Source organism: Oncorhynchus masou, chromosome 12, assembly GCF_036934945.1.
Source record: "Oncorhynchus masou masou isolate Uvic2021 chromosome 12, UVic_Omas_1.1, whole genome shotgun sequence".
NCBI classification, from domain to species: Eukaryota; Metazoa; Chordata; class Actinopteri; order Salmoniformes; family Salmonidae; genus Oncorhynchus; species Oncorhynchus masou.
The window spans coordinates 2,361,206-2,504,434 of NC_088223.1; the positions used below are offsets into that span (position 1 = coordinate 2,361,206).

Sequence of the window (143,229 nt, forward strand, 5' to 3'; positions counted from 1 at the left end):
GTACCCCAGACAGTTTTTAGGTCCATTGTTTGACTACTTAGATTTCTGTATTTTTATATCAAAATGCAGAATTTCAGAAATTACCTAAAACCCATAAAAATGATTTTATCAACAAAGCATTGTATTACTTTGTAAATGTGTTGTTTAAATATAAAACGTTTTTTTTTTAAAAGCAAATACCTACATCGTGCACAAAGGTCACCCATATAAATCTGTAATCTGGTAAAAACTCTTCATGGTTCTAAAATGGATAATTATAGGAGGAGGGACGAAGGCGCGTCTTACCCTGGGTCTTCAAGAAAGGAAATCAGAACGAAGGGAAGTTAACGAAGATGGTAGCTAGCTAGACTAGCGGTTAGTAGTCTGATGTAAAGTAAGGCTAGCGGTTAGTATTCTGACGTAAAGTAAGGCTAGCGGTTAGTCGTCTGATGTAAAGTAAGGCTAGCGGTTAGTAGTTTGATGTAAAGTAAGGCTAGTGGTTAGTAGTCTGACGTAAAGTAAGGCTAGCGGTTAGTCGTCTGATGTAAAGTAAGGCTAGCGGTTAGTAGTCTGATGTAAAGTAAGGCTAGTGGTTAGTAGTCTGACGTAAAGTAAGACTAGCGGATAGTCATCTGATGTAAAGTAAGGCTAGTGGTTAGTAGTCTGATGTAAAGTAAGTCTAGTGGTTAGTAGTCTGATGTAAAGTAAGGCTAGCAGGGCTAGTGGTTAGTAGTCTGATGTAAAGTAAGGCTAGCAGGGCTAGTGGTTAGTAGTCTGATGTAAAGTAAGACTAGTGGTTAGTATTCTGACGTAAAGTAAGGCTAGTGGTTAATAGTCTGATGTAAAGTAAGGCTAGCAGGGCTAGTGGTTAGTAGTCTGATGTAAAGTAAGGCTAGTGGTTAGTATTCTGATGTAAAGTAAGGCTAGCAGGGCTAGTGGTTAGTAGTCTGATGTAAAGTAAGGCTAGTGGTTAGTAGTCTGATGTAAAGTAAGGCTAGTGGTTAGGAGTCTGACGTAAAGTAAGGCTAGTGGTTAGTAGTCTGATGTAAAGCAAGGCTAGTGGTTAGTAGTCTGATGTAAAGTAAGGCTAGCGGTTAGTAGTCTGATGTAAAGTAAGGCTAGTGGTTAGTAGTCTGATGTAAAGTAAGGCTAGCGGTTTGTAGTCTGATGTAAAGTAAGGCTAGCGGTTAGTAGTCTGATGTAAAGTAAGGCTAGCGGTTAGTAGTCTGACGTAAAGTAAGGCTAGTGGTTAGTAGTCTGATGTAAAGTAAGGCTAGCAGGGCTAGTGGTTAGTAGTCTGATATAAAGTAAGGCTAGCGGTTAGTAGTCTGATGTAAAGTAAGGCTAGCGGTTAGTAGTCTGATGTAAAGTAAGGCTAGCGGTTAGTAGTCTGATGTAAAGTAAGGCTAGTGGTTAGTAGTCTGATGTAAAGTAAGGCTAGCAGGGCTAGTGGTTAGTAGTCTGATGTAAAGTAAGGCTAGCAGGGCTAGTGGTTAGTAGTCTGATGTAAAGTAAGGCTAGTGGTTAGTAGTCTGACGTAAAGTAAGGCTAGTGGTTAATAGTCTGATGTAAAGTAAGGCTAGTGGTTAGTAGTCTGATGAAAAAGTAAGGCTAGAAGGGCTAGTGGTTAGTAGTCTGATGTAAAGTAAGGCTAGTGGTTAGTATTCTGACGTAAAGTAAGGCTAGCGGTAAGTAGTCTGATGTAAAGTAAGGCTAGCGGTTAGTAGTCTGATGTAAAGTAAGGCTAGTGGTTAGTATTCTGACGTAAAGTAAGGCTAGCGGTAAGTAGTCTGATGTAAAGTAAGGCTAGCGGTTAGTCGTCTGATGTAAAGTAAGGCTAGTGGTTAGTAGTCTGATGTAAAGTAAGGCTAGCAGGGCTAGTGGTTAGTAGTCTGATGTAAAGTAAGGCTAGTGGTTAGTAGTCTGACGTAAAGTAAGGCTAGTGGTTAATAGTCTGATGTAAAGTAAGGCTAGTGGTTAGTAGTCTGATGAAAAAGTAAGGCTAGAAGGGCTAGTGGTTAGTAGTCTGATGTAAAGTAAGGCTAGTGGTTAGTATTCTGACGTAAAGTAAGGCTAGCGGTAAGTAGTCTGATGTAAAGTAAGGCTAGCGGTTAGTAGTCTGATGTAAAGTAAGGCTAGTGGTTAGTAGTCTGATGTAAAGTAAGGCTAGCAGGGCTAGTGGTTAGTAGTCTGATGTAAAGTAAGGCTAGTGGTTAGTATTCTGATGTAAAGTAAGGCTAGCAGGGCTAGTGGTTAGTAGTCTGATGTAAATTAAGGCTAGTGGTTAATAGTCTGATGTGAAGTAAGGCTAGTGGTTAGTAGTCTGATGTAAAGTAAGGCTAGTGGTTAGTAGTCTGATGTAAAGTAAGGCTAGTGGTTAGTAGTCTGACGTAAGGTAAGGCTAGTGGTTAGTAGTCTGATGTAAAGTAAGGCTAGTGGTTAGTATTCTGATGTAAAGTAAGGCTAGTGGTTAGTAGTCTGATGTAAAGTAAGGCTAGAAGGGCTAGTGGTTAGTAGTCTGATGTAAAGTAAGGCTAGCAGGGCTAGTGGTTAGTAGTCTGATGTAAAGTAAGGCTAGTCGTTAATAGTCTGATGTAAAGTAAGGCTAGCGGTTAGTCGTCTGATGTAAAGTAAGGCTAGAAGGGCTAGTGGTTAGTAGTCTGATGTAAAGTAAGGCTAGTGGTTAGTATTCTGACGTAAAGTAAGGCTAGCGGTTAGTAGTCTGATGTAAAGTAAGGCTAGCGGTTAGTAGTCTGATGTAAAGTAAGGCTAGTGGTTAGTAGTCTGATGTAAAGTAAGGCTAGCAGGGCTAGTGGTTAGTAGTCTGACGTAAAGTAAGGCTAGTGGTTAGTAGTCTGGTGTAAATTAAGGCTAGTGGTTAATAGTCTGATGTGAAGTAAGGCTAGTGGTTAGTAGTCTGATGTAAAGTAAGGCTAGTGGTTAGTAGTCTGATGTAAAGTAAGGCTAGTGGTTAGTAGTCTGATGTAAAGTAAGGCTAGTGGTTAGTAGTCTGATGTAAATTAAGGCTAGCAGGACTAGTGGTTAATAGTCTGACATAAGGCTAGTGGTTAGTAGTCTGATGTAAAGTAAGGCTAGTGGTTAGTAGTCTGACGTAAGGTAAGGCTAGTGGTTAGTAGTCTGATTTAAAGTAAGGCTAGTGGTTAGTAGTCTGATGTAAAGTAAGGCTAGCGGTTAGTCGTCTGATGTAAAGTAAGGCTAGTGGTTAGTAGTCTGATGTAAAGTAAGGCTAGCAGGGCTAGTGGTTAGTAGTCTGATGTAAAGTAAGGCTAGTGGTTAGTATTCTGATGTAAAGTAAGGCTAGCAGGGCTAGTGGTTAGTATTCTGACGTAAAGTAAGGCTAGTGGTTAATAGTCTGATGTAAAGTAAGGCTAGCGGTTAGTAGTCTGATGTAAAGTAAGGCTAGCGGTTACTAGTCTGATGTAAAGTAAGGCTAGTGGTTAGTAGTCTGATGTAAAGTAAGGCTAGCAGGGCTAGTGGTTAGTAGTCTGATGTAAAGTAAGGCTAGTGGTTAGTATTCTGATGTAAAGTAAGGCTTGCAGGGCTAGTGGTTAGTAGTCTGATGTAAATTAAGGCTAGTGGTTAATAGTCTGATGTAAAGTAAGGCTAGTGGTTAGTAGTCTGATGTAAAGTAAGGCTAGTGGTTAATAGTCTGATGTAAAGTAAGGCTAGTGGTTAGTCGTCTGATGTAAAGTAAGGCTAGTGGTTAGTAGTCTGATGTAAATTAAGGCTAGCAGGGCTAGTGGTTAGTAGTCTGATGTAAAGTAAGGCTAGTGGTTAATAGTCTGATGTAAAGTAAGGCTAGTGGTTAGTAGTCTGATGTAAAGTAAGGCTAGTGGTTAGTAGTCTGATGTAAAGTAAGGCTAGTGGTTAGTATTCTGATGTAAAGTAAGGCTAGTGGTTAGTAGTCTGACGTAAGGTAAGGCTAGTGGTTAGTAGTCTGATGTAAAGTAAGGCTAGTGGTTAGTAGTCTGATTTAAAGTAAGGCTAGCGGTTAGTCATCTGATGTAAAGTAAGGCTAGTGGTTAGTAGTCTGATGTAAAGTAAGGCTAGCGGTTAGTAGTCTGATGTAAAGTAAGGCTAGTGGTTAGTAGTCTGACGTAAGGTAAGGCTTTTGGTTAGTAGTCTGATGTAAAGTAAGGCTAGTGGTTAGTAGTCTGATGTAAAGTAAGGCTAGCAGTTAGTCGTCTGATGTAAAGTAAGGCTAGTGGTTAGTAGTCTGATGTAAAGTAAGGCTAGCGGTTAGTAGTTTGATGAAAAGTAAGGCTAGTGGTTAGTAGTCTGATGTAAAGTAAGGCTAGCAGGGCTAGTGGTTAGTAGTCTGATGTAAATTAAGGCTAGTGGTTAATAGTCTGATGTAAAGTAAGGCTAGTGGTTAGTAGTCTGATGTAAAGTAAGGCTAGCAGGACTAGTGGTTAATAGTCTGACATAAGGCTAGTGGTTAGTAGTCTGATGTAAAGTAAGGCTAGCGGTTAGTAGTCTGATGTAAAGTAAGGCTAGTGGTTAGTAGTCTGACGTAAGGTAAGGCTAGTGGTTAGTAGTCTGATGTAAAGTAAGGCTAGTGGTTAGTAGTCTGATGTAAAGTAAGGCTAGTGGTTAATAGTCTCACATAAAGTAAGGCTAGTGGTTAGTAGTCTGATGTAAAGTAAGGCTAGCGGTTAGTAGTCTGATGTAAAGTAAGGCTAGTGGTTAGTATTCTGATGTAAAGTAAGGCTAGCAGGGCTTGTGGTTAGTAGTCTGATGTAAAGTAAGGCAAGTGGTTAATAGTCTGATGTAAAGTAAGGCTAGTGGTTAATAGTCTCACATAAAGTAAGGCTAGTGGTTAGTCGTCTGATGTAAAGTAAGGCTAGTGGTTAGTAGTCTGATGTAAGGTAAGGCTAGTGGTTAGTAGTCTGATGTAAATTAAGGCTAGCAGGACTAGTGGTTAATAGTCTGACATAAGGCTAGTGGTTAGTAGTCTGATGTAAAGTAAGGCTAGCGGTTAGTAGTCTGATGTAAAGTAAGGCTAGTGGTTAGTAGTCTGACGTAAGGTAAGGCTAGTGGTTAGTAGTCTGATGTAAAGTAAGGCTAGTGGTTAGTAGTCTGATGTAAAGTAAGGCTAGCGGTTAGTCGTCTGATGTAAAGTAAGGCTAGTGGTTAGTAGTCTGATGTAAAGTAAGGCTAGCGGTTAGTAGTCTGATGTAAAGTAAGGCTAGTGGTTAGTAGTCTGATGTAAATTAAGGCTAGTGGTTAGTAGTCTGATGTAAAGTAAGGCTAGTGGTTAGTAGTCTGATGTAAAGTAAGGCTAGCGGTTAGTCGTCTGATGTAAAGTAAGGCTAGTGGTTAGTAGTCTGATGTAAAGTAAGGCTAGCAGGGCTAGTGGTTAGTAGTCTGATGTAAAGTAAGGCTAGCAGGGCTAGTGGTTAGTAGTCTGATGTAAAGTAAGGCTAGTCGTTAATAGTCTGATGTAATGTAAGGCTAGCGGTTAGTCGTCTGATGTAAAGTAAGGCTAGAAGGGCTAGTGGTTAGTAGTCTGATGTAAAGTAAGGCTAGTGTTTAGTATTCTGACGTAAAGTAAGGCTAGCGGTTAGTAGTCTGATGTAAAGTAAGGCTAGCGGTTAGTAGTCTGATGTAAAGTAAGGCTAGTGGTTAGTAGTCTGATGTAAAGTAAGGCTAGCAGGGCTAGTGGTTAGTAGTCTGACGTAAAGTAAGGCTAGTGGTTAGTAGTCTGATGTAAATTAAGGCTAGTGGTTAATAGTCTGATGTGAAGTAAGGCTAGTGGTTAGTAGTCTGATGTAAAGTAAGGCTAGTGGTTAGTAGTCTGATGTAAAGTAAGGCTAGTGGTTAGTAGTCTGATGTAAAGTAAGGCTAGTGGTTAGTAGTCTGATGTAAATTAAGGCTAGCAGGACTAGTGGTTAATAGTCTGACATAAGGCTAGTGGTTAGTAGTCTGATGTAAAGTAAGGCTAGTGGTTAGTAGTCTGACATAAGGTAAGGCTAGTGGTTAGTAGTCTGATTTAAAGTAAGGCTAGTGGTTAATAGTCTGATGTAAAGTAAGGCTAGTGGTTAGTAGTCTGATGTAAAGTAAGGCTAGTGGTTAATAGTCTGATGTAAAGTAAGGCTAGTGGTTAGTCGTCTGATGTAAAGTAAGGCTAGTGGTTAGTAGTCTGATGTAAATTAAGGCTAGCAGGGCTAGTGGTTAGTAGTCTGATGTAATGTAAGGCTAGTGGTTAATAGTCTGATGTAAAGTAAGGCTAGCGGTTAGTAGTCTGACTTAAAGTAAGGCTAGTGGTTAATAGTCTGATGTAAAGTAAGGCTAGTGGTTAGTAGTCTGATGTAAAGTAAGGCTAGTGGTTAGTAGTCTGATGTAAAGTAAGGCTAGTGGTTAGTAGTCTGATGTAAAGTAAGGCTAGTGGTTAGTAGTCTGACGTAAGGTAAGGCTAGTGGTTAGTAGTCTGATGTAAAGTAAGGCTAGTGGTTAGTAGTCTGATTTAAAGTAAGGCTAGCGGTTAGTCATCTGATGTAAAGTAAGGCTAGTGGTTAGTAGTCTGATGTAAAGTAAGGCTAGCGGTTAGTAGTCTGATGTAAAGTAAGGCTAGTGGTTAGTAGTCTGACGTAAGGTAAGGCTATTGGTTAGTAGTCTGATGTAAAGTAAGGCTAGTGGTTAGTAGTCTGATGTAAAGTAAGGCTAGCAGTTAGTCGTCTGATGTAAAGTAAGGCTAGTGGTTAGTAGTCTGATGTAAAGTAAGGCTAGCGGTTAGTAGTTTGATGAAAAGTAAGGCTAGTGGTTAGTAGTCTGATGTAAAGTAAGGCTAGCAGGGCTAGTGGTTAGTAGTCTGATGTAAATTAAGGCTAGTGGTTAATAGTCTGATGTAAAGTAAGGCTAGTGGTTAGTAGTCTGATGTAAAGTAAGGCTAGTGGTTAGTAGTCTGATTTAAAGTAAGGCTAGCGGTTAGTCATCTGATGTAAAGTAAGGCTAGTGGTTAGTAGTCTGATGTAAAGTAAGGCTAGCGGTTAGTAGTCTGATGTAAAGTAAGGCTAGTGGTTAGTAGTCTGACGTAAGGTAAGGCTATTGGTTAGTAGTCTGATGTAAAGTAAGGCTAGTGGTTAGTAGTCTGATGTAAAGTAAGGCTAGCAGTTAGTCGTCTGATGTAAAGTAAGGCTAGTGGTTAGTAGTCTGATGTAAAGTAAGCCTAGCGGTTAGTAGTTTGATGAAAAGTAAGGCTAGTGGTTAGTAGTCTGATGTAAAGTAAGGCTAGCAGGGCTAGTGGTTAGTAGTCTGATGTAAATTAAGGCTAGTGGTTAATAGTCTGATGTAAAGTAAGGCTAGTGGTTAGTAGTCTGATGTAAAGTAAGGCTAGCAGGACTAGTGGTTAATAGTCTGACATAAGGCTAGTGGTTAGTAGTCTGATGTAAAGTAAGGCTAGCGGTTAGTAGTCTGATGTAAAGTAAGGCTAGTGGTTAATAGTCTCACATAAAGTAAGGCTAGTGGTTAGTAGTCTGATGTAAAGTAAGACTAGCGGTTAGTAGTCTGATGTAAAGTAAGGCTAGTGGTTAGTATTCTGTTGTAAAGTAAGGCTAGCAGGGCTAGTGGTTAGTAGTCTGATGTAAAGTAAGGCAAGTGGTTAATAGTCTGATGTAAAGTAAGGCTAGTGGTTAATAGTCTCACATAAAGTAAGGCTAGTGGTTAGTCGTCTGATGTAAAGTAAGGCTAGTGGTTAGTAGTCTGATGTAAGGTAAGGCTAGTGGTTAGTAGTCTGATGTAAATTAAGGCTAGCAGGACTAGTGGTTAATAGTCTGACATAAGGCTAGTGGTTAGTAGTCTGATGTAAAGTAAGGCTAGCGGTTAGTAGTCTGATGTAAAGTAAGGCTAGTGGTTAGTAGTCTGACGTAAGGTAAGGCTAGTGGTTAGTAGTCTGATGTAAAGTAAGGCTAGTGGTTAGTAGTCTGATGTAAAGTAAGGCTAGCGGTTAGTCGTCTGATGTAAAGTAAGGCTAGTGGTTAGTAGTCTGATGTAAAGTAAGGCTAGCGGTTAGTCGTCAGATGTAAAGTAAGGCTAGTGGTTAGTAGTCTGATGTAAAATAAGGCTAGCGGTTAGTCGTCTGATGTAAAGTAAGGCTAGTGGTTAGTAGTCTGATGTAAAGTAAGGCTAGCGGTTAGTCGTCTGATGTAAAGTAAGGCTAGTGGTTAGTAGTCTGATGTAAAGTAAGGCTAGCGTTTAGTAGTCTGATGTAAAGTAAGGCTAGTGGTTAGTAGTCTGATGTAAATTAAGGCTAGTGGTTAGTAGTCTGATGTAAAGTAAGGCTAGTGGTTAGTAGTCTGATGTAAAGTAAGGCTAGTGGTTAATAGTCTCACATAAAGTAAGGCTAGTGGTTAGTAGTCTGATGTAAAGTAAGGCTAGCGGTTAGTAGTCTGATGTAAAGTAAGGCTAGTGGTTAGTATTCTGTTGTAAAGTAAGGCTAGCAGGGCTAGTGGTTAGTAGTCTGATGTAAAGTAAGGCAAGTGGTTAATAGTCTGATGTAAAGTAAGGCTAGTGGTTAATAGTCTCACATAAAGTAAGGCTAGTGGTTAGTCGTCTGACGTAAGGTAAGGCTAGTGGTTAGTAGTCTGATGTAAAGTAAGGCTAGTGGTTAGTAGTCTGATGTAAAGTAAGGCTAGTGGTTAGTAGTCTGATGTAAAGTAAGGCTAGTGGTTAATAGTCTCACATAAAGTAAGGCTAGTGGTTAGTAGTCTGATGTAAAGTAAGGCTAGCGGTTAGTAGTCTGATGTAAAGTAAGGCTAGTGGTTAGTATTCTGTTGTAAAGTAAGGCTAGCAGGGCTAGTGGTTAGTAGTCTGATGTAAAGTAAGGCAAGTGTTTAATAGTCTGATGTAAAGTAAGGCTAGTGGTTAATAGTCTCACATAAAGTAAGGCTAGTGGTTAGTCGTCTGATGTAAGGTAAGGCTAGTGGTTAGTAGTCTGATGTAAATTAAGGCTAGCAGGACTAGTGGTTAATAGTCTGACATAAGGCTAGTGGTTAGTAGTCTGATGTAAAGTAAGGCTAGCGGTTAGTAGTCTGATGTAAAGTAAGGCTAGTGGTTAGTAGTCTGACGTAAGGTAAGGCTAGTGGTTAGTAGTCTGATGTAAAGTAAGGCTAGTGGTTAGTAGTCTGATGTAAAGTAAGGCTAGCGGTTAGTCGTCTGATGTAAAGTAAGGCTAGTGGTTAGTAGTCTGATGTAAAGTAAGGCTAGCGGTTAGTCGTCAGATGTAAAGTAAGGCTAGTGGTTAGTAGTCTGATGTAAAATAAGGCTAGCGGTTAGTCGTCTGATGTAAAGTAAGGCTAGTGGTTAGTAGTCTGATGTAAAGTAAGGCTAGCGGTTAGTCGTCTGATGTAAAGTAAGGCTAGTGGTTAGTAGTCTGATGTAAAGTAAGGCTAGCGTTTAGTAGTCTGATGTAAAGTAAGGCTAGTGGTTAGTAGTCTGATGTAAATTAAGGCTAGTGGTTAGTAGTCTGATGTAAAGTAAGGCTAGCGGTTAGTAGTCTGATGTAAAGTAAGGCTAGTGGTTAGTAGTCTGATGTAAAGTAAGGCTAGTGGTTAATAGTCTCACATAAAGTAAGGCTAGTGGTTAGTGGTCTGATGTAAAGTAAGACTAGCGTCTAGTAGTCTGACGTAAAGTAAGGCTAGCGGTTAGTAGTCTGATGTAAAGTAAGTCTAGCGGTTAGTAGTCTGATGTAAAGTAAGGCTAGCGGTTAGTAGTCTGATGTAAAGTAAAGTAAGGCTAGCGGTTAGTAGTCTGATGTAAAGTAAGGCTAGTGGTTAGTAGTCTGATGTAAAGTAAGGCTAGTGGTTAGTAGTCTGATGTAAAGTAAGGCTAGCGGTTAGTAGTCTGATGTAAAGTAAGGCTAGTGGTTAATAGTCTCACATAAAGTAAGGCTAGTGGTTAGTGGTCTGATGTAAAGTAAGACTAGCGTCTAGTAGTCTGACGTAAAGTAAGGCTAGCGGTTAGTAGTCTGATGTAAAGTAAGGCTAGCGGTTAGTAGTCTGATGTATAGTAAAGTAAGGCTCGCGGTTAGTAGTCTGATGTAAAGTAAGGCTAGTGGTTAGTAGTCTGATGTAAAGTAAGGCTAGCAGGACTAGTGGTTAATAGTCTGACATAAGGCTAGTGGTTAGTAGTCTGATGTAAAGTAAGGCTAGCGGTTAGTAGTCTGATGTAAAGTAAGGCTAGTGGTTAGTAGTCTGACGTAAGGTAAGGCTAGTGGTTAGTAGTCTGATGTAAAGTAAGGCTAGTGGTTAGTAGTCTGATGTAAAGTAAGGCTAGTGGTTAGTAGTCTGATGTAAAGTAAGGCTAGTGGTTAATAGTCTCACATAAAGTAAGGCTAGTGGTTAGTAGTCTGATGTAAAGTAAGGCTAGCGGTTAGTAGTCTGATGTAAAGTAAGGCTAGTGGTTAGTATTCTGATGTAAAGTAAGGCTAGCAGGGCTAGTGGTTAGTAGTCTGATGTAAAGTAAGGCAAGTGGTTAATAGTCTGATGTAAAGTAAGGCTAGTGGTTAATAGTCTCACATAAAGTAAGGCTAGTGGTTAGTAGTCTGATGTAAAGTAAGGCTAGTGGTTAGTAGTCTGATGTAAGGTAAGGCTAGTGGTTAGTAGTCTGATGTAAATTAAGGCTAGCAGGACTAGTGGTTAATAGTCTGACATAAGGCTAGTGGTTAGTAGTCTGATGTAAAGTAAGGCTAGCGGTTAGTCGTCTGATGTAAAGTAAGGCTAGTGGTTAGTAGTCTGATGTAAAGTAAGGCTAGCGGTTAGTAGTCTGATGTAAAGTAAGGCTAGTGGTTAGTAGTCTGATGTAAATTAAGGCTAGTGGTTAGTAGTCTGATGTAAAGTAAGGCTAGTGGTTAGTAGTCTGATGTAAAGTAAGGCTAGCGGTTAGTCGTCTGATGTAAAGTAAGGCTAGTGGTTAGTAGTCTGATGTAAAGTAAGGCTAGCGGTTAGTAGTCTGATGTAAAGTAAGGCTAGTGGTTAGTAGTCTGATGTAAAGTAAGGCTAGCGGTTAGTCGTCAGATGTAAAGTAAGGCTAGCGGTTAGTAGTCTGATGTAAAGTAAGGCTAGCGGTTAGTCGTCTGATGTAAAGTAAGGCTAGTGGTTAGTAGTCTGATGTAAAGTAAGGCTAGCGGTTAGTCGTCTGATGTAAAGTAAAGCTAGTGGTTAGTAGTCTGATGTAAAGTAAGGCTAGCGGTTAGTAGTCTGATGTAAAGTAAGGCTAGTGGTTAGTAGTCTGATGTAAATTAAGGCTAGTGGTTAGTAGTCTGATGTAAAGTAAGGCTAGCGGTTAGTAGTCTGATGTAAAGTAAGGCTAGTGGTTAGTAGTCTGATGTAAAGTAAGGCTAGTGGTTAATAGTCTCACATAAAGTAAGGCTAGTGGTTAGTGGTCTGATGTAAAGTAAGACTAGCGTCTAGTAGTCTGACGTAAAGTAAGGCTAGCGGTTAGTAGTCTGATGTAAAGTAAGGCTAGCGGTTAGTAGTCTGATGTAAAGTAAGGCTAGCGGTTAGTAGTCTGATGTAAAGTAAAGTAAGGCTAGCGGTTAGTAGTCTGATGTAAAGTAAGGCTAGTGGTTAGTAGTCTGATGTAAAGTAAGGCTAGTGGTTAGTAGTCTGATGTAAAGTAAGGCTAGCGGTTAGTAGTCTGATGTAAAGTAAGGCTAGTGGTTAATAGTCTCACATAAAGTAAGGCTAGTGGTTAGTGGTCTGATGTAAAGTAAGACTAGCGTCTAGTAGTCTGACGTAAAGTAAGGCTAGCGGTTAGTAGTCTGATGTAAAGTAAGGCTAGCGGTTAGTAGTCTGATGTAAAGTAAGGCTAGCGGTTAGTAGTCTGATGTAAAGTAAAGTAAGGCTAGCAGTTAGTAGTCTGATGTAAAGTAAGGCTAGTGGTTAGTAGTCTGATGTAAATTAAGGCTAGTGGTTAGTAGTCTGATGTAAAGTAAGGCTAGCGGTTAGTAGTCTGATGTAAAGTAAGGCTAGTGGTTAGTAGTCTGATGTAAAGTAAGGCTAGTGGTTAATAGTCTCACATAAAGTAAGGCTAGTGGTTAGTGGTCTGATGTAAAGTAAGACTAGCGTCTAGTAGTCTGACGTAAAGTAAGGCTAGCGGTTAGTAGTCTGATGTAAAGTAAGGCTAGCGGTTAGTAGTCTGATGTAAAGTAAGGCTAGCGGTTAGTAGTCTGATGTAAAGTAAAGTAAGGCTAGCGGTTAGTAGTCTGATGTAAAGTAAGGCTAGTGGTTAGTAGTCTGATGTAAAGTAAGGCTAGTGGTTAGTAGTCTGATGTAAAGTAAAGTAAGGCTAGCGGTTAGTAGTCTGATGTAAAGTAAGGCTAGTGGTTAGTAGTCTGATGTAAAGTAAGGCTAGTGGTTAGTAGTCTGATGTAAAGTAAGGCTAGTGGTTAGTAGTCTGATGTAAAGTAAGGCTAGCGGTTAGTAGTCTGATGTAAAGTAAGGCTAGTGGTTAGTAGTCTGATGTAAAGTAAGGCTAGCGGTTAGTAGTCTGATGTAAATAAGGCTAGTGGTTAGTAGTCTGATGTAAAGTAAGGCTAGCGGTTAGTAGTCTGATGTAAAGTAAGGCTAGCGGTTAGTAGTCTGACGTAAAGTAAGGCTAGTGGTTAGTAGTCTGATGTAAAGTAAGGCTAGCGGTTAGTAGTCTGATGTAAAGTAAGGCTAGTGGTTAGTAGTCTGATGTAAAGTAAGGCTAGCGGTTAGTAGTCTGATGTAAAGTAAGGCTAGCGGTTAGTAGTCTGATGTAAAGTAAGGCTAGCGGTTAGTAGTCTGACGTAAAGTAAGGCTAGCGGTTAGTAGTCTGACGTAAAGTTAGGCTAGTGGTTAGTAGTCTGATGTAAAGTAAGAATGTAGTAACACGGCGGTGTAAAATGAAGGCTCCTGCCATCCTGGACCTCTATACCAGGCGGTGTCAGAGGAAGGCTCCTGCCATCCTGGACCTCTATACCAGGCGGTGTCAGAGGAAGGCTCCTGCCATCCTGGACCTCTATACCAGGCGGTGTCAGAGGAAGGCTCCTGCCATCCTGGACCTCTATACCAGGCGGTGTCAGAGGAAGGCTCCTGCCATCCTGGACCTCTATACCAGGCGGTGTAAAAGGAAGGTTCCTGCCATCCAGGACTTCCATTACAGGCGGTGTCAGGGGAAGGCCCTAAAATTTGTCGAAGACTCCAGTCACCCAACACGTAGTCGGTTCTCTCTGCTACCGCACGGTGAGCAGTAACGGAGCGCCAAGTCTAGATCTTAGCAGTTTCCTTCCTCTCCAGCAACTGAGACAGGAAGGACGCCTATATCTTTGTAGTTACTGGGTGTATTGATACCCAATCCAAAATGTAATTAATAACTTCAACATGCTCAAACAGATATTCAATGTCCGCTTTTTTTTTTTACCCATCTACCAATAGAGTACCACAGTATGAGTCATAATACCCATAAAACCTAACGGTGAAACAGGGAAATGGTTCCAATCGTTTTTCCACCATTCATTTTTCCTATAGAGGATTTTGTAAATCTCTCCAGGACAAGGTGACTTTTATCAATATATTCGCCTGTATTTAGCCCCCAAATATGAAATAATAATTAGCTGATAATGAGGCTATCATAAAGAAGTACAAATGCCTTGATGATCTGGACAAGACTGCCGAATCGAGGCAAAGGTAAGAATCTCTGGATGTAATGTTAGCTAAATGCAGTAATGACTAGAGATGACGTGCAGGGATTAGTAGTTTTGCATGATGTCTACTTTGATGCCAATTAGCATTTTTTGAATCTGAAAGAAAATAAAGACGAATATATTGATAAAAGTACCCTTTTCAGAGAGAGAATTACATGGTTATCAAAATGTCATGCCAGAGCGAGCCTCTACGCAAAACACAGACCTTATTATAAGTGTTTCTAAAAAATACCCTATGGGAAAAATGTATGCTGTAGAAACGATTGGAGCCATTTCCTTATTTGACCGCTAGGTTTTATGGGTATCATGACACCTCCACTGTGGGGCTCTATGGGTGCTCTTCTTTGCGAGGCATTAGAAAACCTCCCTGGTCTTTGTGGTTGAATCTGTGTTTGAAATTCACTGCCTGACTAAGGGACCTTATAGATAATTGTACGTGTGGGGTACAGAGATGAGGAAGTCATTCAGAAATCATGTTAAAAACATTATTATTGCACACAGAGTGAGTCATTGCAATTTCCTATGTGACTTGTTATTAAGCACATTTCTACTTCTGAACTTATTTAGGCTTGCCATAACAAAGGGGTTGAATACTTGCTGACTCAAGACATTTAAGGTTTTCAACTCATTGTTGGGAAAGGTTTTCAACTCATTGATGGGAAAGGTTTTCAACTCATTGTTGGGAAAGGTTTTCAACTCATTGTTGGGAAAGGTTTTCAACTCATTGTTGGGAAAGGTTTTCAACTCATTGTTGGGAAAGGTTTTCAACTCATTGTTGGGAAAGGTTTTCAACTCATTGTTGGGAAAGGTTTTTAAGGCCTCGTAAGCATTTCACTGTAAAGTCTTCATCTGTTGAATTCTGGCATATGACAAATAAAATTTGATTAGAATGCTGGAGTTTGAGGCAGGCAGCTCGACTTGTAGAAAGAGGAAGACAACACAAAGGTTGTGTACTGCACGGTACAGTATAGTACAGTATAGTACAACATAGTACAGTATTGTACAGTATAGTACAGCATAGAACAGTATTGTACAGTATAGTACAGCATAGTACAGTATAGTACGGTACTCAAAGTTCATTATGTTTTAGTCCAGCCAGGGTATGCTATGCTACAGTTTAGTACAGTATAGTACAGTGCCATAGAGCATAGTACAGTATAATACAGCATAGTACAGTACAATACAGCATAGTAGAGCATAGTACAGTACAATACAGCATAGTAGAGCATAGTACAGCATAGTAAATATAAAAATATGAAATATATCCCATTTAGCAGACGCTTTTGTCCAAAGCGACTTACAAGTCGGCTGGGGCCACTACTTTTACATATGGGTGGCCCCAGCGGGAATCGAACCCACGACGCTTGGCGTTGCAAGCGCCATGCTCTACCGACTGAGCCACACAGGACCTAGTACAGTATAATACAGTATAGTACAGTACTCAAAGTTCATTATGTTTTAGTCCAGCCAGGGTATGCTATGCTACAGTTTAGTACAGTATAGTACAGTATAATACAGTATAGTACAGTTTAGTACAGTATAATACAGTATAGTACAGTATAATACAGTATAGTAGAGTATAGTACAGTAAAATACAGTATAGAACAGTATAATATGGTATAGTACAGTATAGTACAGTATAGTACAGTATAGTACAGTATAATATGGTATAGTACAGTATAGTACAGTACAGTGTTGTACAGTGTAGTACAGTATAGTACAGTACTCATAGCTCATTATTTTATAGTCTAACCAGGGTATGCAATGCTACAGTATAGTACAGTACTCATAGCTCATTATGTTATAGTCTAACCAGGGTATGCAATGCTACAGTATAGTACAGTACTCATAGCTCATTATGTTATAGTCTAACCAGGGTATGCAATGCTACAGTATAGTACAGTACTCATAGCTCATTATGTTATAGTCTAACCAGGGTATGCAATGCTACAGTATAGTACAGTACTCATAGCTCATTATGTTATAGTCTAACCAGGGTGCAATGCTACAGGATAGTACAGTATAACACAGTATAGTACAGTATATTATGTTATAGTCTAACCAGGGTATGCAATGCTACAGTATAGTACAGTACTTATAGCTCATTATGTTTTAGTCTAACCAGGGTATGCAATGCTACAGTATAGTACAGTACTTATAGCTCATTATGTTTTAGTCTAGCCAGGGTATGCAATGCTACAGTATAGTACAGTACTTATAGCTCATTATGTTTTAGTCTAGCCAGGGTATGCAATGCTACAGTATAGTACAGTACTCATAGCTCATTATGTTATAGTCTAACCAGGGTATGCAATGCTACAGTATAGTACAGTACTCATAGCTCATTATGTTATAGTTTAACCAGGGTATGCAATGCTACAGTATAGTACAGTACTCATAGCTCATTATGTTATAGTCTAACCAGGGTATGCAATGCTACAGTATAGTACAGTACTCATAGCTCATTATGTTATAGTCTAACCAGGGTATGCAATGCTACAGTATAGTACAGTACTCATAGCTCATTATGTTATAGTCTAACCAGGGTGCAATGCTACAGGATAGTACAGTATAACACAGTATAGTACAGTATATTATGTTATAGTCTAACCAGGGTATGCAATGCTACAGTATAGTACAGTACTCATAGCTCATTATGTTATAGTCTAACCAGGGTGCAATGCTACAGGATAGTACAGTATAACACAGTATAGTACAGTATATTATGTTATAGTCTAACCAGGGTATGCAATGCTACAGTATAGTACAGTACTTATAGCTCATTATGTTTTAGTCTAACCAGGGTAGGCAATGCTACAGGATAGTACAGTACTCATAGCTCATTATGTTTTAGTCTAGCCAGGGTATGCAATGCTACAGTATAGTACAGTACTCATAGCTCATTATGTTTTAGTCTAGCCAGGGTATGCAATGCTACAGTATAGTACAGTACTCATAGCTCATTATGTTATAGTCTAACCAGGGTATGCAATGCTACAGTATAGTACAGTACTCATAGCTCATTATGTTATAGTCTAACCAGGGTATGCAATGCTACAGTATAGTACAGTACTCATAGCTCATTATGTTATAGTCTAACCAGGGTGCAAAGCTACAGTATAGTACAGTATAACACAGTATAGTACAGTACAGTGTTGTACAGTATAGTACAGTATAGTACAGTATAATACAGTACTCATAGTTCATTATGTTATAGTCTAACCAGGGTGCAATGCTACAGGATAGTACAGTATAACACAGTATAGTACAGTATATTATGTTATAGTCTAACCAGGGTATGCAATGCTACAGTATAGTACAGTACTCATAGCTCATTATGTTTTAGTCTAGCCAGGGTGCAATGCTACAGGATAGTACAGTATAACACAGTATAGTACAGTATATTATGTTATAGTCTAACCAGGGTATGCAATGCTACAGTATAGTACAGTACTTATAGCTCATTATGTTTTAGTCTAGCCAGGGTATGCAATGCTACAGTATAGTACAGTACTTATAGCTCATTATGTTTTAGTCTAGCCAGGGTATGCAATGCTACAGTATAGTACAGTACTTATAGCTCATTATGTTTTAGTCTAGCCAGGGTATGCAATGCTACAGTATAGTACAGTACTTATAGCTCATTATGTTATAGTCTAACCAGGGTGCAATGCTACAGGATAGTACAGTATAACACAGTATAGTACAGTATATTATGTTATAGTCTAACCAGGGTATGCAATGCTACAGTATAGTACAGTACTTATAGCTCATTATGTTTTAGTCTAGCCAGGGTATGCAATGCTACAGTATAGTACAGTACTTATAGCTCATTATGTTATAGTCTAACCAGGGTATGCAATGCTACAGTATAGTACAGTACTTATAGCTCATTATGTTTTAGTCTAGCCAGGGTATGCAATGCTACAGGATAGTACAGTACTCATAGCTCATTATGTTTTAGTCTAGCCAGGGTATGCAATGCTACAGTATAGTACAGTACTTATAGCTCATTATGTTATAGTCTAACCAGGGTATGCAATGCTACAGTATAGTACAGTATAACACAGTATAGTACAGTATATTATGTTTTAGTCTAGCCAGGGTATGCAATGCTACAGTATAGTACAGTACTTATAGCTCATTATGTTTTAGTCTAGCCAGGGTATGCAATGCTACAGTATAGTACAGTACTTATAGCTCATTATGTTATAGTCTAACCAGGGTATGCAATGCTACAGTACAGTACAGTATAACACAGTATAGTACAGTATATTATGTTTTAGTCTAGCCAGGGTATGCAATGCTACAGTATAGTACAGTACTTATAGCTCATTATGTTTTAGTCTAGCCAGGGAAAAGGGGATAGTTCGAAATAGCCCGAGTGCCAGTCTGTTTGAGCTATCATGCAAACTAGGAAAGCAATGGAGTTGGCAAGAGTACAACCATATCTGGGACCAGGCTATAGGAGGAGAACAGGTCTGGGACCAGGCTATAGGAGGAGAACAGGTCTGGGACCAGGCTATAGGAGGAGAACAGGTCTGGGACCAGGCTATAGGAGGAGAACAGGTCTGGGACCAGGCTATAGGAGGAGAACAGGTCTGGGACCAGGCTATAGGAGGAGACTACAGATCTGGGACCAGGCTATATGAGGAGACTACAGATCTGGGACCAGGCTATAGGAGGAGACTACAGATATGGGACCAGGCTATAGGAGGAGAACAGATCTGGGACCAGGCTATAGGAGACAACAGAACTGAGACCAGGCTATAGGAGACAACAGATCTGGGACCAGGCTATAGGAGACAACAGAACTGGGACCAGGCTATAGGAGACAACAGATCTGGGACCAGGCTATAGGAGACAACAGATCTGGGACCAGGCTATAGGAGACAACAGAACTGAGACCAGGCTATAGGAGACAACAGATCTGGGACCAGGCTATAGGAGACAACAGATCTGGGACCAGGCTATAGGAGGAGACTACAGATCTGGGACCAGGCTATAGGAGGAGACTACAGATATGGGACCAGGCTATAGGAGGAGAACAGATCTGGGACCAGGCTATAGGAGGAGAACAGAACTGAGACCAGGCTATAGGAGACAACAGATCTGGGACCAGGCTATAGGAGACAACAGATCTGGGACCAGGCTATAGGAGACAACAGAACTGAGACCAGGCTATAGGAGACAACAGATCTGGGACCAGGCTATAGGAGACAACAGATCTGGGACCAGGCTATAGGAGGAGAACAGAACTGAGACCAGGCTATAGGAGACAACAGATCTGGGACCAGGCTATAGGAGACAACAGATCTGGGACCAGGCTATAGGAGACAACAGAACTGAGACCAGGCTATAGGAGACAACAGATCTGGGACAAGGCTATAGGAGACAACAGATCTGGGACCAGGCTATAGGAGACAACAGATCTGGGACCAGGCTATAGGAGGAGACAACATATCTGGGACCAGGCTATAGGAGGAGACAACAGATCTGGGACCAGGCTATAGGAGGAGACAACAGATCTGGGACCAGGCTATAGAAGGAGACAACAGATCTGGGACCAGGCTATAGAAGGAGACAACAGATCTGGGACCAGGCTATAGGAGACAACAGATCTGGGACCAGGCTATAGGAGGAGACAACAGATCTGGGACCAGGCTATAGGAGACTACAGATCTGGGACCAGGCTATAGGAGGAGACAACAGATCTGGGACCAGGCTATAGGAGAAGACAACAGATCTGGGACCAGGCTATAGGAGGAGACTACAGATCTGGGACCAGACTATAGGAGGAGACAACAGATCTGGGACCAGGCTATAGGAGGAGACTACAGATATGGGACCAGGCTATAGGAGGAGACAACAGATCTGGGACCAGGCTATAGGAGGAGACTACAGATCTGGGACCAGGCTATAGGAGGAGACTACAGATATGGGACCAGGCTATAGGAGGAGACAACAGATCTGGGACCAGGCTATAGGAGGAGACTACAGATATGGGACCAGGCTATAGGAGGAGACAACAGATCTGGGACCAGGCTATAGGAGGAGACAACAGATCTGGGACCAGGCTATAGAAGGAGACAACAGATCTGGGACCAGGCTATAGGAGGAGACAACAGATCTGGGACCAGGCTATAGGAGGAGACTACAGATCTGGGACCAGGCTATAGGAGACAACAGATATGGGACCAGGCTATAGGAGACAACAGATCTGGGACCAGGCTATAGGAGGAGACTACAGATCTGGGACCAGGCTATAGGAGGAGACTACAGATATGGGACCAGGCTATAGAAGGAGACAACAGATCTGGGACCAGGCTATAGGAGACAACAGATCTGGGACCAGGCTATAGGAGGAGACAACAGATCTGGGACCAGGCTATAGAAGGAGACTACAGATCTGGGACCAGGCTATAGGAGGAGACTACAGATCTGGGACCAGGCTATAAGAGGAGACTACAGATCTGGGACCAGGCTATAGGAGGAGACAACAGATCTGGGACCAGGCTATAGGAGGAGACAACAGATCTGGGACCAGGCTATAGGAGACAACAGATCTGGGACCAGGCTATAGAAGGAGACTACAGATCTGGGACCAGGCTATAGGAGGAGACTACAGATCTGGGACCAGGCTATAGGAGGAGACTACAGATCTGGGACCAGGCTATAAGAGGAGACTACAGATCTGGGACCAGGCTATAGGAGACAACATATCTGGGACCAGGCTATAGGAGACAACAGATCTGGGACCAGGCTATAGGAGACAACATATCTGGGACCAGGCTATAGGAGACAACAGATCTGGGACCAGGCTATAGGAGACAACAGATCTGGGACCAGTTTGAAGTACATCAGAAATGTAGGCTCGCCTTTGAAATTAAAGTGTGAAAAGAAAATAAGAGTTGGAAGAAGGAGAAAATTAGTCATGGTGGAAATAAATGCAGCAGCTGGCAATGATTAGTAGCCATTAATTAGTGTTATCTTGGGCTTTAAAAAAAAAAATATTTATATATATATATATATTGAACCTTTATTTAACGAGCAAGTCAGTTATTAACAACAAATTATTTACAATGAGAGCCGAGGAACAGTGCCTTGTTCAGCAACAGAACAGATTTTTAATTAGTCAGCTCAGGGATTCGATCCAGCAACCTTTCGGTTCCTGGCCCAACGCTCTAACCACTAGGCTACCACAGGTTATGAAGATGAAGGGTAATTAGCTCACAGGTCTCTTTAGAAGTTAAATTAATATGTCAGTGAAACATTCATGGTCTCACGACAGCTCTCTCTGTGTGTGTGTGTGTGTGTGTGTGTGTGTGTGTGTGTGTGTGTGTGTGTGTGTGTGTGTGTGTGTGTGTTAGAACACTGCTCAGTCCTGGTCTCATGACAGCTAATGAGGGTCAGAGAGCAGAGCAGCTAACTTGCCTGGCTGCACTATACTGGAGGGCCTGTGTAGAGGAGTCTGATACGGCATGTAGAGGAGCCTGATACGGCATGTAGAGGAGCCTGATACGGCATGTAGAGGAGCCTGATACGGCATGTAGAGGAGCCTGATACGGCATGTAGAGGAGCCTGATACGGCATGTAGAGGAGCCTGATACGGCATGTAGAGGAGCCTGATACGGCATGTAGAGGAGCCTGATACGGCATGTGTCTGTAGAGGAGCCTGATACGGCATGTAGAGGAGCCTGATACGGCATGTAGAGGAGTCTGATACGGCATGTGTCTGTAGAGGAGCCTGATACGGCATGTAGAGGAGCCTGATACGGCATGTAGAGGAGTCTGATACGGCATGTAGAGGAGCCTGATACGACATGTAGAGGAGCCTGATACGGCATGTAGAGGAGTCTGATACGGCATGTAGAGGAGCCTGATACGGCATGTAGAGGAGTCTGATACGGCATGTAGAGGAGTCTGATACGGCATGTAGAGGAGCCTGATACGACATGTAGAGGAGCCTGATACGGCATGTAGAGGAGCCTGATACGGCATGTAGAGGAGCCTGATACGGCATGTAGAGGAGCCTGATACGGCATGTAGAGGAGCCTGATACGGCATGTAGAGGAGCCTGATACGGCATGTAGAGGAGTCTGATACTGCATGTAGAGGAGCCTGATACGGCATGTAGCCTCTAATACTCTATAGACCTTATAATCTAATACTGTTTTTATCAAGGTTTATTATAATCTAATACTATTTTTATCAAGGTTTATTATAATCTAATACTGTTTTTATTAAGGTTTATTATAATCTAATACTTTATAGACCTTATAATCTAATACTCTATAGATTTAATAATCTAATACTCTATAGACCTTAAAAGACCTTTTTTTATCAAGGTTTATTATAATCTAATACTGTTTTTATCAAGGTTTATTATAATCTAATACTGTTTTTATTAAGGTTTATTATAATCTAATACTGTTTTTATTAAGGTTTATTATAATCTAATACTGTTTTTATCAAGGTTTATTATAATCTAATACTGTTTTTATCAAGGTTTATTATAATCTAATACTGTTTTTATTAAGGTTTATTATAATCTAATACTGTTTTTATCAAGGTTTATTATAATCTAATACTGTTTTTATCAAGGTTTATTATAATCTAATACTGTTTTTATTAAGGTTTATTATAATCTAATACTGTTTTTATCAAGGTTTATTATAATCTAATACTGTTTTTATCAAGGTTTATTATAATCTAATACTCAGGAAGAAGGAGAGATGTTGTCTGCCTCCTAAAGACCCACTCGGTCGCAGAATGAATCAGCCACGATGGCTGCTGCCATTGCCCCAGATGATGGTGACACGTCTTCTTCGCAGGGTCTGGGACGACGATGTCATTTAGACCCCGATACCCTGGAGTATTCTCCGCCTCATGCAGACTACTTAATGAAGCAATTAATGGCCCGAGAGGGGGGAAGGGGGAGAGAGTGTATGAGTGTGTATGACAAAGAAGGGAGAAGGAGAGAGAGAAAGATGGAGGGAGAGCGAGAGAAGAAGCCGTGGAGGGGTACTGATGATGAGTGTTAAAGCTTAATCGCCTGCCTGCCATTTACCTCCACTGATTAACTTCAATTTTAACACATCAACACTGTGGTTTTGTTTCTGTCACATCTAGGTACAGTACATGACTGTATTGGTACAAGACTGTATTGGTACATGACTGTATTGGTACATGGCTGTATTGGTACAAGACTGTATTGGTACATGGCTGTATTGATACATGACTATATTGGTACAAGGCTGTATTGGTACATGGCTGTATTGGTACAAGACTGTATTGGTACATGGCTGTATTGGTACAAGACTGTATTGGTACATGGCTGTATTGGTACATGCCTGTATTGATACATGGCTGTATTGGTACATGACTGTATTGATACATGGCTGTATTGGTACATGACTGTATTGGTACATGGCTGTATTGGTACATGGTTGTATTGGTACAAGACTGTATTGGTACATGGCTGTATTGGTACAAGACTGTATTGGTACATGGCTGTATTGGTACAAGACTGTATTGGTGCATGGCTGTATTGGTACAAGACTGTATTGGTACATGACTGTATTTGTACATGGCTGTATTGGTAGATGACTGTATTGGTACATGGCTGTATTGGTACATGGCTGTATTGGTACATGACTGTATTGGTACATGGCGGTATTGGTACATGGCTGTATTGGTACATGACTGTATTGGTACAAGACTGTATTGGTAGATGACATGTTACAAAACATTAGGAACACCTTCCTAATACTGAGGAAGATTTTTGCCCTCAGAACAGTATCAATTTGTCGGGGCATGGCCTCTACGAAGTGTCGATAGCGTCCCACAGGGATTCTGGCCCATGTTGACTCCAATGTTTCCCACAGTTGTGTCAACCCTGGATGTCCTTTGGGCAGTGGACCATCCTAAGTGTGAAAACCCCAGCAGCAATGCACCGATGCGCCTGGCACCTACTACCATACCCCGTTCAAATGCAATTCAATATTTTATCTTTGTCCATTCACACTCTGAATGGCATAAATACACAATCCATGTCTCAATTGTCTCAAGGCTTAAAAATCATTTTTTAACCCGTCTCCTCCACTTCATCTACACTGATTTGTATTTTATTTTACCTTTATTTTACTAGGCAAGTCAGTTAAGAACACATTCTTATTTTCAATGACGGCCTAGGAACAGTGGGTTAACTGCCTGTTCAGGGGCAGAACGACAGATTTGTACCTTGTCAGCTCGGGGGATACGATCTAGCAACCTTTAGCATGCCACCATTTAATAGCAGGTACATTTATGTAATTTCGATGTCACAGACACATCACTTGAAAGACCCTTTAAACCATTTTAAAACCCATTCAGATTACAGACTATATATATATATATATATATATTTATTTTTTTATCTGGTTTCCAGACCTTCTTTCTCATACAGGACAAGAACAAATTGGCCTTGCAGCATTGACAAATGTCACTTGGGTACAAGTAACCTACAGTACTCCCATCTGAAGCGATGTCAAAGTGCTCCCTATTGATGTCAGGCAACACAGTAAGCAAAGCATTACCCCGACACATTATAAGGAGATCGATTAGTTACCGCTGTGCAGCATGCGTAATGGGCCACCCACGGGAGAGCAGGAAATCATTTCAATCTCCACCCCAAACGGCACCCTATTCTCTATATAGTGCACTACTTATGACCAGGGCCCATATTGTATTATATAGAATAGGGTGCCATTAGGACACAGTTTAAACTTCAGTAAATTCCAAGCAGCGGCAAGCCTCTGTAATCTGCACGCAGCCCCAGGCAGCAATACGGACCAGATGCAGATAGAGTGTTACAACAGTCAACACAGCAAACAAAGAGACATGTAAATTGCTGTTAAATCATGAAACAAAGAAGAACAGAAATATAGAGAGGGTATTTCTATTATCTGATGAGCATGTAGGCCTACTGATATAGCTCAGTATCTCTCTATATGATTGACAATCATATCTGGATATTTTTTTTAATTCAGTAGTTAGTTATTGAGAAGGTAGTTGTAATATTGTAATGACTAACCCCCCCCCCCCCAAAAAAAACCCTGTGTAATATTAAATATCTGAACCCTATTTTAATACACTATTACCATATTTGAATGTATTTAACAGTTGATTTTATCTTTATAAACCTAGTTAAATTGCACAGAATCAGATGTTACGTTGTCCTAAATGAACCACAGATACAGTCCTCTCTCCTTTAAATCGGTCTCTTCCTTCAAGATAAGGATAAGGGTTGTTGGTTGGTCAATTGTCAGAAGACTGATCGTACGCCTGCAGCAGAAGAGTCTGGTAAGTGTGGAGGAGAGGCTCATATCAATATATTTATACAGAAACATGCACTACAGATAGCCTAAAACGTGTGCCACTGTGGTTAGTAATGTCCTGCTCGCTATTTATGAGTCTATAGCTTCTTACCTTGCCGTTCTTAGACACTTTTGTGATGATTGGAAGCGCATGTCGATTGTTTTTTTGTCTGTGAGTCCCGCCTTCCACTCTACTATTGGTCAATTCCGCAAATACTCGTCTCTGATTAGAGAGCTACATTGTCTATCATTAGTGGTGACGTGGAATACCAGGAAATGATAATTGGGGTGAAGTGATGTGTTGGCATGTTAGGGAGAATTTGGTAGAAAATACAGCAAATCTGTCAATTATCTGTTACATGTTTGCAGACTGCAGACAGACAACCTGAGAATGCAGAATTACCTTGAATAAGCAACAATATTTCGAGTTACTGAGTAGGTAAGTGCACCAATGTATTTGGGTGTAGTCATTCGATATTGTGCACAGAAAGTGCAGCTAAATTATTGAGTTCAGCCTGTCTGTTGCAGTGGATATGCATTTTGAAGAGTTGTACAATATGTAGTTGACACGATCACTGCATAGGGAAAATATACAACTATTATTATCAACATTCTGGTATAAAATGGCTGTTGTGGATTTTTGCGTCCTCCTTGCCCAGGTTTACATTTTATAGTGACTTAAAGCAAGGTCATAGTGCTGTTTCCTAATCAACCAATCCCACTGTACTGGACATATGGTTTGTTTTAAAATGCATTTCCTCCTATTTCTTAGTATAGCTGGAGGTGCAAATAGTTTTCTGTGTGACGCTCAAACCTTTTTGTTTACTCAGTCTTCAATGGGTTAGCCTACAGGCTTCTTCAGACTAGGACCATATATATTATTTTACCTTTATTTAACCAGGTAGGTTAGTTGAGAACAAGTTCTCATTTCCAACTGCGACCTGGCCAAGATAAAGCAAAGCAGTGCGACACAAACAACATGGAGTTACACATGGAATAAACAAACATACAGTAGAAAAAGTCTATATATACAGTGTGTGCAAATGAGGTAGATAAGGGAGGTAAGGTAATAAATATGCCATAGTGGTGAAGTAATTACAATATAGCAATTAAACACTGGAGTGATAGATGTGCAGGTAGAGATACTGGGGTGCAAAGGAGCAAGATTAATAAATAAATACAGTATGGGGATGAGGTAGTTGGGTGGGCTATTTACAGATGGGCTGTTTACAGATGGGCTGTTTACAGATGGGCTGTGTACAGGTGGGCTGTGTACAGGTGGGCTATTTACAGATGGGCTGTTTACAGATGGGCTGTGTACAGGTGGGCTGTGTACAGGTGCAGTGATCTGTGAGCTGCTCTGACAGCTGGTGCTTAAAGCTAGTGAGTCTAGTCTCACCTTCAGTGATTTTTGCAGTTCGTTCCAGTCATTGGCAGCAGAGAAATGGAAGGAGAGGCGGCCAAAGTAGGAATTGGCTTTGGGAGTGACCAGTGAGATATACCTGCTGGAGCGCGTGCTACGAGTGGGTGCTGCTATGGTGACCAGTGAGATATACCTGCTGGAGCGCGTGCTACGAGTGGGTGCTGCTATGGTGACCAGTGAGCTGTATATAAGGCGGGGATTTACCTAGCAGAGACTTGTAGATGACCTGGAGCCAGTGGGTTTGGCGACCAGTATGAAGCGAGGGCCAGCCAACGAGAGCGTACAGGTCGCAGTGGTGGGTAGTATATGGGGCTTTGGTGACAAAACGGATGGCAATGTGATAGACTGCATCCAGTTTGTTGAGTAGAGTGTTGGAGGCTATATAGCATTACTACCAACATTTAGACCGAAGTGCCAAGTCCTGCGACAAATTACTTTTATAAGTTAATAAATCTTATCACAAACAATAACTGACCATTTCTGGCTGATTAGGCATGCTATTAATGTCAAAGAAATAGTAGAAAAACACAAATTCATACATGACTAAAGAACACACACCCCTTTTAACCTTAGTGACATCATGGAAATAACAGGACACCTGAGGCTGGAGGAGGGAAGCAGGTTGCCGTGGGCACCGATCGTTGCTTGATGGGAAACAGCTTCTGGCTTTTTTTTTTTTGCATTTTTGTGCTAAGCCTAATGCTTTTCCTAAACCTAATTCTCCTCACCTGATATATTAATTCTCCTGCTGTGTAAATTATTCTAATATGCTATGAAAAGTCTATTCTTGTCAATTCTGACAGGCTGTAGCCCATCTCGACAAACTCGTTTGCATCCCTTGCTCTGGGAGTCCTTGCTATCATCCTGGCCAGAGGAAACTCAAGACCTCTCTGGGGGAAGATCTCAATTGTAAGGTTGTGTCGTCGGCAGAAATTTTGGCAAAAAGGGGTGACTATATAGGGTCCCTGCTGCAAAGGCCTTTGCTTTGAGATGGTTTTCAACAGTAGTCCCATAGCTATGCCTGCTTTGAGATGGGTTTAAACAGTCCCATAGCTATGTCTGTTTGAGATGGTTTTCAACAGTAGTCCCATAGCTATGTCTGTTTGAGATGGGTTTAAACAGTAGTCCCATAGCTATGTCTGTTTGAGATGGGTTTCAACAGTAGTCCCATAGCTATGTCTGCTTTGAGATGGGTTTCAACAGTAGTCCCATAGCTATGTCTGTTTGAGATGGGTTTAAACAGTAGTCCCATAGCTATGTCTGTTTGAGATGGTTTTCAACAGTAGTCCCATAGCTATGTCTGTTTGAGATGGGTTTCAACAGTAGTCCCATAGCTATGTCTGTTTGAGATGGGTTTCAACAGTAGTCCCATAGCTATGTCTGTTTGAGATGGGTTTCAACAGTAGTCCCATAGCTATGTCTGTTTCAGATGGGTTTAAACAGTAGTCCCATAGCTATGTCTGCTTTGAGATGGGTTTCAACAGTAGTCCCATAGCTATGTCTGCTTTGAGATGGGTTTAAACAGCAGTCCCTATATAGTAGGTACTTAGTTTTAGTCTACGTCCCAAATGGCACTCTACTCCCTCTATAGTGCACTAGTTTTGACAAGTAAGTAGGGAACAGGGTGCCATTTGGATGCTCCCTTGGTCTCCCATTTTCCCAGTGAGCGCAGCAACAGCACTTATTGAACATGCTAATTCAGTGTGAGGCCCATATGGCACCCTATTCCCTAGTGCATCATAGTGCGTTGGACTAGTAACCGGAAGGTTGTGAGTTCAAACCCCCGAGCTGACAAGGTACAAATCTGTCGTTCTGCCCCTGAACAGGCAGTTAACCCACTGTTCCCAGGCCGTCATTGAAAATAAGAATGTGTTCTTAACTGACTTGCCTGGTTAAATAAAGGTAAAATAAAAAAAATAACAATTTTAAAAATCATTTTTGCCAGCATGTCACCTGTGCAGCGAGAGGAGACGACTCATAGACCACCTTTACTCAACACAGAAGCCCATAGATCACCAACTCAAACAGGAAGTACCAGTGACTCGCTCAGTACGGAAGAGGTCAGATAAATCAGGTGCTAAACTACAGGACTGTTTCACGAGCACAGACTGGAATATGTTCCGGGATTCATCCAATGGCATTGAGGAGTTGGCCACTTCAGTCAGCAATGTTCCCTCTAAACTGTGTGCGCTTTCCAGTGTCCCCGAGACTGCAGAGAGGAGGAGAAGGTGAATGAACTTCACTCAACTTTGTAGAGCAATGGTCACCAACTGGTCGATCACGACTGGTCCATCTCCAAGGCATTCCTCGTCGATCGCCAAATATTTCTGTAAAAATAAAACGACAACGAAGCGTAGTTGCTCTTTTTTTGTATTATTTCTGGGCGGTCGGCGGTAGGCGCTAGGTGTACCCGATTCACTGTGCGCCGCGTAGGCCAACCGTTACCATTTTGAACACTCATGAAGGTACAAACTTCGCTTTCCTGGCGGGCCCAGAGAGCAAATCAAGTACACTATAGACCTACCGCTGGCCAATTGGATGGCTCAGATGACCGTGCCTGAAGCGGGCATAAAATAAATCTACAGCAAAGTTGATACTGTGAGATTTAAAAAAGTTTATAACCATGACTAGAGAGAGACTGTCAATGAATACTTTTGATTTGGTTCATGTTTAAGTTCCTACTCAGCACTGTCAACACTTTGTATTCAACACTTTCAGTCTGCTGCTCTCTCCTCCGCTGAGACTGACCATCAGTCTGCTGCTCTCTCCTCCGCTGAGACTGACCCTCAGTCTGCTGCTCTCTCCCTCCGCTGAGACTGACCCTCAGTCTGCTGCTCTCTCCCTCCTCTGAGACGGACCCTCGGTCTGCCGCTCTCTCCCTCTGCTGAGACTGACCCTCGGTCTGCTGCTCTCTCCCTCCACTGAGACTGACCCTCAGTCTGCTGCTCTCTCCCTCTGCTGAGACTGACCATCAGTCTGCTGCTCTCTCCCTCCACTGAGACAGACCCTCAGTCTGCTGCTCTCTCCCTCTGCTGAGACTAACCCTCAGTCTGCTGCTCTCTCCCTCTGCTGAGACTGACCCTCAGTCTGCTGCTCTCTCCCTCCACTGAGACTGACCCTCAGTCTGCTGCTCTCTCCTCCACTGAGACTGAGCCTCAGTCTGCTGCTCTCTCCCTCCTCTGAGACGGACCCTCGGTCTGCCGCTCTCTCCCTCTGCTGAGACTGACCCTCAGTCTGCTGCTCTCTCCCCCGCTGAGACTGACCCTCAGTCTGCTGCTCTCCCTCCACTGAGACTGACCCTCAGTCTGCTGCTCTCTCCCTCCACTGAGACTGACCCTCAGTCTGCTGCTCTCTCCCTCCACTGAGACGGACCCTCGGTCTGCTGCTCTCTCCCTCTGCTGAGACTGACCCTCAGTCTGCTGCTCTCTCCCTCTGCTGAGACTGACCCTCAGTCTGCTGCTCTCTCCCTCCACTGAGACTGACCCTCAGTCTGCTGCTCTCTCCCTCCACTGAGACTGACCCTCAGTCTGCTGCTCTCCCTCCACTGAGACTGACCCTCAGTCTGCTGCTCTCTCCCTCCACTGAGACTGACCCTCAGTCTGCTGCTCTCTCCCCCGCTGAGACTGACCTTCGGTCTGCTGCTCTCTCCCCCGCTGAGACTGACCTTCGGTCTGCCGCTCTCTCCCTCCGCTGAGACTGACCCTCGGTCTGCCGCTCTCTCCCTCCGCTGAGACTGACCCTCGGTCTGCCGCTCTCTCCCTCCGCTGAGACTGACCCTCGGTCTGCCGCTCTCTCCCTCCGCTGAGACGGACCCTCGGTCTGCTGCTCTCTCCCTCTGCTGAGACGGACCTTCGGTCTGCTGCTCTCTCCCTCTGCTGAGACTGACCTTCGGTCTGCTGCTCTCTCCTCCACTGAGACTGTCCCTCAGTCTGCTGCTCTCTCCCTCCGCTGAGACGGACCCTCGGTCTGCTGCTCTCTCCTCTGCTGAGACTGTCCCTCAGTCTGCTGCTCTCTCCCTCTGCTGAGACTGACCCTCAGTCTGCTGCTCTCTCCCTCTGCTGAGACTGACCCTCAGTCTGCTGCTCTCTCCTCCACTGAGACTGTCCCTCAGTCTGCTGCTCTCTCCCTCCGCTGAGACGGACCTTCGGTCTGCTGCTCTCTCCCTCTGCTGAGACTGACCCTCAGTCTGCTGCTCTCTCCCTCCGCTGAGACTGACCCTCGGTCTGCTGCTCTCTCCCCCGCTGAGACGGACCCTCGGTCTGCCGCTCTCTCCCTCCGCTGAGACTGACCCTCGGATTCAAGCAACATCAGCCCATTCAAATTTTAAAAAGTATTTAAATTAGAGGTCGACCGATTATGATTTTTCAACGCTGTAACCGATTATTGGAGGATTAATCGGCCATTTTTTTTTAGTTATTTGTAATAATGACAATTACAACAATACTGAATGAACACTTATTGTAACTTAATATAAGACATCAATACAGTCAATTTAGCCTCAAATAAATAATTAACCATGTTCAATTTGGTTTAAATAATACTAAAACAAAATGTTGGAGAAGAAAGTAAAAGTGCAGTATGTGCCATGTAAAAAAGCTAACGTTTCAGTTCCTTGCTCAGAACATGAGAACACATGAAAGATGGTGGTTCCTTTCAACATGAGTCTTCAATATTCCCAGTAAAGAAGTTTTAGGTTGTAGTTATTATAGGACTATTTCCCTCTATACCATTTGTATTTCATTAAACTTTGACTATTGGATGTTCTTATAGGCACTTTAGTATTGCCAGTGTAACAGTATAGCTTCCGTCCCTCTCCTCGCTCCTCCCTGGGCTCGAACCAGCAACACAACGACAACAGCCACCATCGACGCAGCATTACCCATGCAGAGCAAGGGAACAACCACTCCAAGTCTCAGAGCAAGTTACTTTTGAAACGCTATTAGTACGCACCCCGCTATCTAGCTAGCCATTTCACATCGGTTACACCAGCCTCATCTCATGAGTTGATAGGCTTGAAGTCATAAACAGCGCAATGCTTGACGCACAACAAAGAGCTGCTGGCAAAACGCAAAGAAAATGCTGGGAGAATGAATGTTTACGCGCCTGCTTCTGCCTACCACCGCTCAGTCAGATACTTGTATGCTCAGTCAGATTATATGCAACACAGGACACGCTAGATAATATCTAGTAATATCATCAACCATGTGTAGTTAACTAGTGATTATGATTGATTGTTTTTTATAAGACAAATTTAATGCTAGCTAGCAACTTACCTTGGCTTACTGCATTCACGTAACAGGCAGTCTCCTTATGGAGTGCAACGAGAGAGAGGCAGGTCGTTATTGCGTTGGACTAGTTAACTGTAAGTCAGTCGTTCTGCCCCTGAACAAGGCAGTTGACCCACCGTTCCTAGGCCGTCATTGTAAATAAGAATGTGTTCTTAATTGACTTGTCTAGTGAAATAAAGATTAAATAAAGGTGTTAAAAATAAACGGCAAATCGGTGTCCAAAAATACCGATTTCCGATTGTTATGAACTTGAAATCGGTCCTAATTAATCTGCCATTCCGATTAATCCGAAAGTTAATGTCCTTTCGAAAGTATTCAGAACCCTTTTTCCACATTTTGTCACGCCTTATTCAATAATGGATTAAATCACATTTCCCCCAGAAATCTACACACAATACCCTATAATGACAAAGCGAAAACAGGTTTTTAGAATATTTTTGCAAATGTATTGAATAAAAAAAACACCTTTTACATAAGTATTCAGACCCTTTGGTATGAGACTAGAAATTGAGCTCAGGTGCATCCTTTTTCCATTGATCATCCTTGAGATGTTTCTGCAATTTGATTGGAGTCCACCTGTGGTAAATTCAATTTATTGGACATGATTTGGAAAGGCACACCTACACAGTGGCTTGCCAAAATATTCCCCCCCCCTTGGTATTTTTCCTATCTTTTCCTACAACCTGGAATTAAAATAGATTTTTTTTTGGTGGGGGTTTGTATCATTTGATTTACACAACATGCCTACCACTTTGAAGATACAATTTTTATTTTATTATTATTGTGAAACATACAAAAAAACAGAACTTGAGCGTGCATAACTATTCACCCTCCGAAGTCTACTTTGTAGAGGCATCTTTTGCAGCAATTACAGCTGCAAGTCTCTTATGTCTCTATAAGCTTGGCATATCTAGCCACTGGGATTTGTGCCTGTTCTTCAAGGCAAAAAATGCTCCAGCTCCTTCAAGTTGGATGGGTTCTGCTGATGTACAGCAATCTTTAAGTCATATCACATTCTCAATTGGATTGAGGTCTGTGCTTTGACTAGGCCATTCCAAGACATTTAAATGTTCCCCTTAAACCACTCGAGTTTTGCTTTAGCAGTATGCTTAGGGTCATTGTCCTGCTGGAAGGTCAACCTCCGTTCCAGTCTCAAATCTCTGGAAGACTGAAACAGGTTTCCCTCAAGAATGTCCCTGATTCCAAGAACACAGGATGAGATGTTACTATCCTTTGTGCAAGCACTTCCAAGAGTTCATGAACAGTGAGCCTGGTGAAATTTGGGGAGCGCATCGTCAGTAGTGTACCTTTTGGTTCCTAGGGTGTTTCGGCCTTTCCCACTATACACCCTCCCCAAAGGCGGCCAGCGACAGGGTGATCAATCCTACGCTTGCGTCCCATTCCCAATTAGTCATAGGAGTTGCCTTGTTGTTGATAGCCAACATCCCATGGGACTATGCATGGCAGGGGCGTCCTCCTCGCTGAGTCAAGCATTGTTGACCGCATACCTCTTGGCCCTCTCACTTCGGGGCCCAGCTGGGGTCTTTCCTCTTCATCCAGAGCCACTGACTGCTTCCTTCTGCAGCCTCTGATGCAGCTTTGATTGCCAAACGCTGGCTCTGACCCTTAATTCCCAGGTCTCTAAGCAGTCTGGTCTTAGTTGTTGCCACAAAACCTTTGCAGCCCAGCTCCACTGGTCGGACTTCTGTGTTCCAGCCATGATGCCGTGCTTCGGCAGCTAGATCGGCATAGCGCAGATGTTTTCGCTCATAAGCCTCATCTACTGAGTCCTCCCAGGGTACTGTGAGCTCAATGACGAAGACCTTCTTGAGCGAACGGGACCAGAGCACCATGTCAGGTCTTAGGGTGGTGGTTGCGATCTCCGGAGGAAACACAAGTTGCCGGCCAATGTCAGCAAGCATTTTCCAGTCGCGGGCCAAGCGCAGCTGGTCTTGCTCTAATGGTGTAGAGCCGCTCTTCGGTGGACAAAGGTCGTCCGTAAGGGGTGTGATGCTGCTGGGGGAAAGTTTCTGATATTTTTTATAACCAACCAACCCTGTACTTCTCCACAACTTTGTCCCTGACCTGTTTGGAGAGCTCCTTGGTCTTCATGGTGCCGCTTGCTTAGTGGTTCCCCTTGCTTAGTGGTGTTGCACACTGGGGCCTTTCAGAACGTGTGTGTGTGTGTGTGTTTATATATTACAGATGAAGTTTACATACATACACTTATGTTGGCGTCATTAAAACTCGTTTTTCAACCACTCCACAAATTTCTTGTCAACAAACTATAGTTTTGGTTAGTCGGTTTATGACAAAAGTAATTTTTCCAACAATTTGTTTACAGACAGATTACTTCACTTATAATTCACTGTATCACAATGTCAGTTGGTCAGAAGTTTACATTCACTAAGTTGACTGTGCCTTTAAACAGCTTGGAAAATTCCAGAAAATTATGTCATGGCTTTAGAAACTTCTAAAGCATGGGGGTGGCAGCATCATGTTGTGGGGGTGCTTTGCTGCAGGAGGAACTGGTGCACTTCACATAATTTTCCTGCCTCACGATGCCATCTATTATGTGGATATATTGAAGCAACATCTCAAGACATCAGTCAAGAAGTTAAAGCTTGGTTGCAAATGGATCTTCCAAATGGACAATGACCCCAAGCATACTTCCAAAGTTGTGGCAAAATGGCTTAAGGACAACAGTGAAGGTGTTGGAGTTGCCATCACAAACCCTTGAACTCAATCCCATTGAAAATTTGTGGGCAGAACTGTTCATTGGATGTTCTCCTACCATATCTATTGTGTTAAATTCTCCTATATTATTTTAACATTTCTACAAACTTCAAAGTGTTTTCTTTCAAACGGTACCAATTATATGCATATCCTGGCTTCAGGGTCTGAGCAACAGGCAGTTTATTTTGGGCATGTCAGTCAGGCGGAAATTGAGAAAAAAGGGGGCCTAGCCCTAAGAAGTTTAAGCCACAGCAAAAGTCAGCAACCTTACCAAATGGGTCTTCCAAATGGACAATGACCACAAATATCATTCCAAAGTTGTGGCAAAATGGCTTAAGGACAACAAAGTCAAGGTGTTGGAGTGGCCTTCACATAGTCCTGACCTCAATCCTTTAGAAAATTTGTGGTCAGAACTGAAAAAGTGTGTGCGAGCAAGGAGGCCTACAAACCTGACTCAGTTACACCAGCTAAACCTCTGACCCACTGGGCATGACTGTTTTTGCTTTATCATTATGGGGTTGTGTGTGTGTGTGTGTGTGTGTGTGTGTAGATAAGCAAAAATATATATTTTAGAAACGGCTTTAACATAACAAAATTTGGAAAATGTCAAGGGGTCAGAATACTTACCGAATGCTCTGTATCTACCTCAATTACTCCCTCATACCCCAGCACATTGACTCTGTACTGGTACCCCTGGTATATATCCATGTTACTCCCTCATACCCCTGCACATTGACTCTGTACTGGTACCCCTTGTATATATCCATGTTACTACCTCATACCCCTGCACATTGACTCTGTACTGGTACCCCTGGTATATATCCATGTTACTACCTCATACCCCTGCACATTGACTCTGTACTGGTACCCCTGGTATATATCCATGTTACTACCTCATACCCCTGCACATTGACTCTGTACTGGTACCCCTGGTATATATCCATGTTACTACCTCGTACCCCTGCACATTGACTCTGTACTGGTACCCCTTGTATATAGCCAAGTTATCCTTATTCATTGTGTGTATTGTTTTGGATGGACTCATTTTTGGAGGGCAAGAAAGCATTTCACTATGTCTACACCTGTTACTTACGAAGCAGTAGACCATTATTACGAATCCCTTTGGCCCGGCAGTCTAGGAGGGGTGGGGGTGGCCTGTAACATAACTCATGCAAAGTGTAACAGTGAGAACCAGTAACCACGACAACTTAAATCTACCGTCAAACACTCAGGGTGTATTTGGTAAACACACGGCAAAGGGGGGAGGCAAAAGGAGCTGGACCCAAGGAAAGAAACAAATATCCCTAAACTAGACTACTACTATACAGCTAACTAACTAACCAAAAATACATTGGGTGGTCCGCCCAGTTCTAACTAGGGGATTTAGACATAGTATTCCTACGGGTAGTGTATGCCCATGGGCGACTTGTCTTGGTACCCCCTTTACCCACCATCAAACAAACAGTCAATCACCGTAGCACAACAATACTCAAAATAATTCCAGACATATGTGACATCTATGAACAAAAACCAAAAGATGGCTCAATCCAAAGATGGAGAGACACAGAGATCGAGCTCCAGAGAGAGACACAGAGAGATTGAGCTCCAGAAAAAACAACTGAATGGGTTTTTAAATGGCGGAAAGGGGATGTGATTGGGTAAGGGAAAAGGAGCAGGTGTCTTCTGATTGGGTAAGGGAAAAGGAGCAGGTGTCTTCTGATTGGTGACTGATTGGGATGGGAGAAGGAGAGAAAAGAAACACTGTATCCTTAACAACAATTAACATTTTGTTTTAGAAAGCATACTTTTTCTCTTCGCTGAGGATGTCTGCTGCAGACTGAATGTTGGGCAAAGCTGTGGATTTAAAGGTTGTTGGATTGTTTTCCGAGAGAATAGGTCAGAGGGGATTTAGATGCCATCAGAAACAGTCCTGCCCTTTGACTCGTACTGTCTCCCCCTCTTCAACAGAGTAGGGCTGGGTGACATGGCCAACATCTCATGTCCTGATTTATAGGTCATTTCATATAAAGAAACATATCACAATATATACACTTTCTGTCAATTAAATTAATAAATAGTATATTTAAAATTACCACATGTAAAGGCCTATTTCTTATTTAATTTTGAATTCTACTTCTTCGTTTGGTACCTTGGGTTGAGTGTTAGCACCAACTCACCCCCGTTTCTGGACCGTGTAAATTGGGATCATGTCTTTGCAGATGTAAGTTGTAACAGCAGCTGTTCTATCCTTCCATCTCCTTGACTCTTTGCCATATGGTGTGACGAGGGCAAAAGCCTCTTGCAACGACTGAGTCAAGGGTTTGTTTTCAACCCTCGACTTTACTTTTGTGAGTCTCATCTGTAGACTCTCTCCATACTGTTTCACATGACTCCTGTGTAGGTGGTAAAGGAGGTCTGAGCCTGTTGGCGGGACCGGCCTGTTCCACATGACTCCTGTGTAGGAGGTTTGTGGTGTTTGAGCCTGTTGGCTGGACCGGCCTGCAGCATATTTTGCAGAGGACTGTTTTCTGGTCAGTTAGACTTTTCCCAAACCACGTCCATGCCACTGAAGTAGCCCCTCTTTACGGTCTGTCACGTTCTCCATGTTTGTTTGTGTTGCACATTTCTTTCCACACGACACGTGCAAAGCGACGTCCAATTGACAAAAAATATTGCCGTTAAGAGAGTGATTTGCAACACAACGAAATAAACGCTAGAGCATAATATGAAACGATAGAAAAAACGTCTATCGTCATAGAGCGATATAGATATCTCCCTAAAACAGGGGTTTGATGTAAAACAGTAGTGAATAGGCCTAAGAGCTTTGATACAATACCACAGTTGATTACTAAAGATTTTGTATTCCTGTAATATTTGGCTGTCTGTCCTCAGAATGTTAAACTCTTCTTCTTCCTCCCAGGTGAGGATGGGGAGGAAGGATGCATGCGCTACGATGGCCCCAGTCGACCAGTACCGGAAACAGATCGGTGAGTTTCTTGTACTGAGTCAGATCTAACGTAACTAGCTGCACACCCTGGTAATACCAGTGATGTTACCGGTGATGGCGTACAGCCTGGTGTTACCGGTGATGGTGTACAGCCTGGTGTTACCGGTGATGGCGTACAGCCTGGTGTTACCGGTGATGGTGTACAGCCTGGTGTTACCGGTGATGGCGTACAGCCTGGTGTTACCGGTGATGGCGTACAGCCTGGTGTTACCGGTGATGGCGTACAGCCTGGTGTTACCGGTGATGGCGTACAGCCTGGTGTTACCGGTGATGGCGTACAGCCTGGTGTTACCGGTGATGGCGTACAGCCTGGTGTTACCGGTGATGGCGTACAGCCTGGTGTTACCGGTGATGGCGGCATTTTCTCCCTGGCATTTTCATTTGTTGTTTTCTCAAGACACTGTATTCAAAGTGCCCACTTATATTCTATAGATTTAAAATAATCATTCTATTTCAACAGTTCACCAAAGTGTTTTGCTCTAAATCACAAGTCAAATTGCAATTGCAAAATGTCGTTAAAAATAAGGCCCATATTGTGCAGACCTACGTAACCGTGTGGAAATGATCTGAAATTAGCGCATGAAATTGCAGAAACATATTTTGTGTTGAATTGAAAAGTATCAGAATGGAGAAAGGCTCATTTGAAATCACTTAATGTCTCACTACGAAGGGTTGCAAAGGGTCGGACACTTTTCCGGATAAATTTCTGCTCGTTTTTTTTGCTACCATGTAGCTTTAGCCTGCTAACGGAGTGTTAATTCACCTGTTACCATACAATTTTTTTTAAATTAAACATATCTTACAAAGAAGCAGTTATATTAAACAACTCTATTTATCTGTAATTGTATTTTATTTAACTCTTTTCTAATCTTTACATGAAAATGCCTCAAGCAGTATCTGATGTGTGGAGACATTTCACTGCAGCTAATGTAGAAGGAAAAGCTGTGTACATTTGCAAATAATGTGCCAAATTTTATGTGAATAATGCAAAAAAGATGCAGAATCGTCTGGCCAAGTGCATAAAGTTCCCTCGGCGCTCATAACAAGCAACCTCTGACAAAAGTCCCTCTACTTCTATTCGAGGTGAAAATGATGAATCAGACACCTTATCGATAGCAACAGCTCATGGTCCTCCTGGAATCAGAAGATTTTTTTGACTCAATCGAGAAACATAGTCAGAGAAATGCTTATGAAGGTCTTGCTCGAGCTGCGTATGCAACTGGTTCACCTCTGATGCTCACAGGCAATGTGTATTGGAAGAGAACTGAATGTTCTTTGCCCAGCAAACACCCCTCCAACCAGACATGCTTTATCTACTCATTTGCTGGATGCAGAGTTCAACAGAGTTCAAGTGAAGGTCAAGCAAATGTTGTGTGGTTGAATGTTCGTGGACAAGGATTAATTAACTACATCATCTCCACCCCTCAACCAGTGTTTTACAAGAGCACAGACACAACATTGCAGATGAGCTGAAGGACCACTGGTGCCAGACAATGCTGCGAACATGACAGCTGCTTGGTCTAAAGTGGAGGAGTCCTACCCTCACACCCAATGGCTGTTTATTTTTTTAAATTTATTTTACCTTTATTTAACCAGGCGAGTCAGTTAAGAACAAATTATTTTTACGGCCTAGGAACAGTGGGTTAACTGCCTGTTCAGGGGCAGAACGACAGATTTGTACCTTGTCAGCTCGGGGGTTTGAACTTGCAACCTTCCGGTTACTAGTCCAACTCTCTAACCACTGTGCTGCTCATGCATTGAATCTGTTCCTCAAGGACATCATGTCACTGAAAACAATGGATGCACTCTACAAGAGAGCCAAGGAAATGGTTAGGTATGTGAAGGGTCATCAAGTTATAGCAGCAATCTACCTCACCAAGCAAAGTGAGAAGAATAAGAGCACCACATTGAAGCTACCCATCAGCACCTGTTGGGGTGGTGTTGTCATCATGTTTGACAGTCTCCTGGAGGGGAAGGAGTCTCTTCAAGAAATCGCCATATCACAGTCTGCCGATATGGACAGCCTCACCAAGAGGATCCTCCTGGATGATGTATTTTGGGAGGGAGTGGTAAGCAGCCTGAAACTCCTGAAACCTATAGCAGTAGCCATGGCACTGATTAATGGAGACAATGCCATCCTGTCTGATGTTCAGACTCCGCTTGCAGATGTAAGAGGAGAAATCCGTACTGCCCTGCCCACTTCACTGTTGCTCCAAGCAGAGGAAACTGCAGTTCTGAAATACATCAAAAAGACTAGACCTCTGCCTGAACCCCATACACGCCACAGCGTACACGTTGGACAGCAAGTATGCTGGCTAGAACATCCTGTCTGGTGCGCAGATCAACAAGGCCTATGGTGTCATCACAACCGTGTCTTGCCACCTTGGCCTGGATGTGGGCAAGGTTCTTGGCAGTCTGGCTTAGTACACTTCCAAGCAAGAGCTTTGGGATGGAGATGCAATATGGCAGTCGTAGCAACACATCCACCACTTCACATCATCACATGGGGGAAAATATCCTTTTATTTAGCTAAGTTCAATTATTTTATTTTATTATCAATTAATGGCAGATAACATACAGTATCTAGTCTGATAAATGAACTAGTCTATAGCCAGATAACATACAGTATCTAATCTGATAAATGAACTAGTCTACAGCCAGATAACATACAGTATCTAGTCAGATAACATACAGTATCTAATCTGATAAATGAACTAGTCTATAGTCAGATAACATACAGTATCTAGTCAGATAACATACAGTATCTAGTCAGATAACATACAGTATCTAGTCAGATAACATACAGTATCTAGTCAGATAACATACAGTATCTAGTCAGATAACATACAGTATCTAGTCAGATAACATACAGTATCTAGCCAGATAACATACAGTATCTAGTCAGATAAATGAACTAGTCTAGTCTATAGCCAGATAACATACAGTATCTAGTCAGATAAATGAACAGCCTATAGCCAGATAACATACAGTATCTAGTCAGCTAAATGAACTAGTCTAGTCGATAGCCAGATAACATACAGTATCTAGTCTGATAAATGAACTAGTCTATAGCCAGATAACATACAGTATCTAGTCTAATAAATGAACAGTCTATAACCAGATAACGTACAGTATCTAGTCTGATAAATGAACTAGTCTACAGCCAGATAACATACAGTATCTAATCTGATACATGAACTAGTCTATAACCAGATAACATACAGTATCTAGTCAGATAAATGAACTAGTCTATAACCAGATAACATACAGTCTCTAGTCTGATAAATGAACTAGTCTATAGCCAGATAACATACAGTATCTAGTCAGATAACATACAGTATCTAGTCAGATAACATACAGTATCTAGTCAGATAAATGAACTAGTCTATAACCAGATAACATACAGTATCTAGTCTGATAAATGAACTAGTCTATAGCCAGATAACATACAGTATCTAGTCAGATAAATGAACTAGTCTATAGCCAGATAACATACAGTATCTAATCTGATAAATGAACTAGTCTATAGCCAGATAACATACAGTATCTAGTCTGCTAAATGAACTAGTCTATAGCCAGATAACATACAGTATCTAGTCTGATAAATGAACTAGTCTATAACCAGATAACATACAGTATCTAGTCTGATAAATGAACTAGTCTATAGTCAGATAACATACAGTATCTAGTCAGATAAATGAACTAGTCTATAGCCAGATAACATACAGTCTCTAGTCAGATAAATGAACTAGTCTATAGTCAGATAACATACAGTATCTAGTCTGATAAATGAACTAGTCTATAGCCAGATAACATACAGTATCTAGTCTGATAAATGAACTAGTCTACAGTCTACAGCCAGATAACATACAGTATCTAGTCAGATAAATGAACTAGTCTACAGCCAGATAACATACAGTATCTAGTCAGATAAATGAACTAGTCTATAACCAGATAACATACAGTCTCTAGTCTGATAAATGAACTAGTCTACAGTCTATAGCCAGATAACATACAGTATCTAGTCTGATAAATGAACTAGTCTACAGTCTATAACCAGATAACATACAGTATCTAGTCTGATAAATGAACTAGTCTATAACCAGATAACATACAGTATCTAGTCAGATAAATGAACTAGTCTATAACCAGATAACATACAGTCTCTAGTCTGATAAATGAACTAGTCTATAGCCAGATAACATACAGTATCTAGTCAGATAACATACAGTATCTAGTCAGATAACATACAGTATCTAGTCTGATAAATGAACTAGTCTACAGCCAGATAACATACAGTATCTAGTCTGATAAATGAACTAGTCTATAACCAGATAACATACAGTATCTCGTCAGATAAATTAACTAGTCTACAGTCTATAGCCAGATAACATACAGTATCTAGTCAGATAAATGAACTAGTCTACAGCCAGATAACATACAGTATCTAGTCTGATAAATGAACTAGTCTACAGCCAGATAACATACAGTATCTAGTCTGCTAAATGAACTAGTCTACAGTCTATAGCCAGATAACATACAGTCTCTAGTCAGATAAATGAACTAGTCTATAACCAGATAACATACAGTCTCTAGTCTGATAAATGAACTAGTCTATAACCAGATAACATACAGTATCTAGTCTGCTAAATGAACTAGTCTACAGTCTATAGCCAGATAACATACAGTATCTAGTCAGATAACATACAGTATCTAGTCTGATAAATGAACTAGTCTACAGCCAGATAACATACAGTATCTAGTCTGATAAATGAACTAGTCTACAGTCTATAACCAGATAACATACAGTATCTAGTCAGATAAATGAACAGTCTATAACCAGATAACATACAGTATCTAGTCTGATAAATGAACAGTCTATAACCAGATAACATACAGTATCTAATCTGATAAATGAACTAGTCTATAACCAGATAACATACAGTCTCTAGTCTGATAAATGAACTAGTCTACAGTCTATAACCAGATAACATAGTATCTAGTCAGATAAATGAACTAGTCTATAACCAGATAACATACAGTATCTAGTCTGATAAATGAACTAGTCTACAGTCTATAACCAGATAACATACAGTATCTAGTCTGATAAATGAACTAGTCTACAGTCTATAACCAGATAACATACAGTATCTAGTCAGATAAATGAACAGTCTATAACCAGATAACATACAGTATCTAGTCTGATAAATGAACAGTCTATAACCAGATAACATACAGTATCTAATCTGATAAATGAACTAGTCTATAACCAGATAACATACAGTCTCTAGTCTGATAAATGAACTAGTCTACAGTCTATAACCAGATAACATAGTATCTAGTCAGATAAATGAACTAGTCTATAACCAGATAACATACAGTATCTAGTCTGATAAATGAACTAGTCTACAGTCTATAACCAGATAACATACAGTATCTAGTCTGATAAATGAACTAGTCTACAGTCTATAACCAGATAACATACAGTATCTAGTCAGATAAATGAACTAGTCTATAACCAGATAACATACAGTATCTAGTCTGATAAATGAACTAGTCTATAGCCAGATAACATACAGTATCTAGTCAGATAAATGAACTAGTCTATAGCCAGATAACATACAGTATCTAGTCTGATAAATGAACTAGTCTATAGCCAGATAACATACAGTCTATAGCCAGATAAATGAACTAGTCTACAGTCTATAACCAGATAACATACAGTATCTAGTCTGATAAATGAACTAGTCTACAGTCTATAACCAGATAACATACTGTATCTAGTCTGATAAATGAACTAGTCTACAGTCTATAACCAGATAACATACAGTATCTAATCTGATAAATGAACTAGTCTACAGTCTATAACCAGATAACATACAGTATCTAGTCTGATAAATGAACAGTCTATAACCAGATAACATACAGTATCTAGTCAGATAAATGAACTAGTCTACAGTCTATAACCAGATAACATACAGTATCTAGTCTGATAAATGAACAGTCTATAACCAGATAACATACAGTATCTAATCTGATAAATGAACTAGTCTATAACCAGATAACATACAGTATCTAATCTGATAAATGAACTAGTCTATAACCAGATAACATACAGTCTCTAGTCTGATAAATGAACTAGTCTATAACCAGATAACATACAGTATCTAGTCAGATAAATGAACTAGTCTACAGTCTATAGCCAGATAACATACAGTATCTAGTCAGATAAATGAACAGCCTATAGCCAGATAACATACAGTATCTAGTCTGCTAAATGAACTAGTCTATAGCCAGATAACATACAGTATCTAATCTGATAAATGAACTAGTCTACAGTCTATAGCCAGATAACATACAGTATCTAGTCAGATAAATGAACAGCCTATAGCCAGATAACATACAGTATCTAGTCAGATAAATGAACAGCCTATAGCCAGATAACATACAGTATCTAGTCTGATAAATGAACTAGTCTACAGTCTATAGCCAGATAACATACAGTATCTAGTCAGATAAATGAACAGCCTATAGCCAGATAACATACAGTATCTAGTCTGCTAAATGAACTAGTCTACAGCCAGATAACATACAGTATCTAGTCTGATAAATGAACTAGTCTATAGCCAGATAACATACAGTATCTAATCTGATAAATGAACTAGTCTACAGCCAGATAACATACAGTATCTAGTCAGATAAATGAACTAGTCTACAGTCTATAGTCAGATAACATACAGTATCTAGTCTGATAAATGAACTAGTCTATAGCCAGATAACATACAGTATCTAGTCAGATAAATGAACTAGTCTACAGTCTACAGCCAGATAACATACAGTATCTAATCTGATAAATGAACTAGTCTATAGCCAGATAACATACAGTATCTAGTCTGATAAATGAACTAGTCTATAACCAGATAACATACAGTATCTAGTCAGATAAATGAACTAGTCTAGTCTATAGCCAGATAACATACAGTATCTAGTCTGATAAATGAACTAGTCTACAGTCTATAGTCAGATAACATACAGTATCTAGTCTTATAAATGAACTAGTCTACAGTCTACAGCCAGATAACATACAGTATCTAGTCAGATAAATGAACAGCCTATAGCCAGATAACATACAGTATCTAGTCTGATAAATGAACTAGTCTACAGTCTATAGCCAGATAACATACAGTATCTAGTCTGATAAATGAACTAGTCTATAGCCAGATAACATACAGTATCTAATCTGATAAATGAACTAGTCTACAGCCAGATAACATACAGTATCTAGTCTGATAAATGAACTAGTCTACAGTCTATAGTCAGATAACATACAGTATCTAGTCTGATAAATGAACTAGTCTATAGCCAGATAACATACAGTATCTAGTCAGATAAATGAACTAGTCTACAGTCTACAGCCAGATAACATACAGTATCTAATCTGATAAATGAACTAGTCTATAGCCAGATAACATACAGTATCTAGTCTGATAAATGAACTAGTCTATAACCAGATAACATACAGTATCTAGTCAGATAAATGAACTAGTCTACAGCCAGATAACATACAGTATCTAGTCTGATAAATGAACTAGTCTACAGTCTACAGCCAGATAACATACAGTATCTAATCTGATAAATGAACTAGTCTATAGCCAGATAACATACAGTATCTAGTCTACAGTCTACAGCCAGATAACATACAGTATCTAATCTGATAAATGAACTAGTCTACAGTCTATAGCCAGATAACATACAGTATCTAGTCTGCTAAATGAACTAGTCTACAGTCTACAGCCAGATAACATACAGTATCTAGTCAGATAAATGAACTAGTCTACAGCCAGATAACATACAGTATCTAGTCAGATAAATGAACTAGTCTACAGTCTATAGCCAGATAACATACAGTATCTAGTCTGCTAAATGAACTAGTCTACAGTCTACAGCCAGATAACATACAGTATCTAGTCAGATAAATGAACTAGTCTACAGTCTATAGCCAGATAACATACAGTATCTAGTCAGATAAATGAACTAGTCTACAGTCTATAGCCAGATAACATACAGTATCTAGTCTGATAAATGAACTAGTCTACAGTCTACAGCCAGATAACATACAGTATCTAGTCAGATAAATGAACTAGTCTACAGCCAGATAACATACAGTATCTAGTCTGATAAATGAACTAGTCTATAGCCAGATAACATACAGTATCTAGTCTACTAAATGAACTAGTCTATAGCCAGATAACATACAGTCTACAGCCAGATAACATACAGTATCTAGTCAGCTAACATACAGTATCTAGTCTGATAAATGAACTAGTCTATAACCAGATAACATACAGTATCTAGTCTGATAAATGAACTAGTCTATAGCCAGATAACATACAGTATCTAGTCTAATAAATGAACTAGTCTATAGTCAGATAACATACAGTATCGAGTCTGATAAATGAACTAGTCTACAGCCAGATAACATACAGTATCTAATCAGATAAATGAACAAGTCTATAGCCAGATAACATACAGTATCTAGTCTGATAAATGAACTAGTCTATAGCCAGATAACATACAGTATCTAGTCAGATAAATGAACTAGTCTAGCCTATAACCAGATAACATACAGTATCTAGTCAGATAACATACAGTATCTAGTCTGATAAATGAACTAGTCTAGTCTATAACCAGATAACATACAGTATCTAGTCTGATAAATGAACTAGTCTACAGTCTATAACCAGATAACATACTGTATCTAGTCTGATAAATGAACTAGTCTACAGTCTATAACCAGATAACATACAGTATCTAATCTGATAAATGAACTAGTCTACAGTCTATAACCAGATAACATACAGTATCTAGTCTGATAAATGAACAGTCTATAACCAGATAACATACAGTATCTAGTCAGATAAATGAACTAGTCTACAGTCTATAACCAGATAACATACAGTATCTAGTCTGATAAATGAACAGTCTATAACCAGATAACATACAGTATCTAATCTGATAAATGAACTAGTCTATAACCAGATAACATACAGTATCTAATCTGATAAATGAACTAGTCTATAACCAGATAACATACAGTCTCTAGTCTGATAAATGAACTAGTCTATAACCAGATAACATACAGTATCTAGTCAGATAAATGAACTAGTCTACAGTCTATAGCCAGATAACATACAGTATCTAGTCAGATAAATGAACAGCCTATAGCCAGATAACATACAGTATCTAGTCTGCTAAATGAACTAGTCTATAGCCAGATAACATACAGTATCTAATCTGATAAATGAACTAGTCTACAGTCTATAGCCAGATAACATACAGTATCTAGTCAGATAAATGAACAGCCTATAGCCAGATAACATACAGTATCTAGTCAGATAAATGAACAGCCTATAGCCAGATAACATACAGTATCTAGTCTGATAAATGAACTAGTCTACAGTCTATAGCCAGATAACATACAGTATCTAGTCAGATAAATGAACAGCCTATAGCCAGATAACATACAGTATCTAGTCTGCTAAATGAACTAGTCTACAGCCAGATAACATACAGTATCTAGTCTGATAAATGAACTAGTCTATAGCCAGATAACATACAGTATCTAATCTGATAAATGAACTAGTCTACAGCCAGATAACATACAGTATCTAGTCAGATAAATGAACTAGTCTACAGTCTATAGTCAGATAACATACAGTATCTAGTCTGATAAATGAACTAGTCTATAGCCAGATAACATACAGTATCTAGTCAGATAAATGAACTAGTCTACAGTCTACAGCCAGATAACATACAGTATCTAATCTGATAAATGAACTAGTCTATAGCCAGATAACATACAGTATCTAGTCTGATAAATGAACTAGTCTATAACCAGATAACATACAGTATCTAGTCAGATAAATGAACTAGTCTAGTCTATAGCCAGATAACATACAGTATCTAGTCTGATAAATGAACTAGTCTACAGTCTATAGTCAGATAACATACAGTATCTAGTCTTATAAATGAACTAGTCTACAGTCTACAGCCAGATAACATACAGTATCTAGTCAGATAAATGAACAGCCTATAGCCAGATAACATACAGTATCTAGTCTGATAAATGAACTAGTCTACAGTCTATAGCCAGATAACATACAGTATCTAGTCTGATAAATGAACTAGTCTATAGCCAGATAACATACAGTATCTAATCTGATAAATGAACTAGTCTACAGCCAGATAACATACAGTATCTAGTCAGATAAATGAACTAGTCTACAGTCTATAGTCAGATAACATACAGTATCTAGTCTGATAAATGAACTAGTCTATAGCCAGATAACATACAGTATCTAGTCAGATAAATGAACTAGTCTACAGTCTACAGCCAGATAACATACAGTATCTAATCTGATAAATGAACTAGTCTATAGCCAGATAACATACAGTATCTAGTCTGATAAATGAACTAGTCTATAACCAGATAACATACAGTATCTAGTCAGATAAATGAACTAGTCTACAGCCAGATAACATACAGTATCTAGTCTGATAAATGAACTAGTCTACAGTCTACAGCCAGATAACATACAGTATCTAATCTGATAAATGAACTAGTCTATAGCCAGATAACATACAGTATCTAGTCTACAGTCTACAGCCAGATAACATACAGTATCTAATCTGATAAATGAACTAGTCTACAGTCTATAGCCAGATAACATACAGTATCTAGTCTGCTAAATGAACTAGTCTACAGTCTACAGCCAGATAACATACAGTATCTAGTCAGATAAATGAACTAGTCTACAGCCAGATAACATACAGTATCTAGTCAGATAAATGAACTAGTCTACAGTCTATAGCCAGATAACATACAGTATCTAGTCTGCTAAATGAACTAGTCTACAGTCTACAGCCAGATAACATACAGTATCTAGTCAGATAAATGAACTAGTCTACAGTCTATAGCCAGATAACATACAGTATCTAGTCAGATAAATGAACTAGTCTACAGTCTATAGCCAGATAACATACAGTATCTAGTCTGATAAATGAACTAGTCTACAGTCTACAGCCAGATAACATACAGTATCTAGTCTGATAAATGAACTAGTCTATAGCCAGATAACATACAGTATCTAGTCTACTAAATGAACTAGTCTATAGCCAGATAACATACAGTCTACAGCCAGATAACATACAGTATCTAGTCAGCTAACATACAGTATCTAGTCTGATAAATGAACTAGTCTATAACCAGATAACATACAGTATCTAGTCTGATAAATGAACTAGTCTATAGCCAGATAACATACAGTATCTAGTCTAATAAATGAACTAGTCTATAGTCAGATAACATACAGTATCGAGTCTGATAAATGAACTAGTCTACAGCCAGATAACATACAGTATCTAATCAGATAAATGAACAAGTCTATAGCCAGATAACATACAGTATCTAGTCTGATAAATGAACTAGTCTATAGCCAGATAACATACAGTATCTAGTCAGATAAATGAACTAGTCTAGCCTATAACCAGATAACATACAGTATCTAGTCAGATAACATACAGTATCTAGTCTGATAAATGAACTAGTCTAGTCTATAGCCAGATAACATACAGTATCTAGTCAGATAAATGAACAGTCTATAACCAGATAACATACAGTATCTAGTCAGCTAAATGAACTAGTCTACAGTCTATAGTCAGATAACATACAGTATCTAGTCTGATAAATGAACAGTCTATAACCAGATAACATACAGTATCTAGTCAGCTAAATGAACTAGTCTACAGTCTATAGCCAGATAACATACAGTATCTAGTCAGCTAACATACAGTATCTAGTCAGATAAATGAACTAGTCTACAGCCAGATAACATACAGTATCTAGTCAGATAACATACAGTATCTAGTCTGATAAATGAACAGTCTATAGTCAGATAACATACAGTATCTAGTCTGATAAATGAACTAGTCTATAACCAGATAACATACAGTATCTAGTCTGATAAATGAACAGTCTATAACCAGATAACATACAGTATCTAGTCTGATAAATGAACTAGTCTATAGCCAGATAACATACAGTATCTAGTCAGATAAATGAACTAGTCTATAGCCAGATAACATACAGTATCTAGTCAGATAAATGAACTAGTCTATAGCCAGATAACATACAGTATCTAGTCAGATAAATGAACTAGTCTATAGCCAGATAACATACAGTATCTAGTCAGATAAATGAACTAGTCTATAGCCAGATAACATACAGTATCTAGTCAGATAACATACAGTATCTAATCTGATAAATGAACTAGTCTACAGCCAGATAACATACAGTATCTAGTCTGATTAAATGAACTAGTCTATAGCCAGATAACATACAGTATCTAGTCTGATTAAATGAACTAGTCTATAGCCAGATAACATACAGTATCTAGTCTGATAAATGAACTAGTCTATAACCAGATAACATACAGTATCTAGTCTGATTAAATGAACTAGTCTATAGCCAGATAACATACAGTATCTAGTCTGATAAATGAACTAGTCTACAGTCTATAACCAGATAACATACAGTATCTAGTCTGATAAATGAACTAGTCTATAACCAGATAACATACAGTATCTAGTCTGATAAATGAACAGTCTATAACCAGATAACATACAGTATCTAGTCAGATAAATGAACTAGTCTATAGCCAGATAACATACAGTATCTAGTCTGATTAAATGAACTAGTCTATAACCAGATAACATACAGTATCTAGTCAGATAAATGAACTAGTCATACAGTATCTAGTCAGATAAATGAACTAGTCTAGTCTACAGCCAGATAACATACAGTGTCTAGTCAGATAAATGAACTAGTCTACAGTCTATAGCCAGATAACATACAGTATCTAGTCAGATAACATACAGTATCTAGTCTGATAAATGAACTAGTCTACAGTCTATAACCAGATAACATACAGTATCTAGTCAGATAACATACAGTGTCTAGTCTGATAAATGAACTAGTCTACAGTCTATAACCAGATAACATACAGTATCTAGTCAGATAAATGAACTAGTCTACAGTCTATAGTCAGATAACATACAGTATCTAGTCTGATAAATGAACAGTCTATAACCAGATAACATACAGTATCTAGTCAGCTAAATGAACTAGTCTACAGTCTATAGCCAGATAACATACAGTATCTAGTCAGCTAACATACAGTATCTAGTCAGATAAATGAACTAGTCTACAGCCAGATAACATACAGTATCTAGTCTGATTAAATGAACTAGTCTATAGCCAGATAACATACAGTATCTAGTCAGATAAATGAACAGTCTATAACCAGATAACATACAGTATCTAGTCTGATAAATGAACTAGTCTACAGTCTATAACCAGATAACATACAGTATCTAGTCAGATAAATGAACTAGTCTAGTCTATAGCCAGATAACATACAGTATCTAGTCAGATAAATGAACTAGTCTAGTCTATAGCCAGATAACATACAGTATCTAGTCTGATAAATGAACTAGTCTACAGCCAGATAACATACAGTATCTAGTCAGATAAATGAACTAGTCTATAACCAGATAACATACAGTGTCTAGTCAGATAAATGAACTAGTCTACAGTCTATAACCAGATAACATACAGTATCTAGTCAGATAACATACAGTATCTAGTCAGATAAATGAATTTGTCTACAGCCAGATAACATACAGTATCTAGTCAGATAAATGAACTAGTCTACAGCCAGATAACATACAGTATCTAGTCTGATAAATGAACTAGTCTAGTCTATAACCAGATAACATACAGTATCTAGTCAGATAAATGAACTAGTCTACAGTCTATAACCAGATAACATACAGTATCTAGTCAGATAAATGAACTAGTCTAGTCTATAGCCAGATAACATACAGTATCTAGTCTAATAAATGAACTAGTCTAGTCTATAGCCAGATAACATACAGTATCTAGTCAGATAAATGAACTAGTCTAGTCTATAGCCAGATAACATACAGTATCTAGTCAGATAAATGAACAGCCTATAGCCAGATAACATACAGTATCTAGTCAGCTAAATGAACTAGTCTAGTCTATAGCCAGATAACATACAGTATCTAGTCAGATAAATGAACAGCCTATAGCCAGATAACATACAGTATCTAGTCTGCTAAATGAACTAGTCTACAGTCTATAACCAGATAACATACAGTATCTAGTCAGATAACATACAGTGTCTAGTCTGATAAATGAACTAGTCTACAGTCTATAACCAGATAACATACAGTATCTAGTCAGATAAATGAACTAGTCTAGTCTATAGCCAGATAACATACAGTATCTAGTCAGCTAAATGAACTAGTCTACAGTCTATAGTCAGATAACATACAGTATCTAGTCTGATAAATGAACTAGTCTATAGCCAGATAACATACAGTATCTAGTCAGATAAATGAACTAGTCTAGTCTATAGCCAGATAACATACAGTATCTAGTCAGCTAAATGAACTAGTCTACAGTCTATAGTCAGATAACATACAGTATCTAGTCTGATAAATGAACTAGTCTATAACCAGATAACATACAGTATCTAGTCAGCTAAATGAACTAGTCTACAGTCTATAGCCAGATAACATACAGTATCTAGTCAGATAACATACAGTATCTAGTCAGATAACATACAGTATCTAGTCTGATAAATGAACTAGTCTATAACCAGATAACATACAGTATCTAGTCTGATAAATGAACAGTCTATAACCAGATAACATACAGTATCTAGTCTGCTAAATGAACTAGTCTACAGTCTATAGCCAGATAACATACAGTATCTAGTCTGATTAAATGAACTAGTCTATAGCCAGATAACATACAGTATCTAGTCTGATAAATGAACAGTCTATAACCAGATAACATACAGTATCTAGTCTGCTAAATGAACTAGTCTACAGTCTATAGCCAGATAACATACAGTATCTAGTCAGATAAATGAACAGTCTATAACCAGATAACATACAGTATCTAGTCTGATAAATGAACTAGTCTACAGCCAGATAACATACAGTATCTAGTCTGCTAAATGAACTAGTCTATAACCAGATAACATACAGTATCTAGTCAGATAACATACAGTATCTAGTCTGATAAATGAACAGTCTATAGTCAGATAACATACAGTATCTAGTCTGATAAATGAACTAGTCTATAACCAGATAACATACAGTATCTAGTCTGATAAATGAACAGTCTATAACCAGATAACATACAGTATCTAGTCTGATAAATGAACTAGTCTATAGCCAGATAACATACAGTATCTAGTCAGATAAATGAACTAGTCTATAGCCAGATAACATACAGTATCTAGTCAGATAAATGAACTAGTCTATAGCCAGATAACATACAGTATCTAGTCAGATAACATACAGTATCTAATCTGATAAATGAACTAGTCTACAGCCAGATAACATACAGTATCTAGTCTGATTAAATGAACTAGTCTATAGCCAGATAACATACAGTATCTAGTCTGATTAAATGAACTAGTCTATAGCCAGATAACATACAGTATCTAGTCTGATAAATGAACTAGTCTATAACCAGATAACATACAGTATCTAGTCTGATTAAATGAACTAGTCTATAGCCAGATAACATACAGTATCTAGTCTGATAAATGAACTAGTCTACAGTCTATAACCAGATAACATACAGTATCTAGTCTGATAAATGAACTAGTCTATAACCAGATAACATACAGTATCTAGTCTGATAAATGAACAGTCTATAACCAGATAACATACAGTATCTAGTCAGATAAATGAACTAGTCTATAGCCAGATAACATACAGTATCTAGTCTGATTAAATGAACTAGTCTATAACCAGATAACATACAGTATCTAGTCAGATAAATGAACTAGTCATACAGTATCTAGTCAGATAAATGAACTAGTCTAGTCTACAGCCAGATAACATACAGTGTCTAGTCAGATAAATGAACTAGTCTACAGTCTATAGCCAGATAACATACAGTATCTAGTCAGATAACATACAGTATCTAGTCTGATAAATGAACTAGTCTACAGTCTATAACCAGATAACATACAGTATCTAGTCAGATAACATACAGTGTCTAGTCTGATAAATGAACTAGTCTACAGTCTATAACCAGATAACATACAGTATCTAGTCAGATAAATGAACTAGTCTACAGTCTATAGTCAGATAACATACAGTATCTAGTCTGATAAATGAACAGTCTATAACCAGATAACATACAGTATCTAGTCAGCTAAATGAACTAGTCTACAGTCTATAGCCAGATAACATACAGTATCTAGTCAGCTAACATACAGTATCTAGTCAGATAAATGAACTAGTCTATAACCAGATAACATACAGTATCTAGTCTGATTAAATGAACAGTCTATAACCAGATAACATACAGTATCTAGTCAGATAAATGAACTAGTCATACAGTATCTAGTCAGATAAATGAACTAGTCTAGTCTACAGCCAGATAACATACAGTGTCTAGTCAGATAAATGAACTAGTCTATAGCCAGATAACATACAGTATCTAGTCTGATTAAATGAACTAGTCTATAGCCAGATAACATACAGTATCTAGTCTGATTAAATGAACTAGTCTATAGCCAGATAACATACAGTATCTAGTCAGATAAATGAACAGTCTATAACCAGATAACATACAGTATCTAGTCTGATAAATGAACTAGTCTACAGTCTATAACCAGATAACATACAGTATCTAGTCTGATAAATGAACTAGTCTATAACCAGATAACATACAGTATCTAGTCTGATTAAATGAACAGTCTATAACCAGATAACATACAGTATCTAGTCAGATAAATGAACTAGTCATACAGTATCTAGTCAGATAAATGAACTAGTCTAGTCTACAGCCAGATAACATACAGTGTCTAGTCAGATAAATGAACTAGTCTACAGTCTATAGCCAGATAACATACAGTATCTAGTCAGATAACATACAGTATCTAGTCTGATAAATGAACTAGTCTACAGTCTATAACCAGATAACATACAGTATCTAGTCAGATAACATACAGTGTCTAGTCTGATAAATGAACTAGTCTACAGTCTATAACCAGATAACATACAGTATCTAGTCAGATAAATGAACTAGTCTAGTCTATAGCCAGATAACATACAGTATCTAGTCAGATAAATGAACTAGTCTAGTCTATAGCCAGATAACATACAGTATCTAGTCTGATAAATGAACTAGTCTACAGCCAGATAACATACAGTATCTAGTCAGATAAATGAACTAGTCTATAACCAGATAACATACAGTGTCTAGTCAGATAAATGAACTAGTCTACAGTCTATAACCAGATAACATACAGTATCTAGTCAGATAACATACAGTATCTAGTCAGATAAATGAATTTGTCTACAGCCAGATAACATACAGTATCTAGTCAGATAAATGAACTAGTCTACAGCCAGATAACATACAGTATCTAGTCTGATAAATGAACTAGTCTAGTCTATAACCAGATAACATACAGTATCTAGTCAGATAAATGAACTAGTCTACAGTCTATAACCAGATAACATACAGTATCTAGTCAGATAAATGAACTAGTCTAGTCTATAGCCAGATAACATACAGTATCTAGTCTAATAAATGAACTAGTCTAGTCTATAGCCAGATAACATACAGTATCTAGTCAGATAAATGAACTAGTCTAGTCTATAGCCAGATAACATACAGTATCTAGTCAGATAAATGAACAGCCTATAGCCAGATAACATACAGTATCTAGTCAGCTAAATGAACTAGTCTAGTCTATAGCCAGATAACATACAGTATCTAGTCAGATAAATGAACAGCCTATAGCCAGATAACATACAGTATCTAGTCTGCTAAATGAACTAGTCTACAGTCTATAACCAGATAACATACAGTATCTAGTCAGATAACATACAGTGTCTAGTCTGATAAATGAACTAGTCTACAGTCTATAACCAGATAACATACAGTATCTAGTCAGATAAATGAACTAGTCTAGTCTATAGCCAGATAACATACAGTATCTAGTCAGCTAAATGAACTAGTCTACAGTCTATAGTCAGATAACATACAGTATCTAGTCTGATAAATGAACTAGTCTATAGCCAGATAACATACAGTATCTAGTCAGATAAATGAACTAGTCTAGTCTATAGCCAGATAACATACAGTATCTAGTCAGCTAAATGAACTAGTCTACAGTCTATAGTCAGATAACATACAGTATCTAGTCTGATAAATGAACTAGTCTATAACCAGATAACATACAGTATCTAGTCAGCTAAATGAACTAGTCTACAGTCTATAGCCAGATAACATACAGTATCTAGTCAGATAACATACAGTATCTAGTCAGATAACATACAGTATCTAGTCTGATAAATGAACTAGTCTATAACCAGATAACATACAGTATCTAGTCTGATAAATGAACAGTCTATAACCAGATAACATACAGTATCTAGTCTGCTAAATGAACTAGTCTACAGTCTATAGCCAGATAACATACAGTATCTAGTCAGATAAATGAACAGTCTATAACCAGATAACATACAGTATCTAGTCTGATAAATGAACTAGTCTACAGCCAGATAACATACAGTATCTAGTCTGCTAAATGAACTAGTCTACAGTCTATAGCCAGATAACATACAGTATCTAGTCTGATAAATGAACTAGTCTAGTCTACAGCCAGATAACATACAGTGTCTAGTCAGATAAATGAACTAGTCTACAGTCTATAACCAGATAACATACAGTATCTAGTCAGATAAATGAACTAGTCTAGTCTATAGCCAGATAACATACAGTATCTAGTCAGATAAATGAACTAGTCTATAGCCAGATAACATACAGTATCTAGTCAGATAAATGAACAGTCTATAGCCAGATAACATACAGTATCTAGTCTGATAAATGAACTAGTCTACAGTCTATAGTCAGATAACATACAGTATCTAGTCAGATAAATGAATTTGTCTACAGCCAGATAACATACAGTATCTAGTCAGATAAATGAACTAGTCTACAGCCAGATAACATACAGTATCTAGTCAGATAAATGAACTAGTCTACAGTCTATAACCAGATAACATACAGTATCTAGTCAGATAAATGAACTAGTCTAGTCTATAGCCAGATAACATACAGTATCTAGTCTAATAAATGAACTAGTCTAGTCTATAGCCAGATAACATACAGTATCTAGTCAGATAAATGAACTAGTCTAGTCTATAGCCAGATAACATACAGTATCTAGTCAGATAAATGAACAGCCTATAGCCAGATAACATACAGTATCTAGTCAGCTAAATGAACTAGTCTAGTCTATAGCCAGATAACATACAGTATCTAGTCAGATAAATGAACAGCCTATAGCCAGATAACATACAGTATCTAGTCAGATAAATGAACTAGTCTATAGCCTGATAACATACAGTATCTAATCTGATAAATGAACTAGTCTACAGTCTATAGCCAGATAACATACAGTATCTAGTCAGATAACATACAGTATCTAGTCAGATAACATACAGTATCTAGTCAGATAACATACAGTATCTAGTCTGATAAATGAACTAGTCTATAACCAGATAACATACAGTATCTAGTCTGATAAATGAACTAGTCTATAACCAGATAACATACAGTCTCTAGTCTGATAAATGAACTAGTCTACAGCCAGATAACGTACAGTATCTAGTCTGATAAATGAACTAGTCTACAGCCAGATAACGTACAGTATCTAGTCTGATAAATGAACTAGTCTACAGCCAGATAACGTACAGTATCTAGTCTGATAAATGAACAGCCTATAGCCAGATAACATACAGTATCTAGCCAGATAACATACAGTATCTAGTTTGATAAATGAACTAGTCTATAACCAGATAACATACAGTATCTAGTCTGATAAATGAACAGTCTATAGCCAGATAACATACAGTCTATAGCCAGATAAATGAACTAGTCTACAGTCTATAACCAGATAACATACAGTATCTAGTCAGATAAATGAACTAGTCTACAGTCTATAACCAGATAACATACAGTATCTAGTCAGATAAATGAACTAGTCTACAGTCTATAACCAGATAACATACAGTATCTAATCTGATAAATGAACAGTCTATAGCCAGATAACATACAGTATCTAGTCTGATAAATGAACGGCCTATAACCAGATAACAGACCAGATCTTATTCTGTTCTTCTGAAATACATTTTCTTCATATGTTTCTTTTGGACCTGACTAAAATAAATAATGGATTTATTGGGATGCTGTCTATTAAAATGATTGATCACTGTTTAATGTAGATGTTACAGGCACACAACCGTGTGCTTGCAGGCCTGGACATGTGACCGTGAGGCCGGCAGGCTTCTTCTGCATGACACTAACCAGCTGACACAATTTGATGCCCGCTACAGTCTTTCATAACATGGAAAACTGCTCTAATCTCTACATTATGATAGTGCTGTATAAAAGCACAGGACATAAAACTACTCTCCCGCTGTATCCCTTTCAACGGGCTGAGGCCCAAACCGTACCCTGTTCCCTATACGGTGGTCCATAGAGCTCCGGTTAGGAAGTAGTAGACAGTGAAGGGAGCAGGGGTGCCGTTCGGGACGTCCTACTCATCAATTCAAAGATGTAACCGCAGGTCACAGACAGTTTTATTTATGTTAACATTTATGAAAAGAAAGAACCATCAACCAGTTTTAGAGAACCGCTGGTTAACAACAAAGTATTTAAAAAAAATAAAATAAAAGGATCTTCCAGAATAGTACGAGGCAATTTTAGTTTATTTTGAGAGACCTGAAAGGGAAACGCCACATTGGTAATGCCGCTAAGGTAATTCATAGGCTGCCACTAATCTGGCTCTCTATGAAGAGAGAGGCTCTGTGATGTCACACTGTCAAAAAAGACCACTGCTGACACTGGGTTTTAAATACTATTATTATGGGTTCATAATTGACTAGTCAGCTGTCATCCACCCACCTGCCTGGCCGAGAGTATGAGAGATGAGAAGAGGATTGGAAGGGAGAGGAGGAGGATTGGAAGGGGGGGAGGGGATGGGAGTGGATGGGAGAGGAGGAGGAGATGGGAGAAGAGGAAGGGACAGGAGGGGAGAAGAGGAAGGGACAGGAGGGGAGAAGAGGGAGGGGAGAAGAGGAAGGGACAGGAGGGGAGAAGAGGGAGGGGAGAAGAGGGAGGGGAGAAGAGGAAGGGACAGGAGGGGAGAAGAGGAAGGGACAGGAGGGGAGAAGAGGAAGGGACAGGAGGGGAGAAGAGGAAGGGACAGGAGGGGAGAAGAGGAAGGGACAGGAGGGGAGAAGAGGAAGGGACAGGAGGGGAGAAGAGGAAGGGACAGGAGGGGAGAAGAGGAAGGGACAGGAGGGGAGAAGAGGAAGGGACAGGAGGGGAGAAGAGGAAGGGACAGGAGGGGAGAAGAAGGGACAGGAGGGGAGAAGAGGGAGGGGAGAAGAGGAAGGGACAGGAGGGGAGAAGAGGGAGGGGAGAAGAGGAAGGGACAGGAGGGGAGAGGAGGAGGGGGGGAAGAGGGTTGGGAGGTGATGGGAGGAGGGGAGGAGGAGGGGAGGGAAGAGGACGGGAGAGGAGGAGGGGAGGGAAGAGGAGGAGGGGAGGGAAGAGGAGGAGGGATGGGGGAGAGGACGAGGAGGGAGAAAAGGGGATGGGAGAAGAGAGGATGGGAGAAGAGAGGATGGGAGAAGAGAGGATGGGAGAAGAGGGGATGGGAGGAGGAGGGATGGGAGAAGAGAGGATGGGAGAAGAGAGGATGGGAGAAGAGGAAGGGACAGGAGGGGAGAAGAGGGGATGGGAGGAGGAGGGATGGGAGAAGAGGATGGGAGAAGAGGATGGGAGAAGAGAGGATGGGAGAAGAGAGGATGGGAGAAGAGAGGATGGGAGAAGAGAGGATGGGAGAAGAGAGGATGGGAGAAGAGAGGATGGGAGAAGAGAGGATGGGAGAAGAGAGGATGGGAGAAGAGGAAGGGACAGGATGGGAGAAGAGAGGATGGGAGGAGGAGGGATGGGAGAAGAGAGGATGGGAGAAGAGGGGATGGGAGGAGGAGGGGATGGGAGAAGAGAGGATGGGAGAAGAGGACAGGAGGGAGGGAAGAGGACGGGGAAGAGGAGGAGAAGAGGACTGGTGGGAAGAGGAGGAGGGGGAGGAGGACTGGGGAGGAGGACTGGGGAAGAGGACTGGGGAAGAGGACTGGGGAAGAGGACTGGGGAAGACGGAGAAGGGGATGGAAGAGGAGGAGGACGAAGAGGACGGGTGGGAAGAGGAAGAGGACGGGTGGGAAGAGGAAGAGGACGGGTGGGAAGAGGAAGGGAGGGGATGGGAGGACAGGACCGGAGCGAAGAGGAGGGGATGGGTGGTGGTGTTGTTGGTTGGTTGAGTTTATGATTCCAGTAGAATGATGCAACACCAGCTGTGTCTAGGTAAACGCACAATGCCCTCTGTCAGGCTTCCCCCCCATCAACCTGTGCATTCGGTAAGTATTTATACCCCTTGACTTCTTCCACATTTTGTTATGTAACAGCCTTATTCTAAAATGGATTCAGTTGTTTTCTTCTTCTCATCCATCTATACACTACTTTACTCCGTTAATCTTTGCCTCGATCCTGACGAGTCTCCCAGTCCCTGCCGCTTAAAAACATCCCCACAGCATGACGCTGCCACCACCATGCTTCACTGTAGGGATGGTGCCAGTTTTTCTCCATACTTGACGCTTGGCGTTCAGGCCAAAGAGGTCAATCTTGGTTTCATCAGACCAGAGAATCTTGTTTCTTATGGTTTGAGAGTCCTTTAGGTGCCTTTGGACTTTGCCAAAACGCGCTGTCGTGACTTTTTTACTGAGGAGTAGATTCCGTCTAGCCAATCTACCATAAAGTCCTGATTGGTTGAGTGCTGCGGAGATGGTTGTCCTTCTGGAAGGTTCTTCACAGCGAAACTTGGGAGCTCTGTCAGAATTGCCATCCGGTTCTTGGTCACCTCCCTGACCAAATTCCTTCTCCCTGATATGCCCAGTTTGGTCGGGAGGCCAGCTCTAGGAAGAGTCTTGGTGGCTCCAAACTTCTTCCATTTTTAAGAATGATGGAGACCACTGTGTTCTTGGGGACCTTCAACGGTGCAGACCTTCTCCAGATCTGTGCCTTAACCCAATCCTGTCTTCTGTCATGTCCAATTAATTGAATTTACCACAGGTGGACTCCAATCAAGTTGTTGAAACATCTCAAGGTTGATCAATGGAAACAGGAAGCACCTGAGCTCAATTTGGAGTCTCATAGCAAAGGATCTCAATGTTTATGTATTCAGATATTTCTGTTTTTTATTTGTAATACATTTGCAAAGATTTCTAAACCTGTGTTTCGCTTTGTAGATTGATGAGAAACATCTTTTTTTAGAATAAGGCTGTAATGTAACAACATGTGGGAAAGGTCCAGTGGTCTGAATGCGTCTGAATGCGCTGTGTAGACCAGGGGTTCCCCAACGTTTTTGGCCCACGACCCCATTTTGGTATTTGTATTTCCCCTGCATGCTTGCCTTCGTTCAGTTTCCCAAATGAATCTGTTTTACATTGTCAAGGAGACACGTTTTTATTACAGAAAGTCAAAGTCCGGTTATTTTACATCCATTGTGAATGACAACCATTCCTCGTTGTGAAACATCTTTCCACCACTCCCCTGGATAACCACCAAGCCTCGGTGTGATATAGAACATGCTCTGATCCCAAATCTCCACAGTTTAGTGAACCTACTTGGGCACAGTGGATGTGGTTTGATGTAGTTTACAATGGAAGTTACCTGCTGCAGTATGTCTCCTAGTTCTGTTCTCAGCTCTTTTACCATGGAAGTTACCTTCCTGGATGGACGGACGGACGGACGGACAGGCTCTCTCTGGTCAAACTGGATGGACGGACGGACGGGCTTTCTCTGGTCAACCTGGATGGATGGACGGACGGACAGGCTCTCTCTAGTCAACCTGGACGGACGGACAGGCTCTCTCTGGTCAACCTGGACGGACAGGCTCTCTCTGGTCAACCTGGACGGACGGACGGACAGGCTCTCTCTGGTCAACCTGGACGGACGGACGGACAGGCTCTCTCTGGTCAACCTGGACGGACGGACGGACGGACAGGCTCTCTCTGGTCAACCTGGACGGACGGACGGACGGACAGGCTCTCTCTGGTCAACCTGGACGGACGGACGGACGGACAGGCTCTCTCTGGTCAACCTGGACGGACGGATGGACGGGCTCTCTCTGGTCAACCTGGATGGATGGACGGACGGACGGACGGACAGGCTCTCTCTGATCAACCTGGATGGATGGACGGACGGACGGACGGACAGGCTCTCTCTGTTCAACCTGGATGGATGGACGGACGGACGGACGGACGGACAGGCTCTCTCTGTTCAACCTGGACGGACGGACGGACGGACAGGCTCTCTCTGATCAACCTGGACGGACGGACGGACGGGCTCTCTCTGATCAACCTGGACGGACGGACGGACAGGCTCTCTCTGGTCAACCTGGACGGACGGACGGACAGGCTCTCTCTGATCAACCTGGATGGACGGACGGGCTTTCTCTGGTCAACCTGGGTGGACGGACGGACGGACGGGCTCTCTCTGGTCAACCTGGACGGACGGATGGACGGGCTCTCTCTGGTCAACCTGGACGGACGGATGGACGGGCTCTCTCTGGTCAACCTGGACGGATGGATGGACGGGCTCTCTCTGGTCAACCTGGACGGATGGATGGACGGGCTCTCTCTGGTCAACCTGGGTGGACGGACGGACGGACAGGCTCTCTCTGGTCAACCTGGGTGGACGGACGGACGGACGGGCTCTCTCTGGTCAACCCGGGTGGACGGACGGACAGGCTCTCTCTGGTCAACCCGGGTGGACGGACGGACGGACAGGCTCTCTCTGGTCAACCCGGGTGGACGGACGGACGGACAGGCTCTCTCTGGTCAACCTGGACGGACGGACAGGCTCTCTCTGGTCAACCCGGGTGGACGGACGGACGGACGGACAGGCTCTCTCTGGTCAACCTGGGTGGACGGACGGACGGCCAGGCTCTCTCTGGTCAACCTGGATGGATGGACGGACGGCCAGGCTCTCTCTAATCAAACTGGACGGACGGACAGGCTCTCTCTGGTCAACCTGGACGGACGGACGGACGGACGGACAGGCTCTCTGGTCAACCTGGACGGACGGATGGACGGGCTCTCTCTGGTCAACCTGGACGGACGGATGGATGGACGGGCTCTCTCTGGTCAACCTGGACGGACGGATGGATGGACGGGCTCTCTCTGGTCAACCTGGACGGACGGACGGACGGGCTCTCTCTGGTCAACCTGGGTGGACGGACGGACGGACTGGCTCTCTCTGGTCAACCTGGACGGACGGACAGCCGGGCTCTCTCTGGTCAACCTGGACGGACGGATGGCCGGGCTCTCTCTGGTCAACCTGGACGGACGGATGGACGGGCTCTCTCTGGTCAACCTGGACGGACGGATGGACGGGCTCTCTCTGGTCAACCTGGACGGACGGATGGACGGGCTCTCTCTGGTCAACCTGGACGGACGGATGGACGGGCTCTCTCTGGTCAACCTGGACGGACGGATGGACGGGCTCTCTCTGGTCAACCTGGACGGACGGATGGACGGGCTCTCTCTGGTCAACCTGGACGGACGGACGGGCTCTCTCTGGTCAACCTGGACGGACGGATGGACGGGCTCTCTCTGGTCAACCTGGACGGACGGATGGACGGGCTCTCTCTGGTCAACCTGGACGGACGGATGGACGGGCTCTCTCTGGTCAACCTGGATGGACGGACGGGCTCTCTCTGGTCAACCTGGGTGGACGGACGGGCTCTCTCTGGTCAACCTGGGTGGACGGACGGATGGACGGACGGGCTCTCTCTGGTCAACCTGGTTGGACGGACGGACGGACGGGCTCTCTCTGGTCAACCTGGACGGACGGACGGACGGACGGGCTCTCTCTGGTCAACCTGGATGGACGGACGGGCTCTCTCTGGTCAACCTGGATGGACGGACGGGCTCTCTCTGGTCAACCTGGGTGGACGGACGGGCTCTCTCTGATCAACCTGGGTGGACGGACGGGCTCTCTCTGGTCAACCTGGGTGGACGGACGGATGGACGGACGGGCTCTCTCTGGTCAACCTGGGTGGACGGACGGATGGACGGACGGGCTCTCTCTGGTCAACCTGGTTGGACGGACGGACGGACGGGCTCTCTCTGGTCAACCTGGACGGACGGACGGACGGACGGGCTCTCTCTGGTCAACCTGGACGGACGGATGGACAGGCTCTCTCTGGTCAACCTGGACGGACGGATGGACAGGCTCTCTCTGGTCAACCTGGACGGATGGATGTGCTCTCTCTGGTCAACCTGGACGGACGGATGGACGGGCTCTCTCTGGTCAACCTGGACGGACGGATGGACGGGCTCTCTCTGGTCAACCTGGGTGGACAGACGGACGGACAGGCTCTCTCTGGTCAACCTGGACGGACGGATGGACGGGCTCTCTCTGGTCAACCTGGGTGGACAGACGGATGGACGGGCTCTCTCTGGTCAACCTGGACGGACGGATGGACGGGCTCTCTCTGGTCAACCTGGACGGACGGATGGACGGGCTCTCTCTGGTCAACCTGGACGGACGGATGGACGGGCTCTCTCTGGTCAACCTGGACGGATGGACGGACGGACGGGCTCTCTCTGGTCAACCTGGACGGATGGACGGACGGACGGGCTCTCTCTGGTCAACCTGGACGGATGGACGGACGGACGGGCTCTCTCTGGTCAACCTGGACGGACGGACGGATGGACGGGCTCTCTCTGGTCAACCTGGACGGACGGATGGATGGACGGGCTCTCTCTGGTCAACCTGGGTGGACGGACGGACGGCGGGGCTCTCTCTGGTCAACCTGGACGGACGGACGGCCGGGCTCTCTCTGGTCAACCTGGACGGACGGACGGCCGGGCTCTCTCTGGTCAACCTGGACGGACGGATGGATGGACGGCCTCTCTCTGGTCAACCTGGGTGGACGGACGGGCTCTCTCTGGTCAACCTGGGTGGACGGACGGACGGACAGGCTCTCTCTGGTCAACCTGGGTGGACAGACGGACGGACAGGCTCTCTCTGGTCAACCTGGACGGATGGATGTGCGCTCTCTGGTCAACCTGGACGGACGGATGGACGGGCTCTCTCTGGTCAACCTGGGTGGACGGACGGACGGGCTCTCTCTGGTCAACCTGGACGGACGGACGGGCTCTCTCTGGTCAACCTGGACGGACGGATGGACGGGCTCTCTCTGGTCAACCTGGGTGGACGGACGGACGGGCTCTCTCTGGTCAACCTGGGTGGACGGACGGGCTCTCTCTGGTCAACCTGGGTGGACGGACGGAAGGACAGGCTCTCTCTGGTCAACCTGGGTGGACGGACGGAAGGACCGGCTCTCTCTGGTCAACCTGGGTGGAATGACGGACGGCCGGACAGGCTCTCTCTGGTCAACCTGGACGGACGGACGGACGGACGGACGGACAGGCCCTTTTTGTTTGCAGCATGATGCTTTGAACGCTTTACATGATCCTTCTCTCTTTACCTTTTTAATTGCAGTCTGAACACTTAGGCAGGCTACTCCTTTTATTGCTAGAATCTTCAGACTAAGTAGAGTGATCACTGGCTGAATGATGCCTTCTCAGAGCAGAGAGGAAAATACAGGCTTTACATGGGCTACAGTAGAAACCGAGAACAGCTGAGAGGACTGTGACTAAATTATTGACTAAATGTGTATGTACTTCAAAGCCCATCTCTATACAGACAGCAGCATCCTCCAGAAGTCGTTCAGAGAACCGAGAGGAGGAAGCGGTTTAACTTGCAGTAGGAAGGCATCGCTGGAGGCCGAGACACTTAATCAGATAATGCCTTCTCAGGAGCAGAGATGAGGTGTTTTCTCTCCTCTTTACAGACCTCTAACCTGACTGGCCATATATAGTACAGTGCCATAGTGAAACTCAAATTATTATTTTTGCCTTAAAATTGAATAGGGATTCAATTCAATGTTTTCCTACAGCTCTACACAGCCTACTCCATACTTTCAAACTGAAAGAGAATTGTCCTCATTCACACTGCGGCTGTGTCCTAAATGGCACCCTATGACAGCATAATGTTCTGAGTCGTCTCATTGGAGGAGACCAAAAGGATGGAGACCAAAGACCGACAGCATAATGTTCTGCATCGTCTCATTGGAGGAGACCAAAGACAGACAGTATAATGTTCTGAGTCGTCTCATTGGAGGAGACCAAAGACAGACAGCATAATGTTCTGAGTCGTCTCATTGGAGGAGACCAAAGACAGACGGCATAATGTTCTGAGTCGTCTCATTGGAGGAGACCAAAGACAGACGGCATAATGTTCTGAGTCGTCTCATTGGAGGAGACCAAAGACAGACGGCATAATGTTCTGAGTCGTCTCATTGGAGGAGACCAAAGACAGACGGCATAATGTTCTCTTTCTGTCAGGGAGCCGAGGCAGGCACTCACTTTCTATAGACCTGCTCTGGGGAAACAGCAGCTGATTGATAATGGGATAGATGTGAGCTACTAGAAAACACAAAGGCCTCCACCTCCAGACCTGTTTACATAAACAGTAGGGACTGAGAAGCAGCAACCGAGAACGTCTGAGAGGACTGTGACTAAATGTGTATGTACTCCAAAGCCCACCTCTATACAGACAGACAGCAACCTCCAGAAGTTGCTCAGAGAACCGAGAGAAAGCAGTTGAACTTGCAGTAGGAGGGCATTACTATAGGCTGAGACACTGTTACTGTCCTCAGTGGAATATGTGTATACTTACAGTTGAAATCAGAAGTTTACGTACACCTTAGCCAAATACATTTATACTCAGTTTTTCACAATTCCTGAAATTGAATCAGAGTAAAACCGCCCTCTTAGCATAGCCTTTAAATTGTGTAACTTGGGTTAAACGTTTTGGGGAGCCTTCCACAACCTTCCCGCAATAAATTGGGTGAATTTTGGCCCATTCCTCCTGACAGAGCTGGTGTAACTGAGTCAGGTTTGTAGGCCTCCTTGCTCGCACACGCTTTTTAAATTCTGCCCACAGATGTTCTATAGGATTGAGGTCAGGGCTTTGTGATGGCCACTCCAATACCTTCACTTTGTTGTCCTTAAGCCATTTTGCCACAACTTTGGAAGTATGCTTGGGGTCATTGTCCAATATATCCACATCATTTTCCTACCTCATGATGCCATCTATTTTGTGATGTGCACCAGTCCCTCCTGCAGCAAAGCACCCCCACAACATGATACTGCCACCCCCATGCTTCATGGTTGGGATGGTGTTCTTCGGCTAGCAAGCCTCCCTCTTTTTCCTCCAAACATAACGATGGTCATTATGGCCAAACAGTTCTATTTTTGTTTCATCAGACCAGAGAACATTTCTCCAAAAAGTGCAATCTTTGTCCCCATGTGCAGTTGCAAACCGCAGTCTGGCTTTTTTATGGCGGTTTTGGAGCAGTGCTGAGCGGCCTTTCAGGTTATGTCGATATAGGACTCGTTTTACTGTGGATATAGATCCTTTTGTACTTGTTTCGTCCAGCATCTTCACAAGGTTCTTTGCTGTTCTGAGATTGATTTTCACTTTTCGCACTAAAGTACGTTCATCTCTAGGAGACAGAACGCGTCTCCTTCCTGAGTGGTATGACGACTGCATAGTCCCATGGTGTTTATACTTGCGTACTATTGTTTGTACACATGAATGTGGTACCTTCAGGTGCTTGGAAAGTCTGGTTGAAGGATGAACCAGACTTGTGGAGATCTACAATTTACTTTCTGATGTCTTGGCTGATTTTAATTTTCTTGACATCATGGAAAAATCGAGGCACTGAGTTTGAAGGTAGGCCTTGAAATTCATCCACAGGTACACCTCCAGTTGACTCAAATTATGTCAATTAGCCTATCAGAAGCTTCTAAAGCCTCCACATTGACTCTGTACCGTAATACCCTGTATATAGCCTCCACAGCCTCCACATTGACTCAGTACTGTAATTCCCCGTATATAGCCTCCACATTAACTCTGTACTGTAATTCCCTGTATATAGCCTCCATTTTGACTCTGTATATATTGTTCTTTTTTATTGATCCTCTTTAATTGCGTAATTTTTCTCTTATTCTTATCTGTATTTTTTTTATACTGCGCTGTCGGTTAGGGTATCAGTCCCATAGATATCTATTAGACATGACCAGCTCTTCACACTGGTATCAGTCCCATAGATAACTATTAGACATGACCAGCTCTTCACACTGGTATCAGTCCCATAGATAACTATTAGACATGACCAGCTCTTCACACTGGTATCAGTCCCATAGATATCTATTAGACATGACCAGCTCTTCACACTGGTATCAGTCCCATAGATAACTATTAGACATGACCAGCTCTTCACACTGGTATCAGTCCCATAGATATCTATTAGACATGACCAGCTCTTCACACTGGTATCAGTCCCATAGATAACTATTAGACATGACCAGCTCTTCACACTGGTATCAGTCCCATAGATAACTATTAGACATGACCAGCTCTTCACACTGGTATCAGTCCCATAGATAACTATTAGACATGACCAGCTCTTCACACTGGTATCAGTCCCATAGATAACTATTAGACATGACCAGCTCTTCACACTGGTATCAGTCCCATAGATAACTATTAGACATGACCAGCTCTTCACACTGGTATCAGTCCCATAGATAACTATTAGACATGACCAGCTCTTCACACTGGTATCAGTCCCATAGATAACTATTAGACATGACCAGCTCTTCACACTGGTATCAGTCCCATAGATAACTATTAGACATGACCAGCTCTTCACACTGGTATCAGTCCCATAGATAACTATTAGACATGACCAGCTCTTCACACTGGTATCAGTCCCATAGATAACTATTAGACATGACCAGCTCTTCACACTGGTATCAGTCCCATAGATATCTATTAGACATGACCAGCTCTTCACACTGGTATCAGTCCCATAGATAACTATTAGACATGACCAGCTCTTCACACTGGTATCAGTCCCATAGATATCTATTAGACATGACCAGCTCTTCACACTGGTATCAGTCCCATAGATAACTATTAGACATGACCAGCTCTTCACACTGGTATCAGTCCCATAGATATCTATTAGACATGACCAGCTCTTCACACTGGTATCAGTCCCATAGATAACTATTAGACATGACCAGCTCTTCACACTGGTATCAGTCCCATAGATAACTATTAGACATGACCAGCTCTTCACACTGGTATCAGTCCCATAGATAACTATTAGACATGACCAGCTCTTCACACTGGTATCAGTCCCATAGATAACTATTAGACATGACCAGCTCTTCACACTGGTATCAGTCCCATAGATAACTATTAGACATGACCAGCTCTTCACACTGGTATCAGTCCCATAGATAACTATTAGACATGACCAGCTCTTCACACTGGTATCAGTCCCATAGATAACTATTAGACATGACCAGCTCTTCACACTGGTATCAGTCCCATAGATAACTATTAGACATGACCAGCTCTTCACACTGGTATCAGTCCCATAGATAACTATTAGACATGACCAGCTCTTCACACTGGTATCAGTCCCATAGATAACTATTAGACATGACCAGCTCTTCACACTGGTATCAGTCCCATAGATATCTATTAGACATGACCAGCTCTTCACACTGGTATCAGTCCCATAGATAACTATTAGACATGACCAGCTCTTCACACTGGTATCAGTCCCATAGATATCTATTAGACATGACCAGCTCTTCACACTGGTATCAGTCCCATAGATAACTATTAGACATGACCAGCTCTTCACACTGGTATCAGTCCCATAGATAACTATTAGACATGACCAGCTCTTCACACTGGTATCCGTCCCATAGATAACTATTAGACATGACCAGCTCTTCACACTGGTATCAGTCCCATAGATAACTATTAGACATGACCAGCTCTTCACACTGGTATCAGTCCCATAGATAACTATTAGACATGACCAGCTCTTCACACTGGTATCCGTCCCATAGATAACTATTAGACATGACCAGCTCTTCACACTGGTATCAGTCCCATAGATAACTATTAGACATGACCAGCTCTTCACACTGGTATCAGTCCCATAGATAACTATTAGACATGACCAGCTCTTCACACTGGTATCAGTCCCATAGATATCTATTAGACATGACCAGCTCTTCACACTGGTATCAGTCCCATAGATAACTATTAGACATGACCAGCTCTTCACACTGGTATCAGTCCCATAGATAACTATTAGACATGACCAGCTCTTCACACTGGTATCAGTCCCATAGATATCTATTAGACATGACCAGCTCTTCACACTGGTATCAGTCCCATAGGTATCTATTAGACATGACCAGCTCTTCACACTGGTATCAGTCCCATAGGTATCTATTAGACATGACCAGCTCTTCACACTGGTATCAGTCCCATAGGTATCTATTAGACATGACCAGCTCTTCACACTGGTATCAGTCCCATAGGTATCTATTAGACATGACCAGCTCTTCACACTGACATGTATCAGTCCCATAGATATCTATTAGACATGACCAGCTCTTCACACTGGTATCAGTCCCATAGATAACTATTAGACATGACCAGCTCTTCACACTGGTATCAGTCCCATAGATAACTATATAACTATTAGACATGACCAGCTCTTCACACTGGTATCAGTCCCATAGATAACTATTAGACATGACCAGCTCTTCACACTGGTATCAGTCCCATAGATATCTATTAGACATGACCAGCTCTTCACACTGGTATCAGTCCCATAGATAACTATTAGACATGACCAGCTCTTCACACTGGTATCAGTCCCATAGATATCTATTAGACATGACCAGCTCTTCACACTGGTATCAGTCCCATAGATAACTATTAGACATGACCAGCTCTTCACACTGGTATCAGTCCCATAGATATCTATTAGACATGACCAGCTCTTCACACTGGTATCAGTCCCATAGATATCTATTAGACATGACCAGCTCTTCACACTGGTATCAGTCCCATAGATAACTATTAGACATGACCAGCTCTTCACACTGGTATCAGTCCCATAGATATCTATTAGACATGACCAGCTCTTCACACTGGTATCAGTCCCATAGATAACTATTAGACATGACCAGCTCTTCACACTGGTATCAGTCCCATAGATATCTATTAGACATGACCAGCTCTTCACACTGGTATCAGTCCCATAGATATCTATTAGACATGACCAGCTCTTCACACTGGTATCAGTCCCATAGATAACTATTAGACATGACCAGCTCTTCACACTGGTATCAGTCCCACATAGATATCTATTAGACATGACCAGCTCTTCACACTGGTATCAGTCCCACATAGATATCTATTAGACATGACCAGCTCTTCACACTGGTATCAGTCCCACATAGATAACTATTAGACATGACCAGCTCTTCACACTGGTATCAGTCCCATAGATAACTATTAGACATGACCAGCTCTTCACACTGGTATCAGTCCCATAGATAACTATTAGACATGACCAGCTCTTCACACTGGTATCAGTCCCATAGATAACTATTAGACATGACCAGCTCTTCACACTGGTATCAGTCCCATAGATAACTATTAGACATGACCAGCTCTTCACACTGGTATCAGTCCCACATAGATATCTATTAGACATGACCAGCTCTTCACACTGGTATCAGTCCCACATAGATAACTATTAGACATGACCAGCTCTTCACACTGGTATCAGTCCCATAGATAACTATTAGACATGACCAGCTCTTCACACTGGTATCAGTCCCATAGATAACTATTAGACATGACCAGCTCTTCACACTGGTATCAGTCCCATAGATAACTATTAGACATGACCAGCTCTTCACACTGGTATCAGTCCCATAGATAACTATTAGACATGACCAGCTCTTCCACACTGGTATCAGTCCCATAGATAACTATTAGACATGACCAGCTCTTCACACTGGTATCAGTCCCATAGATATCTATTAGACATGACCAGCTCTTCACACTGGTATCAGTCCCATAGATAACTATTAGACATGACCAGCTCTTCACACTGGTATCAGTCCCATAGATAACTATTAGACATGACCAGCTCTTCCACACTGGTATCAGTCCCATAGATAACTATTAGACATGACCAGCTCTTCACACTGGTATCAGTCCCATAGATATCTATTAGACATGACCAGCTCTTCACACTGGTATCAGTCCCATAGATAACTATTAGACATGACCAGCTCTTCCACACTGGTATCAGTCCCATAGATAACTATTAGACATGACCAGCTCTTCACACTGGTATCAGTCCCATAGATAACTATTAGACATGACCAGCTCTTCCACACTGGTATCAGTCCCATAGATAACTATTAGACATGACCAGCTCTTCACACTGGTATCAGTCCCATAGGTATCTATTAGACATGACCAGCTCTTCACACTGGTATCAGTCCCATAGATAACTATTAGACATGACCAGCTCTTCACACTGGTATCAGTCCCATAGATAACTATTAGACATGACCAGCTCTTCACACTGGTATCAGTCCCATAGATAACTATTAGACATGACCAGCTCTTCACACTGGTATCAGTCCCATAGATAACTATTAGACATGACCAGCTCTTCACACTGGTATCAGTCCCATAGATAACTATTAGACATGACCAGCTCTTCACACTGGTATCAGTCCCATAGATAACTATTAGACATGACCAGCTCTTCACACTGGTATCAGTCCCATAGATAACTATTAGACATGACCAGCTCTTCACACTGGTATCAGTCCCATAGATAACTATTAGACATGACCAGCTCTTCACACTGGTATCAGTCCCATAGATAACTATTAGACATGACCAGCTCTTCACACTGGTATCAGTCCCATAGATAACTATTAGACATGACCAGCTCTTCACACTGGTATCAGTCCCACATAGATAACTATTAGACATGACCAGCTCTTCACACTGGTATCAGTCCCATAGATAACTATTAGACATGACCAGCTCTTCACACTGGTATCAGTCCCATAGATAACTATTAGACATGACCAGCTCTTCACACTGGTATCAGTCCCATAGATAACTATTAGACATGACCAGCTCTTCACACTGGTATCAGTCCCATAGATAACTATTAGACATGACCAGCTCTTCACACTGGTATCAGTCCCATAGATATCTATTAGACATGACCAGCTCTTCACACTGGTATCAGTCCCATAGATAACTATTAGACATGACCAGCTCTTCACACTGGTATCAGTCCCATAGATAACTATTAGACATGACCAGCTCTTCACACTGGTATCAGTCCCATAGATAACTATTAGACATGACCAGCTCTTCACACTGGTATCAGTCCCACATAGATAACTATTAGACATGACCAGCTCTTCACACTGGTATCAGTCCCATAGATAACTATTAGACATGACCAGCTCTTCACACTGGTATCAGTCCCATAGATAACTATTAGACATGACCAGCTCTTCACACTGGTATCAGTCCCATAGATAACTATTAGACATGACCAGCTCTTCACACTGGTATCAGTCCCATAGATAACTATTAGACATGACCAGCTCTTCACACTGGTATCAGTCCCATAGATATCTATTAGACATGACCAGCTCTTCACACTGGTATCTCAGTCCCACATAGATATCTATTAGACATGACCAGCTCTTCACACTGGTATCAGTCCCATAGATAACTATTAGACATGACCAGCTCTTCACACTGGTATCAGTCCCATAGATAACTATTAGACATGACCAGCTCTTCACACTGGTATCAGTCCCATAGATATCTATTAGACATGACCAGCTCTTCACACTGGTATCAGTCCCACATAGATATCTATTAGACATGACCAGCTCTTCACACTGGTATCAGTCCCATAGATAACTATTAGACATGACCAGCTCTTCACACTGGTATCAGTCCCATAGATAACTATTAGACATGACCAGCTCTTCACACTGGTATCAGTCCCATAGATAACTATTAGACATGACCAGCTCTTCACACTGGTATCAGTCCCATAGATAACTATTAGACATGACCAGCTCTTCACACTGGTATCAGTCCCATAGATAACTATTAGACATGACCAGCTCTTCACACTGGTATCAGTCCCATAGATAACTATTAGACATGACCAGCTCTTCACACTGGTATCAGTCCCATAGATAACTATTAGACATGACCAGCTCTTCACACTGGTATCAGTCCCATAGATAACTATTAGACATGACCAGCTCTTCACACTGGTATCAGTCCCATAGATAACTATTAGACATGACCAGCTCTTCACACTGGTATCAGTCCCATAGATAACTATTAGACATGACCAGCTCTTCACACTGGTATCAGTCCCATAGATATCTATTAGACATGACCAGCTCTTCACACTGGTATCAGTCCCATAGATAACTATTAGACATGACCAGCTCTTCACACTGGTATCAGTCCCACATAGATAACTATTAGACATGACCAGCTCTTCACACTGGTATCAGTCCCATAGATAACTATTAGACATGACCAGCTCTTCACACTGGTATCAGTCCCATAGATAACTATTAGACATGACCAGCTCTTCACACTGGTATCAGTCCCATAGATAACTATTAGACATGACCAGCTCTTCACACTGGTATCAGTCCCATAGATAACTATTAGACATGACCAGCTCTTCACACTGGTATCAGTCCCATAGATAACTATTAGACATGACCAGCTCTTCACACTGGTATCAGTCCCATAGATAACTATTAGACATGACCAGCTCTTCACACTGGTATCAGTCCCATAGATAACTATTAGACATGACCAGCTCTTCACACTGGTATCAGTCCCATAGATAACTATTAGACATGACCAGCTCTTCACACTGGTATCAGTCCCATAGATAACTATTAGACATGACCAGCTCTTCACACTGGTATCAGTCCCATAGATATCTATTAGACATGACCAGCTCTTCACACTGGTATCAGTCCCATAGATATCTATTAGACATGACCAGCTCTTCCACACTGGTATCAGTCCCATAGATAACTATTAGACATGACCAGCTCTTCACACTGGTATCAGTCCCACATAGATAACTATTAGACATGACCAGCTCTTCACACTGGTATCAGTCCCATAGATAACTATTAGACATGACCAGCTCTTCACACTGGTATCAGTCCCATAGATAACTATTAGACATGACCAGCTCTTCACACTGGTATCAGTCCCATAGATATCTATTAGACATGACCAGCTCTTCACACTGGTATCAGTCCCATAGATAACTATTAGACATGACCAGCTCTTCACACTGGTATCAGTCCCATAGATAACTATTAGACATGACCAGCTCTTCACACTGGTATCAGTCCCATAGATAACTATTAGACATGACCAGCTCTTCACACTGGTATCAGTCCCATAGATAACTATTAGACATGACCAGCTCTTCACACTGGTATCAGTCCCATAGATAACTATTAGACATGACCAGCTCTTCCACACTGGTATCAGTCCCATAGATAACATGACCAGCTTTCACACTGATCAGTCCCATAGACCAGCTCTTCCACACTGGTATCAGTCCCATAGATATCTATTAGACATGACCAGCTCTTCACACTGGTATCAGTGCCATAGATAACTATTAGACATGACCAGCTCTTCACACTGGTATCAGTCCCATAGATATCTATTAGACATGACCAGCTCTTCACACTGGTATCAGTGCCATAGATAACTATTAGACATGACCAGCTCTTCACACTGGTATCAGTCCCATAGATATCTATTAGACATGACCAGCTCTTCCACACTGGTATCAGTCCCATAGATATCTATTAGACATGACCAGCTCTTCACACTGGTATCAGTCCCATAGATAACTATTAGACATGACCAGCTCTTCACACTGGTATCAGTCCCATAGATATCTATTAGACATGACCAGCTCTTCACACTGGTATCAGTCCCATAGATAACTATTAGACATGACCAGCTCTTCACACTGGTATCAGTCCCATAGATAACTATTAGACATGACCAGCTCTTCACACTGGTATCAGTCCCATAGGTATCTATTAGACATGACCAGCTCTTCACACTGGTATCAGTCCCATAGGTATCTATTAGACATGACCAGCTCTTCACACTGGTATCAGTCCCATAGGTATCTATTAGACATGACCAGCTCTTCACACTGGTATCAGTCCCATAGGTATCTATTAGACATGACCAGCTCTTCACACTGGTATCAGTCCCATAGGTATCTATTAGACATGACCAGCTCTTCACACTGGTATCAGTCCCATAGGTATCTATTAGACATGACCAGCTCTTCACACTGGTATCAGTCCCATAGGTATCTATTAGACATGACCAGCTCTTCACACTGGTATCAGTCCCATAGGTATCTATTAGACATGACCAGCTCTTCACACTGGTATCAGTCCCATAGGTATCTATTAGACATGACCAGCTCTTCACACTGGTATCAGTCCCATAGGTATCTATTAGACATGACCAGCTCTTCACACTGGTATCAGTCCCATAGGTATCTATTAGACATGACCAGCTCTTCACACTGGTATCAGTCCCATAGGTATCTATTAGACATGACCAGCTCTTCACACTGGTATCAGTCCCATAGGTATCTATTAGACATGACCAGCTCTTCACACTGGTATCAGTCCCATAGATATCTATTAGACATGACCAGCTCTTCACACTGGTATCAGTCCCATAGATAACTATTAGACATGACCAGCTCTTCACACTGGTATCAGTCCCATAGATAACTATTAGACATGACCAGCTCTTCCACACTGGTATCAGTCCCATAGGTATCTATTAGACATGACCAGCTCTTCCACACTGGTATCAGTCCCATAGGTATCTATTAGACATGACCAGCTCTTCACACTGGTATCAGTCCCATAGATAACTATTAGACATGACCAGCTCTTCACACTGGTATCAGTCCCATAGGTATCTATTAGACATGACCAGCTCTTCACACTGGTATCAGTCCCATAGATAACTATTAGACATGACCAGCTCTTCACACTGGTATCAGTCCCATAGATAACTATTAGACATGACCAGCTCTTCACACTGGTATCAGTCCCATAGATAACTATTAGACATGACCAGCTCTTCACACTGGTATCAGTCCCATAGGTATCTATTAGACATGACCAGCTCTTCCACACTGGTATCAGTCCCATAGATAACTATTAGACATGACCAGCTCTTCACACTGGTATCAGTCCCATAGGTATCTATTAGACATGACCAGCTCTTCACACTGGTATCAGTCCCATAGGTATCTATTAGACATGACCAGCTCTTCACACTGGTATCAGTCCCATAGGTATCTATTAGACATGACCAGCTCTTCACACTGGTATCAGTCCCATAGGTATCTATTAGACATGACCAGCTCTTCACACTGGTATCAGTCCCATAGGTATCTATTAGACATGACCAGCTCTTCACACTGGTATCAGTCCCATAGATATCTATTAGACATGACCAGCTCTTCACACTGGTATCAGTCCCATAGGTATCTATTAGACATGACCAGCTCTTCACACTGGTATCAGTCCCATAGGTATCTATTAGACATGACCAGCTCTTCACACTGGTATCAGTCCCATAGGTATCTATTAGACATGACCAGCTCTTCACACTGGTATCAGTCCCATAGGTATCTATTAGACATGACCAGCTCTTCACACTGGTATCAGTCCCATAGGTATCTATTAGACATGACCAGCTCTTCACACTGGTATCAGTCCCATAGGTATCTATTAGACATGACCAGCTCTTCACACTGGTATCAGTCCCATAGGTATCTATTAGACATGACCAGCTCTTCACACTGGTATCAGTCCCATAGGTATCTATTAGACATGACCAGCTCTTCACACTGGTATCAGTCCCATAGGTATCTATTAGACATGACCAGCTCTTCACACTGGTATCAGTCCCATAGGTATCTATTAGACATGACCAGCTCTTCACACTGGTATCAGTCCCATAGGTATCTATTAGACATGACCAGCTCTTCACACTGGTATCAGTCCCATAGATATCTATTAGACATGACCAGCTCTTCACACTGGTATCAGTCCCATAGGTATCTATTAGACATGACCAGCTCTTCACACTGGTATCAGTCCCATAGGTATCTATTAGACATGACCAGCTCTTCACACTGGTATCAGTCCCATAGGTATCTATTAGACATGACCAGCTCTTCACACTGGTATCAGTCCCATAGGTATCTATTAGACATGACCAGCTCTTCACACTGGTATCAGTCCCATAGGTATCTATTAGACATGACCAGCTCTTCACACTGGTATCAGTCCCATAGGTATCTATTAGACATGACCAGCTCTTCACACTGGTATCAGTCCCATAGATAACTATTAGACATGACCAGCTCTTCACACTGGTATCAGTCCCATAGATAACTATTAGACATGACCAGCTCTTCACACTGGTATCAGTCCCATAGATAACTATTAGACATGACCAGCTCTTCACACTGGTATCAGTCCCACAGGTATCTATTAGACATGACCAGCTCTTCACACTGGTATCAGTCCCATAGGTATCTATTAGACATGACCAGCTCTTCCACACTGGTATCAGTCCCATAGATAACTATTAGACATGACCAGCTCTTCACACTGGTATCAGTCCCATAGGTATCTATTAGACATGACCAGCTCTTCACACTGGTATCAGTCCCATAGGTATCTATTAGACATGACCAGCTCTTCACACTGGTATCAGTCCCATAGGTATCTATTAGACATGACCAGCTCTTCACACTGGTATCAGTCCCATAGATAACTATTAGACATGACCAGCTCTTCACACTGGTATCAGTCCCATAGATAACTATTAGACATGACCAGCTCTTCACACTGGTATCAGTCCCATAGATAACTATTAGACATGACCAGCTCTTCACACTGGTATCAGTCCCATAGGTATCTATTAGACATGACCAGCTCTTCCACACTGGTATCAGTCCCATAGATAACTATTAGACATGACCAGCTCTTCACACTGGTATCAGTCCCATAGGTATCTATTAGACATGACCAGCTCTTCACACTGGTATCAGTCCCATAGGTATCTATTAGACATGACCAGCTCTTCACACTGGTATCAGTCCCATAGGTATCTATTAGACATGACCAGCTCTTCACACTGGTATCAGTCCCATAGGTATCTATTAGACATGACCAGCTCTTCACACTGGTATCAGTCCCATAGGTATCTATTAGACATGACCAGCTCTTCACACTGGTATCAGTCCCATAGATATCTATTAGACATGACCAGCTCTTCACACTGGTATCAGTCCCATAGATAACTATTAGACATGACCAGCTCTTCACACTGGTATCAGTCCCATAGATAACTATTAGACATGACCAGCTCTTCACACTGGTATCAGTCCCATAGGTATCTATTAGACATGACCAGCTCTTCCACACTGGTATCAGTCCCATAGGTATCTATTAGACATGACCAGCTCTTCACACTGGTATCAGTCCCATAGATAACTATTAGACATGACCAGCTCTTCACACTGGTATCAGTCCCATAGGTATCTATTAGACATGACCAGCTCTTCACACTGGTATCAGTCCCATAGATAACTATTAGACATGACCAGCTCTTCACACTGGTATCAGTCCCATAGATAACTATTAGACATGACCAGCTCTTCACACTGGTATCAGTCCCATAGATAACTATTAGACATGACCAGCTCTTCACACTGGTATCAGTCCCATAGGTATCTATTAGACATGACCAGCTCTTCCACACTGGTATCAGTCCCATAGATAACTATTAGACATGACCAGCTCTTCACACTGGTATCAGTCCCATAGGTATCTATTAGACATGACCAGCTCTTCACACTGGTATCAGTCCCATAGGTATCTATTAGACATGACCAGCTCTTCACACTGGTATCAGTCCCATAGGTATCTATTAGACATGACCAGCTCTTCACACTGGTATCAGTCCCATAGGTATCTATTAGACATGACCAGCTCTTCACACTGGTATCAGTCCCATAGATATCTATTAGACATGACCAGCTCTTCACACTGGTATCAGTCCCATAGGTATCTATTAGACATGACCAGCTCTTCACACTGGTATCAGTCCCATAGGTATCTATTAGACATGACCAGCTCTTCACACTGGTATCAGTCCCATAGGTATCTATTAGACATGACCAGCTCTTCACACTGGTATCAGTCCCATAGGTATCTATTAGACATGACCAGCTCTTCACACTGGTATCAGTCCCATAGGTATCTATTAGACATGACCAGCTCTTCACACTGGTATCAGTCCCATAGGTATCTATTAGACATGACCAGCTCTTCACACTGGTATCAGTCCCATAGGTATCTATTAGACATGACCAGCTCTTCACACTGGTATCAGTCCCATAGGTATCTATTAGACATGACCAGCTCTTCACACTGGTATCAGTCCCATAGGTATCTATTAGACATGACCAGCTCTTCACACTGGTATCAGTCCCATAGGTATCTATTAGACATGACCAGCTCTTCACACTGGTATCAGTCCCATAGGTATCTATTAGACATGACCAGCTCTTCACACTGGTATCAGTCCCATAGGTATCTATTAGACATGACCAGCTCTTCACACTGGTATCAGTCCCATAGGTATCTATTAGACATGACCAGCTCTTCACACTGGTATCAGTCCCATAGGTATCTATTAGACATGACCAGCTCTTCACACTGGTATCAGTCCCATAGATATCTATTAGACATGACCAGCTCTTCACACTGGTATCAGTCCCATAGGTATCTATTAGACATGACCAGCTCTTCACACTGGTATCAGTCCCATAGGTATCTATTAGACATGACCAGCTCTTCACACTGGTATCAGTCCCATAGGTATCTATTAGACATGACCAGCTCTTCACACTGGTATCAGTCCCATAGGTATCTATTAGACATGACCAGCTCTTCACACTGGTATCAGTCCCATAGGTATCTATTAGACATGACCAGCTCTTCACACTGGTATCAGTCCCATAGGTATCTATTAGACATGACCAGCTCTTCACACTGGTATCAGTCCCACATAGATAACTATTAGACATGACCAGCTCTTCACACTGGTATCAGTCCCATAGATAACTATTAGACATGACCAGCTCTTCACACTGGTATCAGTCCCCCATAGATAACTATTAGACATGACCAGCTCTTCACACTGGTATCAGTCCCACATAGATAACTATTAGACATGACCAGCTCTTCACACTGGTATCAGTCCCACATAGATAACTATTAGACATGACCAGCTCTTCACACTGGTATCAGTCCCATAGATATCTATTAGACATGACCAGCTCTTCACACTGGTATCAGTCCCATAGATAACTATTAGACATGACCAGCTCTTCACACTGGTATCAGTCCCATAGATATCTATTAGACATGACCAGCTCTTCACACTGGTATCAGTCCCATAGATAACTATTAGACATGACCAGCTCTTCACACTGGTATCAGTCCCATAGATAACTATTAGACATGACCAGCTCTTCACACTGGTATCAGTCCCATAGATAACTATTAGACATGACCAGCTCTTCACACTGGTATCAGTCCCATAGATAACTATTAGACATGACCAGCTCTTCACACTGGTATCAGTCCCATAGATATCTATTAGACATGACCAGCTCTTCACACTGGTATCAGTCCCATAGATAACTATTAGACATGACCAGCTCTTCACACTGGTATCAGTCCCATAGATAACTATTAGACATGACCAGCTCTTCACACTGGTATCAGTCCCATAGATAACTATTAGACATGACCAGCTCTTCCACACTGGTATCAGTCCCATAGATAACTATTAGACATGACCAGCTCTTCACACTGGTATCAGTCCCACATAGATAACTATTAGACATGACCAGCTCTTCACACTGGTATCAGTCCCATAGATAACTATTAGACATGACCAGCTCTTCACACTGGTATCTCAGTCCCATAGATAACTATTAGACATGACCAGCTCTTCACACTGGTATCAGTCCCATAGATAACTATTAGACATGACCAGCTCTTCACACTGGTATCTCAGTCCCATAGATAACTATTAGACATGACCAGCTCTTCACACTGGTATCAGTCCCATAGATAACTATTAGACATGACCAGCTCTTCACACTGGTATCAGTCCCATAGATAACTATTAGACATGACCAGCTCTTCACACTGGTATCTCAGTCCCATAGATAACTATTAGACATGACCAGCTCTTCACACTGGTATCAGTCCCATAGATAACTATTAGACATGACCAGCTCTTCACACTGGTATCTCAGTCCCATAGATAACTATTAGACATGACCAGCTCTTCACACTGGTATCAGTCCCATAGATAACTATTAGACATGACCAGCTCTTCACAGTGGTATCAGTCCCATAGATAACTATTAGACATGACCAGCTCTCCACACTGGTATCAGTCCCACATAGATAACTATTAGACATGACCAGCTCTTCACACTGGTATCAGTCCCATAGATAACTATTAGACATGACCAGCTCTTCACACTGGTATCAGTGCCATAGATAACTATTAGACATGACCAGCTCTTCCACACTGGTATCAGTCCCATAGATAACTATTAGACATGACCAGCTCTTCCACACTGGTATCAGTCCCATAGATAACTATTAGACATGACCAGCTCTTCACACTGGTATCAGTCCCATAGATAACTATTAGACATGACCAGCTCTTCCACACTGGTATCAGTCCCATAGATAACTATTAGACATGACCAGCTCTTCACACTGGTATCAGTCCCATAGATAACTATTAGACATGACCAGCTCTTCACACTGGTATCAGTCCCACATAGATAACTATTAGACATGACCAGCTCTTCACACTGGTATCAGTCCCATAGATAACTATTAGACATGACCAGCTCTTCACACTGGTATCCGTCCCATAGATAACTATTAGACATGACCAGCTCTTCACACTGGTATCCGTCCCATAGATAACTATTAGACATGACCAGCTCTTCCACACTGGTATCAGTCCCATAGATAACTATTAGACATGACCAGCTCTTCCACACTGGTATCAGTCCCATAGATAACTATTAGACATGACCAGCTCTTCACACTGGTATCAGTCCCATAGATAACTATTAGACATGACCAGCTCTTCACACTGGTATCAGTCCCATAGATAACTATTAGACATGACCAGCTCTTCACACTGGTATCAGTCCCATAGATAACTATTAGACATGACCAGCTCTTCCACACTGGTATCAGTCCCACATAGATAACTATTAGACATGACCAGCTCTTCACACTGGTATCAGTCCCATAGATAACTATTAGACATGACCAGCTCTTCACACTGGTATCAGTCCCATAGATAACTATTAGACATGACCAGCTCTTCACACTGGTATCAGTCCCCCATAGATAACTATTAGACATGACCAGCTCTTCACACTGGTATCAGTCCCCCATAGATAACTATTAGACATGACCAGCTCTTCACACTGGTATCAGTCCCACATAGATAACTATTAGACATGACCAGCTCTTCACACTGGTATCAGTCCCATAGATAACTATTAGACATGACCAGCTCTTCACACTGGTATCAGTCCCATAGATAACTATTAGACATGACCAGCTCTTCACACTGGTATCAGTCCCCCATAGATAACTATTAGACATGACCAGCTCTTCACACTGGTATCAGTCCCCCATAGATAACTATTAGACATGACCAGCTCTTCACACTGGTATCAGTCCCACATAGATAACTATTAGACATGACCAGCTCTTCACACTGGTATCAGTCCCATAGATAACTATTAGACATGACCAGCTCTTCACACTGGTATCAGTCCCACATAGATAACTATTAGACATGACCAGCTCTTCCACACTGGTATCAGTCCCATAGATAACTATTAGACATGACCAGCTCTTCACACTGGTATCAGTCCCACATAGATAACTATTAGACATGACCAGCTCTTCACACTGGTATCAGTCCCATAGATAACTATTAGACATGACCAGCTCTTCCACACTGGTATCAGTCCCACATAGATAACTATTAGACATGACCAGCTCTTCCACACTGGTATCAGTCCCATAGATAACTATTAGACATGACCAGCTCTTCACACTGGTATCAGTCCCATAGATAACTATTAGACATGACGTTATGACAGTCCGTTCCACTGGTTGATAAGGACGTCTCTAATGAGACCTTCATCGGTGATCTTGTATCGGTTCAGGTACAGTCAAGGGGTATTGCTGCAGCCTCAGACAATAGATTCAGGTACAGTCAAGGGGTATTGCTGCAGCCTCAGACAATAGATTCAGGTACAGTCAAGGGGTATTGTTTCAGCCTCAGACAATAGGTTCAGGTACAGTCAAGGGGTATTGTTTCAGCCTCAGACAATAGGTTCAGGTACAGTCAAGGGGTATTGCTGCAGCCTCAGACAATAGATTCAGGTACAGTCAAGGGGTATTGTTTCAGCCTCAGACAATAGGTTCAGGTACAGTCAGGGGGTATTGCTGCAGCCTCAGACAATAGGTTCAGGTACAGTCAGGGGGTATTGCTGCAGCCTCAGACAATAGGTTCAGGTACAGTCAAGGGGTATTGCTGCAGCCTCAGACAATAGATTCAGGTACAGTCAAGGGGTATTGTTTCAGCCTCAGACAATAGGTTCAGGTACAGTCAGGGGGTATTGCTGCAGCCTCAGACAATAGGTTCAGGTACAGTCAGGGGGTATTGCTGCAGCCTCAGACAATAGGTTCAGGTACAGTCAAGGGGTATTGCTGCAGCCTCAGACAATAGATTCAGGTACAGTCAAGGGGTATTGTTTCAGCCTCAGACAATAGGTTCAGGTACAGTCAAGGGGTATTGCTGCAGCCTCAGACAATAGATTCTCATAACCTGTAACGAATGAAACAAAAAAAGTGAAAGTAACATGTCCTGGTTTCAAGAGAAATTGATATTTCACATAGATTTCCCCTCAGTAAGCTTGTCCTGATTCTCAGTAAAACGTTGGACATTACACCCTAGATATTCCTAATATGATGACTGAGGTGTACCACATAGAAGCTTATCAGGTTCTGATCATCTTACAATGCTTCTTCACCCGAGATTGACCCCCGATTGCCGATCAATCAGTTCTTAATTCTCCAGGCGTAGCTTTGTCATCACCATGGACAACCTTGCAGTGACTGACACGTGTCCATCATGGATTTTCCCTGGACTTTTACTGCTGACCTCGTTATAAGGAAAAACTTGATAAGGACCTTCCCATTTTGGCCCTAATGTGTCGGTCACATGTTTTGTTTACCATCACCCAGTGTCCTGGCACTACGTCATGTCCCCCCCCTCGGGAGTTATTCCCCACTAGAGAGTTGTATGCAATAGTTAAGCATTGTGTCACTCATAAAGTGAACGTCTGCTTTTCTGAAATATAACGTGTCTGCTATTATCACCTTGTCCATTGTAGTAACTACCGTAACTATACCCACATCCCATAGATTATTTACTCACTACTATAGTAGTGTCCATAACTTCCTGTTCAACTGTACCCATGTCCCATAGATCTTTACTCACTACTATAGTAGTGTCCATAACTTCCTGTTCAACTATACCCATGTCCCATAGATCTTTACTCACTACTATAGTAGTGTCCATAACTTCCTGCTCAACTATACCCACATCCCATAGATCTTTACTCACTACTATAGTAGCGTCCATAGCTTCCTTACTAATGGGATATTGTTTTGTTCAAGGTGGGACAACACCTGTCAAGCTCACTGGTTCCATATCAAAGGTTCCACACTAATTTGTCTTTGTAGTCCTAATAGCAGGGATCTGAACTGTAGATCCCTGCAGTTGTCTAATTTCCCTTCAGAAATGTTCGCTGTAGTGTCAAGTTGCATAATAACATATAAATGGGTTGTTTTAAATGAGCCTATCCACACCCCTGCATCAATCTTCATCGGACCAATATAAATTGATAATGGTTTGGTTTGTTTCATATGTCTCTCCTCCACTCCTGTCGTTCTCTTGCCCGTGTACTGAGGACATATGTTTTTGCATATGTCATGACGTTGGCCTGGGGGGTTGGTTTATGACAGTCATAAATACCTCTTCCACCTCCCTTTTTCCTCTCTCTACCCTACTGAGGTTACATTTTCAAAAACCCTTGGTTAACATAGAGATTCTGGGAACATCAGAATCTCCCTTCCTATATAAAGCCTTGACGACAATGTAACCTCCTGTTCCGAGGATGACGGTCCGATGTCAGAATGGTTCAGATAATAACTACAGAACGAAGCCAACATTTATTTATTTTATTTTATTGTACCTTTATTTTACTAGGCAGGTCAGTTATGAACAAAATATTATTTTCAATGATGGCCTAGGAACAGTGGGTTAACTGCCTGTTCAGGGGCAGAACAACAGATTTTTACCTCGTCAGCTCGGGGGATTTGAACTTGCAACCTTTCGGTTACTAGTCCAACGCTCTAACCACTAGGCTACCCTGCCGTATGAACTTTGAACTCTTATTCACTACAGAAGTGATACCTCCTAGCCGTTGAGTTAGCAACAGCAACTGCAAACGAGAGTTAGGAAGGAACAGACAGAGTATCCCGTCTATCACACAATTACATTTACATTTAAGTCATTTAGCAGATGCTCTTATCCAGAGCGACTTACAAATTGGTGAATTCACCTTATGACATCCAGTGGAACAGCCACTTTACAATAGTGCATCTAAATCATTTAAGGGGGGTGAGAAGGATTACTTTATCCTATCCTAGGTATTCCTTAAAGAGGTGGGGTTTCAGGTGTCTCCGGAAGGTGGTGATTGACTCCGCTGTCCTGGCGTCGTGAGGGAGTTTGTTCCACCATTGGGGGGCCAGAGCAGCGAACAGTTTTGACTGGGCTGAGCGGGAACTGTACTTCCTCAGTGGTAGGGAGGCGAGCAGGCCAGAGGTGGATGAACGCAGTGCCCTTGTTTGGGTGTAGGGCCTGATCAGAGCCTGGAGGTACTGCGGTGCCATTCCCCTCACAGCTCCGTAGGCAAGCACCATGGTCTTGTAGCGGATGCGAGCTTCAACTGGAAGCCAGTGGAGAGAGCGGAGGAGCGGGGTGACGTGAGAGAACTTGTGAAGGTTGAACAATGACGTTACTACAACGAATCCAATCTACCACCAGGGACATTCTTCAAAGGACTCGGTTGGGCAACACGGCCTTCCATCTACCACCAACCTACTGAAGCGCAGCTCAGAGTAAATATTTATTGCATTTTCTTGCATAAGATACTGTATTTATGATAGCACAGCTTCGCCCTTTGTTTCTCAGTCTTCCCGCTCTTTCACTCAAACCCAGTCCTTTTCTTTTGTGTAACAAGCTGTCATATCTGTTCCGCCCGCAGGGATGTTTTCCTTTGACTTAATTTGTAATCGAAGTTTAATTAATTCTGTGTGACTAGGTAGGTATTTAGTAAATAAATAATGAAACCCAATATTGTATTGCTGATTCAGCTTGTTAGCCAGGGTTCGTACAGAATTTAAATGTAAAATATTACGAGATTTTTAAGAGTTTATTCGGAAGATAACAGCTCTATAAATATGATTTTGCGGTGCCCCGACTCTCTAGTTAATTACATTTTACATGATTAGCTCAATCAGGTAATATTAATTATGGAGAAATGATTTTATAGAATTGCATGTCATATCACTTAATCCGGCATAGCCAAAGACACAACACAAGATACAATAACTTCAGCACCCGTATCTACTGAAACGTTATTAACCATCATGTTCACTTTATATTCCATCTGATTTTCATATGTACGCCAGCTGAGATGGGACGTAAAGAGGGGAGTCTGTCAGTTTACCTCCACAGCATCTAGCAACCTCTGCAGCTGAGATGGGGAGAGCTTCTTACATTTCTGCATCAACAAAGTCATTGGGGCTGTTGTCTTGATTCCATTTTCCCTTCAAAGGACCCATCTTCTCCTGGCCACTTCTCATAAAATCACTTTTCCGACATTCTCGTTGCCACAGTGACCAGAAATCCCATAATAATGACATACACCAGGTTTCTCTTCTCCTGAACGAATGATGTTGTTTGGTTTCACTGGGAAACCTGCACAACTCTGCCAGTCGGTTTATTATATTGATTGATGTCTCTGTCCTGTCGACGTCGCCGTAGTTTCCCAGTCATTAGTTGTGGAAACGTTTTTCGCACATCATCATGTGTGGATTGCGTAGGCTGATGAGTGATTGCCCCATTTTTCTGGGAGGAATTTAGTGGGTCTTCATCTCCCCCATGTCAGATAATCCACTGTGTCTAACCACCTCTGATCTAAACCCTTCTACAAATTCAACAAACGGTTATTTCAGTTTTTGAACACGTTTTGGTTCTCTCTCCCCAATTGGTGGTTTCAATGGTCAGACCGTTAAGGAAAACCGTGCATGGCTCTCCGTCCATCACCCACATCTTGCTCTTCACCACCCACAGCTCCTCCCTAACCCTGAGTCCTGTGATATTGTGTGTGATTTAAATGCCATTGTTGTCCAAAAAACCTACCTGTAAGCCACAAATAATGTATAATTATTTTAAATTTGTCTCTTCATATAGGGCAGACTATATTTAACACTGCGATGACAGGAAGTTTACTGACTAATCTCTCCCTGCACACGGAACACAATTACTGGAGTTATTTAGTCTCTACACCCAGGCATACCCCACCAGAGGTCTGTTTAAACTACTAGCACACAGCTCAGACACCCATACATACCCTACAAGACATGCCACCTGAGGTCTGTTTAAACTACTAGCACACAGCTCAGACACCCAGTCATACCCCACAAGACATGCCACCAGAGGTCTGTTTAAACTACTAGCACACAGCTCAGACACCCAAACATACCCCACAAGACATGCCACCAGAGGTCTCTTCACAGTCCCCAAGTCCAGAACAGACTATGGGAAGTGCACAGTACTACATGACTACATGGAACTCTATTCCACAGTACTACATAGAGCCATGACTACATGGAACTCTATTCCACAGTACTACATAGAGCCATGACTACATGGAACTCTATTCCACAGTACTACATAGAGCTACATGGAACTCTATTCCACAGTACTACATAGAGCTACATGGAACTCTATTCCACAGTACTACATAGAGCTACATGGAACTCTATTCCACAGTACTACATAGAGCTACATGGAACTCTATTCCACAGTACTACATAGAGCCATGACTACATGGAACTCTATTCCACAGTACTACATAGAGCCATGACTACATGGAACTCTATTCCACAGTACCACATAGAGCCATGACTACATGGAACTCTATTCCACAGTATTACATAGAGCCATGACTACATGTAACTCTATTCCACAGTACTACATAGAGCCATGACTACATGTAACTCTATTCCACAGTACTACATAGAGCCATGACTACATGGAACTCTATTCCACAGTACTACATAGAGCCATGACTACATGGAACTCTATTCCACAGTACCACATAGAGCCATGACTACATGGAACTCTATTCCACAGTACTACATAGAGCCATGACTACATGGAACTCTATTCCACAGTACTACATAGAGCCATGACTACATGGAACTCTATTCCACAGTACTACATAGAGCCATGACTACATGGAACTCTATTCCACAGTACTACATAGAGCCATGACGACATGGAACTCTATTCCACAGTACTACATAGAGCCATGACTACATGGAACTCTATTCCACAGTACTACATAGAGCCATGACTACATGGAACTCTATTCTACAGTACTACATAGAGCCATGACTACATGGAACTCTATTCCACAGTACTATATAGAGCCATGACTACATGGAACTCTATTCCACAGTACTATATAGAGCCATGACTACATGGAACTCTATTCCACAGTACTACATAGAGCCATGACTACATGGAACTCTATTCCACAGTACTACATAGAGCCATGACGACATGGAACTCTATTCCACAGTACTACATAGAGCCATGACTACATGGAACTCTATTCCACATCAGGTAACTGATGCAGCAGGAGAATCAGATTTAAAAAACAGATAAAAATACACCTTATGGAACAGCGGGGGACTGTGTGAAGAAACACACACACTCTCTACACACGTACACATGGATGTTGTATTGTAGAGTAGTGGCCTGAGGGATCACACTGTGTTATGTGATGTTGTGTGTAACCATATCAATGTTGGACCCCAGGAAGAGGAATGGGGATCCGTAATACATCTAATCGACCATTCCAGGTGCAGGCTGGTAATGCTTTCACAAGCTGATACAACTAGTTTAACCTAGGCCCAGTCGTATGGTGTTTTACACTATAACAGGTGAATGTGGAACCATTTTTGTGCCCTCTTGAGTATCATGTACCATATTCTTCAATTCTGAATTAAATAGTTGTGAACCTGTAGAGATTTACCACTAGACATTTTGTTTGACGTTCTGTCTGCTAATGATTTCTTTCCCCCAGTCTGTTCCACCCTGATTACCATATCTACACGCTGGAGTAGTGTCAGAGAGAGAGAGGCTCTGCCCCATCCATCTGTATGTGGGAGGCCAAGGCCTATTTGTTCGAGTGATTGTCTAGGAGTGTGTTTAGACGGTAACCATCTAGGAGTGTGTTTAGACGGTAACCATCTAGGAGTGTGTTTAGACGGTAACCATCTAGGAGTGTGTTTAGACGGTAACCATCTAGGAGTGTGTTTAGACGGTAACCATCTAGGAGTGTGTTTAGACGGTAACCATCTAGGAGTGTGTTTAGACGGTAACCATCTAGGAGTGTGTTTAGACGGTAACCATCTAGGAGTGTGTCTGTAAATTGGCCCTGTGTGTTGACAGCACTCTGCCAGACCTCACCCTGGGCATTCTGCTGGAGTCACCAAGGACACCTCTCTACCTCTCTCCTCTACTCCTTTCCGCCCCTCCACCCTTCCTGGCGACCAGTTTGTCCGCTTCACCTCAGAGAGAACAGCTGTTTTAGAAACCTAACTGAACCATGCACACACATATCTCACTTTGTGTGTGTGAGCAGTTAATTAAATACAATTACCACAGTCCTCATTCTCATTCATTGTATTTTTTTTCCGTCATATATATATATATATACTGCTCAAAAAAAATAAAGGGAACACTAAAATAACATCCTAGATCTGAATGAATGAAATATTCGTATTAAATACTTTTTCTTTACATAGTTGAATGTGCTGACAACAAAATCACACAAAAATTATCAATGGAAATCAAATCTATCAACCCATGGAGGTCTGGATTTGGAGTCACATTCAAAATTAAAGTGGAAAACCACACTACAGGCTGATCCAACTTTGATGTAATGTCCTTAAAACAAGTCAAAATGAGGCTCATTACTGTGTGAGGCCTCCACGTGCCTGTGTGACCTCCCTACAACGCCTGGGCATGCTCCTGATGAGGTGGCGGATGGTCTCCTGAGGGATCTCCTCCCAGACCTGGACTAAAGCATCCGCCAACTCCTGGACAGTCTGTGGCGTTGGTGGATGGAGCGAGACATGATGTCCCAGATGTGCTCAATTGGATTCCGGTCTGGGGAACGTGCGGGCCAGTCCATAGCATCAATGCCTTCCTCTTGCAGGAACTGCTGACACACTCCAGCCACATGAGGTCTAGCATTGTCTTGCATTAGGAGGAACCCAGGGCCAACCGCACCAGCATATGGTCTCACAAGGGGTCTGAGGATCTCATCCCGGTACCTAATGGCAGTCAGGCTACCTCTGGCGAGCACATGGAGGGCTGTGCGGCCCCCCAAACCGGTCATGCTGGAGGATGTTGCAGGCAGCAGATTGTTCTCCCACGGCGTCTCCAGACTCTGTCACGTGCTCAGTGTGAACCTGCTTTCATCTGTGAAGAGCACAGGGCGCCAGTGGCGAATTTGCCAATCTTGGTGTTCTCTGGCAGATGCCAAACGTCTCGGGCCCTCATGGAGTCTGTTTCTGACCGTTTGAGCAGACACATGCACATTTTTGGCCTGCTGGAAGTCATTTTGCAGGGCTCTGGCAGTGCTTCTCCTTGCACAAAGGTGGAGGTAGCGGTCTTGCTGCTGGGTTGTTGCCCTCCTACGGCCTCCTCCACGTCTCCTGATGTACTGGCCTGTCTCCTGGTAGCGCCTCCATGCTCTGGACACTACGCTGACAGACACAGCAAACCTTCTTGCCACAGCTCTCATTGATGTGCCATCCTGGATGAGCTGCACTACCTGAGCCACTTGTGTGGGTTGTAGACTCCGTCTCATGCTACCACTAGAGTGAAAGCACCGCCAGCATTCAAAAGTGACCAAAACATCAGCCAGGAAGCATAGGAACTGAGAAGTGGTCTGTGGTCACCACCTGCAGAACCACTCCTTTATTGGGGGTGTCTTGCTATTTGCCTATAATTTCCACCTGTTGTCTATTCCATTTGCACAACAGCATGTGAAATGTATTGTCAATCAGTGTTGCTTCCTAAGTGGACAGTTTGATTTCACAGAAGTGTGATTGACTTGGAGTTACATTGTGTTGTATAAGTGTTCCCTTTATTTTTTTGAGCAGTGTATATTATATCTATGTTCATTTCATATTTCAGGTAAACAAGACTACAAGAAGACCAAGTCAGCTCTGAAGTTGACGAAGTTGAGGGCTGAGGCAAAGAAGAGTGCTCCTGGAATAAGGGTCTGTATGTCTCACCCTCCTTCATACCCTCCTCTCTGTGATGAAATGGTTTTATGCCCACTGGTCACGAACACACACACACACTCTAATCTCTATATTAAGAGTGTTCTATTTCTCTTTATGCATTTAAGCCATTTTCTTTCTAGAAGTATATCTATTAACTTCTATTTAACCGTTGAAAACACATTGAGACTTAGGTCTCATTTGCCCCGGGAACGATACAGAAAATGTAATTGTACACAATTTAAAACACAATGTTTTAAGGAGCATATATTATATAAACATGACTAATATTATTTAGCTCCTTTGTTAGCAGTAAGCTGTAGTTTAAAGTATAATCTGTTCAGGGTTTCTGTTAGCCGCTTTTGGCCCCCAGAAGTAGTGTTTTTTTTGTTTGTTTTTTTTTAAAAATATTTTTACTAGTGTTTTTTTATTTATTTATTTTTTATTATATGACTGTGTCGTCTGACTATCATTAAATGTGAAGACTTATTTTATCAAATCAATTCTCTGTGTAATAATAATATTTATTACATGATTAACTATTCATGTAAACTTTAACTAGGAAGTCGGCACCACGGGAAAATGTTTAGTCTGTTTTCCCGAATCTACTATTTTCATATCTTCTCGAGTCTTCTATTAATGTGTTATTATGACATCATCAGTTCTCATTACTGAACGTCGCAAACCCTTGGATATCTGTACAAAAATTATGAATTAGCAAAATACAAAATTGGCTTAATTATTAATTTACTAACTTACTAATCAAATCACAGAAATACATGAAACACACCCACAATTAGTATTACATAATACAAAGATAGTCCCAAGTGGATGAAACGGATATGATGACTTGGTAGACAAAGGGAAGGGGGTGTGGACCACTCGAGCGGGAAACTCAGAACGACACTCATAGAAATTGCTAATACCTTACAAGAATGACCGCTCATTCGAAAATAAATTGCAATTTACATATTTTACGAGTATTTGTCTTTTCTCTCTCTCTGGTCGCTGGTCCATCTGCTGGAGAGTATTGACAGAAAGGTGCGTTCCTCAGGAGTCACAGTCTATCGTGGTTGTTATATTGGATACTTCAGAGTACCATTCGGGAACTGTTCCTAGAATGGCTGCTTTTACTAAAGTATTTGAACAGTTGCAGTCTAAATAATTGTCCTTTTAGTTTGTAGATTTATTTTCCATTTCAACGTGGGAATGATCTCCACGTTCTCTGGTCTTGTCCTTTTGGTAGAGTTGTAGTGCCAACCATTTCAACATGTAGCTACCGCTTCATATCTTCTGGTCTTAAAACTTCAACCATTTTGCAACCTTAGTTTACACCGTGGTTTGCGTGGTCTGGTGTGAATTGCGTCACGTGGCCATTTTTTTTATACAACATTCAGAAGTAAACCTGACAGCTGGGAAATGTGCACTTTTAGAGGTTTAGTTGTGTGTTTCCTGGCCTACATGAGATCACCAAATGAAACACACTCGACATGACTGTCCCTTTAGTGTCCCAAATTATCAAAAATAATTAAATTATGGGGATTAAAGAGAAGCTGTTTGTTCTCTGTAGGCTCTCTCTCTCCGTGCTCTCTCTCTGTGCTCTCTCTCTGTGCTCTCTCTCCGTGCTCTCTCTCCGTGCTCTCTCTCCGTGCTCTCCCTCCGTGCTCTCCCTCCGTGCTCTCCCTCCGTGCTCTCCCTCCGTGCTCTCCCTCCGTGCTCTCCCTCCGTGCTCTCCCTCCGTGCTCTCCCTCCGTGCTCTCCCTCCGTGCTCTCCCTCCGTGCTCTCCCTCCGTGCTCTCCCTCCGTGCTCTCCCTCCGTGCTCTCCCTCCGTGCTCTCTCTCCGTGCTCTCTCTCCGTGCTCTCCCTCCGTGCTCTCCCTCCGTGCTCTCCCTCCGTGCTCTCCCTCCGTGCTCTCCCTCCGTGCTCTCCCTCCGTGCTCTCCCTCCGTGCTCTCCCTCCGTGCTCTCCCTCCGTGCTCTCCCTCCGTGCTCTCCCTCCGTGCTCTCCCTCCGTGCTCTCCCTCCGTGCTCTCCCTCCGTGCTCTCCCTCCGTGCTCTCTCTCCGTGCTCTCTCTCCGTGCTCTCCCTCCGTGCTCTCCCTCCGTGCTCTCCCTCCGTGCTCTCCCTCCGTGCTCTCCCTCCGTGCTCTCTCTCCGTGCTCTCCCTCCGTGCTCTCCCTCCGTGCTCTCCCTCCGTGCTCTCCCTCCGTGCTCTCCCTCCGTGCTCTCTCTCCGTGCTCTCCCTCCGTGCTCTCCCTCCGTGCTCTCCCTCTGCTCTCTCTCTGTGCTCTCCCTCCGTGCTCTCTCTCCGTGCTCTCCCTCCGTGCTCTCCCTCCGTGCTCTCCCTCCGTGCTCTCCCTCCGTGCTCTCCCTCCGTGCTCTCTCTCCGTGCTCTCCCTCCGTGCTCTCCCTCTGTGCTCTCCCTCTGTGCTCTCCCTCTGTGCTCTCCCTCCGTGCTCTCCCTCCGTGCTCTCCCTCCGTGCTCTCCCTCCGTGCTCTCCCTCCGTGCTCTCCCTCCGTGCTCTCCCTCCGTGCTCTCCCTCCGTGCTCTCCCTCCGTGCTCTCCCTCCGTGCTCTCTCTCCGTGCTCTCCCTCCGTGCTCTCTCTCCGTGCTCTCTCTGTGCTCTCCCTCTGTGCTCTCCCTCTGTGCTCTCCCTCTGTGCTCTCCCTCCGTGCTCTCCCTCCGTGCTCTCCCTCCGTGCTCTCTCCGTGCTCCATGGCAGCGAAGAGAGTTTCTAAGCAGGAATTTATGACTGTTGTAAAACCTGATGTGGGTGAGCAAAGGGGCTGGGGGGTGGGTCCACAGTTTACACCACCTTGTGACAACTGTTGCCAAAATGACCGAGAGGAAAAAAAACAAAACGTTACAAAATAATGCTTTTTATTCACTGATGAAAATACCAGTTGAAGTAAGTACAATTTTTTTGACCACCATGCTGATCTGTGTGTAGGTTCAATTGCATAATTAAATTGGCCTTTCGTTAGTAACCATCATGTATCTTATTTATCCAACACCACTATCACACACTCACAGCATACAGAGCCTGGGAGAGATTTCTCCTGTTGCTGCCGGAGTAGAACATGTGCAGCAATTCTAGATGCAGTCGCACGTTAACAGTTTTCATTTTTTTTTTAATAACCGCGATTTTTCAATTTCTCAATTTCTCAGATAATTGAAGTGCGTCTCCCATTTCATAATTCAACAGTCTATCAGAGCGTCATCCACCACTACAAGGTTAGCTGGAGGCATTTTGAAAACATACTTAATTGAAACCTGAAAAGTTTTATTTCATCTTATCAGGCTATATACAAAATCGAACCATGGAAATGTGGAGGCAATTATTGTATAAAGACTTCGTTGTGTTTTAACGGGAAAACGTACAATTTATCCCACCGTTCTGCATAACAGTTTGTGCTTTTTCATCTGTGCAGTTTTGTGGAACAGTTTTCATATCAACAATGTTCATTTCTCAAAATCATTGTCACTTTGGTTAATCTGAAACATCTTAATTTAAAATAATAAAAAGTGAAGTCCTCCGTGTGGAAGATCCGTTGGCGACTAAAGAAAGGAGAGCAATTTTTTTGTTATTTATCAATCCGTATATTTGAGTTTAACCATAATATTTGTTGTTTAATTAGTTGCCTTTTTCTGGAGGATAACATTCATTGTAGCTTTGTATGGATTGTTTTTAGGAAAGGGTGATATGTTGAACAAAGTTTAATTTTCAGTTAATTGGAAACTGAGAAGTCTGAAGGCTGAGCCTTATAATCTACTGGCAAACCGATTTAATGTATGAGTGAAGCTTTTAATGAGAGGTTTAATGCTTTAATATTGTATAATTTAATAATTTCAGCCTCCCAAAATCATTCATTATATAACTGCATGTTTAATCCTGTCTGGTTTAGCATTCCAAATAAAATGAACTATTTTTTTGCTCATATGATTTAAAAAATGAGTTGTCTGGAGTAGGCAGTGCCATTAGTAAGTAAAGACCAAAGAGTTAATCATTCCATAAATAGACAATATTTTCTAGTTTACTTTGATACTGTAGTTATATCGATATCTGTGCATAAAGGCGTTTCCCGTATAACAGAAACAAAAAGATCCCACCATGTCGAACAAACAAATTGTCTGTCTGCATTTATAAAATGGTATTTCATGTTTCAATCTGCTATTACTTTCCTATGTAATTCATCCACATGATTGGTTGGATGGAAACCTGGTTATTAACAAATAAAGTAAAAAATGTGTTATTGTTTATTGTTATTATCATAATAGTACCAGTCCACAATGTGGCACAGCGCCAACACTCACTACCGAGTTCCAAACTACTAGAACTGTTCATCAGGAGCTCATTGCCACCACCTGTTGTGCTGATCACGGTTTCCTGGCAGAGGACAGCCAAGGACCCGATTGGTGCTGCCACCTGGGGATGGAAGTGTATCCTGGTGTTGCCTAACCGTGTGCTAACACGAAACTATCCTCATATCAAAACTGTGTGCTTGCGTGCGTATACTGTGCAACTTTTATATCACCACATCGCAGTGACTGAGCAGCCGCACACAAGCGGAAGATCACCATGTGGAATGCCAAGCGTCAGCTGGAGTGGTGTAAAGCTCGCCTCTATTGGACTCTGGAGCAGTGGAAACGCGTTCTCTGGAGTAATGAATCACGCTTCACCATCTGGCAGTCCGATGAACGAATGTTTGGCGGATGCCAGGAGAATGCTACCTGACCCTATGCATAGTGCCAACTGTAAAGTTTGAAGGAGGACAATGGCCTGGGGCTGTTTTTCATGGTACATGGGCGAGAGGACGGGACTGGGGGGGTACATGGGCAAGAGGACGGGACTGGGGGGGGTACATGGGCGAGGGACGGGGGGTACATGGGCGAGAGGACGGGGGGGGGGGCACATGGGCGAGAGGACGGGGACGGGGTACATGGGCGAGAGGACGGGGACGGGGGGGGGCATGGGCGAGAGGACGGGACTGGGGGGTACATGGGCGAGAGGATGGGGATGGGGGGGGGTACATGGGCGAGGGGACGGGGGGTACATGGGCGAGAGGACGGGGACGGGGGGGGGTACATGGGCGAGAGGACGGGGACGGGGGGTACATGGGCGAGAGGACGGGGACGGGGGGGGGTACATGGGCGAGAGGACGGGGACGGGGGGGGGTACATGGGCGAGAGGACGGGACTGGGGGGTTCATGGGCGAGAGGATGGGGATGGGGGGGGGTACATGGGCGAGGGACGGGGGGTACATGGGCGAGAGGATGGGGACTGGGAGGGTACATGGGCAAGGGGACGGGGGGGTACATGGGCGAGAGGACGGGGATGGGGGGGGGACATGGGCGAGAGGACGGGGACGGGGACGGGGGGGGGGGTACAAGGGCGAGGGGACGGGGGGGTACATGGGCGAGAGGACGGGGATGGGGGGGGGTACATGGGCGAGGGGACGGGGGGGTACATGGGCGAGGGGACGGGGGGGTACATGGGCGAGAGGACGGGGACGGGGGGGGGGTACATGGGCGAGAGGACGGGGACGGGGGGGTACATGGGCGAGGGGCCTGGGGGGGGTACATGGGCGAGAGGACGGGGACGGGGTACATGGGCGAGAGGACGGGGACGGGGGGGTACATGGGCGAGAGGACGGGGACGGGGTACATGGGCGAGAGGACGGGGACGGGGGGGGTACATGGGCGAGAGGACGGGGACTGGGGGGGTACATTGGCAAGAGGACGTGGGGGGTACATGGGCGAGAGGACGGGGACGGACGGATGGGGGGGGGGGGTACCGGTCTAAAGTTTGCTTGCACCTACTCATTCATGGGTTTTCTTTATTTTTACTATTTTATCTTTCCTACTTTGTATTATAACAGTGAAGACATAAAAACTATGAAGTAACACACAAAATGTTGCGACCTAAAAAGTATTATGACAGCTTTGCACTCTCTTGGCATTCTCTCAACCAGCTTCATGACATAGTCACCTGGAATGCATTTCAATTAACAGGTGTGCCTTGTTCAAGGTTAATTTGTGGAATTTTTTGCCTTAATGCTTTTGAGCCAGTCAGTTGTGTTGTGACAAGGTAGGGGTGGTATACAGAAGATGGTATTTTACCAAATCGGGATAAGACCATATTATGGCAAGAACAGCTTAAATAAGCAAAGAGAAACGACAGTCCATCATTACTTTTAAGACATGGTCAGTAATTTCCATAACTTTTAAAGTTTCTTCAAGTGCAGTCGCAGAAACCATCAAGCGCTATGATGAAACTGTCTCTCATGAGGACCGTCACAGGAAAGGAAGAGACACAGAGGGGCCCGCCCTGCCGGGACGGGACACAGAGGGGCCCGCCCTGCCGGGACGGGACACAGAGGGGCCCGCCCTGCCGGGACGGGACACAGAGGGGCCCGCCCTGCCGGGACGGGACACAGAGGGGCCCGCCCTGCCGGGACGGGACACAGAGGGCCCGCCCTGCCGGGACGGGACACAGAGGGGCCCGCCCTGCCGGGACGGGACACAGAGGGGCCCGCCCTGCCGGGACGGGACACAGAGGGGCCCGCCCTGCCGGGACGGGACACAGAGGGCCCGCCCTGCCGGGACGGGACACAGAGGGCCCGCCCGGCCGGGACGGGACACAGAGGGGCCGCCCGGCCGGGACGGGACACAGAGGGCCCCGCCCGGCCGGGACGGGACACAGAGGGGCCCGCCCGGCCGGGACGGGACACAGAGGGGCCCGCCCTGCCGGGACGGGACACAGAGGGGCCCGCCCTGCCGGGACGGGACACAGAGGGGCCCGCCCTGCCGGGACGGGACACAGAGGGGCCCGCCCTGCCGGGACGGGACACAGAGGGGCCCGTTAATCCCATTAGATTAGTCGTGAAATACTAACGTTCTTAGTGATCAACTGGAACGGGGAACAAAGGGAATGATACTCCTCTGGTCGGAAGATGGAAACCACTAAAATACTGAAATATTGGGTTGGAATGTAGATAATGGAATGGATACGGCCTCCCCTTCAATATAGTATTTTAACAGAAATGATGTTTTGACATTTATTTTAGAGGGGTCATCTCCCTGTTTGTCTTTGATGCCGTGAGCTTCATTTTTTTATTACACCGTTAGCCTGATTTTGGGGAACACCACTCTCTCTCGCTGACGCTTACGGCTTTGTTGGGCCTGTTTTTTATGTGAGACGATTTGAGGACCCCTCTCCTCCGTGTGTTCTGGTCTCCGCTGCAGCTGGTGTCTCCTAGGGTTCCAGCTGGCCAGGCAGCCAGGCGGGCAGACAGGCTGTCCTGGAGCCCAGAGTGTGTGTGTGGCAGGCAGGTACGGCCAGCTGCTCCATGGGGCTGGTGGATCTTGGCATGCTGCGAGAGCTGCTGTGCTGTGACCAGGTGGTGTGGTGATGTTTGGGGAGCCAAGGAGCGGGAACCCACCTGCTGTGGTCTCTCTCTCAATTCAATTCAGTAAGTGCTTTATTGGAATTAATGGCTGGTTTCCACTGTTGCCAGAACATTGTGTATTGTGCGTGATGCGCTATGGGGCGATAGTCATTTAGACATGTTACCTTGGCATTCTTATGCACAGGGACTATTGTGTTATCTTGGCATTCTTATGCACAGGGACTATTGTGTTACCTTGGCATTCTTATGCACAGGGACTATTGTGTTACCTTGGCATTCTTATGCACAGGGACTATTGTGTTACCTTGGCATTCTTATGCACAGGGACTATTGTGTTACCTTGGCATTCTTATGCACAGGGACTATTGTGTTACCTTGGCATTCTTATGCACAGGGACTATTGTGTTACCTTGGCATTCTTATGCACAGGGACTATTGTGTTACCTTGGCATTCTTATGCACAGGGACTATTGTGTTACCTTGGCATTCTTATGCACAGGGACTATTGTGTTACCTTGGCATTCTTATGCACAGGGACTATTGTGTTACCTTGGCATTCTTATGCACAGGGACTATTGTGTTACCTTGGCATTCTTATGCACAGGGACTATTGTGTTACCTTGGCATTCTTATGCACAGGGACTATTGTGTTACCTTGGCATTCTTATGCACAGGGACTATTGTTGTCCGCTTGAAACATGTAGGTATTTCAGACTGGGAGAAGTTGAAAATGCTCTCGCATGGTTCAGTGTTAATTGCCTCGGAAGTGAGCATAGAAGGCATTTAGCTTGTCTGGTAGGCACGCCTCAATGGCCATCTCACGGCTGGGTTTCTCTTTCTACACCATGATAGTTTTTAAGCCACATGCGACTCGTGTCAGAGCCGGTGGATTCCATCTCAGCCGTACTGATAGTCTAAGAGTTTAACCACGTGGGATGGTTAAAAGATTCAGCAATCTACTTGAACCTTATTTCCCTCTATGATAGAGGTACTGTTCTCGTCTCAACCCTTAGCGCTCTCATAATTTGAGGTAAGCTTGGTCTCAAACCTTGGCCCACTCGTTATTGAGGTAAGCTGGTCTGGTGATAGAAAAACCCAGGTGGGGGTTTTATTCGGAACATAGAAAAGGGCTCATGACATGTCCTGTCTGTGCCCCTGGGGGCGTGCCAAGGACTTAGTGAAACTTTTTAGGGAATTGGAGTTTCCTCCATTAAACAGTCCAAAATCACATGACACAATTTCACAAACAGTTCCATCCTCACTCATTCATTTTATACAATAATTAGATGTAAGCCTCATATCTGAGGCTATTATATAAACAGCGTTATGGTAATGTGGCCGTATTGTCTCCCATGAGTTTCATAAATTGTACCAACGGACCAGTTCTTAGCTTCACCGATCTTTTATACCTTCTCCAGAACATAAATGTTGTTCGGACCTCAAGTTCTGTGAGGTGGAAGAAATTCCTTTGTTCTCTCTATGAAACATCACTCTCTTTCTATACTGTGGCCATGAGGAGATCATCCCCGGCAGCTGAATTAGGAAGACCGCCTGTATCTTTGTAGTGACCGGGTGTATTAATATCTAAAGTGTAATTAATAACTTCACCGTGCTCAAAGGGATTTCCAACGTCTATTTATTTTTTACCCATCGACCTTCTTTGTCAGTCATAGAAAACCTCCCTGGTCTTTGGATGAATCTGTGTTTTTAAATTCATTGCCTTATAGATAATTGTATGTGTGGGGTACAGAGATGAGGTAGTCATTGAAATTGGTTTAATTAATCCCGCTTTGACACTATGGGGTTTTGTCTGTGTGTGTGTGTAGGCCAGTGACACAAAATATTATGGACTAGATTCAAGACTATATTTCAGATGCATCAAGACATTTGGCGCTCTGTTTTGGAGGGGATGTCTATCAACGTAGACCGGCCTAATTCGGCGCTACATGCATTTGTTGGTGTTTCAAATATTTCTACAGTATCTCTGTTGGATTGCTTGTCCCATTTAGTGTTGCTATGATACCTCACGTCCATACAGAGCAGTGAACTGAATAATACTACCAAATACTCTCTTCTCTGAGTCACAAATTAACTCCACACTTGTTTTCCGAATACTTTCCCCCATATTCATGGCAAAAGTTTGGACACACCTACTCATTCCTTGGTTTGTCTTTATTTTTACTTATTTCTACATTGTGGAATAATAGTGAAGACATCAAAACTATGAAATAACACATGGAATCGTGTAGTAACCCCCAAAAAAGTGTTAAACATATCAAAATATATTTTATATTTTTGATTCTTCAAAATAGCCACCCTTTGCCTTGATGATAGCTTTGCACACTCTTGGCATTCTCTTAACCAGCTTCATGAGGAATGCATTTCCAACGGTCTTGAAGGAGTTCCCACATATGCTGAGCACTTGGCTGCTTTCCCTTCACTCTGCGGTCCAACTCATCCCAAAACATCTCAATTGGGATGACGTCGGTTGATTGTGGAGGCCAGGTCATCTGATGCAGCACTCCATCACTCTCCTTCTTGGTCAAATAGCCCTTACACAGCCTGGAGGTGTGTTGGGTCATTGTCCTGTTGTAAAACAAATTATAGTCCCACTAAGCGCAAGCCAGATGGGATGGCATATCGCTGCAGGATGCTGTGGTAGCCATGCTGGTTAAGTGTATCTTGAATTCTAAATAAATCAGACAGCGTCACCAGCAAAACACCATCACAACACCTCCTCCATGCTTCACGGTGGGAACCACACATGCAGAAATCAATTCAAATCAAATTTTATTTGTCACATACACATGGTTAGCAGATGTTAATGCGAGTGTAGCGAAATGCTTGTGCTTCTAGTTCCGACAATGCAGTAATAACCAACAAGTAATCTAACTAACAATTCCTAAACTACTGTCTTATACACAGTGTAAGGGGATAAATAATATGTACATAAAGATATGAATGAGTGATGGTACAGAGCAGCATAGGCAAGATACAGTAGATGGTCTCGAGTACAGTATATACATATGAGATGAGTATGTAAAAAAAGTGGCATAGTTAATGTGGCTAGTGATACATGTATTACATAAAGATGCAGTAGATGATATAGAGTACAGTATATACGTATACATATGAGATGATTAATGTAGGGTATGTAAACATTATATTAGGTAGCATTGTTTAATGTGGCTAGTGATATATTTTACATTTCCCATCAATTCCCATTATTAAAGTGGCTGGAGTTGAGTCAGTGTGTTGGCAGCAGCCACTCAATGTTAGTGGTGGCTGTTTAACAGTCTGATGGCCTTGAGATAGAAGCTGTTTTTCAGTCTCTCGGTCCCAGCTTTGATGCACCTGTACTGACCTCGCCTTCTGGATGATAGCGGGGTGAACAGGCAGTGGCTCGGGTGGTTGTTGTCCTTGATGATCTTTATGGCCTTCCTGTGACATCGGGTGGTGTTGGTGTCCTGGATGGCAGGTAGTTTGCCCCCGATGATGCGTTGTGCAGACCTCACTACCCTCTGGAGAGCCTTACGGTTGAGGGCGGAGCAGTTGCCGTACCAGGCGGTGATACAGCCCGCCAGGATGCTCTCGATTGTGCATCTGTAGAAGTTTGTGAGTGCTTTTGGTGACAAGCCAAATTTCTTCAGCCTCCTGAGGTTGAAGAGGCGCTGCTGTGCCCTCTTCACGATGCTGTCTGTGTGGGTGGACCAATTCAGTTTGTCTGTGATGTGTATGCCGAGGAACTTAAAACTTGCTACTCTCTCCACTACTGTTCCATCGATGTGGATAGGGGGGTGTTCCCTCTGCTGTTTCCAGAAATCATCCGCTCAACTCCTCTGCGTCTCACAAAGACACGGCGGTTGGAACCAAAAAACTTCATGACAGTCACTGGTCTAATGTCCATTGCTCGTGTTTCTTGGTTCAATCAAGTCTCTTCTTCTTATTGGTGACCTTTAGTACCTTTTGTAGCAATTCGACCATGAAGGACTGATTTCACGCAATCTCCTCTGAACAGTTGATTAAACACTTCAACTCCACGTTTAAATTAGGAAAATTGATTTGTGAATATTGAAAAAGTTAATCTCAATCAGTGTGAGACACAAATAATAATATTAATAATGACCACTATATAGGCCATGTTGGCTTCTGTTTGATACAGTATTAATAATGACCTCTAGATTAGTTGTGATATGGCGCCATCAGTCACTGTTTGATACAGTATTAGTATTGACCACTAGATTACAGTCGTGATTCGGGGTTAACATGAGGTTGAATAACTTGAGCACCTTGCAGCTCAGAGCTGTTGTTCAAACATCTCATTTTTGATGCCGTTAAAACCACAATGTTTTTAGTGATTTTGATTTTAAGTGCTAATTCCTCATGTGGAATTGGGAAGTGGGTTTTGATTTAATTCCAATATTTAGACGATTTTCTTTAATCAGATTTTAATTTGAGTTTATTTTTGTCGTTTTTTTTTTTTCAAAATGTTCTTTCCAGATGTTTGTCATCCCTCTCCTTATAAATCCATGGACCCTTGTGGTCTCTAGTGGATCCATGTGGTCTTTGTACCTTAACTTTAGGCACGACAGTTTAACTAAACTCATGAGGGATCTATGGGTTGTATTTTTCAGCAATCAATGGATATACACTGAGTGTACAATACATTAGGCACACCTTCCTAATATGGAGTTGCACCCCACCCATCCCCCCTTTTGCCCTCAGAACAGACTCAATTTGTCGGGGCATGGACTCTACAAGGTGTCGCTAGCGTTCCACAGGGATACATGCCCATGTTTACTCTACAAGGTGTCGATAGCGTTCCACAGGGATGCTGGCCCATGTTGACTCTACAAGGTGTCGATAGCATTCCACAGGGATACAGGCCCATGTTTACTCTACAAGGTGTCGATAGCGTTCCACAGGGATACAGGCCCATGTTTACTCTACAAGGTGTCGATAGCGTTCCACAGGGATACAGGCCCATGTTTACTCTACAAGGTGTCGATAGCATTCCACAGGGATACAGGCCCATGTTTACTCTACAAGGTGTCGATAGCGTTCCACAGGGATGCTGGCCCATGTTTACTCTACAAGGTGTCGATAGCGTTCCACAGGGATGCAGGCCCATGTTGGCTCTACAAGGTGTCGATAGCGTTCCACAGGGATGCAGGCCCATGTTGGCTCTACAAGGTGTCGATAGCGTTCCACAGGGATGCAGGCCCATGTTGGCTCTACAAGGTGTCGATAGCATTCCACAGGGATGCAGGCCCATGTTGACTCCAATGTTTCCCACATTTGTGTCAAAATGACTAGATGTTCTTTGGGTGGTGGACCATTCTTGATTCAACAGTTTCCCATGTGTATGTGAAAAACGCTGCAGCGTTGCAGTTCTTGACACTCAAACCGGTGTGCCTGGCACCTACTACCACACACGGTTTAAAGACAATTCAATCTTTTGTCTTGCCCGTTCACCCTTTGAATGGCGCAAACACACAATCCATGTCTCAAGGCTTAAAAATCCTTCTTTAACCGGTCTCCTCCTCTTCATCTACAGTGATTTGAAGTGGAGTTAACAAGTTTATTTATTTATCCGTTATTTTACCAGTTCAGTTGACTGAGAACACGTTTTCATTTACAGCAACGACCCGGGGAATAGTTACAGGGGAGAGGAGGGGGATGAATGAATGGATGAGACAAAACTGGGGATTATTAGGTGACCGTGGTGGTTTGAGGGCCAGATTGGGAATTTAGCCAGGACACCGGGGTTAACACCCCTACTCTTACGATAAGTGTCATGGGATCTTTAATGACCTCAGAGAGTCAGGACACCAGGGTTAACACCCCTACTCTTACGATAAGTGTCATGGGATCTTTAATGACCTCAGAGAGTCAGGACACCCGTTTAACGTCCCATCTGAAAGACGGCACGCTACACAGTGACATCAATAAGGGAATAAGGGATCATAGGTTTCACCTGGTCATTCGATCTCATGGAAACTCTGTGTATATCATTATTTTAAAATGGCAGATTGCCTCTTTAACTATATACTTGTCTCTCCCCTTTCTGTGATTGCAGGATGCTCTCCTGGTCATCTTAGCCATCCTGGTGTTCATGCTCTGTGCGTATGCGTTCTTCTACCTCAACCTGAGCACTGAACTGGACATGGACCTGGATGTGGACTAAAGCAGGAGAGGACAACTTCACCTTGGGCTCGGGGTCTTGCTGGGCTATTGTCAGGCTCTGTCAACGTGGCTCATTGACTCATCTGGATGCAAATTTGACTCAAGATTTTTTTTTTGTCTGATTTCCGTTTCATTTTTTTCCTCATTCCTGTTTTCTCCATTTTGTTTTCATTGTATATTTTGTGTGGTTTTTTTTTTAGGCTTTTGTTCTCAAAATCACACTTTTATCGAACATTAATTTTTAGTTGTGGTCGATGCTTAAACCACGTCAGGAGACCACTTGAGGTCTGGGAAAAATAAACAAATATATAATTTTCGATGCAAGCGCACACCAGCAATAGACTGTTTGATAAGCGATGATACTGCAGCGTTCATGTGATGGCAGAGTTTGCAAAATAATTGGCCACTGTATTGTCGTGATTATCATTCTGCCAGTTAGGCATAGTCTACTTTTTGTAGTTAACATTTAATTGATAAGTTGTTGTTTTTTTTTTGGGGGGGGGGGGCTTTATCATCTACCAAGAAGACTGTTGACATTAGCATCATCTCTAACAGCTACACAGAGACAAATGCGCGAACACAGACAGGGCAGTCCTGTTGCCTCTTCAGAAATATGAATCACTGATGCGTTTTTATTTCATGTCTTTATATTAATGAATATTAATGAATGTTATAAGTTCAATAAATTTTGTAATATTGTTGAATTCCGTTTTTAATATCTGCATTATGTCTGCTGTTCTCTGCAACAGAGATGTTATACGTACATCCTGTCCTTGACCAACTGGATCACCATCTGAAGAGTCTTTCTGATTAACAGAGGAGACTTCCCAACCGCTACCTGGCACTAACAGAAGGAGAAACACGGATATGGTCCTCTACGTGACACTAAAGACCATCTGCCTTTGTAGGAGATGATGGTGGTGATGATGATGATGATGATGATGATGATGCATCAATCAACTAAAGTTTTAAACCGCCTTGGAGATGACCTTATCTTGATTGTTCGAATACCCCGCCACTCTACTTCGCCTTTTCATTATTATACATATATTTTTACACAGATTGTTATTATTTTTTAAATGTATCTATTTATTTCACCTTTATTTAACCAGGTAGGCTAGTTGAGAACACCTTTATTTAACCAGGTAGGCCAGTTGAGAACACCTTTATTTAACCAGGTAGGCTAGTTGAGAACACCTTTATTTAACCAGGTAGGCCAGTTGAGAACACCTTTATTTAACCAGGTAGGCCAGTTGAGAACACCTTTATTTAACCAGGTAGGCCAGTTGAGAACAAGTTCCGTTTATTTAACCAGGTAGGCTAGTTGAGAACACCTTTATTTAACCAGGTAGGCTAGTTGAGAACAAGTTCCGTTTATTTAACCGGGTAGGCTAGTTGAGAACACCTTTATTTAACCAGGTAGGCTAGTTGAGAACAAGTTCTCATTTGCAACTGCGACCTGGCCAAGATAAAGTGTAGCAATTCAACACAACACAGTTACACATGGAATAAACAAAACACACAGTCAATAATACAGTAGAACAAAAGAAAACAAAAAGTCTATGTACAGTGAGTGCAAATGAGGTAAGATAAGGAAATAAATAGGCCATGGTGGTGAAGTAATTACAATATAGCAATTAAACACTGGAATGGTAGATCGGCAGAAGATGAACGTGCAGGTAGAGATACTGGGGTGCAAAGGAGCAAAATAAATAAATAAATACAGTATGGGGATGAGGTAGGTAGATTGATGGGCTGTTTACAGGTAGGCTAAGTACAGGTGCAGTTTCATTGCCCCCTTTTGTTTGACTGTAATACCATCTGAATAGTAACGTTGTCCAGTTGCCTTCATAAACTATTAACACCTCTTGACTTTTCCTGCATTTTGTCTTGTTACAAAATGTCCTTAAGAGTCTATTGACGCACCCATGCATCAATCGAAATCACATAACAAAATCCCCATCAAAATCTGTTTGTTTAAGAGATGTTTTTTTTGTACTGTGTCTCGATCCACTGAATCCATCCTGAAAAGCAGATGTATTATTATTGTGTATGTACCCCACTATGGAAAGGAGAGACTCTCACGAACACAATGTTTTTGCTCTACACAAGTGTCACGGGACTAAATGTAACCCAAAAACAAAACAAATGGAGGTCTTTTTTTTGCCAACAAAAATAAGGGGTTAGAATTGTCCAGCTTTCATATTTCCTAGATAGACAGATATAGGACAGACAGATATAGGACAGACAGATATAGGACAGACAGATATAGGACAGACAGATACAGGACAGACAATTTAAATCCTTGTTCCTGATGATGATTTATTTTTTGACTGTTTTAAAGTGCTGTAGTAGTAAAGGGGTCCTAATAGCTAAATGACCCCCCCCCCCCCCCCCCGACACACACACACATTTAAGTATGAACACTAATATAGTTTGATTTAGATAGGTGTCCCCCCCTAAAGCACCTTTGGCAGCGATGTTTCTGAGTCTCTAAGAGCATTGCACACCTGGATTTCTCATTATTCTTGATCATTGCTAGACAACTGTTTCCAGGTCTTACCATTGATTTTCAAGTATATTTAAGTAAAAATTGTAACTCGGCCACTCAGGAACATTCCCTGTCTTTTAATTATTATTATTTTTTTACGTATTTCACTTTTATTTAACCAGGTAGGCCAGTTGAGAACAAGTTCTCATTTACAGCTGCGACCTGGCCAAGATAAAGCAAAGCAGTGCAACACAAAAAACAACACAGAGTTACACATGGAATAAACAAACATACAGTCAATAACACAATAGAAAAAGAGGTCTATATACAGTGTGTGCAAATGGCATGAGGAGGTAAGGCAATAAATAGGCGATAGGAGCGAAGTAATTACAATTTAGCAGATTAACACTGGAGAGATGGATGAGCAGATGATAATGTGCAAGTACAAATACTGGTGTGCAAAAGAGCAGAAAAGTAAATTAATAAAAACAGTATGAGGATGAGGTAGGTAGATTGGGTGGGCTATTTACAGATGGGCTATGTACAGCTGCAGTGATCAGTTTGCTGCTCAGATAGCTGATGTTTAAAGTTAGTTAGGGAAATATAAGTCTCCAACTTCAGAGAATTTTTTTTTTTTTGCAATTCGTTCCAGTCATTGGCCACACTGTCAGCAGAGAACTGGAAGGATATGCGGCCAAAGGATGTGTTGGCTTTGGTGATGACCAGTGAGATATACCTGCTGGAGCGTGTGCTACGGGTGGGTGTTGTTATCATGACCAGTGAGCTGAGATAAGGCAGTGCTTTACCTAGCATAGACTTATAGATAACCTGGAGCCAGTGGGTCTGGCGACGAATATATAGCGAGGGCCAGCCGACTAGAGCATACATGTCACGGTGGGTGGTATAAAGGGCTTTGGTGACAAAACAGATGGCACTGTCATAGACTGCATCCAGTTTGCTGCGTAGAGTATTGGAAGCTATTTTGTAAATGACATCGCCAAAGTCGAGGATCGGTAATATAGTCAGTTTTACGAGGGTATGTTTGGCGATGTGAGTGAAGGATGCTTTGTTGCGAAATAGGAAGCCGATTCTAGATTTAATTTGAGATGTTCAATATGAGTCTGGAAGGAGAGTTTACAGTCTAGCCAGACACCTAGGTATTTGTAGTTGTCTACATATTCTAAGTCAGAACCATCCAGAATAGTGATGCTAGTTGGGCGGGCGGGTGCGGGCAGCGAATTGTTGAAAAGCATACATTTAGTTTTATTAGCATTTAAGAGCAGTTGGAGGCCATAGAAGGAGTGTTGTATGGCATTGAAGCTTGTTTGGCGGTTAGTTAGCAGTGTCCAAAGAAGGGCCAGATGTATACAGAATGGTGTCGTCTGCGTAGAGGTGGATCAGGGAATCACCCGCAGCAAGAGCGACATCGTTGATGTATACAGAGAAAAGAGTCGGCCCAAGAATTGAACCATGTGGTATCCCCATAGACTGCCAGAGGTCTGGACAACAGGCCCTCTGGTTTGGCACACTATACTTTGTCTGAGAAGTAGTGAACCAGGCGAGGCAGTCATTTGGGAAACCAAGGCTATTGAGTCTGCCGATAGGAATACGGTGATTAACAGAGTCGAAAGCCTTGGCCAGGTCGATGAAGACGGTTGCACAGTACTGTCTTTTATCGATGGCGGTTATGATATCATTTAGTACCTTGAGCGTGGCTTAGGTGCACCCGTGACCAGCTCAAAAACCGGATTGCTCAGCGAAGATGGTACGGTGAGATTTGAAAATGTTCACTGATCTGTTTAACTTGGCTTTCAAAGACGTTAGAAAGGTAGGGCAGGATGGATATAGGTCTATAACAGTTTGGCTCTAGAGTGTGACCCCCTTTGAAGAGGGGGATGACCGCGGCAGCTTTCCAATCTTTAGGGATCTTGGACGATACGAGAGGTCGAACAGACTGGTAATAGGGGTTGCAACAATGGTGGAGGATGATTTTAGAGAGAGTGTCCAGATTGTCTAGCCCAGCTGATTTGTACTTGTCCAGGTTTTGCAGCTCTTTCATAACATCTGCTATCTGGATTTGGGTAAAGGAGAAGCAGGGGAGGCTTGAGCAAGTAGCTGCGCGGGGTGCAGAGCTGTTGGTTGGGGTGGCCTGGAGGAAAGCATGGCCAGCCGTAGAGAAATGCTTATTGAAATTCTCGATTATCGTAGATTTATTGGTGGTGACAGTGTTACCTAGCCTCAGTGCAGTGGGCAGCTGGGAGGAGGTGCTCTTATTCTCCATGGACTTTAGTGTCCCAAAACCTTTTGGAGTTAGAGCTACAGGATGCAAATTTCTGTTTGAAAAAGCTAGCCTTTGCTTTCCTGACTGACTGCGTGTATTGGTTCCTGACTTCCCTGAAAAGTTTCAAATCGCGGGGACTATTCGATGCTAGTGCAGTGCGCCACAGGATGTTTTTGTGCTGGTCAAGGGCAGTCAAGTCTGGAGTGATCCAAGGACTATATCTGTTCTTAGTTCTACATTTTTGAAAGGGGAATGCTTATTGAAGATGGTGAGGAAATTACTTTTAAAGAACAACCAGGCATCCTCGACTGACGGGATGGGGTATATATCCTTCCAGAATACCAGAGGGTGCACATGTTTACAGATTTAGTGTTGTACCTGGTGGGTTCCTTGATAATTTGTTTGAGATTGAGGGCATCTAGCCTAGATTGTAGGACTGTCGGGGTGTTAAGCATATCCCAGTTTAGTCACCTAGCAGAACGAACTCTGAAGATAGATGGGCAATCAATTCACATATGGTGTCCATTGCACAGCTGGGAGCTGAGGGGGGTCAATAACAGGCGGCAACAGTGAGAGACTTATTTCTTGAGAGATTCATTTTTTTAAATTAGAAGCTCGCGGCTATCAAACTAAATTACTACAACTACAATACCATTTTCGCCATCTGGCCTGGATGCTTCGTCGACACGGCGCCCCGCCGTAGCACCATGACTGGTTCGCCGACGTAACCTCTGTGCCCTCTACCGGACTTCGGCGCAGACGCTTCTACTTACCCCCGCCTGCTAACTTTAAACGGCGTGTCTCTCGTGTGCTAGCGTAGTAACGCGGCTTCCCTGTTCCATCTACTGCTGTTCACTGGACCCTATGATCAACTGGCTACATAGCTGATGCCTGCTGAACTGTTCATTAACACGGTACTCCATCTTCGAACTCAGGCCCTGTGTGTAGTTAACCGACCCTCTCTGCCCATTCATCGCCATTTTACCTGTTGTTGTTGTCTTAGCTCATAAGCTGTTGTTGTCTTACCCGTTGTCTTAGCTAGCTCTCCCAATCAACACCTGTGATTGCTTTATTCCTCGCTTTATGTCTCTCTCAGATGTAAATATGCCTTGAATACTGTTGTTTAGGATAGCTATTATTGTTTTAGGAGCCCCTAGTCCCACTCAACATGCCTCCCACACATGCGGTGACCTCACCCAGCATAACTAGCACATCCAGTGATGCAACCTCTCGTATCATCACTCGGTGCCTGGGCTTACCGCTACTGTACCCGCACCCCACCAAACCCGTCTGTCCATTATGCCCTGAATCTATTCTACCTCGCGGCTATCTGATGCTAGCTTCGGAGCAGGGACGTGAGCCACTATAGCCACTCGGTAGCAGCTAGCTAACAGCGATGATCCGATGCAAAGGTCCAGAGCTTACGGCAAGGGTCCAGTGGAGAAGGGGATTCCAGCCGTGTTGGAGTAGAGTACGGGAGGTGTCCGCTGTGTAGCCAGTGGAGAAGGGGATTCCAGCCGTGTTGGGGTAGAGTACGGGAGGTGTCCGCTGTGTAGCCAGTGGAGAAGGGGATTCTAGCCGTGTTGGGGTAGAGTACGGGAGGTGTCCGCTGTGTAGCCAGTGGAGAAGGGGATTCTAGCCGTGTTGGGGTAGAGTACGGGAGGTGTCCGCTGTGTAGCCAGTGGAGAAGGGGATTCTAGCCGTGTTGGGGTAGAGTACGGGAGGTGTCCGCTGTGTAGCCAGTGGAGAAGGGGATTCTAGCCGTGTTGGGGTAGAGTACGGGAGGTGTCCGCTGTGTAGCCAGTGGAGAAGGGGATTCTAGCCGTGTTGGGGTAGAGTACGGGAGGTGTCCGCTGTGTAGCCAGTGGAGAAGGGGATTCTAGCCGTGTTGGGGTAGAGTACGAGAGGTGTCCGCTGTGTAGCCAGTGGAGAAGGGGATTCCAGCCGTGTTGGGGTAGAGTACGGGAGGTGTCCGCTGTGTAGCCAGTGGAGAAGGGGATTCTAGCCGTGTTGGGGTAGAGTACGAGAGGTGTCCGCTGTGTAGCCAGTGGAGAAGGGGATTCTAGCCGTGTTGGAGTAGAGTACGGGAGGTGTCCGCTGTGTAGCCAGTGGAGAAGGGGATTCTAGCCGTGTTGGGGTAGAGTACGGGAGGTGTACGCTGTGTAGCCAGTGGAGAAGGGGATTCTAGCCGTGTTGGGGTAGAGTACGGGAGGTGTCCGCTGTGTAGCCAGTGGAGAAGGGGATTCTAGCCGTGTTGGGGTAGAGTACGGGAGGTGTCCGCTGTGTAGCCAGTGGAGAAGGGGATTCTAGCCGTGTTGGGGTAGAGTACGAGAGGTGTCCGCTGTGTAGCCAGTGGAGAAGGGGATTCTAGCCGTGTTGGTGTAGAGTACGGGAGGTGTCCGCTGTGTAACCGAGTGATCACAGAGTAGGCCGGGAGTTTTATCCAGTCTAAAAGAAACGGCTGGTGTCTGTACAGAAGGTAAAGGATGCCAGCAGTGGCAAACAATGACTAAATTGCTAATTATCTGGTTAGCTTCTGATGGCTAGCTTTTGATTGAGGTTCTGGCAATGAGGTCTAAAAAAATGCGGATCCGTGTCACATTGGGTGAGGCAGGTTACCGGAAGGTTTATTTAATTTAAAAATGGAAAAGAGATTGAAAACACATTGAAATATTTACAAAAAATATGAAAAATATAAAGAGTACCAACCACGTCTGCACTGCTACTCCATCATGTCCACTTGGTAAGCAAGTCTAGTGTAGATGTGGCTTTATGTTTCAGGTTATTGTCCTGCTGAAAGGTGAATTCATCTCCCAGGGTCTGGTGGAAAGCAGACTGAACCAGGTTTTCCTTCTCCAGCTGCTGAGTCAGGAAGGACGCCTGTATCTTTATAGTGACTGGGTGTAATTAATAACTTCACCATGCTCAAAGGGATATTCAATGTCTGTCTATTTTTGGGTACCCATCTACCAATAGGTGCCCTTCTTTGCGAGGTATTGAATATATACCTCCCTGGTCTTTGGTTGAATCTGTTAATGAAATTCGCTGCTTGACCGGGGGACCTTTGTATGTGTGGGGTACAGCGATGAGGTCGTCATTAAAAAACCATGTTAAACACTATGACTGCACACTGAGTTAATGCAATTTGTTTGTGACTTGTTCAGCACATGTTTACTCCTAAACTTAGGCCCTCCATAACAAAGGGATTGAATGCTTATCGATTCAAGACATTTCAACTTTTCATTTTTTAAAATTAATTTGTAAAAAATATCAAACATTTGTGGTATTGTGTGTAGGCCAGTGACACAATCTAAATTGAATACATTTTATATTCAGGTTGTAACTCAACAAAATGTGTAAAAAGTTAAGGAGTGTGAATATTTTTTAAAGGTCCATTGAAACTTGTTTTGTGTCCCACATGCCTCCCTATATAGTACACTACTTTAGACCAGATTCCTACGGAACCCTATTTCCTATATAGTGCAAAAATTAAGACCAGAGCCCTATAACACCCTATTCCCTACATAGTGCACTACTTTAGACCAGGGCCTTATAGAAACCTATTCCCTAAATAGTGCACTACTTTAGACCAGGGCCCTATAGAACCCTATTCCCTATATAGTACACTACTTTAGACCAGGGCCCTATAGAACCCTATTCCCTATATAGTGCACTACTTTAGACCAGATTCCTACGGAACCCTATTCCCTATATAGTGCAAAAATTAAGACCAGAGCCCTATAACACCCTATTCCCTACATAGTGCACTACTTTAGACCAGGGCCTTATAGAAACCTATTCCCTAAATAGTGCACTACTTTAGACCAGGGCCCTATAGAACCCTATTCCCTATATAGTGCACTACTTTAGACCAGGGCCCTATAGAACCCTATTTCCTATATAGTGCAAAAATTAAGACCAGAGCCCTATAACACCCTATTCCCTACATAGTGCACTACTTTAGACCAGGGCCTTATAGAAACCTATTCCCTATATAGTGCACTACTTTATACCAGAGCCCTATGGGGAATAGGGTGCCATTGGGAAGCATCAAGAATGTGGACTGACTGCTACCTAATCATATTCCACTTCTCCTCACTGCCTCAGGATGTTGTCAGGATGTTCTATGTCCTTAAGAGAGTCATGTTGTTCCTAATCATATTCCTGTTGTTCCTAATCATATTCATGTTGTTCCTAATCATATTCCTGTTGTTCCTAATCATATTCCTGTTGTTCCTAATCATATTCATGTTGTTCCTAATCATATTCCTGTTGTTCCTAATCATATTCCTGTTGTTCCTAATCATATTCCTGTTGTTCCTAATCATATTCCTGTTGTTCCTAATCATATTCCTGTTGTTCCTAATCATATTCCTGTTGTTCCTAATCATATTCCTGTTGTTCCTAATCATATTCCTGTTGTTCCTAATCATATTCCTGTTGTTCCTAATCATATTCCTGTTGTTCCTAATCATATTCCTGTTGTTCCTAATCATATTCCTAATCATATTCATGTTGTTCCTAATCATATTCATGTTGTTCCTAATCATATTCCTGTTGTTCCTAATCATATTCCTGTTGTTCCTAATCATATTCCTGTTGTTCCTAATCATATTCCTGTTGTTCCTAATCATATTCCTGTTGTTCCTAATCATATTCCTGTTGTTCCTAATCATATTCCTGTTGTTCCTAATCATATTCATGTTGTTCCTAATCATATTCCTGTTGTTCCTAATCATATTCCTGTTGTTCCTAATCATATTCATGTTGTTCCTAATCATATTCCTGTTGTTCCTAATCATATTCCTGTTGTTCCTAATCATATTCATGTTGTTCCTAATCATATTCCTGTTGTTCCTAATCATATTCCTGTTGTTCCTAATCATATTCCCGTTGTTCCTAATCATATTCCTGTTGTTCCTAATCATATTCCTGTTGTTCCTAATCATATTCCTGTTGTTCCTAATCATATTCCTGTTGTTCCTAATCATATTCATGTTGTTCCTAATCATATTCCTGTTGTTCCTAATCATATTCCTGTTGTTCCTAATCATATTCATGTTGTTCCTAATCATATTCCTGTTGTTCCTAATCATATTCCTGTTGTTCCTAATCATATTCCTGTTGTTCCTAATCATATTCCTGTTGTTCCTAATCATATTCATGTTGTTCCTAATCATATTCATGTTGTTCCTAATCATATTCATGTTGTTCCTAATCATATTCCTGTTGTTCCTAATCATATTCCTGTTGTTCCTAATCATATTCCTGTTGTTCCTAATCATATTCCTGTTGTTCCTAATCATATTCCTAATCATATTCATGTTGTTCCTAATCATATTCCTGTTGTTCCTAATCATATTCCCGTTGTTCCTAATCATATTCATGTTGTTCCTAATCATATTCATGTTGTTCCTAATCATATTCCTGTTGTTCCTAATCATATTCCCGTTGTTCCTAATCATATTCCTGTTGTTCCTAATCATATTCCTGTTGTTCCTAATCATATTCCTGTTGTTCCTAATCATATTCATGTTGTTCCTAATCATATTCCTGTTGTTCCTAATCATATTCCCATTGTTCCTAATCATATTCCTGTTGTTCCTAATCATATTCCTGTTGTTCCTAATCATATTCCTGTTGTTCCTAATCATATTCCTAATCATATTCCTGTTGTTCCTAATCATATTCCTGTTGTTCCTAATCATATTCATGTTGTTCCTAATCATATTCATGTTGTTCCTAATCATATTCCTGTTGTTCCTAATCATATTCCTGTTGTTCCTAATCATATTCCTGTTGTTCCTAATCATATTCCTAATCATATTCCTGTTGTTCCTAATCATATTCCTGTTGTTCCTAATCATATTCCTGTTGTTCCTAATCATATTCCTGTTGTTCCTAATCATATTCCTGTTGTTCCTAATCATATTCCTGTTATTCATTATGTCGTGACTTTACATTAACATATCATCTGAATACTTATTTATCTATTGACCTGATGGTTTAATTTTGAATTAATGATTAATTAATGATGTAACAATTAACTCATTAGGATCTGGGGCACCACGAGAGTGATTCTTTAAAGAGTTCCCATCTCCAGGTCTTTAACTCATTAGGATCTGGGGCACCACGAGAGTGATTCTTTAAAGAGTGGCCATCTCCAGGTCTTTACCTATCACATCTATAAACACTCAACTTATTCATCAAAACCTCATATCAGATCATCTTTCTAAGCAGTCGTAGCCTCCTTGCATCTGCAAAAACTCAAGCATTACTTATGATTCAGTACTACACAAATTGGTTTAATTATTTACTAGCTAATTAGATGGGAAGACAGGATAAACATACACACTTTGCATCGGTAATTGACTGGAGACTTAATATGCTGAAAACGGAATGACAACATGGCTGCTTGTTAAGGAAGAGAGGGAGAGAGACACTTAACATTAGTACATTCAGAAACTATTCTCACCTACAGTAACCATATACTTTGCACATGAACCGCCGCCTGGTTTGAGTAAGATCATGAATATATTTAAGTGAAATGCCTGTGATCTCTCTCGGGGGAAACAGGGCAGCCTTGGAAAGGGAGTTGGGCCTTTATGGTGGGGTGCGGGTATAGTAGCATGTAAGGCTCTGATTGTCTGAAATGGTTTCGACAAGTCTTTTACTGTTCTCTGTCGTTGACCGGTATCCTGTGACTTCCTGAACAGAACTAGAGTTGACTTTCCTTCCATTTGTTCTTGAAGATAGCCAGCCGTATCGATGTTTCCCAGTGGGGTGATGAGAGTAGCGATAATATTGTCCGAGAGGTGAGTTTATCGTCTCCACCTCATGTTGAGATTGAGTTCAAACCACTTTAAATATGCAGCTGCAGGTCTACGTCTTTCTGGTCTGGTATGTTAATTATTAACCCTTCATGTATACAGTTTGCAGGAAAGGGGTGGTTCCGGCAGGCTGACACGCTCTCTGACTTCACTCGGGGGGCGGTAACTACTTACTGTGTGCAGTTATAAAAACATTTGTTATAGCTTCTCAAATCCCTCTCTTAATTAAATAAAACCCTTTTCATAATTGTTCATATAGCACAACGCATAGTATGGACACTTCATACATGTAGTGAGTGACTTTCCGGTATTTTCTTGTTAACAGGATCCATGGAGAGACCTAGGTCGTATGACGACAGGATCCATGGAGAGACCTAGGTCGTATGACGACAGGATCCATGGAGAGACCTAGGTCGTATGACGACAGGATCCATGGAGAGACCTAGGTCGTATGACGACAGGATCCATGGAGAGACCTAGGTCGTATGACGACAGGATCCATGGAGAGACCTAGGTCGTATGACGACAGGATCCATGGAGAGACCTAGGTCGTATGGCAACAGGATCCGAGAGCCTTCTTATCATATCCTTATCATATCCTTACATTTTCCTCTAAAGACTGAAGAGAATATAAAGTAGAACTTACCCTCTGCAGCAGAGGTAATTCTGAGTCTTCCTTTCTTGTGGCGGTCCTCATGAGCCAGTTTCATCATAGTGATTGATAGTTTTTGCAACTGCACTTCAAGAACTTTTAAAGTTTCTTCAAGTTTTCAGGATTGACTGACCTCCATGTCTTAAAGTAATTATGGTCTGTCGTTTTTCTTTGCTTATTTGAGCTGTTTTCGCGCTATGTGACAACGGTGCCAAGGCACTGCTGTGATTGGGAGTCTCATAGGGCGGCGCACAATTGGCCCAGCGTCATCTGGGTTTGGCCAGCGTAGGCCATTGTTGTAAATAAGAATTTGATTTTAACTGACTTGCCGAGTTAAATAAAATATAAAAAAATACAATGATTATTATGGATGTGGTCTTTGGACTGGCAGCTTCATTAAATAGTACACGCAAAACACCAGTCTCAATGTCAACAATAAAGAGGTGACTGGGATGCTGGCCTTTTAGGCAGAGTTGCAAAGAAAAAGCCATATCTCAGACTGGCCAATAAAAAGAAAATATTAAGATGGGCAAAAGAACACAGACACTGGACAGAGGAACTCTGCCTAGAAGGCCAGCATTCCAGAGTCGCCTCTTCACTGTTGACGTTGAGACTGGTGTTTTGCGGGTACGTCTGTTTCTTTAACTAGACACCCTAATGTTCTTTACCTCTCGCTCAGTTGTGCACCGGGGCCTCCCACTCTTTCTATTCTGGATCAAGAGAGTTTGCGCTGTTCTGTGAAGGGAGTAGTACACAGTGTTGTACGAGATCTTAAGTGTATTGGTAATTTCTCGCATGGAATGGCCATTTCTCAGAACAAGAATAGATTGACAAGTTCCAGAAGAAAGATCTTTGTTTCTGGCCATTTTGAGCCTGTAATCGAACCCACTAATGCTGATGCTCCAGATACTCAACTAGTCTAAAGAAGGCCAGTTTTATTGCTTCTTTAATCAGAACAACAGTTTTCAGCTGTGCTAACATAATTGCAAAAGGGTTTTCTAATGATCAATTAACCTTTTAAAACTATAAACTTGGATTAGCTAACACAACGTGCCATTGGAACACAGGAGTGATGGTTGCTGATAATGGGCCTCTGTACGTCTATGTAGATATAAATAAAAATCAGCCTTTTTCAGCTTCATTTACAACATTAACAATGTCTACACTGTATTTCTGGTCAATTTGATGTTATTACAATGGACAACACAATTTGCTTTTCTTTCAAAAACAGGACATTTCTAAGTGACCTCAATGGTAGTGTATATGCAGTTGAAGTCAGACGTGTACATACACCTTAACCAAATACATTTAAACTCAGTTTTTCACAATTCCTGACATTTAATCCCAGTAAAAATTCCCTGTTGTTTTAGGTGAATTAGGATCACCACTTTATTTTAAGAATGTGAAAGGTCAGAATAATAGTAGAGATAATTATTTATTTCAGCTTTTATTTCTTTAATCACATTCCCAGTGGGTCAGAAGTTTACATACACTCAATTAGTATTTGGTAGCATTGCCTTTAAATGGTTTAACTTGGATCAAACGTTTCAGGTAGCCATCCACAAACTTCCCAGAATAAATTGGGTGAATTTTGGCACATTCCTCCTCTCAGAGCTGGTGTAACTGAGTCAGGTTTGTAGGCCTTCTTGCTCACACATGCTTTTTCAGTTCTGCCCACAACTTTTCTATGGGATTGAGGTCAGGGCTTTGTGATGGTCACTCCAATACCTTGACCTTGTTGTCCTTAAGCCATTTTGCCACAACTTTGGAAGTATGCTTGGGGTCATTGTCCATTTGGAAGACCCATTAGTGACCAAGCATTAACTTCCTGACTGACGTCTTGAGAGGTTGCTTCAATACTGTCACATAATTTTCCTACCTCATGATGCCATCTATTATGTGATGTGCACCAGTCCCTCCTGCAGCAAAGCACCCCCACAACATGATGCTGCCACCCCTGTGCTTCACGGTTGGGATGGTGTTCTTCAGCTTGCAAGCCTCCCCTTTTTCCTCCAAACATAACGATGGTCAGTACGGCCAAACAGTTCTATTTTTGTTTCATCAGACCAGAGGACATTTCTCCAAAAAGTATAATCTTTGTCCCCATGTGCAGTTGCAAACCGTAGTCTGGCTTTTTTATGGCGGTTTTGGATCAGTGGCTTCTTCCTTGCTGAGCTGCCTTTCAGGTTATGTCAATATAGGACTCGTTTTACTGTGGATATAGATACTTTTGTACCTGTTTCCTCCAGCATCTTCACAGGGTCCTTTGCTGTTCAGAGATTGATTTGCACATTTCGCACCAAAGTACGTTCATCTCTAGGAGACAGAGCGCGTCTCCTTCCTGAGCGGTGTGACGGCTGCGTGGTCCCATGGTGTTTAAACTTGCATACTATTGTTTGTACAGATGAACGTGGTACCTTCAGGTGTTTGGAAATTTCTCCCAAGGATGAACAAGACTTGTGGAGGTCTACAATTATTTTTCCGAGGTCTTGGCTGATTTCTTTTGATTTTCCCATGATGTCAAGCAAAGAGGCACTGAGTTTGAAGGTAGACCTTGAAATACATCCACAGGTACACCTCCAATTGACTCAAATGATGTCAATCAGCCTATCAGAAGCTTCTAAAGCCATGACATCATTTTCTGGAATTTTCCAAGCTGTTGAAAGGCACAGTCAACTTAGTGTATGTAAACTTCTGACCCACTGGAATTGTGATACAGTGAATTATAAGTGAAATAATCTGTCTGTAAACAACTGTTTAAAGAATTACTTGTGTCATGCACAAAGTAGATGTCCTAACCAACCTTTCCAAAACTATAGTTTAACAAGAAATGTGTGGATTGGTTGAAAAACAAGTTTTAATGACTCCAACTTAAGTGTATGTAAACTTCGGACTTCAACTGTATGTGTGTGTATATATATATATATATATATATATATATATATCACACACACCTTACTGTAACACACACACACTACCGTAACACACACACACTACTGTAACCCATTAAGGTAGTTTCTAAAATCTAGATCATAAGAACATAGAATAAATGTCTGGAACATGACTACAATGGATGGTGGTGGGGAGTCTTTCAGTTCCAGGTAACACATATATAATCCTGTATAACACACCAGTCACTTCCTGTCTCTAGTGCTTCCTCAGTTCCAGGTAACAGCTGGGGGGTGTTCGCACATCACCTCCCTCATCATCATCTGCTGGCCAATAGGCTGTGAACAGTAGGAGGCGACTAATAACATTCCTAGTTGCATTGTCCCCTGTATATTTATGAAAGCTCAACGGTCTTTTTCTAAGTGTGAGTCCCTATTCCCTACATAGTGCACACATTTTTGGTCAGAGCCCTATGGACCCCGGTTAATTGTAGTGCACTAAAAAGGGAAAGTGGTTCCATTTGGGAGACAGACTAAATGTATTCTATGAAGAGTGCCCGTCCCACGCAAGGCACTAAGGTTCCCACCTTATGTATTATCGCCGTGGAGTTCTGCAGGTTAACAATGAAGCCTGTATTTTAACAAAGTACACGAGAGCAACTTTACGGCGCTAATTTGTATAAAAGGAGTATTACAAATGACTCACATTTACAGAATAATGAATGATGAAGGTAAACGGCTTATGTTTCTACAGCTCGGTGAGTTAGGATGGTGGACACTTTTATGATCGTGAATCTTGAGGACTGCAGATACTATGGGGACATACTTGAAAATATTAGGACAAGTTCCATGCTTAAGTTTTAAGCATCAGGCAATTAAAATCGTTGACTGAGTGTCACGAGACACGTGAACGCTACATTGTAGCTGGTCCCATCAGATAACCTGGCACACGTTAGCCCGATGCTAGCCTCAACAGCTGGCAGGGATTCTTTACTGAAGTTACTTCCTCATCCAAATGTGTCTGTGTCCCCTGACTCTAACCCCTGTGTGTCTAAGACTACAGCACCTTCTCTTGGGGCATTACAGTTAATCTGATCCTATATAATAACAACAATCTAACGACTGCTTGAGTATATTGATCTATAATAGTCTCGAACAGGTTGGTGCCTGTATTGATCTATGATAGTCTCTCTAACAGGTTGGTGCCTGTATTGATCTATGATATTCTCTAACAGGTTGGTTCCTGTATTGATCTATGATAGTCTCTAACAGGTTGGTGCCTGTATTGATCTATGATAGTCTCTCTAACAGGTTGGTGCCTGTATTGATCTATAATAGTCTCTAACAGGTTGGTGCCTGTATTGATCTATGATATTCTCTAACAGGTTGGTGCCTGTATTGATCTATAATAGTCTCGAACAGGTTGGTGCCTGTATTGATCTATGATAGTCTCTCTAACAGGTTGGTGCCTGTATTGATCTATGATATTCTCTAACAGGTTGGTTCCTGTATTGATCTATGATAGTCTCTAACAGGTTGGTTCCTGTATTGATCTATGATATTCTCTAACAGGTTGGTGCCTGTATTGATCTATAATAGTCTCTCTAACAGGTTGGTTCCTGTATTGATCTATGATAGTCTCTCTAACAGGTTGATTCCTGTATTGATCTATGATAGTCTCTAACAGGTTGGTGCCTGTATTGATCTATGATAGTCTCTAGAACAGCTTGGTGCCTGTATTGATCTATGATAGTCTCTCTAACAGGTTGGTGCCTGTATTGATCTATGACAGTCTCTAACAGGTTGGTTCCTGTATTGATCTATGATAGTCTCTAACAGGTTGGTTCCTGTATTGATCGATGATAGTCTTTCTAACAGGTTGGTTCCTGTATTGATCTATGATAGTCTCTAACAGGTTGGTGCCTGTATTGATCTATGATAGTCTCTAGAACAGGTTGGTTCCTGTATTGATCTATGATAGTCTCCCAAACAGCTTGGTGCCTGTATTGATCTATGATAGTCTCTAACAGGTTGGTGCCTGTATTGATCTATGATAGTCTCTCGAACAGGTTGGTTCCTGTATTGATCTATGATAGTCTCTCTAACAGGTTGGTTCCTGTATTGATCTATGATAGTCTCTCTAACAGGTTGGTGCCTGTATTGATCTATGATAGTCTCTAACAGGTTGGTGCCTGTATTGATCTATGATATTCTCTAACAGGTTGGTGCCTGTATTGATCTATGATAGTCTCTCTAACAGGTTGGTTCCTGTATTGATCTATGACAGTCTCTCTAACAGGTTGGTTCCTGTATTGATCTATGACAGTCTCTAACAGGTTGGTTCCTGTATTGATCTATGATAGTCTCTAACAGGTTGGTTCCTGTATTGATCGATGATAGTCTTTCTAACAGGTTGGTTCCTGTATTGATCTATGATAGTCTCTAACAGGTTGGTGCCTGTATTGATCTATGATAGTCTCTAACAGGTTGGTGCCTGTATTGATCTATGATAGTCTCTAACAGGTTGGTTCCTGTATTGATCTATGACAGTCTCTCTAACAGGTTGGTTCCTGTATTGATCTATAATAGTCTCTAACAGGTTGGTGCCTGTATTGATCTATGATAGTCTCTCTAACAGGTTGGTGCCTGTATTGATCTACAATAGTCTCTAACAGGTTGGTGCCTGTATTGATCTATAATAGTCTCTAACAGGTTGGTGCCTGTATTGATCTATGATAGTCTCTCTAACAGGTTGGTGCCTGTATTGATCTATGATAGTCTCTCTAACAGGTTGGTGCCTGTATTGATCTATGATAGTCTCTAACAGGTTGGTTCCTGTATTGATCTATGATAGTCTCTAACAGGTTGGTGCCTGTATTGATCTATGATAGTCTCTAACAGGTTGGTTCCTGTATTGATCTATGATAGTCTCTAACAGGTTGGTGCCTGTATTGATCTATGATAGTCTCTCTAACAGGTTGGTGCCTGTATTGATCTATGATAGTCTCTAACAGGTTGGTTCCTGTATTGATCTATGATAGTCTCTAACAGGTTGGTTCCTGTATTGATCTATGATAGTCTCTAACAGGTTGGTTCCTGTATTGATCTATAATAGTCTCTAACAGGTTGGTTCCTGTATTGATCTATAATAGTCTCTAACAGGTTGGTGCCTGTATTGATCTATGATAGTCTCTAACAGGTTGGTTCCTGTATTGGTCTATGATAGTCTCTAACAGGTTGGTTCCTGTATTGATCTATGATAGTCTCTAACAGGTTGGTGCCTGTATTGGTCTATGATAGTCTCTCTAACAGGTTGGTTCCTGTATTGATCTATGATAGTCTCTAACAGGTTGGTTCCTGTATTGATCTATGATAGTCTCTAACAGGTTGGTTCCTGTATTGATCTATGATAGTCTCTAACAGGTTGGTTCCTGTATTGATCTATGATAGTCTCTCTAACAGGTTGGTGCCTGTATTGATCTATGATAGTCTCTAGAACAGCTTGGTGCCTGTATTGATTTCATTCAGCCCAGTCATTATCAGAGCTCCAGTACTCAGCATCTATCAGAGTAAGGAACAGGTTCACACCATCCCACTGTCCGGTGGTAATTACTAATGACCTATTAAAATGTGTGTGTATTGGGTTGGTGCTCATCATGTCTGTGTATGTTGTGGCTTGAACGTTGGGTTTGTGTTTCTGTGTGTGTGTGTGTGTGTGTGTGTGTTTTGTAAGTGTGTGTGTTCCCACCATACATCTGCATAGAAATTAATCACTTATCGCAGCTTCGTAGCGTTTAAAGCGACCTTAACTTGTGTTTCTTTTGGAATCATTAAAGCTGAAGTAGCCAACAGCCATAGTACCTCACTGCCTGTTTATGTGCCAAATTAACTGTCTGTGGTGGACTGGGCTAGTCTCGTTAGTCACTATGTCACCAAGAGTAATTACACCTACACGGGTCCACCCCTCATAGGCACACACACACACCCCTCGTCTCATAGGCAGACACACACACACACACACACACACACACACACACACACACACACACACACACACACACACACACACACACACACACACACACACACACACACACACACACAAACCCCTCGTCTCATAGGCAGACACACACACACACACAAACCCCTCGCCTCGTAGGCAGACACACACACACACACAAACCCCTCGTCTCATAGGCAGACACACACACACACACACACACACACACACACACACACACACACACACACACACACACACACACACACACACACACACACACACACACAAAAACACAAACCCCTCGCCTCGTAGGCAGACACACACACACAAACCCCTCGCCTCGTAGGCAGACACACGCACACATAAACCCCTCGTCTCATAGGGGTGGCAGGGTAGCCTAGAGGTTAGAGTGTTGGACTAGTAATCGAAAAGTTGCAAGTTCGAATCCCTGAGCTGACAAGGTACAAATCTGTCGTTCTGCCCCTGAACAGGCAGTTAGCCCACTGTTCCTAGGCCGTCATTGAAAATAAGTATTTGTTCTTAACTGACTTGCCTGGTAAAATTTAAAAAAAATAAAAAATAGGCAGACACACACACAAACCCCTCGCCTCGTAGGCAGACAGACACACACACACAAACCCCTCGTCTCATCAACTTTAATTTGAGGGTGTTTTCATCTACATGTACCAGTCAAAATCCCAGGGTTTTTCTTTATTTTTACTCTTTTCTACATTGTAGAACAATAGTGAAGACATCAACACAATGAAATAACACATTAAGGAAATTAAGGCATTCTCTCAACCAGCTTCATGGGGTCATCACATTTGGCATTCTCTCAACCAACTTCGTGGGGTCGTCACTCTTTACATTCTCTCAACCAACTTCATGGGGTTGTCACGCTTGGCATTCTCTCAACCAGCTTCATGAGGAAGTCACTCTTGGCATTCTCTCAACCAGCTTCATGAGGTAGTCACTCTTGGCATTCTCTCAACCAGCTTCATGAGGTAGTCACGCTTGGCATTCTCTCAACCAACTTCATGAGGTAGTCACTCTTGGCATTCTCTCAACCAACTTCATGGGGTCGTCACTCTTGGCATTCTCTCAACCAACTTCATGGGGTAGTCACTCTTGGCATTCTCTCAGCCAGCTTCATGAGGTAGTCACTCTTGGCATTCTCTCAGCCAGCTTCATGAGGTAGTCACTCTTGGCAAGACTTTGGCAAAAGAAAAGTAGAGCAAAAGTTGTAAATTATCATTGGTTTCTTGTCGGAGAGAGATTAGTTCATGAGGATGTGTTCATGATGATGTGTTAATAGTGATGATGTGTTAATAGTGATGATGTGTTAATAGTGATGTGTTAATAGTGATGTGTTAATAGTGATGTGTTTATAGTGATGTGTTAATAGTGATGATGTGTTAGTAGTGATGTGTTAATAGTGATGTGTTTATGATGATGTGTTAATAGTAATGTGTTAATAGTGATGTGTTAATAGTGATGTGTTAATAGTGATGTGTTAATAGTGATGATGTGTTAGTAGTGATGTGTTAGTAATGATGTGTTAATAGTGATGAGTTAATTGTGATGTGTTAGTAGTGATGTGTTTATGATGATGTGTTAATAGTGATGAATTAATTGTGATGTGTTAATAGTGATGAGTTAATAGTGATGATGTGTTAGTAGTGATGTGTTAGTAGTGATGTGTTAATAGTGATGAGTTAATAGTGATGTGCTTATGATGATGTGTTAATAGTGATGAGTTAATGATGATGAGTTAATTATGTGTTAATGATGATGTGTTAATAGTGATGTGTTAATAGTGATGCGTTTATGATGATGTGTTTATAGTGATGAGTTAATGATGATGAGTTAATAGTGATGTGTTAATAGTGATGTATTTATAGTGATGTGTTAATAGTGATGTGTTAATGATGATGTGTTAATAGTGATGTGTTAATAGTGATGTGTTAATAGTGATGTGTTAATAGTGATGTGTTTATGATGATGTGTTTATAGTGATGAGTTAATGATGATGAGTTAATAGTGATGTGTTAATGATGATGTGTTAATAGTGATGTGTTAATAGTGATGCGTTTATGATGATGTGTTTATAGTGATGAGTTAATGATGATGAGTTAATAGTGATGTGTTTATGATGATGTGTTTCTTGTTGTAGGGCGATGTGTTAATAATAATGCATACTCGGGGAGATCCATTTGAGGTTAACGATGATTTAGGAAAGGTAGAAACAGTCAATTTCTCATTTTGTTCTGATTTCATGTGTCTCAGAAGAGCAGAAGGAGAAAGCTTTGTGGCTCCATAAGTTGGCGACATCTGAAGTGGAGAGCTTTGATTTTTCGACCAATTAAAGGTGTGATATCAGGAGTATCGCTGGACATTGAGACTTCATGTCTCAAGAAGAAGATTCCAGGAGTGGAGGGCGCATGGCGCCTGAACATGTAGTGGTTGTGGATAGATGAGATACTCTTCATCAGACCCCTAAGGCTCTTACAGCGTATCTGTCTACACATGTAAAGATGGGGATAGATGAGATACTCTGTCAGAGCCTTAGGGGTTTGTTGAAGAGTATCTGTCTACACATGTAAAGATGGGGATAGATGAGATACGCTGTCAGAGCCTTAGGGGTCTTGGTGGCTCAGTTGGTTGAGCATGGTGCTTGCAACGCCAAGGTTGTGGAATTGATTTCCACGGGGGCCAGTACGGAGGAGAAGAAAACAATGAAATGTACGCTCTGGATAGGAATGTCTGCTAAATTACTAAAATAATACACACTTAAGACATGTATTTTTTTGCACTAATGGTTTATTTACATTTATTGAGTTTGACGTTGCAAGAAGCAGAAGTGCAGGAAACAGTAAAATGAGCAAGTAGAGCTGAGGAAGCTACGGCAGGGGATGACCCCCAAGAGGAGCTGAGGAATCTACGGCAGGGGATGACCCCCAAGAGGAGCTGAGGAAGCTACAGCAGGGGATGACCCCCAAGAGGAGCTGAGGAAGCTACGGCAGGGGATGACCCCCAAGAGGAGCTGAGGAAGCTACCGCAGGGGATGACCCCCAAGAGGAGCTGAGGAAGCTACGTCAGGGGATGACCCCCAAGAGGAGCTGAGGAAGCTACGGCAGGGGATGACCCCAAAGAGGAGCTGAGGAAGCTACGGCAGGGGATGACCCCCAAGAGGAGCTGAGGAAGCTACGGCAGGGGATGACCCCCAAGAGGAGCTGAGGAAGCTACATTTTACATTTACATTTAAGTCATTTGGCAGACGCTCTTATCCAGAGCGACTTACAAATTGGTGAATTCACCTTATGACATCGGCAGGGGATGACCCCCAAGAGGAGCTGAGGAAGCTACGGCAGGGGTTGACCCCCAAGAGGAGCTGAGGAAGCTACGGCAGGGGATGACCCCCAACCAGTTCAGAATGTTGTTCAACCGTTGAGGGATACTGATATATTGATGTTTTATTGTCACATATATCGGACAGGTGCAGTGAAATGAAGCATTGCATGGAATAAGCCACGATGCCCCCCCCCCAGGCCCTTGAACCTGTGTAGGGATTTGATTTATATTGGACTGTGACCGAAACAGTGTGAGGCTGTTGTTTTTTTGTACATGAAATGTATTTTACCTACAGTTCACTACCCTTTACAGTAGGTGGAGTAATGTGCATTTAATGTTTTTGAGAGCCATTATACCAGAGAAGAAGAAGTAACATTAATGCCTGGAGTGGTAGACCCCCGTCCATTAAACAGAATGATTGACAGGAAGGAGGAGGAGGAAAGCCTATCAGTTCTACTGTGGTTTGATGACGTGGTTCTCCTGACTCATGTAAAACCTGGGTATTTGAGATATGAGGTGAGACCAGTGCTTCATTTGAGGAGGATCCGGCACCTCTCAGATTTGAATGTGTTTCTTCCCGGAAATATTCGAACGTATCTGTTACATCTCGCGGCATGATTTATTCATTATTTCACTGTTCACACTGTAGACATTCTAATAAAAGCAATCAGCGTTAAATCAAGTTGCCCCCTCGTTATTTATTCCCCCCCCCCCAGAAAGACCATAATGTAAAAGCGCGGGATCCTTTTATGTAATCATCCTATCCTGCCAAACAATTCCAGACCTGTTCTCTTACATGTTCATGGAGGTTAGTCCTCTCCTTACTGAATTTGTATGGTGGGAAAGCCTAATAAAAAATGGATAAGAAAAGGCAATCGAGTTCGATGACATTTTTCAATCCTGCAGGGATCTGTACGGAATGAAGAGGTTCCCTCCTCTGTCTCCTGTAGGGATCTGTACCGAATGAAGAGGTTCCCTCCTCTGTCTCCTGTAGGGATCTGTACAGAATGAAGAGGTTCCCTCCTCTCAGTCTCCTGTAGGGATCTGTACAGAATGAAGAGGTTCCCTCCTCTGTCTCCTGTAGGGATCTGTACAGAATGAAGAGGTTCCCTCCTCTGTCTCCTGTAGGGATCTGTACAGAATGAAGAGGTTCCCTCCTCTCAGTCTCCTGTAGGGATCTGTACAGAATGAAGAGGTTCCCTCCTCTGGCTCCTGTAGGGATCTGTACGGAATGAAGAGGTTCCCTCCTCTGTCTCCTGTAGGGATCTGTACAGAATGAAGAGGTTCCCTCCTCTGGCTCCTGTAGGGATCTGTACGGAATGAAGAGGTTCCCTCCTCTGTCTCCTGTAGGGATCTGTACAGAATGAAGAGGTTCCCTCCTCTGGCTCCTGTAGGGATCTGTACGGAATGAAGAGGTTCCCTCCTCTGTCTCCTGTAGGGATCTGTACAGAATGAAGAGGTTCCCTCCTCTGTCTCCTGTAGGGATCTGTACAGAATGAAGAGGTTCCCTCCTCTCAGTCTACTGTAGGGATCTGTACCGAATGAAGAGGTTCCCTCCTCAGTCTCCTGTAGGGATCTGTACAGAATGAAGAGGTACCCTCCTCTGTCTCCTGTAGGGATCTGTACAGAATGAAGAGGTTCCCTCCTCTCAGTCTACTGTAGGGATCTGTACCGAATGAAGAGGTTCCCTCCTCAGTCTCCTGTAGGGATCTGTACAGAATGAAGAGGTACCCTCCTCTGTCTCCTGTAGGGATCTGTACAGAATGAAGAGGTTCCCTCCTCTCAGTCTACTGTAGGGATCTGTACAGAATGAAGAGGTTCCCTCCTCTCAGTCTCCTGTAGGGATCTGTACAGACCGAAGAGGTTCCCTCCTATCAGGCTCGAATCAAATCAAATCAAATCAAATTTTATTTGTCACATACACATGGTTAGCAGATGTTAATGCGAGTGTAGCGAAATGCTTGTGCTTCCAGTTCCGACAATGCAGTAGTAACCAACAAGTAATCTAACTAACAATTCCAAAACTACTGTCTTATATACACAAGTGTAAGGGGATAAAGAATATGTACATAAAGATATATGAATGAGTGATGGTACAGAGCAGCATAGGCAAGATACAGTAGATGGTATCGAGTACAGTATATACATATGAGATGAGTATGTAAACAAAGTGGCATAGTTAAAGTGGCTAGTGATACATGTATTACATAAAGATGCAGTAGATGATATAGAGTACAGTATATACGTATACATATGAGATGAATAATGTAGGGTATGTAAACATTATATTCGGTAGCATTGTTTAAGGTGGCTAGTGATATATTTTACATCATTTCTCATCAATTCCCATTATTAAAGTGGCTGGAGTTGAGTCAGTGTGTTGGCAGCAGCCACTCAATGTTAGTGGTTGCTGTTTAACAGTCTGATGGCCTTGAGATAGAAGCTTTTTCTCAGTCTCTCGGTCCTGGAGGGCAGGTAGTTTGCCCCCGGTGATGCGTTGTGCAGACCTCACTAACCTCTGGAGAGCCTTACGGTTGTGGGCGGAGCAGTTGCCGTACCAGGCGGTGATACAGCCCGCCAGGATGCTCTCGATTGTGCATCTGTAGAAGTTTGTGAGTGCTTTTGGTGACAAGCCAAATTTCTTCAGCCTCCTGAGGTTGAGGAGGCGCTGCTGCGCCTTCTTCACGATGCTGTCTGTTTTTAGTGGACCAATTCAGTTTGGCTAGATAACTAGCAAGGTCACAGACAACTTGCTAGTTATCTAGCTAGCTAACGTTTGGTCACAGACAACTTGCTAGTGATCTAGCTAGCTAACGTTAGGTCACAGACAACTTGCTAGTTATCTAGCCTGCTAACGTTTGGTCACAGACAACTTGCTATTTATCTAGCCTGCTAACGTTAGGTCGCAGACAACTTGCTAGTTATCTAGCTTGCTAACGTTAGGTCACAGACAATTTGCTAGTTATCTATTTAGCTAACGTTAGGTCACAGACAACTTGCTAGTGATCTAGCTAGCTAACGTTAGGTCACAGACAACTTGCTAGTTATCTAGCCTGCTAATGTTTGGTCACAGACAACTTGCTATTTATCTAGCCTGCTAACGTTAGGTCGCAGACAACTTGCTAGTTATCTAGCTTGCTAACGTTAGGTCACAGACAATTTGCTAGTTATCTATTTAGCTAACGTTAGGTCGCAGACAACTGCGCCTTCTTCATGATGCTGTTTGTGTGGGTGGACCAATTCAGTTTGGCTAGATAACTAGCAAGGTCACAGACAACTTGCTAGTTATCTAGCTTGCTAACATTAGGTCACAGACAATTTGCTAGTTATCTATTTCGCTAACGTTTGGTCACAGACAACTTGCTAGTTATCTAGCTTGCTAACGTTAGGTCACAGTCAACTTGCTAGTTATCTAGCTAGCTGGGTCCGGTTTCCCAAAAGCATCTTAACTTCTTGCGTCGATCAATCCCGTATCCGGGAGCATAATCATAGCCTCAAGCTCATTACCAAAACGCAACGTTAACTATTCATGAAAATCGCAAATGAAATGAAATAAATATATTCACTCACAAGCTTAGCCTTTTGTTAACAACACTGTCATCTCAGATTTTCAAAATATGCTTTTCAACCATAGCTACACAAGTATTTGTGTAAGAGTATTGATAGCTAGCATAGCATTAAGCCTAGCATTCAGCAGGCAACATTTTCACAAAAACAAGAAAACCATTCAAATAAAATAATTTACCTTTGAAGAACTTCGGATGATTTCAATGAGGAGACTCTCAGTTAGATAGCAAATGTACATTTTTTCCCAAAATATTATTTGTGTAGGAGAAATCGCTCCATTTTGTTCATCACGTTTGGCTAAGAAAAAACCCCGAAAATTCAGTCATTACAACGCCAAACTTTTTTCCAAATTAACTCCATAATATTGACAGAAACATGACAAACTTTGTTTAGTATCAATCCTCAAGTTGTTTTTCACATATCTATTCGATGATAAATCTTTCCTGGCAGTTGGGTTTCTCCTCGGAAGCAAACGGAAAAATACACGCAGCTGGGGATTACGCAATAATTGCGACGGAGGACACCAAGCGAGCACCTGGTAGATGTAGTGTAAAATGGTCAGTCTTCCAATGATATGCCTACAAATACGTCACAATGCTGCAGACACCTTGGGGAAACGACAGAAAGTGTAAGCAGGGTAGCCTAGTGGTTAGAGCGTTGGAGTAGTAACCGGAAGGTTGTGAGTTCAAACCCCCGAGCTGACAAGGTACAAATCTGTCGTTCTGCCCCTGAACAGGCAGTTAACCCACTGTCCCCAGGCCGTCATTGAAAATATGAATTTGTTCTTAACTGACTTGCCTGGTTAAATAAAGGTAAATAAAAAAAATAAGCTGGCCCATTCACAGCCATATAAGGAGACATTGAAACACAGCGTCTTCAAAATCTGCGGCACTTCCTGTTTGAAATTTCATCTTGGTTTTGCCTGTAGCATCAGTTCTGTGGCACTCACAGACAATAACTTTGCAGTTTTGGAAACGTCAGAGTGTTCTCTTTCCAAAGCTGTCAATTATATGCATAGTCGAGCATCTTTTCGTGACAAAATATCTTGTTTAAAACGGGAACACTTTTTTATCCAAAAATTAAAAGATCGCCCCCTATATCCAAGAAGTTAAGGCTATGTTCATAATTTGAACCTTCATGAGAGCATCGCGAACCTTCATGGGAGCATTGTGAACCTTCATGGGAGCCCTGATCCCTGAGCTGTTTCCCAAAACTGTTGTTACCTAAGATGCTCTTGAAAAGGCTTGTTAGACCACTCAGTTGTTAGATGCTTTTTTTGCCCTTCCACTTTATACACAGAAGAAGAAGATCTCAGCCAAACACAACATCCATCGATAACTTCAGAACAAACATGACTCGGATGACCACATTTACAATACCCAAATGCGGGATGACATAATTATTTTGCGGGACAGTGTAGCCCGCATTAATACCCCCCCCCCCCACCACACACACACACACATCCCCTACCCACTCATGGTGCATTGTACATTTTTTAAGTGCCAGAGAACAATAAAAATGTAAATTAGGTCATAAATTCTCAAAGTTTGTACCGACAGCCTATTGAATATCTTTATAGCATGAAATGCATCCTCCAATTGCAACGTCTGCCCACAGATATTATCTCAAAAATATGTTTTATTTTAGAAGCACCAAGGCATACCTCATTTGAAAAAGGCTATGCTGTCATCCTCACAGTCAATCAAGAATGATAATTCTTCTACGTTTTACCGGTGAAATGTCCAAAACTACATCTAAATACCAATCATTTGATCTTAATCAATTTCATGGCAATTTAGATCTTCTTGTATTGCTGGTTGGTGAGTGAATTAGAGCAGATGGCATTACGAGCCTTTCATGTTTCTATCAAAGTATCTATCTAGCGTTGAGTTTAGGTAATTCATTTAATACAATTTTAAAAAATGAATGATAATTTTTTGGAGACTATTAAGCTAACCATTCTAACATTAATGTCATGTTATATTTGGTTTTGTTATGTAGAGTACTAACTAATCAGCTTTGATCTGACTAAACCATCATGAGAAGTGGCGGTGTGCTCTGGCAAACCGCTGCACCGTCTGCTGAAGCCAACAAGGAAGAGCACTGACTATCTTGCCTTGTGCAACATTTGGTGATGCAGAAACGAGAGACAACCGCGTGGATGTTTATTTTATAGTATTTTATTGTATTTTTTAAAATGTATTTTACTTTTTTATTCTATTATGTTATTTTACCTCCTTTTTCTCCCCAATTACCATCCAAATACCATCCAAATACCATCCAATTACCATCCAATTACAATCTTGTCTCATCTTGTCTCAAGTCCAGAACAGACTATGGGAGGTGTACAGTACTACATAGAGCCATGACTACATGGAACTCTATTCCACAGTACTACACAGAGCCATGACTACATGGAACTCTATTCCACAGTACTACATAGAGCCATGACTACATGGAACTCTATTCCACAGTACTACATAGAGCCATGACTACATGGAACTCTATTCCACAGTACTACATAGAGCTACATGGAACTCTATTCCACAGTACTACATAGAGCCATGACTACATGGAACTCTATTCCACAGTACTACATAGAGCCATGACCACATGGAACTCTATTCCACAGTACTACATAGAGCCATGACTACATGGAACTCTATTCCACAGTACTACATAGAGCCATGACTACATGGAACTCTATTCCACAGTACTACATAGAGCCATGACTACATGGAACTCTATTCCACAGTACTATATAGAGCCATGACTACATGGAACTCTATTCCACAGTACTACATAGAGTCATGACTACATGGAACTCTATTTCACAGTACTACATAGAGCCATGACTACATGGAACTCTATTCCACAGTACTACATAGAGCCATGACGACATGGAACTCTATTCCACAGTACTACATAGAGCCATGACTACATGGAACTCTATTCCATAGTACTACATAGAGCCATGACAATATGGAACTCTATTCCACAGTACTACATAGAGCCATGACTACATGGAACTCTATTCCACAGTACTACATATAGCCATGACTACATGAAACTCTATTCCACAGTACTACATAGAGCCATGACTACATGGAACTCTATTCCACAGTACTAGGGAAGTAAGAATGCCAGGGTGGGTCTGGGAATCTTGTCGATGCAGGCTGTCATATTTATACTGCTTCAACATCACTGCTGGGAGAGGAGAGCAGAAGAAAATACATCCTCCTACAGAAACATCATACGAGATGAAGAAGCAGCCCTCACTTGTTACACTGTGCTTTGTAGTCCCAATACAGTACACTACACAACAGTACACTACATTACAGTACACTACACTACATTACACGACAGACACTATGAACACAAGTACACATGGATTTTGTGAACGTGGAGTAGGGGCCTGAGGGAACACAGTATGTTGTTAATTCTGTCATGAATGTATTGTTGTAAAATTGTATAACTGGCTTAATTTTGCTGGACTCCAGGAAGAGTGGTTGTTGCTGCCTTGGCAAGAACTAATGGGGATCCATAATACACATCAATACAAAGAAGTGGAGGGAAGAGAAGGCCCTAGCTATCCAACAGAGTAGCGTGTCAATATGTCAAACTGACCCGAACAGGGGTTGAATGGCGTTAGTATGAACTGTTTGGATGTGGTACCAAAAACCCCATCAGAAAGAAAACACATGAGATGTGTTTGTTGCAGTATAAAGAGTGATGGTTTAAAACCTCTTTGGGGTAGCGTGCAGTATTTTCATGTCCGGATGAAAAGTGTGCCCAAAGTAAACTGCCTGCTACTCAGGCCCGGATATGCATATAATTGGTAGAAAACACTCTAAGGTTTCTAAAACTGTTAAAATAATGTCTGTGAGTATAACAGAAATTATTTGGCCGGCAAAACCCAGAGGACAAATCATCCAGGGAAATTGAGTTCACTGTGTTTTCAATTGGTTTTCTATGGGAAACTAGATTTCTGAGGCACCTGGTTGCAGTTCCTATGGCTTCCACTAGATGTCAACAGTCTTTAGAAATTGGTTGATGTTTTTCTTTTGAGTAATGAAGAAGTAGGGCTGTACTTTCTGAGTGTCAAGCCAAGTGGACTCTTTTGTTTGGTGCGCGCGACCTGGAACTCGCTCCACTTTCATTTTATCCGCTGTTGAACACAGTATGTTTCGTCTTAAATTTGATCGATTATTTACGTTTTACTCAAAGTTGGATTAGGAACGTTGTCTGAAATGTTTGGACCAAGTTTGCAGGTAATTTATTAGATACTTTTTAGTCATGTTGTGACCGGTGTATTTCTGAATCACACGCGCCAAATAAATTGATATTTTGGGGATATAACGAAGGAATTTATCGAACAAAAGGACCATTTGTGATGTTTATGGAAATTTTGGAGTGCCAACAGAAGAAGATCTTCAAAGGTAAGACATTAATTATATCGTTATTTCTGACTTTCATTTGCATCTCCCTGGTTTAAAATGATTTGTTATGCATTTGTATGATGAGGCACTATCCTCAGATAATCGCATGGTTTGCTTTCGCCGTAAAGCCTTTTTGAAATCTGACATGGCGGCTCGATTAACAAGAAGTTAAGCTTTATTTTGGTGTATTGCACTTGTGATTTGATGACAGTTAAATATTTATAATAATTCTATTTGAATTTGGCGCTCTGCCATTTCACCGGATATTGTCGAAACGTTCCGATAGTGGAACCTCTAGCCGTAACTTAAGAAAGACACATTAGAAGTGTTTGTTGAGGTATAAGGAGTGATGGTTTAAGAATGTCCCAGACAAACAGACAGACATGTAGCTACAACACTGGCTAACAAGCCTGAACACACCTGCTTTCTCCCCAGAGCCGGACACACACCTTATCTGAGCAGAGCGGGGATCTGTAAGTGATCTCTTCAGGGGTCCCAGGGGAGAGGTTACACGACCCAGGGCATCGGGGTCCCAGGGGAGAGGTTACACGACCCAGGGCACGGGGGTCCCAGGGGAGAGGTTACATGACCCAGGGCACGGGGGTCCCAGGGGAGAGGTTACACGACCCAGGGCACGGGGGTCCCAGGGGAGAGGTTACATGACCCAGGGCATCGTGGGTCCCAGGGGAGAGGTTACACGACCCAGGGCATCGGGGGTCCCAGGGGAGAGGTTACATGACCCAGGGCACGGGGGTCCCAGGGGAGAGGTTACACGACCCAGGGCACGGGGGTCCCAGGGGAGAGGTTACACGACCCAGGGCATCGGGGGTCCCAGGGGAGAGGTTACACGACCCAGGGCATTGGGAGTCCCAGGGGAGAGGTTACACGACCCAGGGCATTGGGGGTCCCAGGGGAGAGGTTACACGACCCAGGGCATCGGGGGTCCCAGGGGAGAGGTTACACGACCCAGGGCATCAGGGGTCCCAGGGGAGAGGTTACATGACCCAGGGCACGGGGGTCCCAGGTGAGAGGTTACATGACCCAGGGCACGGGGGTCCCAGGGGAGAGGTTACACGACCCAGGGCATTGGGGGTCCCAGGGGAGAGGTTACATGACCCAGGGCACGGGGGTCCCAGGTGAGAGGTTACATGACCCAGGGCACGGGGGTCCCAGGGGAGAGGTTACATGACCCAGGGCACGGGGGTCCCAGGGGAGAGGTTACATGACCCAGGGCACGGGGGTCCCAGGGGAGAGGTTACACGACCCAGGGCATCGGGCAGTAAACATAACACAAAAGTTCCAAAAGAATAAAGACATTTCAAATGTCATATTATGCCTATATAATATATATATAATAATATATAATATATATATATATACACTGTGTTGTAATGATGTGCAAATAGTACAAATGGTAAGGAAATAAACAAATAAATATGAATATAAAATATTTTTGTTTGTTGTTCACTGGTTGCCCTTTTCTTGTGGCAACAGGTCACACATCTTGCTGCTGTGATGGCACACTGTGGTATTTCACCCAGTAGATTTTGGGTCTGCTGTTAAAGATAATGCAGGGGATTTTCCCCAAGGTTGCTGTTGACCCATTTCCCACGATAGTTATTGGGGTCAAATTTGTCTCTACTTTTGTGGATTGGGGTGATCCGTCCATGGTTCCAAATATTGGGGAAGATGCCAGAGCTAAGGATGATGTTAAAGAGTTTAAGTTTAGCCAATTGGAATTTGTGATCTGTGTATTTTATCATTTCATGTAGGATACCATCAACACCACAGGCCTTTTTGGGTTGGAGGGTTTGTGTTTTGTCCTGTAGTTCATTCAAGGTAATTAGAGAATCCAGTGGGTTCTGGTAGTCTTTAATATTTGATCCTAAGATTTGTATTTGATCATATATATGTTTTAGCTGTTTGTTCTTTGTTGTAGAGCCAAAAAGATTGGAGAAGTGGTTTACCCATACATCTCCATTTTGGATATATAATTCTTCGTGTTGTTGTTTGTTTAGTGTTTTCCAATTTTCCCAAAAGTGGTTAGAGTCTATGGATTCTTCAATTACATTGAGCTGATTTCTGACGTGCTGTTCCTTCTTTTTCCGTAGTGTATTTCTGTATTGTTTTAGTGATTCACCATAGTGAAGACGTAGATTCAGGTTTTCCGGGTCTCTATGTTTTGGGTTGGACAGGTTTCTACATTTATTTCTTAGATTTTTGCATTCTTCATCAAACCATTTGTCATTGTTGTTCATTTTCTTCAGTTTTCTGCTTGATATTTTTAGATTTGATGGGGAAGCTGAAAGGTCAAATATACTGTTTAGATGTTATACTGCCAGGTTTACACCTTCACTATTATTACAGTGTAATGTTTTGTTCAGGAAGTTGTCTAAAAGGGACTGAATGTGTTGTTGCCTAATTGTTTTTTGGTAGGTTCCCAAACCCCTTTCCTTCCTTCTTTAGCATTTCTTACGATACTTTCGTTCCGTCTCTAGCATTTCTAAATATTATTCAGTTTCTTTGGCTTTGATGCCTCATGATTGAGTATTGCTCTGTTCAAGTAGACTGTGATTTTGCTGTGATCTGATAGGGGTGTCAGTGGGCTGACTGTGAACGCTCTGAGAGACTCTGGGTTGAGGTCAGTGATAAAGTAGTCTACAGTAGTCTACCATGTTCTGTTATAATCTCCATCCGGCACAGCCAGAAGAGGACTGGCCACCCCACATATGCTCTCTCTAATTCTCTTTTTTTCTCTCTCTCGGAGGACCTGAGCCCTAGGACCATGCCCCAGGATTACCTGACATGATGACTCCTTGCTGTCCCAGGTCCACCTGGCCGTGCTGCTGCTCCAGTTTCAACTGTTCTGCCTTATTATTATTGGACCATGCTGGTCATTTATGAACATTTGAACATCTTGGCCATGTTCTGTTATAATCTCCACCCGGCACAGCCAGAAGAGGACTGGCCACCCCACATAGCCTGGTTCCTCTCTAGGTTTCTTCCTAGGTTTTGGCCTTTCTAGGGAGTTTTTTCTAGCCACCGTGCTTCTACACCTGCATTGCTTGCTGTTTGGGGTTTTAGGCTGGGTTTCTGTACAGCACTTAGAGATATCAGCTGATGTACGAAGGGCAATATACATACATTTGATTTGATTTTGATTTGATTTACTACTGCCAAGAGGTGAGCTATAGGTGGACCTACCGTAGGGGTCCCTTCGAAGCCTATCTTTGACTATGTACAGACCCAGAATGTAACAGAGCTATAGGTGTACCTACCGTAGGAGTCTCCTCGAAGCCTATTGACTATGTACAGACCCAGAATGTAACAGAGCTATAGGTGTACCTACCGTAGGAGTCTCCTCGAAGCCTACCATTGACTATGTACAGACCCAGGATGTAACAGAGCTATAGGTGGACCTACCGTAGGAGTCTCCTCGAAGCCTATTGACTATGTACAGACCCAGGATGTAACAGAGCTATAGGTGGACCTACCGTAGGAGTCCCCTCGAAACCTATTGACTATGTACAGACCCAGCGTGCAACAGAGCTGCAGAAGTTGTGACCCGTTTTTGTTGGTTATGCCCCCCTAGTTGTGCCTAGGGAGGCATATGGGGGAGGGAATGCTGTCACCTGCAGGTAGGTGTTTGTCCCCCTGTGTGCTGAGGGTGTCAGGGTCTTGTCCGGTTCTCGCATTTTGTTGCCACAGACAAGAACATGTCCCTGGGCCTGGAAATTATTGATTTCCCCCTCCAGGATGGAGAAGTAGTCTTCATTAAAGTTTGGGGATTCTAGTGGGGGGATATAGGTAGCACACAGGAGGACATTTTTCTCTGTTAAGATCATTTCCTTTTGAATTTCTAGCCAGATGTACAATGTTCCTGTTTTGACTAATGTAATAGAGTGAGTTCGGACTGCTCTATACCAAATTAGCATAGTCCCTCCCCTGCTTCACACCTGGTAGTCTGGTGGATGGGACTACCAGCTCTCTGTAACCTAGAGGTCAACCAGTGGGTCCATCTCCTCTATACCACCCACCTGGTAGTGTGGTGGATGGGACTACCAGCTCTCTGTAACCTAGAGGGCAACCAGTGGGTCTGTCTCCTCTATTACCACCCACCTGGTAGTCTGGTGGATGGGACTACCAGCTCTCTGTAACCTAGAGGACAACCAGTGGGTCTGTCTCCTCTATACCACCCACCTGGTAGTGTGGTGGATGGGACTACCAGCTCTCTGTAACCTAGAGGACAACCAGTGGGTCCGTCTCCCCTATACCATGTTTCTTGTAGGATGACAATGTCTGTATTTCCAATTTCTGTGATGAAGTCTGGGTTCTTGCTCTTTAGGCCAAAGGCAGATGACCTCTGACCTTGTATATTCCAGGATGAGATAATAAAAGCTGCGTGTTCCATAGTGTTTAGTGTTGTTGTTGTGTGGTTTAGGTCCGGAACATCACTGTAGGTGTGAGCAGAGCATGTTGACCATCTGATACATACCTCTTAGGTTGTATCATGGGGCTTAGGGGGGTGTGTAATAGTGATGATTGGGCCTGTTGCTCTTCTCACTAGGTGGGCATATGTCCTGCTGTCTCTCCCCCCTCTCTCTCTCTCTCTCTCTCTCCTTCCTCTCTCTTCCCCCTCTTTCTCTCTCTCTCTCTCTCCCTCTTTCTCTCTCTCCCCCCTCTCTCTCCTCCTTCTCTCTCTCTCTCTACTCCTTCTTTTTCTATCTCTATCTCTCCCCTCTCTCTCTCCCTCCTTCTCTTTCTATCTATTTCCTCCTCTCTCTCTTTCCTCCTCTTTCTCTCTCTCCCTCCTCCTTCTCTTTCTATCCCTCTAATTTGATTCTTGGAGCTATATCAGTTCAGGCCCTCAGGGAAGATATTGACCTCTCACCTCTACCCAGATGTAAACCCCTCACTTCAACCCAGATGTGAACTTCTAAACCTATACCCAGATGTAAACCTCTCACCTCTACCCAGATGTAAACCCCTCACCTCTACCCAGATGTAAACCCCTCACCTTTACCCAGATGTAAACCCTTCACCTCTACCCAGATGTAAAACCCTCACCTCTACCCAGATGTAAACCCCTCAGCTCTACCCAGATGTAAACCCCTCACCTCGACCCAGATGTAAAACCCTCACCTCTACCCAGATGTAAACCCCTCAGCTCTACCCAGATGTAAACCCCTCACCTCTACCCAGATGTAAACCCCTCAGCTCTACCCAGATGTAAACCCCTCACCTCTACCCAGATGTAAACCCCTCACCTCTACCCAGATGTAAACCCCTCACCTCTACCCAGATGTCTTATGTAAACCACTCACCTCTATCCAGATGTAAACCCCTCACCTCTACCCAGATGTAAACCCCTCACCTCTACCCAGATGTAAAACCCTCACCTCTACCCAGATGTAAACCACTCACCTCTATCCAGATGTAAACCCCTCACCTCTACCCAGATGTAAACTCCTCACCTCTACCCAGATGTAAACCCCTCACCTCTACCCAGATGTAAACCCCTCACCTCTACCCAGATGTAAAACAATCACCTCTACCCAGATGTAAACCACTCACCTCTATCCAGATGTAAACCCCTCACCTCTACCCAGATGTAAACCCCTCACCTCGACCCAGATGTAAACCCCTCACCTGTACCCAGATGTAAAACCCTCACCTCTACCCAGATGTAAAACCCTCACCTCTACCCAGATGTAAAACCCTCACCTCTACCCAGATGTAAACCCCTCACCTCTACCCAGATGTAAAACCCTCACCTCTACCCAGATGTAAAACCCTCACCTCTACCCAGATGTAAAACCCTCACCTTTACCCAGATGTAACTCCTCACCTCTACCCAGATGTAAACCCCTCACCTGTACCCAGATGTAAACCCCTCACCTCGACCCAGATGTAAATCCCTCACCTCTACCCAGATGTAAAACCCTCACCTTTACCCAGATGTAAACTTCTCACCTCTACCCAGATGTAAACCCCTCACCTTTACCCAGATGTAAAACCCTCACCTCTACCCAGATGTAAACCCCTCACCTCGACCCAGATGTAAACCCCTCACCTGTACCCAGATGTAAACCCCTCACCTGTACCCAGATGTAAACCCCTCACCTCGACCCAGATGTAAACCCCTCACCTCTACCCAGATGTAAACTCCTCATCTCTACCCAGATGTAAACCCCTCACCTCTACCCAGATGTAAAACCCCTCACCTCGACCCAGATGTAAACCCCTCACCTCTACCCAGATGTAAACTCCTCACCTCTACCCAGATGTAAACCCCTCACCTCTACCCAGATGTAAAACCCCTCACCTCTACCCAGATGTAAACCCCTCACCTCTATCCAGATGTAAACCCCTCACCTCGACCCAGATGTAAACCCCTCACCTCTACCCAGATGTAAAACCCCTCACCTCGACCCAGATGTAAACCCCTCACCTCGACCCAGATGTAAACC

General features: G+C 42.6%; 1 protein-coding gene across 3 annotated transcripts; it reads left to right on the forward strand.

Moving 5' to 3' along the window:
* The first annotated feature begins 24,944 nt into the window (after positions 1 to 24,944).
* On the forward strand, positions 24,945 to 106,961 carry triqk (triple QxxK/R motif containing). 3 transcript variants are annotated; one of them, XM_064979463.1, is made up of 4 exons: positions 24,945 to 25,009; positions 37,391 to 37,457; positions 92,574 to 92,659; positions 106,151 to 106,961. In XM_064979463.1, exons 2-4 carry the CDS (start codon positions 37,397 to 37,399, stop codon positions 106,256 to 106,258), a joined length of 255 nt encoding a protein of 84 aa, XP_064835535.1. In that variant the 5' UTR covers positions 24,945 to 25,009; positions 37,391 to 37,396; the 3' UTR covers positions 106,259 to 106,961. The 3 variants fall into 3 exon arrangements, with proteins under 3 accessions (XP_064835535.1, XP_064835534.1, XP_064835536.1); XM_064979462.1 differs by lacking the exon at positions 24,945 to 25,009 and adding an exon at positions 25,291 to 25,462; XM_064979464.1 differs by lacking the exon at positions 24,945 to 25,009 and adding an exon at positions 25,291 to 25,458.
* The last annotated feature ends 36,268 nt before the right edge of the window (positions 106,962 to 143,229 follow it).

Excerpts from the sequence above, each read along its gene's own strand:
- triqk (XM_064979463.1), top strand. The coding sequence starts at position 37,397 with ATGGGGAGGAAGGATGCATGCGCTACGATGGCCCCAGTCGACCAGTAC. Across the intron at positions 37,458-92,573 it reads CCAGTACCGGAAACAGATCG|GTAAACAAGACTACAAGAAG; the intron begins GTGAGTTTCTTG and ends TTCATATTTCAG. Across the intron at positions 92,660-106,150 it reads AGAGTGCTCCTGGAATAAGG|GATGCTCTCCTGGTCATCTT; the intron begins GTCTGTATGTCT and ends CTGTGATTGCAG.